Source organism: Dasypus novemcinctus, chromosome 4 (assembly GCF_030445035.2).
Source record: "Dasypus novemcinctus isolate mDasNov1 chromosome 4, mDasNov1.1.hap2, whole genome shotgun sequence".
In the NCBI taxonomy this organism is placed as follows: domain Eukaryota; kingdom Metazoa; phylum Chordata; class Mammalia; order Cingulata; family Dasypodidae; genus Dasypus; species Dasypus novemcinctus.
The window spans coordinates 95,483,525-95,627,703 of NC_080676.1; the positions used below are offsets into that span (position 1 = coordinate 95,483,525).

Consider the following 144,179-nt stretch of genomic DNA (forward strand, 5'->3'; position numbering starts at 1 on the left):
CTAATTGTCTTAAATCTTCTATTTCTTCAGGAGATTTGGTTTGTTCTTTTGGTTGGGCATTGTTACTGATTTAAGGTTTTTTATTTTTTAATTAAAAAATTGTTATTGTAATGTCTTTTTGGAATGCAGAAGGTAGAGTGTGGCAGTTTGATATTATTTACGAATTCCAAAAGAGATATTGATTATGTTTGTAAACTGGTCTGTTTCTCTGGGTGTGATACCCTTTGAATTCTATTAGATTCAGCTGAGATATCTGATTAAATTGTTAAGATTAGGGCTTTGATTCAATCACATCATTAGAGTGCAACTCAGCAATGAGTCTCAGCTGCTTGGGTTGATAAAACAGACTTTCACATGGAAGTAAACACACAGGAAAAGAACATGGAGGGATAGATATGGCTCATAGATACTGCAGAACCCCAGGAAGAGAGATGAACCTGATAATCTTCAGCTGACCTTGTGAAGAGAACAGAGCAGCTCTTGAGTGAAGCAAGCCAGACACAAAAGGACAAATTCTATACAATTGCGCTATTGTGAACTAAATATATTATGTAAACTCATGAAGTTAAAAGCTAGAATATAGGTCTCCAGAAAACAGAATGAGGGTAGAGAATGGAAAGGTGAGGATTAATCTATACAGAATTGGTAAAAAGTCATTTATAAATCTTTGGAAATGAATAGAATCGTGAAAGTGAATCATATTGTTTGTAACTAGCAGAACTATTATATGTGTGTGACAGGGGTTGAAAGGTAAATCTGAAGTTATATGAATTACTAGAAGGAAAGCCAAAAGAAGCAGCATGGGATTCTATAACATAGTGTAACCTCATGTGAAATATGAATATGGGTGATATTGTATATATAAGATTGCTTTTACAAAATATAAATACAAATATACTAGAGACAAGGAAACAGAAGAGCAATAATGAATGGCAGGAGAAGCATAGAGCAATTGAGAAGTGATGAATTTTGTTTGTTGTTTTTTGATTTTTGTTTCTTATTATTAGGTAATAATGAAAGTGCTCTAAAAATGATTGAAGTGATAAATGCCCAAATATATGATTATATCAAATACTATTGATTGTACACATTGGATGGATTTATGCTTTATTAATACATATCAATAAAATTGATTTGTAAAAAATGGAGATTAGGTTATACAGGTGTATGCTTATGTCAAAACCAAGGTAATGGCAAAGGTAAGGATTTGTGCCTTTCACAATACATATATTTTACTTAAAATTTTAAACAAAATGATGTAAATGCTGAAGTGTTCAGGTGTGAAATGTACTGAAGTCTGCAACTAATTTTGAAATGCATATAAAAGATCAATTGATTGATAGGTGTGTGGAGGGATGGATAGAAGAATCAATATGTGATAATGTAGTGAAGTGTTAATTGTGGAATCTTGGTGGTCAGGATATAGAGGTTCACTTTAAACTCTTCAATTGTATTGGATTTTTGTGAAAATTTTTAGAAAAAGTAATTGGAAAAGAAATGGAGATGATTAAAACTGTATTAGTTTTTGTCTCTGTACACTGTTCAAACTCTTCCCGGGCCTGCTGTGATAAAAAAAAGTACCCATTCTGTGTGAGTGTGAGAGCTGAGGGTCTGTATTCAGCCCATGCAGCCTCTCTTATAACACAGGTAATTTTCCAGTGCTAAAGACTTAGGAAAACTGACTGGCTTGAATTTACTATTATAGCCCCTTTCTTTTTTGCAATTTATCATGGTCTGTGTGATGGCTCAGAGTACCTTGTTTTATATGATGAAAGCATCTGTGCTCTTTTTGAAGTTATATATTTGTATTCTGCAACTCTTAAGGGCATAGTCTGACTTTAAGCCATAGCATCTAGAAACTAATGTATAAATGATTTTTATCTATTGGCTTTTTGTTTCATACTTGTACAGTTTGATTAGGCTGCAAACTCCTCAATGGCAGGGTTCATTTTCTACTTATTTGTACAGAAATATAAATAATTCCTAGAGGATATTGGATAGTGTCATAGACACAGGGGATAATTAGGTGATAATGGTATCAATTATTTAGATGCTTAAAACCTTTTTAAAGACCCAGAAAAAGCCAGGGAACTCCCCAAATAATGCTTAGTTCACTCAGAGACAGTTTTAGAACTAAGAATATGTAGTTTTATTGAACTACACAATCTTTGATATTTTTGGGAAAAAAACCTGTACTGTATAAATTTCCAAATAGCTTTCATGTTAGGCATTGATTTAGTTTTTGTACAGGAGAAAATGTATCATGAGCTATTGAGCCCACATTGGATATAAGCTCCATACACTCTCCCATCATAACTGTTATAAGAACACATCTGAAGGGTAATAACTGAGGTGGTAACAACCATTTAAATACCAGTAAGATAAAGAAAACTAGAGAGCAGATGATATCTCAGATCTCAGCTCTTACATGGTTATAGAAGAAATAAAAGGATATGAAAACTCAGTAGGCTATAAGTACTGGTATTCCCTTAAAAACATGTTTATCTTTAAAACTGTTAAGTGAATTGCTTAAATAAATGTTTAAAAAGGAGACACTATTACATATAAGTAAGAAAGACTCAATCATCCTTCAAAGTGTCAGGAATATTTTCTACTTTAAATATGAACTATTCAGATGAAAAGAGGCTGCTTTATCAATAGATAAAAATTAAATATGCTATATATTTTTTTGTAAGTCAATAGGCTGTGGAGTTATCAACTCAATGCTGACTTGAAGAACCCAAAATATACCTAAAGTACAAATAAGGAAAATACCAGCACACTTACCAAGAACCACCAGGATATTATTGCAAGCAATAAGAATCCAGAAAGGATTCCTCTCTTCAGGAACGTTTTCCAGAAGCAATTGGTCTGCACTGCAATTTGTAGACATTATTGTTGAGACTAAGGGGACTGATTTTAAGACCACAGAGAAAGCAATAATTGAAAATCCTATAACATGTGATATTTGATGGAAATATGATGAGATGACAAAAAGACACAAAACCTAGAAATTGGTGGTAGGGGTAGCTGGTGAAAATAAAAACTTGTCAGTGTTTAATACTTTCCAAGGCATTTTAGCTAAAAGAGACCAGCAGTCTTGTCTCTCAAAGCACCAAGGAACCCATCCAATTTTAATTTAGCTTAAATTTAAAAAAATTCATTGAGAACGTAAGTATCTTTTTGCTCCAATACCATATCAACCATACAACACTATTATTATTAATTTGATTTCTCAGATACTATGATACTGAGAAGGAAACAACTCTGATAGGAAATGTGAACATTCCAGTCCACTGGTTTACATACAGTCTCAAATTAATAAACCAAATTTCTAGCACAAAACAGTCTGAGTAAGTTTGTATATTTCACGTCTGTAATTTAAAAACTAACTCCTGGATTAAAAGATAACTAAATTTTCAGACTTGTAGAATGTGTTACTGAATTGTAGCTGACAATTATACAATTGTTTTGTTTTTCCTTTCTGAGCTTCCTAAACATATCAATAACAGAAATACCAGTTTCTAATAAATAAAGTCATATTTATGGCAATTCCAAATCATTCCCCAAAATACTTATCTTCATTAAAACATTTAAACACGCACATCAATATAGGCCAGCATAATTTTAATTTTCTTACCAAATAAATACATCCTTAACAAGTATTTCAAATCATTTTATCACCACTGTATAAATCCTACTGTAAAATGTCATGAGTAAAGGCATAATTTTTAATATAAAAAAGTAATCAGCACCATGAAATATGAGTGACAGTCGCGTTAGTGGTCCTCTGTAATTTTTAGTACTCTTCCTTTTTTTGTGACAATGGGAGGATAATGCTATTCTATCATCTGTTGCTGGTTACACAACTGGTTATTTATTTTTAAACAAGCTAGGTTTCTTTTGATCATGCCTCCCAACATTTCCACTAACAAACTCAAAAGGCCCTCCTGCCCATAATAGGAAAATTAACAACTAATTTGGAGAACTAGAGGCTGAGAATTTTAGAAAGCCTGATTATCTTCTCGATTCTTGTGGTAGAGTAGTACTCAGGAAAATAGTTATCCTTTATCTTTTTAAGCTACTGGACTTTACATTAGCATATCAATCATAAACCAGGGGCCAAAGTTAAATAGATATTTATTTTTAGACTTTTTGCCTGCCCTATAACATGTCTCCTGGTTAAGAGGCAGTAATGAAGCCTATTTAATCTACATTGCTTCAGGGAATAGGTTTAGCACTCCATAAATCCTATGTTTTGCCTTATTTGCACCATTTGCACGTGTAACCTTTATTCTATTCATCTACTTGGAGTGTAATTTAATTTACTGAAGAATGTGCATTACTCAACCAACCTTAACCTGGACTTGATTTTACTATATCTATGGTAAGCTAATTGTGCTGTCTTGAATTTGGAGCTGATAATGATGTGTGGTGACAAGTTTAACAAATTTTCGATTACCATGTTCAATTACTTTAGGCGCATCCCACTTATCAGTGAGGCAAACACTTAGTTCATTTAAGGCTTTGACAATGAATACGGGATTAGTTGATTCATTGGGGAGATTCCCAGTACAGGTCTTGCACTCTGGATGTTATGAAACAACTGCTTCTATGTTGCTTTACTGGCTAATTTTAGAATCTAGCACTGCTGTAGAAAATCAATCTCTTATTGGCCACATGTTACTATCTGTTAAAGGAATACCCAACATGTTGAGATTTGCATTAATATATGTATCAACAAATTAATATTTGTGATTTATTAATTAATAAATTTTAAAAATGTAGTTATTTTAAAAGATCAGTGGTAATATATAGTCACTCATTTGTTTATAGACTCATTTCTAAGTCTCTGTTAATATTTTCCAATTAAATAGAACAATAATTTAAAAAATTAAGGGAAAATCACCTTATTTCAATTATATTTCTATAATTCTCCATATATGAGGTGAAAACTTTTCACTCTTTGATCTGGTAGAAAATAAAAGCAAATTTGGTAAAAGGTTATTTTATGGTATGTCCATAGATAAGGACAACTTCAATTTGTTCCAGTAAATATAAAGATTGATGAGAATCTGAAAGAAGATTCTTAAGGTAGAAAAAGAACAGGAGATGGTGATAGTTGCTTTTAGATGAGTTAACAGATATATCAAATAAAGACTACTTGCCCTTTACAAAATAAAATAAATATATATGTAGTCGTAAGCTTCTTTTCTTTCTTTTAACCTTGATATCAAGATGGAGGTATTTGAGTAGCACTGACATTCATCATATTGGTCATTAGGCATTTTATAGTATTGACTCAACATATTTGTCGTTCAAGGTGCATTAGTGGTCATCTGGTGCTACCTTCCAGGTTTGTGTGGTACATCTTGTTCATTATAGGATATCTATACACAGCATGGCAGTGATAAAAGTGGTCCATAATAGATTTAGAAGTCTTTTTGGATATATGCTTACTAAAATGCAATTTAAAAATCAATCTTTCCCACATTGACCAAGTGTTAGATTTACAAGTTATTTGAAAGTATTGTTATAACCTGGAGGAATAAGTAACCAATATTGTCATTTCTATTATAATTAATGATGCATAGGTTATAAGGTTGCATACTAGTTTGTTCTAAGTTTGTCCTTCAAAGATCAACCTACTTCTGCCTCACACCTTTGAAACTGCTCATTTGCAAGAATGATGTAGTTGTGTTCTTCCAGTAAAGGAATGATTTAAAAATAATGACCTGTTTTGGTGACTTGTAATTTTACCTTGTAATTTATGATCTAGTTCTGATTCAGCCATTTGGGATAACCCTCTTTTACTGTCCCAAGCCCCTTCACCCCAGTGCACTCACCTCTAACTGCTTTACCTGTTTGTTGACTTTTAATAGCTCATAGGTGCCCGCTTTTGACTGACTGACACAGGGGTACAAAGTTGACCCCCATTTTTTAATAAGTGCAACTCTGTGATTATATTTATGGTTCAAGACCATACTGAAGCTGGTCTCCAAGAGGACCACATCCTTGCTTAGTTTCTTCTCTGCCCTACCCTGCTTCCCTTACTTCCATTCTCCAGAGAGCACACTCCCAATAAATTCCTTGATGAGAATCCCCGTTTTAGGCTTTGCTTCTAGAGAACACAATCTAGGACACTCCAGATAAGTCATAGTGTTTAATGATTAGCTATTCAGATGGACTTCATTATGGTCAGTAAAAATTGGCAATTTGTGCATTTGACAGTGGTAATGAATTGTGTGTAATTTAAACATTTTCCATAGCCCTCTGGGAACTCATATCCTATGAATGCTGTTAAAATCTTTGTTTGATAAGAGAATGATGTATCTAAAATGTTTTGTTAATTTTACATTTAAAAAATTGGTCACTCAAGGAACTCTCTCTGTATTTTCTGTATGGCTCAGTTAACTCTTCCATAAAATGGTAGTAATTATAAGTAGTTAAATTTCATTCAATTAGGATGTATTATTCATTGGTCATTGTTTAAATATTCATCTGATTATTTCAATAATGCTTGTGGACATAATTAATTTCTTCATAGAGATAAAGAAATTGAGGATAAGAGATTTCTAAATACCTTTTTCAGTATCATGCAACCACTACATGACAAAATAGAAATTAAAGCCCAAATTTATTAGATTTCTTAGCCCAGATTTCCCCCACTGTTTACAATTCACCAAACTTTGTTAAGTGTTCTCAGAGGACAATTACTCTAATGGGGGTATTATAATAGCAATTAGTTGGGACAGCAGGACAGCTGAGAGAAATAATTGGCTTTCTTCACTGTTCCTTATTTTCCATACCATCTTTGTCTCCTCTGCTGAAAGAATTATTTTTCACTCTATTTGAATAATGTTTCAATATTTCCACCAGTAAATGTAATAGTTTTCTACTGCTGCTAGAAGAAATACAAAATTAGAACCCTAAATCAACACAGATTTCTAATCTTACAGTTTTGTTGGTCAGAAGTCCAGCAAAATTTTAATTGGGCTAAAGTCAAAGTTTCCACTGGACTGTTTTCTTTCTTTGGAGAGAATCTATTTCCTTGCATTTTCCAGCTTCTAACAATCATCTACATGCCTTGACTTGTGCCCTCCTTGCTCCATCTTTAAAGCCAGCAAAACCACCTTTCTTCTACCTTTCTGTAGCCACATCTCTTTCTCTGATCACAGTCAGGGAAAGGTATTCTGCTTTTAAGGATGCATGAGATTAAGTTGGCACATAAGGATAATTCAGAATAATCTCCCCATTAAAAGGCCAAATAGCCTTAATCTTATCTGCAAAGCCCAGTGTGTTATGTAAAGTAACATATTCATAGATTCCAGGGATTAGGACATCTTTGGGGGCATTATTATGTATGCCACAGTAGTAAAGCTACACTAAAGATTCTTATCAGCATAATTAAAAAAAAAACAGGGTAGTTAATTTTTAGAAGGACCTTTTTCTATTACTCTATTTCCTAGTGTGTCCTGTTCTACTCTCACTTTTCCTTTCTGGTGGATACTGGCAATGATAATCATGACAATCCCAGCCTGTTTACAATGGCAACTCACAGTGACAAAATTCCTTAAGGAAACAAGTCTAAGGAAAAAACCAGTAAGGAATATGTGATGAAACAATTCAATGAAATTCAATATGACAAAATCAATGATAGCAACTAAGTATACTTAGTATCTGAAATCTCACTGGTATAGGAGCTTAATTTAACCCTTTTACATATAAACCATATTTTTCTCTGATGATCTCATTCTTTATTTGCTCCATAAAACCCCTCGACTCTTCTTCTAAGTCTTTCTTCACAGGTGAACTTTGTTTCATTTGCATGAGATGTTCCCTCACTATAAATCATTGCAGTGAGTTGAAGCCCATGTTACCAAGTTCACTGGGAAAGGCACTATGCTGTTCATGCTGATTGAGTTCTACTTGGTCAGACTCCACCGCATTTTGTAGAAGCAAGAATGCAAAACATTTCACCATTCTACTGTGTCCTTCATGTTTACTCTGTTTTTCTACAGGAGCTTTTTTACTTCTTGAAATACCTCCCTTACCTCACTTAACTCATTTAACTCCCAAAACTTGACACTTTTTATTCACTCATTTTAATATATTCTCTTCCAGGTAGTCTTGCCATTTATCACTTCCTGCCAGAGTTTCCAAAAAATTGTTTTTTAACTTGTTTTCTTTGTTTTTTCCCCCCATAAAATATACTAGTTGCCATATACATTGTGCAATCCCATACAAGGGCTCCATTTTTATGTGATTTTGACAGTATATATACAGATTATATTCTCTTGAAGCATTACTGTGGTTTGTTTCTACAACTGTGACTTAATTCAACCATTAATTAACCTTTCCTTTATTTGCTAATTTACCAAACTTTGATTAATTAATCCTGTCATTATAATAATCTGTTGTTTCTTTCCAAATCAAAACTAGCCATTACATACTTTCTTTTGTATTTCTTTACTCTTGTTTTGTAAATAATGTTAATTTTTTGCAGAATGTTTATATATATATATAAAATTTGATCTTATTATTTTGGAGGTAGTACTTCTCATAGGCAATCTGGGAGTGTTAATACTATTTTCTTTCACTTTCTCCATGACTTTTATGTTGTAGCTTTCTGTGATGTTTCTGCAGTACAAATCATTATACCAGAAACAATGTCTTCTAAGCCTATTTTAGAATATTTTATAATTTTATTTTTCTTTCCACTGCTGCTTATATTTATTTATTTATTTGTTTTTACACTAATCATCTAAAAGGGCAACCTTGGACAAATATTTGAGATGGTGTATTGAATTCTCAGAAGAGAAGAATATTGTTACCCCTAATATATATTCAAAGATATTTTGAAATGAAGCTATTTGAAGAAATGTAAATGTTCATCTGAATCATATTGTCAGACTCTTTGAAATGAGAGGTCATTTAATGATGATGATAGCTGAGGTAGGCAGCATTCTAAGATGGCCTCAGGATTTCCTTCCCCTTGAATACAACTGAGAACTGTGTATATGAGGGGATCTCATTCCCATGATTAAGTTACCTTAGAGCTTAGATAGTAAAGGTAAAGAGATTTCGTAGATGTAATTAAGGTCCTTAATCAGCTAGCTTAAAAAACAAATGATTCTGACTTTATGAAGTGAGACCTTTATAAAAGGATTTAGAAGTTACAGATGGAAGAAGTCAGAGAGAAAGAGAGAAGTAGCAGCAGATGCTCCCCTGTTACCTTGTAGAAATCAACTCATTCAATGGAAGGGCCATGTGGGAGGGTCTTGGGGAAGACTGTAGTTGCTGAGAGCCTCTGTCTCCCAAACCACAAGGAAATGAATTCTTCCAACAGCCAGTGGTGCTTGAATAGGAAGCTGAACTCCATGGAGATGGCAGCTCCATATAATACCTTGATTCCTGCTGGTGATTTCCTGAGCAGAGGACCCAGCTACCTCGTGCCCTGATTAAGATGCAAAAAGCTATGGAATAATGGTGTATTTTTTTAAGTCGCTATGTTTGTAGCGATTTGTTATACAGCAGTAGAGAGCTAATATAATGGATAGCAATTATTCAGATTGTTCTATGTATCAGACTCTGTGCTATGGATGTTACAGAGATCATTTAATTTAATATTAACAAAAATCCTAGGAAGTAAACTTTATTATTTTTTAAATTTTACAGATGTAAGAAGTAAGCCTCAGAGAAGTTAAAATACTTGGTGCAGGTCACAGAGTGACCGATGAAGGAGGTTAGATTTGAACTTGAGCTTTAACCACTTTGCTAGACTATGTTTTTTCTTGTGAAACATTCCACAAGATAATGGAATTAAACTGTGTTTTTATTACCACTTCAAAAAGTGTCTTTTCTTGTGGCTATTCAACAAAATGTGACAAATGTAATGGATAAACAGCCTTTGAAATCCATGTTTTCCTACGTGATTTCTCAAAAAGAACTTTATATGAATACTTCACCAATTATAAAAGAGTCTGCTGAAAATAAATCCTTTAAAAAAGTTATTTAATTGCTATTTTACCTAGAAGAAGAACAATCTATTTCCATCTATCAGGTAGTAATGAGAAGTCATTATCTTGCACTCTTCTTTAATTAACATCAATCCTGATTAGTCAGAATAAATTAGACTCTTTGTCTTTTTCCATAGTTCTGATTCTTCTGGTACAGGTGGCATTCAATTATGTGTTATCATGTGTTATCACTTATACAAGGTGTCAGTGTAATTACATTACCTCATTTCAAATTTTGCTTTTAAACATATTTGAATGTTAAAGTGTATAATTTTTATGCTTCTGTTTTTCCCTGAGAAAGAAACAAGTAATATTCTGTAAAATATTTCATATTAGAAACAAAAATATACAAAATTTAACAAGGTTTGGGATTTTAAGAGCTATTTTTCTTCGTAATATGCATTGAACATATCAGGAAAATACCAGCGATGCTAATTCCTTGTTACTACAAATTGGTGATGTGGGAGATTGTCAGGAGGGATGCAGAACTATTCTGACTAGAATTTGAAAAAGACTCCTAAAAATTCAAATTGGTAATTTGGATTATCTTTATAGGAACAAACATCTATCATTTAAAACATTATTTTCCATTATTTTTCAGGGTTCTGTTTATGCATTGAGATAGCCACTATTTTGTGTCTTTGTAATCAAATTAATTTCCCCCCTAAAAACTGAATGCTGTAAATACTACTTTTTTCCCATTGGGATGGAAGTGAGTATACAGACCCTGCATTATCTATGTAAGTCACACTAAAATGGAAATAATTGTTGGCTTCTACCTAGATAAAATATGATAATAACACATAAACATCATGCTTTTGCAACTTTTTCATAGAAGTACTTTTTCCTGGGTTAGCACAGAGCCAGTTGATGTATCGGTTTCAACAAAAATCAGAAATTGCCCTGTATCTAACCTTGCTTTGAAGAGAAAACTTTATTCTGTAGTCATATCTGGAAAAACCTTTTAAGATCAGAGCTCCTAGTGTAGGGGGAATTTCCAGACCCATACATGGCACAGACGTCCAGATAAAAGCAAAGGGTGATTTGTTGCCCTGGGCAGACTTTATAAATTATAGTTTTCAGTGTGTCTGCTTTTTTCTTACACTTCTTTACTTTCACATTTTCATCAGTTCAATATCTCCATAGTGACTTATCACCCTGATCCCACCAAAATCCTTTTTTTAATATCATTTTTAAAAAGTAAAGAAATACAGCAGAAATGATTTTTCTCTCAGAATTTTGGGCTGTGCTCTTTTCGGTGGCATTTATTTGGCATTTTTAAGGTTAACTGATCATGTTTGAAACATAAATGCAAACAAAAGAATTGTCTTTATCTTTCTTGATATAGCAATGTTACAGATCATAGATTTTGCAAAGAAGAAACCACACTCTTTATTTGCAACAAAAAATATTTTTATTTGAATTGTTTGCACTGTTTCCATTATTTGACATTACCACCTGACAAAAAAAAAATATTGTTTGGGCATAGCACTGTTACTGAAGCTATAACATGATTAAATATAAAGGTTTTCTCCTTTAAAATTAAATAAAGATGATTTAGAAATAAAATTGAGAATGGGAAAAGAAGGATGCTGTAATGGTTTAAAGATGTACGCACCCCAGAAAAACACGTTCTTAAATCCAATCCATTCCCATGGATGTGAACCCATTGGAAGATGAGGCTTTCATTGTTTGATGAGGTTACTTTAGTTAAGGTATGACCCACCTCATTTACAATGGGTCTTAATCCTATTACTGGAGTCCTTTATAAAATGAATGAATACAGAGAAAAAAAGAGAGAACACCATAGAAGATAGAATCTGAAATTAACGAAATCCAGAAGAGAAGGGAATGACTAGCAAATGCTGCCTTGTGCCTGGCTATGTGGCAGAGGAGTCTAGGATCACAGGCAGCTGTTCTCCTCGAAGAAAGCGTTGCCTTGATGATGCTTTCATTAGAACATTTCCTCAGGGTCAAACTATAAGCTAATAAATTCCCATTGCTTAAATCCAACCCATTTCATGGTATCTGCTTTAAGCTTCCTAGGATGCTAAAATAGATGCCTTTGTGAATTTTGCATCCTTTTACTAATTACTTTTCAAATAAAAAAGAAAAATCAGTATTATTGTAGTAATTTGAATATTGGGAATAAAACTGACCACATATTTAAATATACATCTTATGATACAGTATCAAACTGCAACTTCTATTTCATCTTTGAAAAGCAATTCAATAAATTAAATATTTGGAATTTAGAAATCCAGTTCTGTTAAACAACTAACATTTATTTTTTTTTCCCAAAGATTTATTTTTTATTTATTTCTCTCCCCTCCCCCCCTGCCCCCAGGTTGTCTGCTTTCTGTGTCCATTCACTGTGTGTTCTTCTGTGACTGCTTCTATCCTTATCAGTGGCACTGGGAATCTGTGTTTGTTTTTGTTGCGTCATCTTGTTGTGTCAGCTCTCTGTGTGTGCTGCACCATTCCTGGGCAGGCTGCACTTTCTTTCGCCCTGGGAGGCTCTCCTTACGGGGCACACTCCTTGTGCGTGGGGCTCCCCTATGCGGGAGACACCCCTGCGTGGCACGGCACTCCTTGCGTGCATCAGCACTGCGCATGGGCCAGTTTCACACTGGTCAAGGAGGCCCTGGGTTTGAACCGTGGACCTCCCATGTGGTAGGTGGATGCCCTATCCATTGGGCCAAGTCCGCTTCAGTACAAAGCACTGTACTCAACTAACATTTGTTGAGTACAATGCTTTGTACTTTTTGCACTAGGTGATCACGGTTCAGATGGATAAAAGGAGTTATGTATGGCACATATATGTAAAGTTTGCAAAATAATTTTGTATCTAATCATATAAGACCCAACAGAAAGTTTCAATTATTAACAAATTAGTTTCCTTGAGACTAGTTACTATAAGATTGAGATGCTTCTCTGGCTCACACAGTGTCTAGCAGAGAATCAGTAAATATTTTATTTGAAATGGCCTCATTTAAAACCCAAGAGCAGGGATCTTTACTTTTCAATCTTTCTAACTTTAACACCAAATATATGACCTGAGAATTAACTGATAATAAATTCTAACTAAATATTTGTTTCTGAATAAGTCAATTAAACTATTTTCTAAATTCTCTATTCTGAATTCAATTTTGAAGATTGAGCACAATGTGTTATTTATTTCAAGTCTTCCTAAAACTACAAGATGTATTGAAAAAAAATGTTCAGGTGGCAGGAATTAGAAAACACCTGTCAATCTCAGAAGGAGAGCTAACTAATGAAGTAGTCATTATAAGCTCATAAATCAGTGCTTTGTAAAGTGTTGTAGGGAAAGCATCTGTCCTGGAATCATTTGCATTGCTGGTTAAAATAAGGGTAACTCCACCTATTCTGAGACTATTGAATAGGGGTATCCAGGAATAGGGCTTAAGAACCAAGATTTTCAAGATCTCCTGGTGACTTGTATATACACTAAGTGTACTCAAAGTGTAGTTTGCAGGTAAGCAGCATTGATAAAGTTCAGGAACTTTTTGCAAATACAGAAACTCATACTCTACTTCAGAACTACTGAATCAGAATCTGCATTTTAACAAGATCCTCAGAGGATTTACATGCACTTTAGAATTTGGGAAGCACTACGTTGAAGTTTCAGAACTGCCACTACCAACTTAAATTATATTTTGACTCAACTGTCTAAGGATCCATTTGTCATCTTCTGCTATCAGGGCACATTGCTGTTCCCTGATATTGGGGATAAAAACCAAAAAACCAAAATGCTATTTTTCAGCCCTGATTCCTTGAACATATTATGAGATCATGCCATAATTGTCTCCCCATTAGGCTGTGGATTCCAAGTTGAACACAGCAGTAGCTTTTCATCTTTCAAATCCAATACTTAATATTTACACAAGAGTAAGTACTTAGCAAATGTGTAATGAATAAATGAGGGAAATTACTTTCACATTGGGGGTGACACATATTTCAAAAGAAGAAGATTAAGACTATATTTCATTATTAATGATTGCAACTCTGATTTTTATCTTGCCCTCTAGTTGATGCATAAACTGGATATAATGAGAAAGTGACTATTATATTTGTAAACTTTATGAAAAAATGTTCTAACTGTATCACCAGAGGGGTGCTGATGCCAAATAACAGAAATCTGTTGGCATTTATAAAGAGTATTTATTTAGGGTGGAAGCTTATAGTCACATAAAGTAAAAATTGCTCCCCTCATCAAAGTCTATTGCCCCATGTTGGAGCAAGATGGCTGTCAGTCTCTGCAAGGTTTCAGCCTTCTTGTTCCTTTTAAGGTTCTGTTGTCTCAGCTTCTTCCAATTTCAGCTATAGGCTGGGATAAGTCTTGTCTCTCTCCTGGAACTTGTTTCTCTCTGGGCTCAGCTGCTCTGTTCTTTCCACAAGGTCGTCTGTAGACTATCAGGCTCTGTCTCTTCCTGGGGCCTCTGTCATGTCTATGGAGCTTTCTCTATTCCTCTGTGTTCTTCTGTCCATTTTAATTCCCAGGGCTCCAGGATCAGAACTCTCTCTCCTCTGCTGTATTATTTTCTCGTCCTACTGACATAGCCAAATCAAAACCCTAATCATAATGTTAGAGGTTTACAATAATTTACAAGCTGTAGCTCAGTTTCCCCTGAAATGCACTGGGGAAAGGCTAATTCCATCCCTCTTAAGCTTACGTGTCTAAGGGTACGGCACTTCCTTACAGGTTAAACAAAGAAACCACATAGAGACGGGAGTAAAGGGAAATGGAAACCTTCCCTACCTACATATCAGAGGGAGATAAAATTCCTACAGAACAAAAAAAATCTGCTCCTGCAGCATTCCAAAAAACCATAACTCCCTAACCCACTATCTTCTAGTCACGGTCAGGAAAAGTTTTCATCTCTAGGGCTTCCTCTTGGCCCCTGCACTTCACTCAGACCCTCAACCCCCTCCCACCAACTATCATTCCCCACCTAGGAAAGTTCTGTGTAAATTCAAGTCCCCCCCTCCAGGAGTGGGCTGAAGGCTCTCTTCAGACCCTCACCATGCTGGTGGGGGGGGGGGGCGGTTAAGTCTGTTATTCAGACCCCCTCTGTTGGGAGAGCTTCTCAGGTAAATCTTTCTTTATCTCTAGTCATTTCAGTCTCCGTGTCCCAGTAAGCACTGTATTTTCTCCAACACAAAATTTAATTAAGTAAAAGTGAAACCTCTGAATTTAATACAATCTAATATGCCTAGAGGAACAGACTAGTTTACAAACATAATCCAATATCTATTTCTAGAATTCATAAACAACACCAAACTGCCACAACCAGCCATCAGCTTTTCCAGGCTTGGACATCACAACTCAGGTCCAACACCTTCCCCATCCTTAACCCACAGAGCTAACCCACCATTACATTTGGCCAGTTCTTACTTTTCAGTGCCTCTCAAATCCCTTTTCAATAGCCATGGTCCTAATGTCCTAGTGACCACAAAATGGGGGAAGGCAGAGCCCAGCGTGGTAAATGGGCAGAAGCTGGGAGAAGCATGGGTTAACAGAGCTGTGATGTCTCGAGGCCTTTATTCTCTTATGTCTGTCTCATATGCCAGATAATTGATGTACCAGAAATTTAGATAATTGGGTCAAAGTATATTACTTTGTAACTATATCAATCAATTCTTTAATGTTGTTGTTTATATTGTCTTAAACATATTTCACCCCAAATAAATTGTGCCAATACCATGTTTTAGGTGTTCAGAGACTTTCCTTAATGTTTAATACAATGTTCTACACAAAGATACGTGCTGAATTAATAAAGTGAGTCCATCTTTTTTTCTGGATGGAGAAGTCTTTAAAATAAGCCTATGACTGACAAGCCAGGATTAGGTGATAAACTTTGCATATATAAATATTGGCATTGTATTAAAAAAGAAAAAATCAGGCCATGCACCAAGAAACAGAACTAACATTTATTGGCCCCTACCTTTGTGCTTGCACACTGAGAACCTCACGTGTGCTGTCCCTTTTATGGAGGCCCAAGGTTGTGAAGTTATGTAGTCAATTTTACACCTCTAGTAAATCCCAAACTAGAATACAAAATCATTGGTCTTTCTGGCTTGTAAAAGCATGATTTTAATTAGTAGGCTTTGATGCCTCCACATTATTTTTAAAATTTCACTTCTAATAGCTCTTGTCAACTTTCATATTATAAACCTTAATGTTATGCTTTGTGAAAAAATATTTTAAAACTTCTTTACCTTTTTTAGAGCTTATCATGTTTGTTTTGATATTTATTTTAGATATTACTTTTCCCCTTACCTGTATATAATTAATATTTAAGATAAGAAGAGATGCTTTAATAGCAGATACAAAACTAATCTCTGGTAGGGACTCAGAGATTATTTGAAGAAGGTTGATTAAAAACAATATGGAGTTAGGGGATGGGGTTCTGTGACAGATGGTGTTTTCCAAAGATGACCACAGCAATGTCTGTCTTCCTCAATATGCCCTTAGCATTCACTCCCTCATCAAGAGGTGGAGTTTATTTCTCTACCCCTTTGAATCTGAGAAGGCTACACGGTCAATAGAACATGTAGAACTGATACTGTGCTAGTAACCAGTGCAGCCTTTAACTGACTTATAAGAGTCTGCTTCTTACCTGTTGGAAAGCCAGCCACAGTATAAGACCTTAGAAGATAAGAGGCTGTGTGGAGAGACAGAAAGGCCAGGGACCACTAAGATGTTAGACATGTGAATACAGAAGGTACCGTGGAAGCAGATGTTCAGTGCCAGCTGCCCTGGTTGACATGGATCAGAGATGAACCTCCCACCTGAGTACTTCCTGATTTTCTGACCTGTAAAATGGTGAGTAAGCTAAAATTAACAGTTGTTTTAAGCCATTTCATGTTAAGGTAGTTTTAAATGTAGCAATTGATTACCAGAACAGTCAACAGAGTGAATCTGCCCTGCCAAAAGGCCTTTATTCTTTTGGAACATTTGACTGACCAGTGAGAACCTATTTTCCCAGTGAATTGGCTCCAACTTTACTACCTCTGCTTTATAGAGATATGAAACTTAAATGAAATCCCATAGCTAACGTTTACAAACTGTGACTAGACAAATTGTGCAACATCTCTGAGTCTCAATTCCTCAGCAATCAAATGGGGTTATAGCAAGAATTAAATGATTTAATGAATGAAAGGCATTACTTGCTTCCAATTATAATCATTCTTTTATTATAACATTGAATATAACTACTTATTTTCTTGGTTAGAATGAATAAATTTGAATTCACTCTTTAAAATTGACTACTGTAATTATTTTCTATGATACTAGAGTGTATTGGTGATGATGAGAGCACTGATTAAATATATATGAAAAACAGAACAAGGTCTTTTCTTTTTGTTTGGTTTACAAGGTCATGTTATTCAATCACTTATTTCTAAATCTATTTTTTTCCTATATTTTCATGGATTGTAGAATTAGTTTGTGTTCCACAGGTTTTGAAATGCAGTGTTAACATATGTCTATATTTTGCATATGTGCATATTCTGAATTAATTATTTCTTACATATTTTTCTAGTATATGAAACAATACTTTTTCAGTCTTTGAACAAATGCTTAAGTGTTAAAAAAAAGAGGTTTATAATTTAAGTCCTTGTCTCTTCTCTCTAAATGAATTTTCAAAAATTTGTCATCAGACCAAATCTAGCTATTTGAAGACTATTCTTCCACTAAGACTCTTCACTCTTCTGTCTTTGGATCTCTTTTTTCTTCTACACCCTCATACATACACACACACACACACACATATATATATATACACACACACATACATACACACACACAACATATAGATTTATGTTTGACTTTTTAATTCTGGGCCTTTGGTTTTAGGAATCCTATTTAGAGGTGATATTGGGTTCCAACTTTTATTTCAACCCCTTATACCGTTTGTCTGCCATATAATATAATATGACAGGATTCACTGATATTGGCAGTCTTGGTTTTGGTGAAGCCCAAGACCAGAACACCATAGAAGTTTCAGATCAGGATAGACATGTAGAGTAGATATGAACGGAGAATAACTTTAGTAATTGATGTGAAAATTAGTGGTCTGTCATATTTCCATACTCTATGTGAAAGCCTCTTATTTCCATGCTCATGAAATCTTAATTTTTCTCTGGCATCTTTCGTCATGTTTCACCACATCATGCTGATTCATTTTTCTAAGTAAGTTAAAAACTGCAGGAACTCTAAATAAACCTGGGAAGTGCTATTTGTCACTCTTTCTTAGGGATCACAGAATATATTTGCTTTATTTATAGTATTGGTTTCATGCAAATTAAATTTATGTTAAAAAAATTGCATCAAAAGGTGGTAATGTGCATTTTCTGCATGGTACTAAATTTATTATAAGGAAACAAAGACAAGTGAAATAGAAAACACCCTCTACTCCAAACTTGCCAGGCAATTTTGTCACTGCACTTGTATTTTTCTGAGTTAAAATGTTATGTTTTCCATCCTAATTATTTGTATTATAAACTCTATTTTTGCACATAGAGTCCATATTCTACTAATTTCCAAAAGGTTTTGTTCTATTCAGCAACACACAATTGAGTAAATTCAAGGTAAAAAAACGGTGATAGTCACAGAAGGGGCTATAAAGAGGTTTAAGACCTCACCCCTGCACTCATGAAGTGTTCAGGTTAGAGCTTTGATCAACAGATCTAGAAAATTCTAGCTTATGCAAGTAAGAATGCCATATATCCTCTGTTTGTTTTTAGTTGAAGGGGACCTATGTAATTAGTCAAGCAGATATACTAGGTTCAAAAGAGTATCTGAGATTATTGCAAACTGAAACAACTCAGAGTGGGATTAGAGAAAAAAATTACTGAGAAAAGATATGAAAATATCAAGGTGTCATAAAACTCAGCTTCTTTAGCTTCAAAGACCAGTAAGGCAAGAAAGCATATTCTTTTAAAGGTGGAAGTTATTTTGGAGTTATCTAACTTAAGTGAATTCCTTTATTTTAGAGAAGTAAAGGTGAGCCTGTATTTAGGAAGCTCTTTGGAGCATTGCGTACTCAATATATGTTGTTTGAATCAAATGAAGGCTAAATTGATTGACATTCTTGCACAACATTTAAAAATCCAAAATCAACATAGTGACATTGTTATACTCAGTCAATATTCAGCACCTTGACTATGCTGCTTCTCAGTAGTCTATCTTGGACTGCAAATAATGCCAGAAAGGACTGTTTTAAGTATAGATCACCATAATGACTAAAATTTACGATGATCAAGAATTAAAATTGCTAACTTAATTTCCAGGGGCTCTACAAACTTTTCTTTGTGGTTTTGAACTGTCCTCATTTGTATTATTCTCTGTTTTCCGCCCTGAATTCCTGGAGATAAAAATCTACAGACAACTGTAAAAATATTATACTAGTATAAGAATGGGAAGCAGATAGGTTTAATATGAGGCAGTGCATTCTGGTTTATCCATAGGTAAATCAGAAATGCCCAGGAGGTAGCAGGCTTTAGCTTAGGAGAGCACCAAAAGGCTATCAATCGGACTGCCCCAAAGATCTAGAAAAAAGTACATGGAGCCATTTTATTTTATTCAGAATTACAAGGCTTGTAAGTGAAAAGGTGAAGCCTCATGAGCCTCTTTCGGTTGTATAATTAGGACTATTAGTTTTCCGGCTTGTTGAGCAAGATGACATTCGTAATAGAATCAAAAATTTCCTGAAGGTCAGATATATTTATTGCTTCCTTCCTGTCTATAAGCCAGAACATTCTGTCACTGTTGTGATACAAGCCAGCAAGAGCCGAATAAATCTTTGATTCTTTTGGCTCACTCTGCCATTGAACACAAGACATTTTAAAGTCATGACAACACCCAAAGAGGTTGTGGAGAAATTGGTTGGTTCGGAAAAGATGGACCACAGTGATTAAATGGATGAAAAATATGATGTATCTGAAAACTCTGAAGAAGCTAGAATTGAAGGAAGAATAGCCTGAATGGTAATGTAATAACTATCTTCAATTTCTTTTGATAGGGCTATTGACTCTGTTTTATCTTCTCTACAGAGTTTGAAAGTCCCAAGAAATTATTCTGAGATTTTTCTTGTAACCAGTGCATTTGACTCCTTTTATTCCTATACACTAATTCCTATAAACACTTTTTCATTTAAAAAATGTGAACGTGTATTTGGCATTCTTCCATTTAAAAGAATAAGTGGTGAGAAGTGATTGTCAAATAAAGATTTAATCTCTAGTGCTTCTTATATCTGAGGGATAGTATTTTTTTTCCTTGGCATAAACAAACTTTGACAAATCCTTGCTTTTGTCAAAGTCAAATACCTATTGATTAAATTCTTTTGTTACTTGACTCCTGCATACTGTGAGTCATTATTACCAAGCCTTATTTTTTATTATTAAATAAAAAAAGGGGGGAAATAAACATGTTTGAGGTTAAACTACGTTCTTTGTCAGTTTATAATCAGAAATAGCCAGACTTGCCTTGAATATTTCTCATAATGAATTATTTATAGTGGCTCAAAATTGTTTTAAATCAATCAATGAGCATTTACTAAGTGTCAAATATTGTTTAGTGCTAGGTGCTGTGGTGAAAGGCAAGAGAAAGAAAAAAGAATAAGACATTTTTTTAGCACTCAAGTTACCTATACTCTGGAGATGCTGAGATTTTAATATTGATTTTTCTCCCATTCCAACTTTATCTTTTACTCTCCACTAATGGTGCAGGTAAGTGGTTGAGCATTGAGTATGTTCTTTATTGGGCAGTGTTAGTGGTCTAATTTTAAAATACAAAAGAGGGCACTAATGGTGCAGGTAAGTGGTTGAGCATTGAGTATGTTCTTTATTGGGCAGTGTTAGTGGTCTAATTTTAAAATACAAAAGAGGGCAGTGGACACTACTTACACATCTCTAGTCAAGTGTTAAATTCTGTTGTCAAGATGGTTGGAGACAAGACTGTTATATATAAGGTGCTAAGTGAGGGATACAACTCAAAGTAAGGAGGTTACAGAAGGTATGACCAATGTAGACTAGCATAAAGAGGAAGACCTCATACTGAATTTTATTAATTTCTTGAAAGTATGAATAAAGATCTCGTTTTTTTCCTTCTTTTCCTTTTTCTTTACTCCCTCTCTCATTCTCTCCCTCCCTCCCTCCCTTCCTTCGTACCTACCTACCTACCTATTTGTGCATAAATGCTATGTGTCAGACAGTAATTATTCTGATTTTCAATTTTCAATTGCTTTCATCAATAATATCTCATGTTATTCTCATAATCTTTTCAGTTAAGCATATCAGGTGTTACATTTACGTTCTGGTAGAAATCTCTAAATCTTGTTGCCAAGTTTTACCCTACATACTAATGTAGGACTCAAAACCCATACAAGTCCATCAAGTGTTGATGGAGATCACAGAGAATGTCTGGTATGTGTTCCTGAACCAGTTACACCTAGCTGTTTTGCCAGGCTCTAGTAATGCTTCCTGTGGATTTGCTCGATCTTCTGTGGTCATGCTCATTGGGTACTATCTCACAAGAAAGCCCCTGCTGCCACTTCCACTGATCTCCCCACTAGTGTACTATGTCCTAAAGAAACCAAAACTGAACAGAAATCTCTGGAACAGTTGGGAAGCCTGCTTTTTATCCCCCTCTATATTATAGATTATACAGATTCCAAAAGTGTCACAAGTTTTTACAAGAAATGACATCAATTTTTATTCACAACATATTTTCCAGATCCAAGATATGAGTTCAAAGGGAGCTCAGGCAAGAAAATCTTTAATAATGAAATTCTACTCCTTTACTGTGAACTACTGAGGCTCTGTTATTCACTGCCTTTAATCCCTCTTGCAAACAAGTTCTTTGTAGACCACTCCTCAGTTGGCCATATATGCCTTCTTTTGTTCTGATTTCCAGTGGTAATAGATCAAAGTGGAACTCACAAATAAGACATTTCAGAACTAAATGATTTTAGCTCACGACTAAGAATTTTTTTTAAATGTAGTTAATTGATTTTTTCAACCATGTTCCTTTGCAGTCTAAGGTAGGATAAAGATGGGTACATAGTGGGATTCAGATGGGAACCATTTAAACAAGGGCATAGAGATGTATATGAACTTATTTTGTGATGGGGAAGCATCACAAAACCATGCTCTGAAAGGTTGCTGCTGACAGGTAAATATATAGACCCTTGAATGCCAGACACAGACATTTCCAAATACTTTAATCTTCTTTTAATGGCCTATTAAACATTTTGCATGCCATGGCTTATTTGAAGCTATCTATAATATGCAGCTTATCTTTCCCTCTTATTTCCCATGATTTCAATCACTACATGCTTGTAAACACAAATAGAATTTTTGTATTAAATTAATTTTTCAGTACAATGAATTCCATTGATTAACATTCTTCCAGGCTATAGAAAAACATACCTTAAATTCAGTGTTTTTTTTTTTAATTGGTTTACTCTTAATATATTCATATCTTCTAGCAAACATCTGTTGCAATAGGAGCCTCAATATTTTTTTTTTAATGAAAAGAAAAAATAACAAAAAGAAAATATTTTAGAGCTACTTGCAGATCACTATTCAAAACCTTTGCTTAGACTAAGGACTCAGTGGGACTTCATTAGAATTGCTGCAGAGGATTTGATTGAAAACTCAAAAGAGTTTTTGCATTCCTTCTGCAGGGACAGGTCTACGGAATTTAGAGTAATACCCTGGAGAAGCATTAAGCAACAAGTCATGCTTTCTCACTTTCCTGTCTCATTTGTGTGAGGAGGTAGTTTTCATTGTCTGAAAGAGGGTAAAAATGAGGCTATTAAGTTTGGTTTTCGTGTTCTTCCAGTATCTTGTCAAGCTTAAGTCTCAAGTTAACCATTTGGGCAGATAAAGAAATGTGCCCTTTGCAGATAAAATTAGTATTGAAAATTGTCATAATAAGAGATAGCATTATAAAATGACAGTTTTCCAAGATAACCTATGATCCACAATTCAAGTTTTATTAGTGTTTTCTCCTATCAAAATCAGGGATAAGGATTTTGTCACACCAAATAAAGAATGCCAAGGGACAGAATTCAACTTGCTTTTCCCCTTGTTGAGTTAACTGTACTGTGCAAAGTTGTCCTAATGCAATGATTCTTTTATATGAGATATATGTTTCTGAGGCAATCTAAAACATATTTACTTAGATGCTTATGTCCGTTGGTTTTGCTAGTTTTGCAAATATTGGTAGAATGAACTCTAATATTAGTTTAAAAAAGAAAGAGAAAATAGGACTAATGCTTACTTTTTTAAGAATAATTTTTCTTTTTCAACAATTTTCTGATTCGCACAAACACTTTCTTTAAATAAAGTAAAATAAGAGGTTATCTGTGGTCTGTGATTTGAGGGGCAGGCACCAAGATCATCTTCCCAAGAACTGATCCCCACGCATCAAGGAGATACCCTGAAATTTTCTCCCTGTGAGGTCCATTTCCTTTGGGCATTAAGGAGGGTGTGCTGAGGAAGCGAGGCAGCAATATTACTCTCTTAAAGGGGAGGGAAGGTGTTATTTCCTTATATCTGTATATTAGTAGTTATCACAGGTCTTATTCTGGACTTCATTGTGAAACAGTGTATGAGGCACTTTAGTCTGCAAGTTGAGATGCTGGCTGCTTCAGGCAAGGAATAAAGATGTTGTAAAAAGGCTATAAAAGACTCACAACCTTCTTCTCCCTTTCTATTTTTTTAATGTAACATTTTGCATGTCTATGTATCTTTTAAAAATAAATAAAAAATATATTTAAAAAAAAGGGAATAGAAGATACAATGAGGGCAGATTAAGAGAAATAAATGGCTCCCAAATTACAGGAAAGACAATGATATCATAGACCAAATTTAAGATTATGTACAAAGACATTTAATGGATTAGATTGAGAAAGTAGAATAAATAAGAAACAACCATGGCCATTGCCACTACTAAATCCAGGAAACCAGGGCCTTGCACTGGGCCCCTATGCTTTAGAAGTCCCTATTCTTGCCTTTCTCTAATTCTGCTCATACTCTTGGTCTAGGGATTTCCTGGGGCTAAGGGAATGTTTCCATCCAGAGTGTGTGGTCCTCTTCCAAACCATGCTCCACAAACCCCAGAATTCATCAGCCCACTCCCAAGGCTTACACGGGCCTCATCCCCAAATCCATTTTCTGACTGTACACAGGTGTGCAACCCTAGGTCCAAGAGGGGCTTCCATTCATGCTCTTTCCCAAGCCCACTAAATGTAATAGGCAGCCTGATAATGCTCATTCTCAATTGGAAGTGGGTACCTGGAGATTATCAGAGAGGGAAGAGGAAGGAAATCTAATCAGGCCTCTGTTTTTGTTCTAGGGCATAGGCAATTTAGGTCTGGATTTGCTCTCATCTCTCATCAAATTCTCATAGAAAATATGAATGTTGTGTGTGATGGTCAGGCTAATGTGTCAACTCAACCAGGTAATGGTCCCCAGTTGTTTGGTCAGGCAAGCACTGGGCTAATTGTAATACAAGACTTTAGGGACTTGTATTCATGGACTTGACTTCATGCACTTTAATCATCAGTGATTTGATTGCTTAGATGGCTGATTACATCTACAATCTGCTAAGACAATTGCCATCAGCAATGAGTGATGTCTTATCCAATTAGTTGAAGGCTTTAAAAGGAGAAGTGATATCAGCATTCAGAGAGAGAACTTCCAACTGTACTTCAGGTAGTCAGTATCTCCTAGGAACTCATCAAGGACCTTCAACAGAGTTCCTAGTTTGCAACCTGCCCTTTGGAATTTGGACTTGTGTATCCCCATGGTTGCATGAGACAATTCTGTGAAATCTCATACTATATACAGATGTCTCCTGTCAGTTCCATTTCACTAGAGAGCACTGACTAACACAGCTTGGCACTGCAAATGGTGCTTGAGAAATAGAATCTTAAAAATGGGATTTTTGAAGTCATTCTCAAAGTTTTATAATTGGCTGTCTACTCTAATTGGACTTAAGGGCACTAATGACTCCCTTTCAAATAATTAAGAGGCCACTGACAATCCATGGCATGAGTTAGCAATGAAGATAGGCTAAATATCACCACTGGATTCAACAACTTACATGCTTATAAGAGGCAAGGATCTCAGGTGAGAGTGTTTAAACTTAACAGAGTTTTGTGGAGTCAAAAGGTACAATGATGCTGGCTTGCTGTTCCTAAATACTCTGGATACAGTTACAAAAGAAAGTGATGAACTGAAGTCTTCAAATTTGCAACTTAAATGCCTCATTAATGATGTGAAATTTTCTATGTGTGCATTGAACCAAAGCCTTGTTTCACGCAGCTGCAAATGCACAATGAGGCTCAGAGTCTCATTGTAGAAGTAGAAGAGTTACAACAGAAACTAAAATCTCAACCTCACAGGATATCTGCTATTAAACTGAGGGCATTGATTGGAATGGAGTGGAAACCTGAGGATGGAGATGGAGACCTATGGTTGATGATGGTATCAGTGTGGATATTGAAACCCTAAAATCTGCTGAGGCTTTGCCAGATAAACTTGTGATGGTCTACCCTGTGAAGACCATACAACACCAAACTTGTATCAACAGCCTCCAGCCTGCCAGAGTGTCTGGACCTCCTCCCAGCCCTGAGACAAGTAGCAGCCAAACTTCAGCCTTAACCCCCACCTTGCCCTGAGGAGTCTGCCTTCCAACTCCTTCCTGAGGAGATGAATCCTGTCTCACCAGATGAAAATGCAAAGGAATACCCTGAGGCTAATAGCTTACAAGACATTTCTAATTCTTCTCTTTACCTACCCACCACTCCACTTCTCTTCGAGATCTAATACTTTACTAAAATCACAGCAAGCCCCCAAAAGTAAAGTACAAAGTATGACTCAAGAGGAAGTACACTATATTCTAAAAGAACTGCATGAGTTTTCCAATTTATATAGACAGAAATCAGGGGAATATGTTTGGGAATGCATGTTAAGGGTATGGGATAAAGATAGAAAGAATATAAAGTTAAACCAGACTGAATTTATTGATATGGGCCCACTAAGTAAAGGTTCTGAATTCAATGCTGTAGCTCAAGGGATTGAATAGGCCCCTAACAGTTTGTGTGGAAGGCTGAAACATGGACCAAAAGCTGGCCTAGAATGTCTGAGGGAAAAATGCCCAATTTACCCTGGTATACTGTAGGATAGGGAATCCAAAGGCTTAGAGATATCAGAATGCTATAATGGATTCACCATTTAAGACCTGCCCACCTACCCCAGGAATGTTCAGAGGAAACACTTTTAACCAGCACTCTGAGGAATAAATTTGTAATACTAACTCCATTTTCCCTGACTGCTATTCTCTGTAGTCTAGATAATACTGTGGGAACTAGTGTCATGGAACTCAAATCCTTAAACACTATGGGGATGATTGATTCTTGGGCTGGTAGAAGCCAAGTAGCAGCAGTTAATCATTAAAGACAAGGTAGGCATGACTATTGCAATGAAAGAAAGATTCAAAGGAGCAATGAAAAGAGTCTTAGTTGCATAGGGTTATGGTGTTGGCTAATAGATCGTTGGGAACCTAGAAGTGAAATAGATGGATAGTCTACTGAATTCCTACTTGACCTGTATAAGCCGAAGTGTTCTAGGTCAAGTGAACAAAACCCTAACTTGAATTACAGATACAGAGAATCATGGCCCCTTAGTCAGTTCTCAGACTTGATACAGTTTATAGAACCAGGACCCTTTTAATGTGGGGAGGGACAGGTCCCCTTGGGGAATGATTCTGTTACATTGCCAAAAAATTTATACTGTTAATCTTTTTCCCAGCTTTCCCCAAAGAGACCTATGGCCTTTGACCAGGGTAACTTTGCACTGGGGAAAAGGAAATGATCAGATATTTCAGGGATTATTAGATACTGGCTCTGAAATGACATTAATTCCAGGAGACCCAAAACATCACTGTGGTCCACCAGTCAGAGTAGGGGCTTATAGATATCAAGTGATTGAGGGAGTATTAACGTAGGTCTGTCATACAGTGGGACCAGTGGGTCCTATTTTCAATATGCCTTCTTGAAACATATTTGGTAGTTTTTTCTTCAGTTCCAGAATGCATACTCAGTAACTGTCAGAATCCCCATATTGGATTCCTGACTTGTGGATTGAGGGCTCTTATGCTAAGGTCAAGTGGAAGCCACTAGAACTGCCCCTTCCTAGAAAAAGAATAAATCAAAAGCAATACTCAATTCCTGGAGGGAATGCAGAAATTAGTGCCACCATAAAGATTTGAAGGATGCAAGAGTGGTGATTGCTACCACATCCCCATTCAACTCTCTTATTTGGATTGTGCAAAAAACAGATGGATTTTGGAGGAACTCTGTAAACTTAACCAGGTGGTGACTCCCATTGCAGCCACTGTCACAGATGTGGTATCATTGCTTGAACAAATCAACATGTCCCCTAGTACCTGGTATGCAGCTATTGATCTGGCAAATGCTTTTTTTCTCAATTGCCTTTAATAAGGACCACCAGAAAATTTGCTTTAAGTTGGCAAATTCAACAATATACCTTTACTGTCCTGCCTCAGGGATAAATCAGCTCTCCAGCCTTATGTCATAATATTGTCTGCAGGGTCCTTGATCATCTCTCCTCCCACAAGACATCACCCTGGGTCATTATATTGATGATATCATGTTGACTGGACCTATTGAGCAAGAAGTACCAATGACTCTAGAATTATTGTTCAATCATTTGCATGAGAGAGAATGGGAGACAGTTCCAACAAAAATATAGGGGCTTTCCTTCTTGGTGACATTTCTAGGTGTCCAGTGGAGTGGGGCCTGTCGAGATATTCCTTATAAAGTGAAGGATAAGCTGTTGGAACTGGCCTCTCATATGACCAAAAAAGAGGTACAATGCTTAATTGGTCTCTTCAGATTTTGGAAACAACACATTCCTCATTTGGGTGTGCTATTCTTGCCTATTTACTGAGTGACCAGAAAAATTGTGAGTTTTGAGTTGGGACTGAAACAAGATGAGGCTCTGTGACAGGTCCACACTGCTGTGCAAGCTTCACTGTCACTTGGGCCAAATAATCCAGCAGATCATTTGTGTCAGTGGAAGTGTCAGTGGCAAATAGAGAAGATGTCTGGAGCCTTTGGCAGGCCTCTATAGAAGAATCACAAAGCAGACTCTTAGAATTTTGGAACAATGCCCTGCCATCCTCTGCAGATAACTACTCTGCTTTTTAGAAATAGCTTTTGCTCTCTACTGGGGTGTAGTAGAGACTGAATGCTTAACCTTGGGCCACCAAGTTACCAGGAGACCTGACTTGCCTATCATGAACTGGGTATTGTCTGAACCACAAAACCATAAAGTGAATACACAGCAGCATTCTACCATGAAGTGGAAGTGGTATATGAGATAGGGCTCAAGCAAGTCCTGAAAGCACAAGTAAGTTACATGAGGAAGTGGCCCAAATGCCCACTGCTCCTGCCACATTACCTTCTCTTTCCAAGCCTACACCTATAGTCTCTTGTGGAATTCCTTACAATCAGTTGACTGAGGAAGAGTAAACTTGGGCCTGGTTTACAGATAGTTCTGTACAATATGCAGGTACCATCTGAGAGTGGTCAGTTGCAGCACTGCAGCCCCTTTTTGAGATGTCCCTGAAGGACAGTAGTGAGGGCAAATCCTTCCAGTGGACAGAACTTTGAGATGTGCACATTTGTGTTCATTTTGCTTTGAAGAAGAAATGACCAGACATGTGTTTGTACAATGATTCATGGGCTGTTTGGCTCTATGGTCAGAAACATGGAAGGAACATGATTGGAAAATTGGTGATAAAGAGGTCTATGGAAGGGGTATATTGATAGACCTTTCTGAGTTGGCAAAAAATATAAAAACATTTGTGTCCCATGTAAATGCTCACCAGAGGGTGACTTCAGCAGAGGAAAATTTTAATAATGAAGTGGCATAGATGGCCCTCAGTGTGGCTAGCACTCAGGCTCTTTCCCCAGCCAATCCAGTCAAGTGACTATGGTGTTAGGAATGGTGGTTATGCATAGACTCAGCAACATAGACTTCCCCTCACCAAGGCTGACTTACCTCCAGCTACAGCTGAGTGCCCAATCTGCCAGCAGCAGAGATCCATACTCATTCCCCAATATGGCACCATTCACCAAGGTGATCAGCCTATTGGAACCTGGTGGTAGGTTGATTACATTGGACCACTTCCATTGTTGTAGAATTTGAGAGAGGTTCAATTATTTGTGTATAGAGAGGCCAGGACTCAGGAATGATTTTGAGAAGAAAAAATGATTTATTGATGGCCTGCCAGACTCGGGAGATTTCTGTTTTAATCCCGAGCCCGGAACAGACTTTTGAGTCCCTTTTATACAGAGAGGAAAGGTTAAATGGTCCCTTTGTTTCAGTTCTCAATAGGCTTGAATAAGCATATATATCTTCCACATCTTAGGTAAGCTTTTAGCATGGACTTCATACATTCTAGATAAGCTTTTAGCATATTTGGTTTGCATTTACCCTGAATACTTAAAGTTTATAGACCTTGCATTGTTAAACTGTTTTCTGGGACTGCAGTCATTGCCATGGTCACTAAGGACAGGACTGCAGCCCCTTACCGCCTCACACCCACAAATCAGACAGCTTAGATTATCTCTGAAGAGACAAAGAGCCTCCCACCCATAGCCCACATCAGTCTTACATGTTCCCCATCATCCTGAAGCAGCTGAACTGATAGAACTGTGGAATGGCCTTTTGAAGACTCAGTTCCAGCACCAGCTAGGTGGCAATACTTCTCAGGGCTGGGGCAATGTTCTCCAGGATTCTGTGTATGCCCTAAATCAGCATCCACTCTACAGTGCTGTTTCTCTGATAGCGAGGATTCATTGCCAGGATTTCTTCCTATCCCTGCAACTTTAAGCTCTGTCATCTACAGGTTTTAGTTCTAAATGAAAGAGTGCTTTCACCAGGGAACACAACAATGATTCCATTGGCTTGGAAGTTAAGACTGTCACCTAGTCACTTTGGGCTCATTGTACCTCTGAATCAATAGGCAAAGAAGGGATTTATTGTACTGGCTAAGGTGATTGATCTTGACCATCAAGGGGATGTAGAACTGCACCTACACAAGATTTTGCCTGGAATAAAGGAGCTCCTCTAGGGTGTCTCTTAGTACTACCATTCCCTGTGATTAATGTCAATGGAAAATTTCAACAACCCAATCTAAGCAGGCCTAACAATGCCTCAGAAATCTTCAGAAATGAACTTTGGGTCACCCCACCAGTGTAAAGAATAGGTGGAATGAGTAGTGGAAGAAGGTAGTGATAAATACAAACTTCGACCATTTAACCAGTTACAGAAATGGGGACTATAACGATCATGAATATTTCTTCCTTGCTTTGTAATGAGCTTGATTGTGCATGTACACAAAATGGATATTTTTGTTTTCTTTCCTAACTTTTTCCCTCATTATATGACATAAGTTGTATTAGATTCATGTCTTAATATTTAAGGATGCCATATTTAAGAGTGAATATTAACCAAGGGCTTGCCCACTTTTCTGGGGGGAATTAATGCATTTCCGGTTGAACATAGGACAGTTCAATTTTGTTAGGTAGAAATATGTATATACATATATCTATTATTATTCTTATTTATAGACTAGGTATGGTTGAAGGTGATGTGTATGGCTGCCAACTTGACAAGGGGTGGACTGTGATCGTTAGACTAATGTGTCAACTTGGCCAGGTAATTGTGCTGTTTGTCATCAACAATAAGTGGCATTTTATCAAATCAGTTGAAGGTCTTAAAAGAGGAAGTGATTTTGGAATTCAGCAAGAGAATTTCCAGCTGTACTTCAGATAGCCAGTGTCTCCTGGGAACTCATCAAGGGCCTTCATTGGAGCCCCTGGTTTGCAGCCTGCCCTGTGGAATTTTTACTTGTGTATTCCCACAGTCATGTGAGAGAATTTTGCAAAATCTCATACTATTTTCAGATATTTCCTGTCAGTTCTCTTTCCCTAGAGAACACTGACTAATACAGTATGTGCATGGAAATCTGAAAAACTGACTTATATTGTTTGAAACTTCTACATGGTTGTGTGGGAAAGGTGTGAAAGGAGGACCATTCCACAGATAGAAGACCCAGTAATGGAGAAATCAGTGGTTCAAAGAATAGCAGAGTTGAGAGAGGATTGACTTGGAAAGTGATTTTGGAACATTCTTATAGGTAGAGAGAAATGAGCAACTCTAGAGGGAAAGTAATACTTGCTCTATTATACACTGACTGCTAATGCATATACTTTGAAATTACTGGATAGTAAAATTAATCTTTATAGTGAAAATATTTCATCTTTATATTTTTGGGATTAAATATATAGATTTTCCTGTAACCTATTAAACACTTTACTTACTCTTTATTTTTTTTTAAATTTTTAACCTAAATTTAATCAGGAGATTATCAGACAACTACAGAACATATTCCATTTGCCAAGACAATCTACCTGTCCTCTTCAAACAGCCAATATCACAAACAACTACAACAACAAAAAGGTGCTGACACATTCCTGGTTCAAAACCACAGGACTTACTCTGTATTTACTTACTCTTTAAATGTGGGGAAGCAAAACTAATTCACCTGGGTTGGTGAGTCAGGATCTTTGGTAGGTATGAGGGTTGTTTTGATACCGTTTTTAGGCACCTGTTTATTTGAAGATACAACTATAGATGTTAATGATGTGGGGAATAGACATTAATAGAGGCTGAGCCCTGTAGAGCCTGTCCTTACATCTTGATTTTTAAGAAATTGTCCTAGATGTTATTTTGTTTCTTTGGCTACTAAAGGAAGCATATACAACTGCTAGTTCCAGAACCAGTAACATAACTGCCTTTTTGTAAGATTAATTATAGAGTCTGTGTATACAACAGCTTTCTTTGTGGTGATGTTTGATTACATAAAACCATTCTCTGTTGTTGTGATCAGTGATCTCCTACTGGACAGCATTCAGAACTGTGACTCTGACTTCTGCCCTACTGACCCAGCAGATGACAAGACTTAGGTATTACCTTGACTCCACTTATTTTATCTTGCATGCATGTTTGATGCACAGTAAAGAAGTAGTGGTCTTCACTATTTCAAGAACATGTACAAGTAGAATTTTGCAACTTGTAAGTCATGTATTGCACATCCTAGACACTGGTCTCAATCAGAAAGAACTGTTGAAAGTTCATCAAATGTGGCATGAGAGTCACTGCTTTATTCCCTGTTTGAGCAGAGATTCTGATACAGACAATAGTAAAAATTAATTATTTTTTGGGTAAGATTATAAACTATAGGATGTGACTGATAATAAATCAATTTTTAATAAATTTATTCTGACATAGCGTTTATTATGAAGTCTTGCATTCTAATACATGTATTGAGTCAGTGAAATCATAAGGAGTGAAAAAATGAATTTGAGATAACTACCAGCTGTTGTTGACTGTAATTAAACTTCCATCTTTTATAGACTGTTTAGAATGGGTCATATATTCTGAAAGAAGGTGGAAGTAGGGAGGAGATGCAAATAGTGTTACTGATGCACCAGGTCTTTGGAGAAGCCACGTTATGACACACTGTCCTACTGAGCAGGGAGCATGTGTGTTGGAAAGGATCCCTTTAGCAGTCTAGTCCTAGTTCCTCTTTTGGAAAGCAGTTGCTCTCATTTTAGATTTGTGCTCAGCCTCCCCCTAGATCACTCTGTATGTACCCAGAAATAATCCCACACGTACATGCTCAACTGATTTTTGACAGAGTACAAAAGAGGTTCAGTGGAAAGTAGACTTTTCAACAAGGGTCTGGAGCCATTGGACCTCCACAGGCAAAAAAAAATGAACCTTGATCTAAACCTCATACCTTATGCAAAAATTAATTCAAAATAGATCAATGGATTAAATATTTACAAAAAAACTTAGGTGAAAAATTTTCAGGATCTAGAGCAAGGGAAAGAGTTCTCAGATATGACACTCAAGCATGATCCATAAAAGGTAATATTGTAAGTTGAATCACATCAAAATTAAAAACTTTTCTTCTGAAAAAGCCCATTGAAAGAGATGAAAGCCAAATTACAAACTGGGGGCAAATATCTGCAAATCACATATCTGATAAAGGACTAATATCTAGATTATATAAAGAAATATTACAATTCATCAGTAAAAATCATAATCCAATTAGAAAATGAGCTTAAATATGAACAGGCCTTTCACCAGAGAGGGGACACAGGTGGCAAGTGAACATGTGAAAAACATCCAATGTATTTAGCCATTAGGAAAATGCAAATGCAAACCACGAAGTGATGTTACTACATGCCTGTCAGAATGGCTGATATAGCAAATACTGACAACACCAAAAATCTGGTGAGGTTATGGAGAAACTGGATCACCTGCATATTGCTGTTGGAATATAACATAGAGCAGCACTCTGGAAAGCAGTTTGACAGTTCTTTTTTTTTTTTTTTTTTAAGCGAAACATGAAAGTATCAGATAATCCAGCAGTTGCACTCTTGGGCATTTATCCCAGAGAAATAAAAATTTATGTTCATATCATGAACTTATGCTTTTATAAGCCTTATTAGTAAAAACCAAAAACTAGAAATAGCCTGAAAGCCCTTTGAGGGTGAATTGTCAAAATAACTGTGGTTCATCCATACTATGGAATACCATTGAGCAAAAAAGAGAGAATGAACTATTGATGCATACAACTTGGATGAATCTCACTCTGCTGAGTGGGAAAAGCCAACCACAAAACGTTAGATGTTGTGTGATTCCATTTCTATAATATATTTGAAATGACAATATTTTAGAAACTTTTGATAGCTCAGTTGATGATGCCAGGGGCAAGGGATGAGGGTAGGTAGAAGGGTGGAATGTGGTTATAAAATGGCTGCACAAGGGATAATCATTTTGGTATGGGAATTGTTCAGTATCTTGACCATGGTGGTAGAATATGGACCTACACAGATTATAAAATTGTATGAACATAAAACAGACCCCCCACAAATCAAGTAACCTGCAGAAATCGGAGGAAGCTTGGTAGATTGTATCAACATCAACATTCAAGTTGTAATATTATATCATAAGTTTGCAAAATGTTATCATTGGGAGAATACTAGGTGAAGTGTCGTACAGAACATCTCTCTGATTATTTGTTACAGCTGCATGTTGTAATCTACAGTTAATCAATAAAAATGCCAATAAAAATAATTCCTAGGCAAAAGTCTTCTTCAGGTAATGGCCTACAATTCTTCAGCAGTAGACTTGTTTCCTTTTCCTTAGCTTGTAGCTATTATATTGTAATGATAGTTTACTTCCTGTGTAAAACAAAGGAAACTAGTAAATTTGAACAAAACAAAATAAAAAATTTCTCCTTTTAGTCACTGACTTGATTTTTGTGAGCCACAGGTAAATTTTTAACAATTTTGAAAGTGTATATCAACGACACTTTCAAACAATCTAAATGTTCATTTTCACTAGTTTCTAGCATTTTAAATGTAATAAAACTCAATTTTTACTTATTTTTTAATAATTCAGCCTATTTGATCATGTCTATTAAGGGAAATTTGGTAAAAATTATCAATTATAAATAAGAGTAAATAATTGATTATTGTTATACCATCTCATCTTAAATTTCCAGAGATCATTCTTCTAAAAACAGTGTTTAAATGTAGTACACTACTTATGTTTGTTAAAGCTTTCTCCTTTAACTTTGGACTAGAAACTTGTTTACTACATTCAAATATTAAAAAGCAAGATCAGTATACAGAAGTAATGTAATGTCACAGTTAAGACTTGGATTTGAGTCCAAGATCTGCCATTTCCTGGCCACCTGACATTGACTGAGGTACTTCAGTTTCCTCATTTTTGAAAAGGGAGGAATATCTAGAACTTCCTTATAAAGTTCCCTTTTTAACGTGGCACCAGGCATGTGGAAATTTCTCCATGCACTTTAATGCTTACTATAGCTCCAGGAGTTAAATGGTTTTCTAGAGGTTTGGATAACTTCTGGTTTGCAAAGATTTTTGAACCTCTCATCATTTTTCTGATCTCAGACAGTGTTGATACACTATTGTTTTAGTGCTGCATGGCTTTTGTCTGTGATCAACCTTTCAGATATTGGGAAATACTCACTTTGTCTTTTAAGAGAGCAGCATTTTTAATATTCTGCCTTTTATTTTCCACTGAAGGAAGTTTGGAAGCCACATTGTATAATAACCCTCAAGAATTCACCTAATATTTTATTGTTATAATAGGGATACTGTGTTTTATTTTTCAGCTAGTCATGTTTTCATACTCAGTTTTTCATAAAGTAAATTGTCCTTTCTTTTAAATTGCTGAGCTACACTAGGTAGTACACCTTCAGAATGATAGACTATTGGTAGATGCTCAGGAAGCATTTTTCTGCTATTGAAAAAAAATCCCCTATCCTCTTTTTTTTTCTTGATTTATTTCTGGACCCAGAGATGTCCTGGAAGCTGTGAAGGCTGATTTCAGATAAAGAAGGTTTTAATTTTACTCAATTAAATGAACTCTTATAATTCCTTTTCCTTTGTAGCACATGCTTTCTTTATAGTAACAAGATATATACCCATTCATGTTGAACAAATTGTTAAGAATCCTCTAGAGGCTATCATCATAAATATTTAATAATATTTCAAGGTTATTTTGATTTATATAATTATCAATGGTTGTGATTAATAATGATTACATGATTATTAATAAAAAATGCATGTCATTATAGTTACTACCAACCTAGAAGCATGCTTTCAAGAATTACAGTATGAATTATTGAGGATATAACAATATATTTTAAATTAATTTCAATTTTATTTCTCACATGCAAATGATTATGGGGCAATTTATATAAAAATTATTTACTTTTATTTATCCTTTGAGTCATTTGTTGTTTGAATGTCAACTTTCTAGAGCATTGTTTGAACATTTCTTTGATTTTTATTTTGCTACCTTATATTTACTTTTTAAACATATTAATTTCTTCATACCTGCTAAACAACATTGTTTATAAAGGGCTTTCATTCAACCAGCATTTACTAATGGCTTGATATAGACAAGGTTTTAGGGTTAATTAAGGTAAGGGAATTCTCTCACAGAATCTTTAAGAAACTCATTTAATTTCACACATTTAGAAATTGTTAGAGTTGGAGCTAAAACTTAGGGCTCCTAGTAGTTCTCCTATTATTTATACTATATTTCATCATTCCTCAGATATTTTTAACGCTATTACAAAAGTAAAATAACTTACATTGTATCAGTTATCTCAAATTTTAAACCAATGTCTGAGTTAAAATATATGTATATGTTCATAGAAAAGAGTGATGGTTATTTTTGCTCTTACACTAATAATCATTTCAGTGGAAATGTTTATAGAAGGCCTACTCACAGATAATAACATATTTCCTTTTGTAGAGCTATAAATAAAGGGAAAATATGAGTTACGAAGAACTTAGATTTATTCTCATATTTACATGCACATAATTTGTAGACTTCTTTAGAACAGGAACCAGTCTCTGAGCCTAGCGTTTTAGACAATAAAAATACTGAGTCTTTGCACATTTTATACTGAAGGATAGCCAGCTTATCTCTGCCTTTCTCCACAGCATTCTCTTCTACTCACAAATACTCTTATTGAATAACCATAAAGCTGGCCTGATCCAAAGATATCACCCTACTTGCTTCTTTGAAGTGAAAGTTTGGAAGGGGAGGTTTGAATGCAGAATATGGTATCTTGGCTGTGTGAATTCATGGCTTGAATTAAAATGAAAAGAAAAAAATTTTGAGCATAGTGCGAATTTCATCCTACTTTCCATTGCCCAATTCTACTAGCCATTCATCATTTTTTTTAAAACCTAGGCAACTTACATATTGCGAAATTTAATTTTACCTTTTGGCATTCTTTAATTAATATTTCATTGTTTTAGGAATATTTATAAGATCAGAAAGTTGAGAAATCAAATCTTAAATGACTGCTTTATGTCGTCTGTGGCATATTTTGTATCTTTGCAAGCCAGCCCCTTGGCTGGAGACTATTTTTCCTTTTAGATTTGCTAACTCTCCTTTTAAATCACAAGTCTTCTGTGGTTTAGGATGTGTCATAAATTATATTAGCCATTCTCCATTTTGCTGATTTTAACTTTACTCTGTGGGTACTTAGTCTTTTAAGTGTTTCAGAAAATCATCATTCTTCATTTTGATTTGTTGAAAGTGAAATCCATTTTCTGAACTAAAATTCACAATTTTCTTTATTTTGTTCTGCTTGTCCAATTTTCTCACAATATACAGTAGCAAGAAATTAGAATTACCGGTAAATATAGTAATAAAAATAAGGAAAATGCCAATCAGACAAATATTAGAATTTTAAAAATTCTCTATCAGTATATAAAAATTAAAGGATAAAAGGGATTTTTTTTTTTACTCTACTCAGGAACTCTCATGACCTAAATGTTGTTCTCAAATTAATATGAAAACTAATGCCTTTACTTAGCATATTTTTCCTTCTTAGGGTGATGGTTAATGTGCCTTTTAACTTTTCAAGAAAATAATAGAAGCTCAGAAAATTGTTCAAAGAAATCATGCTAAAAATAAATATCTTTGTGATAATCTGTATGGCAGTTTTCAATAAAGGCCAAACATCATCAAGTCAAAATATATCTAAACAAATATCCTTTTTAAGAGATTTTTTGTCTCCATGTACAAACATAAATATCCTTAGCTTATGAACTATTTGTTTTTCTGCATTTTAGAAAATTAAAGCATTTTACCCTGCTTATTCAGTAACCACTCTGCTGCCTCAGGCATTAACAAGCACCATTTAACATTAGACTAACTTATACTAAATTATTTCAAGAAAAATTTAATATGAAGGGTATTACCAGTTCAGTGAAGAATAAACTGCATTAGGAAAGAAATTCTACAAAATAATGAGTTGAACATAACATATCTGTTTGAAAATCTTTTTATTAAAATAGTTTATTTTCATTGAGAAACGTTATAAGATAAATACAATGAATAATATTTCAATTACCTTTGAATTGGTATCATTAAAGGATTTTTAAAAAGTTATGGAGAGGTTTTAGATATGCACTGAAAAGTGATTAATTTAAGCTTTCACAGCCTGGTATTTAGGTGGCACAAGTTTACCCATAGTTTAACCCTGATGGTCTCTTTTTCAGGCAGAAAAATTCTATTTCTCTTGCTAATCCAGATTTCCCATAATTTGGTACTTTGAGTCTTGGTTGATCTTTATATGTATGCCATTGGATTGCTGTTTTTACATCATGCATTTAACTCCTAAAAGCCTTTGACTACTTGCAGTGTCCTAAATGCTCCATGCTTTCTGTTCCCCTCCAGGCCTTACACTGGCTATTTTTTCATCCTGTTCTGAGAGGGTTCCAACACACAGTCCCAGTGTCTCTTTCCCACCACTGTTAATGTTCGCCTCGCCACATTACAAAGCCTTATTTGTCTGTTTTACCTCTACACTGAAAGGTTTTGAGGACCAACACAGTAAGAACTGACATATAATAAGAATTCCATAAATATTTATAGAGTGAATGAAAGTTAGACATAAATGCTTTGGAATGTTGCTGGATCTATTCATTTTTTCACAAAGTCCTTTGAACTATTTCAACTCTACAAATAACTATGAAGACAAATAAAAGAAACACAATCACTGATATTATGCTGCTCTGTGCCAGGCAAGACGCTAGGTTCTTTGCAAACAATATCAGAGAGAAATGTCTCAACAATCCCTCCTTCAATGAATGAATAGATAAGTAGGTAATAATCTTAGTATAATTAATTAGTCTCATTTTTCCAGCCCTATTCTTACACACTTATCTCCTAAAAACCTCACCCAAGCTTATAAGGTGTATGACAAAATAAAGTTATCATGATGTCAAAAAACATATAAATAAAACAGGTTTCTTTGGATGATCTATATGTGTTGAAAACAATTTGTTGTACTATACTATACTAATATATAAAACAATGACATTTTCATGCATGCTAGATCATGAATGTAATGTATAACATATATGTTCATGATAGACAAAATGCTGACTTATAGTAGTAACCAGTGAATGAAGAGAAGGGTCATAACAGTCCTCAGAGCAATGGGTTTGGGCCCCATTCAAAACTCAATGCTATGGGGCCGATGTTGTCTGTGTATTCTCCATTTCTATTATTCTTACTTTTTTACAGTTTTGTGATTAACCAACATCTCTATACTTCCCATTCTATATCCTATTTTAAGTTCTTAGATAAAGGAACATCCTATTTTTTCCTTTTATCAATTTTAATGCATTTGGCTGTATGCAAAAGTGAAGCTGCTGACCCATAGTTAGTAATTATAATTGACTTTTCTGTTTGTATGATGGGTTTTATTGTTCCAGCTACACACTTTTAGCTGTTTTAATCAGCAGTACATGCACACATGCAAGCATACACACATGTATATGTATATTATGAAGCCCTAGAATGAAGTAATACATGTAATCCATGGGCTCCAGTGGTTCTAATCTGGATGCGGCTTAGTCAGCAAAGTAATCTAACAAGGGAAAATAATCGAGTCATTCACACTGTGGTCATACCCATTCCTGAACATACTTATGTTCAGCCCTATAGGAGTTTACAACAATCATGTGGAAATGTGCCAGGAACAAATATTAAGAAAAAGACAGGTAATGGAAAAAAGCAAACAAACAAGAAATTTTTTTTAAAAAAGGCATTCTCATTTCGCCCCATTCTTGTTGTAAGAAAAAGTAACCTCTATCGTTAGTCTATAAATTTTTTTCTGTAATCTTGATTCTGTCTCAGTTAAAGAACAATTAAAACCACATGTTAATCTGACTAAAATCTAAAACATACTCAGTATTTATCATAATTCCTATTCAATGCATACATGAATATCCTTTGAAAGGAGAACAAAGAAACCCAGTTCTTTAAATAAGATTCGTGCCATAATGAAGTGCCTCTTCTAATCTAAAATAGATTCATTAAGTATTTTCTTTAAAATTTCCATGTATAACATAAAGTTATGGAAGTCTAAATGATGATAGCAGCTCAGACATTCTAGTGGTTTCAGAGTGATAGCAAGCATTTCCCTCCCAGAAATATGTTAGACAGCAGTTGATGAAAAATGGTAAAACAGAGGGATATTCCTATAAATGTGATGTTTATAACAAATGTCACACATGGTCTCCAAATGGACTTTTCATAGAGCATGAAATTATTTGAAAGCTGCTTCCAAATTGTTTGAAATTATTATTTGTGTTCAGATGCCAACTCAACAGATTATACTCAGAAAAAAAATTATTTGCTTCTTAATTCCTTACTTTTTTGGAACGGATAATTATGATTCAGAATTTCGACAAATGTGACTTATTTTAGATGAACATACAGTTTTTTCCTAAACTGCTACCTTTTAGATAATATCCACAAAAAATAAACTTTTAAATATTTGCTTTTTTAATGTATTTTTAATTTAAAAGAGAAAAACCTCTCTACTCATCAGTTACCAGTTCTTTTGCAGTAAAACCTTATTTATAACAAGTAAATGAAAATATCTATAGTGATTTTATTTATGAAACCACCAAAATGGTATTCAATTATTGTTTAGGGACTCCTTTCTTTAGAATTGAAAGCAAACTAGCAAAGTAGAATTCTCTAGCTGTGAAGATATTAATTCTAATTACAACATCATGAAAAATTTATCTTGAAAGAATTAGGTTACGATAAGGGATTTTAAAAAACATTTAAAAATTTTTTCTCAGTGAGGTTGCTGAAAAATTGTTTGCAATTACATTATCTGTCCTTCTAAATGTCTGTGTTGGGAGACAGAGGATGGGAAGGGACAGATTAAATGTCTTGAGCCAATTGCTGAAGCTTAGTTTTAGATTCCTCAGACTTTGCTAGTGGAGGCCAGCCACTGGGCTTCCGTTTTGGAAGTTGGAGTAGACAGGTCAAAAATGGAGAGGCTATGAGAAGCAAAACACAAATTTGGTTATTTCAGTTCAAAACTGAGATAATTTATAATACTAAAGGAAGTTTGTGTGCCTATTGAAAGATAATGCATATCCAGAGAGAGGATCACTCTTCTGGGGTTGTGGGTTTTTCAGTTTGATTTTAAATTTATTATTTAAAATAACATTTAAACCAATGTCACAAATGGAGCATAAAATATATTTTCCAGAAATCTCTAAGCACATTATCTTACTATTGTATGGATGAATCGTTATCTTATAGGCATTAGAACGTGCTAAAGTCATTTAGAAAATATGTTTTCATTTTCTTTTCCTTAAAGTTGGTATCGTTTCTGCATGCTCTTTACCTTGTGTTTCTTCTTCTTAACTTTCATTCCAATTTATAGCTTATCTTATGCATATTTTTGCTTAAGCACTCTTTACCTAAAGAATGCTCTAGAAGGAAAACAAGTATCTTAAACCAAACGTTCATTCTTTCCCAGTGTAGAACAGATTGGGAGGAGGGATGAATTAATAAGGAGGGCCTATTAGGGAGTAGATTATCTGCCTTTAAGTGTCTTTTTCTTATCTGTATTGCATGTATCGATTTATCTTGACATGTAATTATTTCTACTTACAAACTTTGGTTTTTGTTTTCAAATGTGGCATTCATTTTTAAGCACCAACGCATAACATTTTAATCTTCAGCAGGCATTTAGACAAGACTGACAGGCATTATTTGTATTTGCCCATCTCAGACTCATGGATTTAAGAACTTCACACTCAGAAAGAAAATGAAAAAATGTTGGAAAGGATCTTTTCCCTAGTTTTCCTCTATTTCTGCAGAGACAACACTTGAAGTATTTTAAACAAAACAAAGAACTTCCACTGAAGGTGTCAGGGCCTGTCTTCTTGTGTTCATCAGGGTTCTGCGTCACATACTTACATGATATATAGAACCCATTCTCCCAGGACAACAGCTCACAGAAACCCTTCCTGAGCCTCTATGAAAGGTGTGATGAGAGGAGGACTTGGAGGAATGGGAAAATAGCCAGGCTTCATCTGATGATTTCACTCTTGTTTCAATTTTTTTTCAGGTTAACAAAAGAATAGAGCAACCATTTGTAATTAGAGTTTAGGAAAAGAAGAGAGCCCACAGAGTTCCTTGGTAAACTCCCTGTCTCATCCAGGTAGATTTGAAGAGTTCCCGAACCCTTGTAGAGTTTGACTAGTTTCATAATGCTAATCAAACAAAGTTTCAATTTTGTTTGGTAAATGAATGCTCTACCTTGGGCCAGTATGGATGTAGTCATTATAATTGGCATGGCTTAAATTATTGATTTTTTTAATGTTCTGCGTTGATCTAGATTGCTGTGGGGCATTATTTTGGTTTTTGTTGGACAGTAAGATTGGCTGTACTGATGAACTGAGTCTTGAATTTCTCTTTAAAATATTCAGCATAAAATATCTTTTAAGGTAATTTACTTACTTTATCCTGCATCTGTTAACAAGCTGTCTAGAATATTAATATTTTTCATTTGCCTTATGGATGCTACTTTTTTTGTGTCCTTATATGTACTGATAATCCTTCTGGCTCACCATCATAGTGATATGATTGGAATGTAATGTAAGAGGATTGTGCTGCTACCCACACATTTTTCTCAGCATATGATCCATCCATCCCTATTCCAGATTGGAGATGTCTGTGTGGTATGATTTTTAAAGAAACGCTATAAGGCCATGTGTCCTAAATAATTTTACTCCCTATGATGGCAGCAATTTCTCCAACAGGGATACTTTTGTTTTGAGATATTATCCAAATTCAAAATCCCTGTTTAAGTGAATATATCTCTGAGAGATATAACACCTTAAGTACCCACTCATTAATATTTAAGGAGGGATTGGGTGATAGTCTTCTATGAAAAGGTTTCTATAGTTCTTACAAGGCAGGCTGCAAGGTAGAAGTGAGCTATCTGTTAGGGGAAAAAAGTATGAAAAGAGAAACTATGACACCACCAAAAGCCTATTCCCGTTCTATAATTCTATCCTGCAGGAATAATCTCCTGATGTTCCTCTAATAAATGAAAACCTTTGTGTGAGAATTCTCTGCGTAAATCAGAATATTTGTGTAAGTGTGTTCAGTGAATCTGTTTCTATACCTAGCCTTGTAGGGCTATACAAAAGTACAGAAGGTGCTGGGAGAGGATTTGGCTCAAGTAGTTGAGTGCCTGCTTCCCACATGCGTGGTCCCAGCTTCAGTTCCCAGTGCTTCCTAAAAACGAAAACAAACAGCAAGCAAACAAATTAAAAAAAACAACTAAAGGAAGCTTATGTGCTTCAGTGGTTTAGCACAGGTTTTCCACATATGAGGTCCTGGGTTCAATAACCTGCACTCCCGTACCTTAAAAAAAAAAAAAAGTGCTTATAGCTAGGATTATTATTAGGAGGAATAATTTATTTATTGGTGTTTTAATTTTTAAACAACATAGCAGGAAAATTATTTGAGTAGTCCCATTAGAAGTTATGTAATGAACATTTTCACATTATTAAAGATTCTTTAAAAAAACATTTTTTTATTGGCTGTATAATATGCATATGAACATGCAACAATTTAACCATTCTTTTGTGTTATTATTCCAATTAACTAATTATTATACATATCATAGTTGTATATATGTATGTGTGTAAATTTTCACTATAGATTCTTAGAATAGAATTATTGGGTCAAAGGAAAATAACATTCTTAAGGCTCTTGCCAAATTGCTTTCCAGAAAAGAGTGTTGAAAAGTACAGATCTTACCATATCTAAAATATTTAAAAATATATTTTAAAAATTACTAGGAAAAATGTAATTTTATTGTCATTTGAATTTATAGCATAATATTACTAATAGCGTTCAAAAATTTTCCAGCCACGTGGTTTTATGTATTTGAATTTAATAGAGTTCTTAACTTTGACTATTTCCCTATTTTAAAAATTAAACATTTTATTTTGAGATAATTATAGATTCACATGGAGTTGAAAGAAATAATACAGAGTGATCTCATGGACTCTTGACCTTATTTGTCCCATTGAGATCATATTGAAAAATTAGGGTACAATATCACAACCAGGCTACTGCCGTTAATACTGACAAGACACAGAACATTTGCATCACCTCAGGGAACCCTAATTTGTTGGTCTTTTAGAGCCTCACCCACTTCCCTTCCATCCCTTCACCCTCATTAACCCCTGGCAATCACTAATTTGTTCTCCCTTTCTATAATTTGTCATTTCAAGAACACACTGTATTGGAATCAAGCAGTGTGTAACTTCATGGTATTAGTTTTTATCAAGCAACATAATTCTTTGGAGATTCATCCACACTGTTACATTTGTAGATAGTTTGTTCTCTTTCATTACTCAGTAGTATTCCCTAGTCTGAATGTACCATAGTTTTTTGATCCAAGGGGCATATGGTTGTTTACAGTTTTAGGCTTTTATAGCTATAAACATTCTTATACTGTTGAGTTTTCATTTCTCTAAGATAAATGCCAGAGGGTAGTTGCAGGGTTATAGGTAGTTGCATGCTTGGTGTTTAAGAATCTGGCAAGCAGTTTTCCAGAGTGAGCATAAACTTTTGCATTCTCTCCAAAATTGTTTGATGGATCCAATTTATCTGCGTCTTACCAGCATTTGATGTTGTCATTTAAAAAAAAAAATTTAGTCATTCACATATGTAAGTATATAGAAATGACTCACTGTAGTTTTAGTTGCATTTCCCTCATTTCAAAATTGTTGAGCATCATTTCATTTCTTTATTTACCACCTGTATAACTTTTTTTGATGAAACATCTTTGTGTCTTTCACCTATTTTCTCATTGAGTTTTTATGCGTTTTTCTGTTTAGGTTTGAGAGTTCCTTATATATTTATGGTCCTTTGGATGATTTATTGTTTGAAAATATTTACTCCCAGCCTGTAGCTTTTCTTTTAATCCACTTAACAGGGTTTTTTGTGTGTGAACAAAATGTTTTAATTTTTATGAAGTGCATTTTATCAATTTTTCCTTTCATGGATCTTGATTTTGTTGACAAGCCTAAGAACTCTTTGTCTAGACCTAGGTACTGAAGATTTCCTATGTTTTTTCTAACATATTTATAGTTTTAAATTTTTTGGTTAAATTTATGATCCATTTGGAGTTAATTCCTATATAAATTGTGAGACATAGTTGTTTTTTGTGTGTGTGTGTGCTGGCGGGATGTTGATACTGATGAGGTTATGGATGTCCAATTTCTTCAGCACTATTTGTTGGAAAAGTTGTCTTTCTTCCATTGAAATGCTTTTGCACCTTTGTCCAAAACCAGTTGAGCGTATTTGTGTGGGATTGTTCCTGGGTTCTCTATTCTGTTCCATTGTTTGATGTGTATTTCCTTCAATTAAAATCATGCCATTATTGCAGCTTTATAGTAAGTCTTGAAATTAGTAGATGTATTCCTCATAATTAGTTTTTCTTACACAAAATTATTTTAGCTATTCTAGTTCTTTTGCTTTTCAATATAAATTTTAGAGTAAATATGTCTAAATCTACAAATATCATTGTTGGGATTTTCATAGGAATTGAGTTAAACCTGTGTATCAGTTTGGGAGAGAACTGACAAATTTGCTGTTTAGTTTTCAACCCATGGAAAAAATATATTTCTCAATTTATTTATGTCTTCTTTGATCTCTTTCACCAGTCAGTAGATTTCAGCACACATAATTTTGTTAAATTTAGATCTAAGTATTTCATTTGTTTTGAGCTATGGTGAATGGTATTATATTTTCAATTTCAGTGCCCATGTGTTCATATCTAGTATACAGAAATAAAATTAATTTGTGTAGCTTTTATCCTGCAACCTTGCTGAATTCACTAATCAGTTGTAGGAGGTTTATTTTGTGAATTCCTTGGGATTTTCTAAATAGACAATCATGTCATCTAAAAATAGGGCTAGTTTTATTTCTTCTTTTCCAATCTCCATGGTTTTTATTTCCATCTCTTCCTTATTGCACTGATTAGAACTGTGATTTATTCCTCATATTAAAGGGGAAGCATTCCATATTTCATAATTAAATGCAATGTTTTCCATTAAAATTGAGGAAATTCCACACTATTGTTATTTTTTTGAGAGTTTTTAAAAAAATCATGAATGTGTCTTGCTTTGTATCAAATGTTTTTTCTACATAAATTGAGATGATTATGTAATTTTTCTCCTTCTACTTATTGGTTTGGTGGATTACATTGATTGACTTGAAAACATTGAACCAGCTTTGCATCCTTGGAATAAAAACCATTTGGTATTCGAATCTATACTGCTGAAGTCATTAGAATTTAGCAAGAGCTCTTTCCTCACAGAGAAGAAGAGAAAATCCAACTCATATGGGCTGAGGAATGAATGCTAAGTGAAGAAATTGAGACAAGTTTAGGGACACCTTTGAGAAGTTGAAACCTTGAAGAGAAAGCAAAAACTAGGATATTATTAAGGGTATGGAATTCAAATTTTCTCTTCATCATGAACCTGTTCTTTGGTATATGATGTAATAGTTTTGCATCTTGCAGAATTTTATTTCTTTTGAATACTGCCAGTCTAATTTGTAGAGAGGCCTGAAGGATTTCAGTGCTTTATAACTCAGTTTGGGCATTTCTTGATGAAAGCAATTGTGCATAACTTTAATTAACATTATCATTTTTCTTAAGTGATTCAATCAGAATGTGCTAACACCATTTACATAATGTATTTTAATTTAATTCTATGTCATTAACTGGGAAATGTACCAATGTACGAATAACTTATTTGTCCTATAAAAGGACCAACATACTGATTGTATTTACCTACAAAATAAACTGCTTATTATGACTCAGAGTCATAGACTAATTACCAATCTACATTAGAAAGGTTTCTGAGTCTTTCAGAAAGAGTCTTTTCTATGGTATTCATCCAAGAGTTAGTGAACATTCTTGAGTAGATATATTTGTATTATTGTCTAATTCCTATATTACAGTACTATAATAAGGGGGAAACATTGTTTTTTCTTTTGTTTCTATTATCAGAGAAAGGTATTAGATTTACATTTTCTCTGATTAAAATATCTGAGCAAGGGTATAAATGAAGTATTTTGGCATGAAAGGAAGGGAGGAGAGGAAATATTTTGACTGAAATTTTTGAAACAAGGCCTTAAGGCTCTTGTTGTTTGGTTTATCAAGGACTGTGGAAATGGGGTAATAATTGAAAAAAAAGATTTTTAATTGCTTTCCACCTTGAAAATTCACCTAATGGGAAATTTCAAGATGTTAGAATCAACTAAATTTATTAGTAGAAATGTAAGTTTAGGAGAAACTTAAATGCATATAAATTCTAATGATAACATTTTTACTTTGGAACAAGGTGGTAAAAACTGGAAAGGAATAATTAATGGAAGAATATTTGGTGGAAATTTTTGTCAACTACCAAATAATTTTGTCCTTAAAAAAAAAACCCATTTTTTCTTTCTTTATATAAATGTATTTTTTTCTCTCTAATGATGTACTTTATAACTTTTGTCTTAGGACTCTTCTAAATGACTAGAAATCCACACCCGTTCCCAATCCTTTTTCATGTCTGATTGATTACTTTTCTTTCATGAAGACCATGGCTGTTACTTTTACTCTGCTTTAGTTTGTATTAATTACAAAATCTTCTTAAATATCGGACATTCAGTCAAGGAACATGTATTAAGCATGTCCATGTGCCAGGTTGTGTTAGAAGTTTGCATGAGTACATTTGGACACCTTAGTGTCTAAGAAAGTAAGATGGACATTTGAACACATTGATTCAATTAGGTCACATGTGCTCCAACAGGCAAGTGTTTGTCATGGGGGCTTCAGAGAAAACAGATCATAGAGAATTCCAGACAGGTGACTGGGGAGTAATTGGTAAGTCTTCAGAGAAAAGATGAGCCTTAAGGTGAATTGTGACAGATGAGCATGAGTTCTACAGGTAAGAGAACAGGGAGAAGAAAATGGGTATTACCAGAAAAGGCCATGTTGTAAACCAAGATTCAAAGAGGCTGGAAACAACTTGTCTCAGTAAAGGAATTCCAAGCAGTGTGATGTAGCTGGAGAATGTGAATTGGAATGTAGTATCAATTTTCACAGAAACCAAAACATGTGGAGGTGGGAAAGACATTCCTCTGAAGAGTATATTATTCAAAGTAAGTTACAGAAGAGTATTTTGTGGGTTTTTTTTTTTTCCAATTTGGGTATTTGTAAGTTTATAGAACAACCATGCAGGAAGTACAGGTTTCCCACAAAACAACTCCCTCCCCCACAGTTTTCCCTGTTATTAAAACTTTATATTATTGTGATGCTTTTGTAACAGTTGATGAAATAATATTATTATATTATACAATTTACTATAGTTCATTGTTAGACTAGGGTTCACTGTGTTGTACAATTCTATAATTTTTAAAAATTTTTACTCTGATAAAATATATATAACCTAAAATTTCCCATTTTAACTACTTTCAAATAAACAATTCAGTGGTGTTAAATACCTTCACAGTGTTGTGCTACCATCACCATTATCCATTACCAAAACTTTTCATCACCCAAAGAGAAACTGTACCAATTAAACATCAACTCTCCATTTCCTATTCCCACCCCAGTCCTTGGTATCCTGTAGTCAAGTTTCTGACTCTATTAATTTGCATATTCTAACTATTTCATACAAGTAAAATCATACAATAGTTGTTCTTTTTTGTCTTGCTCATTTTTGTTAGCATAATTCTTCAGGCTTCATCCATGTTTTAGCATTATCAGAACTTAATCTGAGAAATTTCATATTAAGATTTGAATTTTAGAGAGAATAGCAGTTTGATATTATTGATGAATTCCAAAAGGAAATATTGGATTATGTTTGTAAACTGGTCTTTTCTTCTGGACATATTAAATTATATTGGATTCAGAGGTTTGCTTGATTAAGTAATCATGTAAACCTTTCCTTTTGTGCCAGTAGGGCGTTGCGTTCCCACCATTTGGTGGGTGGAGACTCATAGATAAAAGGCATGGTAAAGGACATAGTTGGAGGGTTTTGATGTTGGAGTTTAATGCTGAAGCCTTAACCTGGAGCTCTGGAAAGTAAGTTCACAGAGAAAGAGAAGCAAGCCCCAGGAAGCCTGAACCCTCACAGACTTTAGCAGCAATCTTGCTCCAACATGTGGAAATAGACTTTGGTAAGGGAAGTAACTTATGCTTTATAGCCTGGTATCTGTAAGCTCCTACCCCAAGTAAATACCCTCTATAAAAACCAACCAATTTCTGGTATATTGCATTAGCTCCCCTTTCGCTGACTAATACAGATAAATTGCCTAAACCGCTGGGCTAGTAGAGATTTGTCAAGGCTAGACTTCATTTTGGAAACTCCTCTTTTAATGCATAGGGGAGTTAATGTGGCTTGAACAAAAGAAGTGACCATGGGAGAGAACAGACAGAACAGATCAGAGATCCATTAAGGAGATAAAGTCTTCAGGATTTGCTAATTGTTTGGATATGTTGAAAGGAGATTTCCATACTTCTGACTTCAGGGATTGGATGGCTGTCTCAGTTTCCACACATAGGAAATATAGAGATGTGGTGTTTTGAAATGTTGTACTCCAGAAAAGCATGTTTTTTAATTTAATCCACTCCTGTGGTTATGAATCCACTGTAACTAGGACCCTTTGATAAGAGTCCTTCAATTAACATGTGGCCTACCTCAACCATGATGAGTCTTAATCTTATTCCTGGCATATTTAATAAGCAGAATGAAATTCATTCAGAAACTAGAAGTTGAAGATCAAAGGGACCTAGAAGAGAAAGGAGAGGCTGCCATACACACTGTCATGTGACAAAGAAGCTAAGGACCAATGTTCATTGGCTACCAGCCCCAGAATGCCACAGTCTTCAGGGAGAAAGCATTGTCTTGATGATGCATTGATTCTGACAATTCCTAACTTCAAAACTGCAAGCTGAAAAATACCATGGTTTAAACCAACCCATTGCATGGCATTTAAAATTTTTTTTATTTTTTAAAGATTTATTTTATTTCATTTGTCTCCCCTCTCCCCCATCTCCCCATTTTATGCTCTCTCTGTCCATTCACTGTGTGTTCCTCTGTGTCCACTTGCATTCTTGTCAGGCAGCACCAGGAATCTGTGTCTCTTTTTGTTGCATCATTTTGCTATGTCAAGGAACCTAAAACAAGGGAAAAGAGCAGCTTTATGTTAGCAGAAAGAGAGAGATTGTACTAATACACTCATTTTTGTACTGTGTTGAGTACTTATGTGCCATGCATTGTTTTAAAGTATAATAATTCATTTATTGCTCATAAGAATCATATTAAATAGTTATTATTATCCTCTCTAGTTTTCAGATAAGGAAATTGTTAAACAAATGGCTCAACATGGCTTAGTTCATAAGTGGCAGAGTCAGGATTCAAATCTAGGCAGTATGATTTCAGAGCCTTCACCATTACACTGTACTGTTTTTCAAATGAATGAATGCCTGATACAAGGAAAGAAGCATCCTGGGAATTAAAACTTTAGTGGCAATTTACAATAGTACACTATTTCAATCCAGATAATTCCAAATAATTATCTTTCCCACTTAAGTTTCTCTTCCTAAATCCAGTATTTCTATTAATGATATCATTCTCCTAGACACACTGACAAACCTGGGGCATCTCTGATTTCTTTCATTTCCTTTTCATCCTCATTCAACAAGTACTTAATCCAATCAGTCCTGATATCTGCCTTCCAACAATGGATTCTCTAGCAGCTACCTAAATTCATAGCCTCATTATCTCTTACCTGGACTATTCAGATTGCCTCTAAATTTGTCTCTTTACCTTCAGTATTTCCCTGCTCCAAATTCATCACACTTTTTTTTTAAAAGATTTATTTATTTATTTAATCCCCCCCCCACCCCCCGGTTGTCTGTTCTCTGTGTCTATTTGCTGCGTCTCTTTGTCTGCTTCTGTTGTCGTCAGCGGCACGGGAAGTGTGGGCGGCGCCATTCCTGGGCAGACTGCACTTTCTTTCTCGCTGGGCGGCTCTCCTTAGGGGGCGCACACCTTGCGCGTGGGGCTCCCCTACACGGGGGACACCCCTACGTGGCAGGGAGCACTCCTTGCTTGCATCAGCACTGTGCATGGGCCAGCAGCACATGGGTCAAGGAGGCCCGGGGTTTGAACCACAGACCTCCCATGTGGTAGACGGAAGCCCTAACCACTGGGCCAAGTCCGTTTCCCTCATCACACTTTTTATGGTACAAAGTACAGCTCGAACCTCATCAGTTCCATGGAGTCTTTTATGATATTACACATAGATGGTAAAAGCCTTAAAGGCAGGTACCCTGATTTTTACCCTGATTTAACACACCATTCCTGGCTTGAAGTTGAAGGAGGGCCTAGGATAAGGAATGCAAGTGACCTGTAGGAGCTAAGTGTGGCCCCAACTGATAGCCAGCAAGGAAATATGGGACTCAGCTCTCCAATTATACAGAACAGAATTCTGCTAACAATAAGAATGAGACTTGAAAGCAGAGTTCTCCCTATAGCCTTCATATTAGAACTCAGATTAGTTGACCTTGATTTCAGACTTGTGATTCCTTCAGAAAGAATTAAGTCACACAATGCTGAATTTCTAGAGAAATGTGAACTAATGAATGGTTATTGACTTAAGCCACTAAATCAGTGCTGATTATTACACAACAATAGGAAACTAACACAATATGTGGTTGACCACTTTCAGGTATGCTCAGACATCAATTGAGGAAGCTGCCAAAATATGCCTTGAAGGCAGGCACTTCACTTCTGTCTCTGAACTGTAAAATAGGGATCTAATGGAAGTCAGAGCCAAGTGACAAAGGAAATCTGTGCAAACCATTACAAAAGAACAGTGAGGTCCTTCAGAATGCCAAATCCAGAGGTGGACATGCAAAATTGTAAATATACAATGCCATATTGATCAGCCTAAGGGGTGCTGATGCAAAACACCAGAAATCTGTTGGCTTTTATAAAGGGTATTTGTTTGGGGTAGACGCTCATAGACACAAGACCATAAAGCATTAAGTTATTACCCTCACCAAAGTCTATTGCCACATGTTGGAGCAAGATGGTTGCCAGTCTTTGCATGGGTTCAACCTCCCTCTTCTTCCTAAAGCTCCATGGTCCCAATTCCTTCAGACTTTGTCTCTCTGCCAGGGGCTCGATTCTTTCCTGGCTCAGCTTCTCTGTTCTGTCCACAAGGTCAGCTGTGGACTATCAGGGTCTCTCTCTTCCCAGGGCCTCGGTAGTACTGTGGAGCCATCCTATTCCTGTGTTCTTCTCCTGTGTGTTTACTTCCCGTGGTTATAGCATCAAACTTCTCTGCTGTGTGACTTTCTCTGTGAGTCCCTGCCCACCACGGGGGTGGGGACACAACGTCCTACTGAAACAGGGTAATAAGATAGGGAATTAATAAATGGATCTGGAACCTGTCAAGGAGTCCACATGGACATCAGAAACCCCCAAGATGGCTGGAGGACCCCCACCCCTGGGATTCTGCTACCTAGAACAAAGACTCATTTCTGAGAACAAGGAAAAGCCTGGATGTTTCCTAGAAACTTTATCATTGGATCCTCACTAAGGGATTGATGGATGGGGTAATCAAACAGCAAACAGCTAGAAGCCCCTACCCTGCCATTAGCAAAGGGGTGGAATAATTAACAGTTTAAAAGCCAGGCACAAACCAGAGAACAGGCTCGCTCTTGCCTTGCTCTTTTGCCTAGGACCCGTCCTGCCCTCTGCATGTTGTTTTCACCATTTTTCCTCTACCACGTGGCCATGCAAGTAAACCTGGACATTTATAATCTATAATGGGGAATTATAGCTTGTAAATCAGTCCTCTTCATCCCTTTCTCCCTTTTCCTCTCTACCTGGGACCCCTGCTCTGTTATTTTCTGTTATTTTTCTCCCATTTCTCTTCCCTCACTACCAAAATAAATTACTGGCCTAACTCACCCAGCACGCTTTTGAAATTCATTTCTGCAGCATAGCCAAGAACCTAGATAGAATCTGATAACACTACTGATGTGGCCCAGTCAAAGCTTTAATCATTATTTAATCAAGTAAAAGGGAAACTTCTGAATCCAGTACAATCTAATATGTCCAGAGGAACAGACCAGTTTACAAACGCAATCCAGTATCTATTTTTGGAATTCGTAAACAATGCCAAACTCTATCTCTATTTATTTCTGTATATCATCTATATCTATGGTCATATTCATGGTGTGCTCCTAAAACTGCTTTTATCAATTTCTATTCTATTAAATTTCAAAAGATACCTATTTCAACTCTTATCCTATTCAACCTTCTAGGATATGTTACAATATAATAGTGTACTACCCATTGTCAGGCTTGCATTTTGCGTAATATTCCATGACTTGAATATTTTTCCACTTGTTGGCTGTAAGTTGTGAGTCACTATCTTTATGTCCAAGGTAGCATTAAGTAAGCATCTCAATTATAAGCACACTCTACCCATAAGCATGCATCGGGTATTCCTTTTTTTGGTTGTAAAAAAGTACTTATGTGAAGATGAATTTCCATTCAGCTTTAAATGCTTTGCTGTTTCTCATTCCACTTTTTAGCATGCAGTGATTGGCAACTTACCCTCCAGACAGTGCACCAACTTCTATGTGTGTGTTGGGAGTAAGTGCCCAATAAAGCATAGCTAAAAGGGAATACATAAATCTATTTGGAAATTCAATAAATTCATAAGCCATGCTACTCCCCAAAGCCTGTGGGGGCATATACATCATAAAACACTACTGCAAATAAAACCGTAAAGATTTCAAGCAGTTTGCAAAAGCTGAGAACACTCAGAGGAAAGCCTGGTTAAAGATGGTCAGTGCTTGATACCCTAGTCAGAGGGGTGCAAATTCTTTAGGATAGTTGTTTGTTTTCCTAGGCAAGTGAAAAGACACAGCACCACCTGCCTTCTAGCACTGCTTTTATCTGCAGTTGCAGAGTGCATGAAATTATCTCAAGGTTAACTGTGGGCTCTGTTTATTCTTTCTGGAAAACCCCCTTCTTTCCTTTCTTCACCACCTCTGTGGGATTCTGTTTCCCACCAGTTCAGGATTTGAGGAAGCAGTAACTTGTCCAGCAGATTTGGTAGATACATCAGGGCCAGTGCACAGCAGGATTTCCCTCAGCATTTTGAGGTGTTGACAGTCTCCCAGCCACAGCATTCATTCAATCCAGAGCAATCACATTCAACCCCAAGCTAATTCATGGACACAGCTGTGCTTTATTTCACAAATATTAGCTCTTATCCATACAGTTTTCTTCCTCCTGTTTTATTTTGATATATTATCTTGTTCTTTTTCCAATTTCTTCAGTTGGATGCTTAAATCACTGCTTTTCAGCTTTTCTTCTTTCCTCATGTGTTTTAGATTTTAGCATCTTCCCAAATATTTGGTATATTAAATTTGCTTATTATTTTATTCTGAGTATTTTCTATTTTTTATTAAGATTTCTTCTCTGATGCAGCTATTTAAAAGTATCCCACTACCAAAAGTATAATATTTATTTCAACTACCTTTTTGCTACTAATATCTAATAATTCTAATAATTGTATTTTGGTTGAGAATATGTGCGGCCACCCCTCGGGCTGAAGTGTGGTTTGCTGGCCTGGCAGGGGAGCAGCCGCGGTAGGCCTAATTCTGCTGCCCCCATAATAGGGTGGCCGATCGGACTCACCGCCACCCCTGAAGGGAGCTCGGCATGGGCGCAGAGTGCCCTCGGGTCTCCCCTTCTCGGCAGCCATGCTTCCGCGGCTGCCCCTCCTCCCAGATAGTGCCACACGATGCCTTCTTTCTCCCTGCACAGGCGCAGGGCGGAAAAATCCAGTCTGCCCTTTTCCCTCCCCCCCCCCCCCACAGCAGCAACAGCCAGGCGTGGGCGGAAAAATCCAGTCTGCCCTTTTCCCTCCCCCCCCCCCACAGCAGCAACAGCCAGGCGTGGGCGGGAAACTCAAGTCTGCCCTCCACCCCAGCAACAGCAGCCACCAATCCCTAAACCCTGCCCCTTCCCCCAGCAACAGCGACAGCCAATCCCTAATCACCACCCCTCCCCCGTCCGGTACCGCCCACTGACCTTTCGCCGGCAACCAATCAGAACAGGGCGTGGCTTCGACCAATCAGCCTTCCCCAGCCCCTATAAAACTGTTGCCTCTCCCTCAATAAAGTTGGACTTGCGTGTTTACCTTGTCTCTGCGGTAGTTCTTCTGCCATGCGCCCTCCAGTCCTGAGAGCCCCCGACAAGGGCCTGGCCTCCCTTGTCCCCAGTTCGTCGCCTGCTTCTCCGGGCGACCCCTTCGTCGCCTGCTTCTCCGGGCGACCCCGTCAGCTGAACCGCGCAACCCCTGTGAGACCGACCCCTCGTCTGCTGTGAGACCGACCCCTCGTCTGCTGCCGGACCGACCCCTCATCCCAAGTGGGACCAACCCCTCGTCCCAAGCGGGACCGACACCTCGTCTAAAGCTGGACCGACCCCTCGTCCGCAGCCAGACCCCACCTCTACCGACCGAGCAAGCCGCCGCAAATATGGTCTGCATGAAACTGATTCTTTAATATCTTTTGGGATTTGCTTGGTTTATGGTTCATGATCATAGCATACTTCAGAGCCAATCTTTGTTAATTTGTTCCATTTTCCATTTTCCCATTACTCGTTTGGAAGTTATATGTCCTTCTTTTAGTGTATTATTTTAGTCTCATTTAGACTATTCGTATTATTTTATTCATTGTCTTAGAAATCTTGACATAACTTTAACAAAATTTATATCAATTACTGTCTTTACACTCTTCTTGAATAACACAAGGATCCTAGACTACTTTAGCTTCATTCACTTCTTTCAGTTTACATGCTATTTTTGTCAAATATTTGTCTTTTCTGACATTTTTTACTCTACAAATTATATATTGTTTTATACTAGTATAAACAAATTATATATTGTTTATACTAGCATAAACAAATTATATTTAGTATAAACAAATTATATATTGTTTATACTAAACAAACTTTTGTTTAGGTTTAATTCACCAAACGCACATGACGTTTTTTATTCATTTTTATATGTACTTCCATTTGAAGTCTTTTCCCAAAAGTACATCCATTAGCAATGACTCTTTTGTGGAATTTCTGGTGGCAAAAAATTTTGTCTAAAAGTGTCATTACTTTACTCTCGTTACTGAAAATGTCAGATGCTATCTTCTTTTTGCACTTTTAAGGTGCTGGTCCCCATTGCCATTGTTGATTATATAGTTAGGTGCCTGCGAATTGCAGTTCCCTCTGGTTGCTTCTAAATCGGTTATCTTACCTTTGCTTCTTGTCATCTACATTTTCAACAGAGTCTAGTGATATTCTTCTCCTTATTTGTCTTAACTAGGACACAGAAATCTGGAATCTGGTGGTTGGATGTTTTTCACCAGTTTTGGATAATTCTCAACTATGATCTCTTCTAATATTGTTTCCCCCTCATTAGATCTATTTACTCCATGTTTCTTAACCTCAATGTCATATTTTTCATTTTCTCCCTTTGCCTCTCCATGCTATTTTCTTCATAATATTTAAAAATCTTTATTCAAGTTTTTTGGTTTTATATTCAGGATAGTTTTAATATACCATCAAACATATATTTACAAATACATATTATTATCTCTCTTTGGTAAATAGCTAGAAGTGAAATTTCCATCTCATAGGTAAGCTAACTGTTTACTGTATGGGAAAATGCCCAATTGTTTTCCACTTTGTACTATTTAATGTTCTCATGAGTAAACTCTGAGAGATTCAGTTACTCTGCAATCTCACAACACTGATTATTGTCTTTCTTTTCAGTCACTCTAATATTGAATATATTGTTAGATTGTGATTTTAATTTATGTTTCTCTGGTATCTAGTGATAGTAATACCTCTTTATGTGCTTATTAGCTGGTTATTGTTTTTTTGTCTTTTAATATGTGTCTGCTGAAATCTTTTGCCCATTTGTATTGGGTTATTTTTCTTTATTTATTGCATTAGTAGAGGTTTTTTATATATTCTAAACATATTAGTCTGCTAATATTTATAGTACATATTTTCTTCTACTCATGGACTTTTTAATTTTAATTGTATTTATTTTAATAAAGATCAATTTATATTTTCTTTCTTTCTTTCGTGGTTAATGCTTTTGTGTCCTATGAAATCTTTGCCTACTTCAAGGTCTTTAGATTTTCCCCCATTTCTCTTCATTTTATGTTTAGATATATAATTTATTTTGAATTATTATTATTACTATTAGTGGTATATTGTGAAGTACTGGTAGAAAGAATTTTTAAAAGTATGCTACTAATTTTCTGCAGTCTCTGTTTATTTTTTCTAGTTAACTCCATTGAAAGTGCCCTTCTGTGTATTTAAATTTATGTGCCATATCTCTGATTCAAGCCCAATCGTGCTTGGGCCCAAGGTGCTTTTGCCTTTCTTGGGCATATTGATTTTTTAAAATCCAGGGCTTACATCTATGAAAAATTTAACTCACATCATACTTAGTGGCAAAAAGCAAAATGGTTCCTTCTTAAAATCAAGAACAAGGCAAGATGGATGTTGACTCTTACCACTTCAATTCAGCATTGTACTGGAGGCCCTAACGAATGCAATAAAGAAAGAACAATGGAGCTCCATTTACTTATGGATAACATGATCATATATGTCTAAAATCTTAAGAGATTTATAAAAGGGTCCTAGATCTAACACATGAGTTTAGGAAGATCACAATACAAGTTAGTATACAAAAGTTAAATATATGTCTATAATATGACAATGAACAATTGGAAATTAAAATCAATATAATACCATAGAACATAAAATACGTATCAAAATTCATATAGTATCTGTACAATGAAAGTTACATAACCCTACGGAGAAAACTTAAAGCAGACTTAAAAAAATAGAGCTTTAGCATGTTATAGTTCAGAAGACTTAGGATTGTTAACATGTCAATTCTTCCTAAATGATTTTGTAGATTCAGTGATATACCGTCTGATAAAGGGTTTTTACCCAGAATATAAAACAATTCTTAAATTCAATAAGACGACAAATATCATACTTAAAGTTTCAAAACACTTGAACACACACCCCATAAAAGCTATATACAAATGGCTGATGTAAACATGAAAAGGTATTCAGTGTCATTAGTCATCAGGGAAATGCAAATTAAAACTTTTATGAATACTATCACCCACACATTAGCATCCCTAAAATTCAAAAGTGGTAAAATCAAGAGTTCCAAGGATATGAAGCCACTGGAATTCTAAGACACTTCTAGTACCTTATGATTGAGCTATTCCACTTCTAAATATTTACCTGAGAGAATTAATAATGGATGTCCATTCAGAGACTTGTATATTTTATATATGGCCATATCAATTTTATTCATAAAAGCCCCAAGCTAGAACAATCCAAATTTCCTTTAACATGTAAACAGATTGAAATCTCTCTCTCCCTCTTTGAAAGTTATTCAGCAGGAAAAAGAATGAAATGTGGTTCATTTTCATAGATATTATACTGAGGGAAAGAAGCCCAACACAAAAAATCCGTGTAATTATATATAAATATATGATTACAAAAAGCAGATTACTGGTTGTCTGTGACCAGGGAAGGGAAGACTGATTGGGAAGGTATGGCGGAAATAGTCTGTATCTTGAATGTGGAGGTAATGATGCTTCTATGAGTTTGAACATTTATCAGAACTCATCGAAATGGATCTATAATAGAGGTGCATTTTACTTTAAGTAAATTCTACCTCAGTAAAATTGCCACTAAAAACAAAAAACAAAAATGAAAATAAACCCAAGGCAGCAAGATATTACCAGACAGTCCAAGGCAAAATGCTTCCTCACTTACCTTGTTGATTTGTTCTTTCTTGTCATTCCAAACCTCCCAGACATAGCCGTACTTTCCTGCATTATAACAAACTAAAACCAAATCCAACAAAAAAGTCTTTGTTGTGGGCTGTTCAGAGAATGATTTTACTGACTATCTCATCTGCCTCTTTGCCCTCTTGGTCTTCCTAAGCTGACCTTTTTTTAAAAATAGAATCCCTCTTTGATGATGATCTCATATCTTCCTCATACTATTAGCCTTCTGGATGCTTTACCATGATAACACTTACATTAGATATTTAGTCACATTTATGATGCCATACGTTATCATTGACTGATACTTTAAGCTATGAAAATAATTCTAGGATCTGAAACTCTTCTCCATAGAGTGTTTCACTTTCAGTTCCATAAACTCTAGTTCTGAAGCAGAACCTTGCATCTATGTGGTCTCCGGATCTTAAATTCTCTTGGTCAATTTCATAAACCAATATAGTATTTCTTACATAAACCATGTATTTCTGTTCAGGACTCAATATTGAGTTTATGTAAAATATTCGGTTTTTACAGATTGATAAATGTTGTCAATTACCAATCTCAAGATATTTATTAAATAATTTGCTTTAATTGTTTGCTTTCCTCTTTTAATTTCTATTTATTTCCCCAACTACTACTACATTCTGGAGAAGAAATGGATTTATTATTTTTCTCCAAATAATCTCTTTCCTTATTCCAAAGTGTTTTAAGATGAACAGCATATAAATAGATGTATTAGTCAAAACATAGTAGAGAAAAAGAAAAATATTTTAACAAAATTCTTTAAATTTTTAAAGAAAGAATTGCATTTGTTTTCTTTTAAGCTTTATTTTTCTATTTTATTTTTAAAGAAGCTTTGGAGTTCATAAATGATGCATTGAAAATATAGGGAAATTTCCATATATCCCACTCCCCCCCCCCACCCCACTATTCCTAATTAACAATGTCTTTCATTTGTTAGAATTGACGAACACATATTGAAGCATTGCTCCTAGCCATAGTCAAGAGTTTACATTAGTTTACTCTTTGCACCGCACATTTTTATAGGTTTTGGTAAAATGTATAATGACCTGTATCTGTCATTGCAATGTCTTTCAGAACAAATCCAATGTTCTGAAAATTCCCCATGTTACACCTATTCTTTCCCCTCTCCTCAGAACTTCAGGTGACCACTGCCTTTGTATCAGTGTTACAAGATCTTCCATTACTAGAATAATAATAAGTCTACTTTAGCTCATAGTTGCATTCCTCCCTTATGTTTTTTCATTTCTCAATCTTGAGGATTTGGGGATGGTGACGCCCACTCTGTTTCTGATTGAGAGGGGTCCTAGATCCCATGGAACAGATGAATGGTACTGTCTTGCAGTTGTAGATATGTTGATTCTGGGGATGCTCACTGTCCATCCCTATCATTTTGTTAGTTGTCCAAGGTGAGTCTGATGAACTGGAGAGTAGGTATTGCAACACTGCTGAGATTCAGGGCTTAACTGGCATATGAACAGGCTGAAGATTGAAGGCTCTGGTATATATATTTGAATATAGTGCTAATTATAAGTTCAAATAAAAGGGGCAGAAGAGTCATGTATAGGGAAATTATGATTGAGTCTAACTCTTGTTACAATGGGGAACATATATTCCAAGATAAGGTCCACTGACAGGGTGCTGAATTCCTGAGATTGTCTGCCCTGCCTAGAGTGTCCAAATATCTCTATTGCCCTCAGGAGCAACCCTTCTTGAGGCACTGTTTACTGTGGCAATCAAGGATATCCTTCTGAGACATGCATAATAGCATTCTCTGTAGAAAGAACATGATTTTTCAGATTCATGAATTCAATATATAGTTATTGTCCCCTATATCTTAAGCATTGAACTGGAAACAGGGCATTAAAAGGGAAACTAAAGAATGTTATAGCTGAAAAAATATCTATATAGTATATAAAATAATAGAATCAAATTTTATTTTTATAAGAATATATTTAAGACAGAGTGATGGGTATGACTGTGGGATAGGAGAAATATTAAATACTTAAATCAGCTTGTAAAAGCAATGTTCACTTTAGTCACCTGTTTTCACATGTTTGAATAATAAAGAATAAGGGAAAATGCATTTCTCTTTACAATAAGTAGCTAGGAGCTCACCTTGAAAAAAAAGTGGTTCCAGGAGGAAAGAAAACAAAACAGAAACAATTATTTTTTAACATTTCAAGGGAAACTGGCAAAGCAATTCAGAAAGCTTACTTCCCTATTCACTGAGAATTTTCATGTTATTAGATGACTCTCAAAGCATATGGATAAGCTACACAGGTTAGCAGTATCCCTTCCAAGCAATGTGAATCTGGCCTCCAAAGCTGAGTATGAGAACAGGAAAGACCATTTCCTAAGCCTGAGCTATAACTTCCTGCAATTCCTCCAGAATCCAGCTGCCTTGTAAAATATTCCTGAGGTGACATATTATATGATGTATCCCTTTTATGAGTTTTAGAGTGTCAAGTTACAGGTATATTGGTAATTTGGATTCTCTAGATTGTCAGTCATAGATTTCAGTTGCTCCCTGTGCTTAAAACTGTGAATTCCTTTGTGAATCAAATAAGGCAATCTTTTCCTTTTGCTCTTTTCACATAGCCCAGGGATGAATGGCTGGTTGGTGATTTTCTGACTAACCTGTTTCTTCCTTTCATTTTAGTGTTATGAAGCAGAATAACTCAAGAACAGTTGTGTTGCCTACAATGTTGCCGAAATATCACTCCAAATATAGACATTTCTCCAAATGTGTCCTTAATTAGATTGGAAACTATAAATTAAAAAAGATCATAATAAAATACTGGAGCTGCTGGGTAAAGTCTCCATGGTTGGTTATCTAATAATAATACTCAAATGTTTGCAGTCTTCATGTTTACCCTTTCCTATTATTAATAGTTGCCTGTGAGTGAATGTTAGAAAGAAAATTTGGGCAGTTCTTCACCCTGGACTTCTCTAATCAATTTTCAACTTTGGTAAATCTTTCTCATCTTTGTTCCTATTCTACCAGATTGCTAAACATAATTTTAGACATTCCATGTAACATTTGTACATCTGCAAAATCTTCCATACTTTGCGTGATGTCAGCTGTACAAGTATGTGAAGTGTCTAAATATTTTTTATAAATCATTTTCAGTAGGGAATTCAAGCTGTGTTTTATTTCCACAAAGACCGATGGATTGAAGCTGAAAGGCACATTTTAAAATGTTATCTTGTTAACTAATGTGTGTATTTTCTGCACGGCAAGTCGCGGTTGCCTTCGACAGCAAAAGTCAAAAGAGAAGAGACCAACCTGAATCTAAGGAAATTCTCTATTGCTGCTACAAAAAGAGATCTGAATATTTCTAAAACAGGGAACTCTGTCAAAATCATCAGACCTCTTAATTTTAGGAAAAGAACAATTACTGCCCTGAAACAATATTACTGCAAGCCTACTTGGGTTAACAAGTCATCTTTTGTTGCATGTCAGTGACTTCTAATATTCATTTCTGTGCGCTTCATGAAACAGCATTCAGAAGCACCCACCTAGGAGTAATGAGCACATAAGAAGAGGTTCTTTTTAGTTAGCACTTGTTTAGCCTTTTTCTTTTTTCCAAATGGTGTCAGCCATGATTATTATTTCTATTTTGCAGAGAGAACTATTAGATTAAACTGTCTAGAGTCTCACTAAATTTTTTCCTTAGTCCCATCTTTGTTACAATATGAGCTAAGCAGTTTCTGATTCAGTTTCTCTGAACAATCTTTATTAGCAGGAATTGTCCTCCAATTAAATGAGTTAGAGATGGGAACACTTAATTTTTGACACGGAAACATTAATTGTAAAGAATCATATAACTTAAGAATTTATACAAAGCATCTTTGAGAATTGAAAGCCACAATAGCCACCAACTACCTGTCTCCCAACAACAATACAAAAAATATAAGAAAAGAAAAATAAAGTTACAGATTTTGGGGACACAGAGCCCCTGCCCTAAGTTCTCAGCACGTAGCTGCCTGCATGACCTAGACATACGTTAAAGGTTAGCAACCCTGCCCTAAGGAGAAAATGTATAGGTGGTTATTGTAAACTATAATCTTCCCAAAGCGGTAAATGACCTTGGTAAACATCCTTCCTATAAGTATAGTGAAGACATCACCAGACCCCACCCTAGCAGAAACTGTTCTCATACCCTATAGAATGTTCTTGTTCTGAAACCCCTTATATATCACCCCTCATTTTCTCATCTCTTTGTGGAGCGCTATCTTCATTCTCTGAACCGCCGCCTTCGGAGATTCTTTCCTGTTCATAAGTCCCAATAAAGCTTACTCCTGACTAACTGCCAGGTTGTTCTTTGGTCTTACAGCCACACCAACTTGTGCCCTTCAGGAGCCAGGTTGTAGCAACTACTTTTTTTCCTTAATCATATCTTTATTACAAGATGAGTTAAACAGTTTCTGATTCAACTTCTGTGGACAATCTTTACTAGCAGTAATTCTCCCCAAATTAAATGAGTTAGAGATAAGAACATTTTATTTTTGACACCAGAAACATTAACTGGAAGGAATCATATATCTTAAGAATTTATACAAAATGTGATTGAGAACTGAAAGCCATGGCAACCACCTAGCTACCTGTCTCCCAATAATAATACAAAAAATACAGGAAAGGAAAAATAAAGCTACACAAAAAACAGGCCCTTAAAATAACTTGAAGACAAAGAATGCTGAAACTTCAAAATAACTGTGAACAAAAGGAAAAATCACTAAATCCCAGTGTGTGATCTTTTACGCTCTCAGTCCTGCTTCTAGCCTTTTTGGTGAGTGAAGGCATGAAAAACTATGGGGAAGACAGAAAAGGGAAGCTTAGGAAGGACCAAATGTTGATCTAAAATTGTTTTCCAAAAGACCAAGCAAACTCTAAGCCTAAAAAATATTATAAAAGCTTCTTGGCTGTTCAGAACTTGAATTATAGGGAAGGGAGCTCAAAATATGCTTGATTTAGAGGGAAATTCACAGTTTGAAGGGGAAGTCTTTGAAAGGTATGGTTTCTGGAAGATAAAGAGAAAGCCAAAATGAAGAGAAAGCACTATAGCACATAAGTGGTGATGGAGGAAAGAAACAAGAAGGAAATGGAGGTTTCTGCAAGACAAAAAAGGCCTCACCAGGCTTTTGCATACTGCCAAACAAACATAAAAATCTGCTAATGTATTGGGACTTTACTAAAATAGAGACCTTGTAAAACAATCCAATGGCATAAAAAGTAGTGAATCATGTAATGAACCCAAATTAAGGGGTATTAAAAAAAAATAACTGCTCACTGCTCTTCAAAAGTGTCAAGGTCATGAAAGACAGGATGACTGAAGAACTACAGGATTGGGGAGAATAAGAAGACACAATTAAATGGATTGTGGGATCCTGATTGGATACTGGAACAGAAAAAAGGACCAGAGTGGCAAAAGTACTGAAACTGGAGTTAAGTATGCATAGTATACTTGATAGTATTACATCAAAATGTTATTTGTACTATGGATATATTTAGCATTAGGGGGATAGGGTAAAAGGTTTATAACAATTTTCTTACTACTTTTATAACTTTTCTGCAAGCCAAAAATTATTTCAAAATAAAAAGTAAAAAAAAAAAGATGTATTTTCTATTCTATAATGGAGTTTGTATATCCAATTAGGCAGTAAATATTTCCACACAGAGAAATTTGGAATTGCCTATAACTAAATAACTCTTGCCATTAAGATGGTCACAAACGTGGAAAGATTTTGCATAGTATATTATATGCATTATTTCTATAGGTTGCATCTGTACAAATAAAATATTTCATTATATCTATGTAATGATTCTCCTTCAAGCTAACATAAAAGCCAATATGGAGGAGAAAAGAATCTGCTTCAAGTCTAAAAATGGACCCTTAAGCTGAGATGAATCCAAATACATGTTAGAATTATTATATATAAGTAAAAAGCCCAGCTTTGTGAATAGAAGCAGCACTATTATCTTGTGTGCTCTCCTGAACAATGTGTTTCAACTCTTTGTCATTGGCCAGGAAAACTTTAAGACTATTGCCTCCATATTTCAATCGTTCTCATCAGGAAGTCTTGAATATTTCATGGCACACACTTGTACTGACACTGAGTGGAATGGCAGGACAATTAAAACTAGTGTCTTGTCTCTTCTTTCTTCCCTTACCCTCTCTTCTCTTTTGTATTCTCTATTTCATGATGCCCAAAACTGATACAAAATTGAGGCCACTGAGGAAGTTCCTGCTGATTACTCTAACTTATCAGAATTCAGAGGTTATTTGCCTCTGCATAATACCAATCATTGTAAGTTTCCAGAGCACAATTAATCCAGGGACTATAGCTTTCTTATCCTACATCAGTATAGGATTTAGATGCCATCCTCCCATGAGCCTGAAGTAGTGTCAGATCTTGGAGCCCTGTTAATTCCTTCAGGCTTTTCCTTACTATCAGATGAACTAAGTGAGAATTATTTTCAGTGGCCTTGGCAGGGGAAATGCTGGAAAATTTTATTTATTCATAGGCCCATAATCAATGCACAACCCATGACAAAAACGATAGATATCATTATAGTTAATGGAGGATCACAATCCTTGTCCATACAACTGCCAACTTTTACAAGAGATACTAAATTATTTTCCAGCTTAATGAATTGGATGGCATATATGGCAATGGAGAATTGTCTGATTTACCTTCTCAGTTAAGATATATCTTGCTAATTTGTGTGCCCTTGCTGTGATGGACAATAGTACTCAGGACCACCTTTTCTCTAGATTAATATCCTGACCCTCAAGTGAGATATCATTCCAGTTCTTTTGGTCTAGTATATTAAGGGATTTTTCCATGGTAATTACACTTTTAGGATTATTCTGCTATAACGATAAATACATAAGAATCTTATGGATGTCTCTTTGTGAAAAATTTCTTCTTCTCTAAATAATATAATCCTAAATATCATTCCTTTATCAAGGTCATCAAAATGTGTCAAGAGAAGGGGTTTCTAATATTTCACAATTCAACTTCAGGTAGATTAAAAATGATGAGAATCTAAAATAAAACAAATCCTGTGAAATAAAACTTTGAAAAATCCATGTTTTTAAAGTGGGTCCTTGTATTCTTTTTTAAATGTTTCTTCACTAGATTGATAGGATCTAGACTTCTTTGCAAAGAGACTTTATCACGAGCACATGCAATTCATCATTGTTGTTGCCCTCGTTAATCTTTTTTTCTTTTCTCTTGAAATAATACCTGCTGCTTTAACTCATACATTTGGTAAAGAATTAAATGCTGCCCCCCAAAATTGATCTGTAGGTTTCAAATGTGTTTAAAATACTTTAAAATTGTTATCACTTATGTATGTTTTGATTTGAGTAATATAAATCTTTTTTCTTGTCTAACAGGATGGAGAAATATGGATTCTTAGCTGCTTTTCATTTTCAGGACTGTTTATTCCTTGATTTATAACATAAAAGATAGACAGAGAAAAATGAAAAAAGGAAAGGAAGAAACTAGAGTAGAAATAGCCCATTAAAATAGAACAAAACTGTTATAAGAAGAAAGGAAAGAAACATATCCTTTTTTGAAAAGCTTTCTGATTTGGTAAATACAGAAGATAAACTATCTGAGAATGAATCATAATTTTTTTTTCTTATCATATTAGTACTTTGAAATCATCATAGATATATTTATTGGCATGTTAAGAAGAAAGATAATTTTTTCAAACTTCTTTTGTAAATATGTATAAACTCTTAATAGATAACAGGGTCCTCATGTTTATAGGTGGTTAGACTGGAGAATAGTCACTTATGTAAATGCCCCTTTGCATATAAAGACGACCTTCAAGTAATGAAGAAAAAGGAAATATTGTCAACATACAAAAAATTATTCCACAAATTGAAAAGTAAATAAAAAGCATCTAAATATTAAAAAATGGGCATATTCAGGTAATTCCAAGAAACATAATTGCAATTGACTAATTAAAATCACAGGGAGGCAAGAATGCTGTTGTAGTTTTCACTCATAAGTTAAGCGAAAACTTCACTCACCATATCCATTGCTAAGAAACTTGGAAAAATGTTTACATTATGTAGTCCTGGTGAGGCTGCACAAAAATCTTTTGGAAAGAAATCTGGCATTATCTATTAAAATTTAAACTATCATACTCTCTCACTTAGCAACATCACTTTTGAGACTCTAAGCTACAGAAATAAAAGAAAAATATATGAAGATATAAGGATATACATTCAAGGATGTCTGTTTGAGTAATTCTGCTGCCAAAGAAAAGCAGAAAGTGGAATATTTAGACAAATATTCACCAATATGGGATGGTTGACTAAGTAATATAATCCATGCTAGGGAATATGATGCATCAAAGAAAAGGTAAGAATCTAAGCTAAGCTCTTTCCCTTTTTTATCATTCTCTGATTTGCTCACTTTCTCTCTGTCTTTTTGTCAGAAAAGCATGCAACAAAGTATGATTTTTTAAATACAAGCACAAACTGCAGCACATACATGATCGTTTTATCCAATTTTGTCAAAACCAACCCTATATAGTTGATGAACACAGAAAACAAATGTGGATGTGTGTATTGTGTGTATCACATACTAAGAATTTCCTCCAGTGAAGTGGACTGAAGAGAAAAGTAGGGGAGTGGTAATTAAGTATTGCATCCCTATATTATTTGATTTGTTAAAGGAAGCATTATTAATTTTAATAAAGTTTAAAATCAAGGGATTGCTCATTCACACTTCCTTTTCTTTGCATAGTTCCTCTTATTTTAGTTTTCTGCTGTCACCGGAAACTGTCTAATGCTTTTATTTGGGAAGGCAGCTGAGGGGAGTGTTCAATCCATACAATTATTCCTCTCTTCTTAATCCCAAACCCCTTATTCCCTCACCATCACTAACACTGTGGTGAGCCACTGTTACTACGAAGAATGTGCTTCATTACTTGGTATGTTGGATTGGGGAAAGTTTGAGAGGCACTGATCCATAAAATACTTTTGCAGATTGTCAGTCAGAGATACTCAACTTTCTCCAGCAGAGTAGATCCATTCACTCCAAATACAGAAGCATTACTTAGAAAGATAAGAATAACTTATTTCATAGTGCTATTTTAAGACCTTTAGACTGAAGTAGAACTCTCCATTTTATAAAAGGGTAAATTAAAGCCAAGAAGGTGAAGTAACTTCTTCAGTACCTCACACGTTAATGGTTAACTGGGATGTGATTTAATTCTAAAGGTTCCTGGGACTTCCCTGAAGTGGATGTGAGAAGGATTCTTTCTCTCTGAAGCACAGGCTCACTCTAAGCCTGAAGAGGAAGGAGAAGCCTTTTGGCACCCAGAGTTGTCTTCCTTAGTTTTAACTTTAATTCCTTCTTCTTTTATACTAAAGGGATTTTATTACACTTTTGGCAGTGGGAAATCTTGCTGAGCTAAGATTTCCCCATCACCTTCCTCCTGATGCTGTTGGGTAAGACCAACAGGCAGTGTGACACAGGCAGGGTTGATGTGACCCATGAAGTCTGTCCTCATGTCGGGAGGTACCATTTCTAGTTTGTCAAATACTTCTCAAGAATCAGTAACCTACCAGGAAGCTGCTCCCTCCACTCGCATATGTGCCTTTGTACACAAACCCTAAGATCTAGCATGTAAGACTCATCAGAAATAGTCCCAATGCTGTGCCCTGCACTGGAAAATTCTGGAAATTGAAGTGACTCATATTTGTTCCAGGCAACGGATATAAACCTTCTAGCCAGCTGTTGTTAGATAGATATAGTGTTGTTCCAGGCATACTTTCAGCCCAAAATACTTTGGAGACTAAATTATTTAGGACTGAATTCCTGACTGCCAGCATTTTCCAATTTAATCCCAGGGACATGTGGAGATAGAAATTTTTGGTTTACTTTCCAATAGACTGTCCCTAGCCAATGGTGTTGGGTTTTACTGGTGGTTGCTAGTAGGTACACTAAGTTCTGCTCCGGAGCTGGGGCCAGCAAAGTGAATTTTTTTTCATGGAGCCAAAGGGCAATCACTGAACCAGTCTCTTACGATTCTGAGCCTGGTAGTGGAGCATTTGGAGGATACTATTGAATGAAAGAGAGGCATGGGAAAATGGCAGTTAAGGCACAAAGCTAAGTTCAACCAGACATAAGAGTGGAAATGAGAGAGGATTTCAAAATTAGATGGTAGGAAAGAAAGCCTGCGATAATGCAGGCCCCAGTATACATGTGCCTATTGCTATTGGATGGATAGTCTGTTAGGATCACTATTTGGGTCCTTCCACCTACGTCATCTCAATTTGCTCCTGATATATACCTTCTATATGGCAAAGGAACTGAAGTTCCTAGAGGTTTGGTGACTTGTCCAAGGTCACCCCAATTAGCAAATGGAGAATATCATATTTAAAGACTAGACCTTCCAATTCACATATTTTGTTATATCAATTGCCCACCTCTTCCCTTAAATTCTACCTTTATTTTTTTAAAAAAAGACTTTAAAACAATGTTTTCATGGATGGTGCAGAGGTTTTGAACAACAGCTTGGTAGCTCCTCAAACAACTAAATCTAGAGTTACTGCATGACCCAGGAATTCAAATCCTAAGCATATACTAAAAGAAATGAAAGTCTATGTCCAACCAAAATTTGTACATGAATGTTCATGGCAACATTATTCATAATAGCCCAAAGGTGGTAATAAACCCAAATGTCAATCAACTTATGAATGGCTAAACTAAATGTGGTATATACATACAATGGAATATTATTTGGCATTGAAAATGAATGAAAAACTAATACATGTTACAGGTACCATTTCAAATGATTACAGTGATGAAGCATGAAAACGTTATGCTAAGTGAAAGATACCAGTCATAAAAGATCACATAGTATATGATTCCATTTATATGAAATGATCAGAATCTGCAGATTTATGTAGACAGTGTGTATCAGTGGTTGCTTAGGGCTGGGACAGGATGGGGGATAGAAGGATAGGGCAGTGATAGCCAGTGGGGATGGGGACTCTTTTTGCGGTGATAAAAAATGTTCTAAAAATGACTATGGTGACATATCTATAAATATATCTATAAATATAAATATAAATATACAAAAATCCATTGACTTATACATTTTAAATTGGTGAATTGTCTGGAATGTGCATTATATTACAATAGAGCTGTTTTCCTTTAAAAGACTATGTGGAACATCCATTTGCTCTCACAAAAAAATTATACTTTCAATCCTCTTATCTTAAAAATATCTCCACCAGTATTTTCATGTGTGTACCCTAAATGTCTCTGAACTTCACAATATCATGTCCAAATATTGAGGTTCAAAGTTCTGTAATTACATTTGAACCACAAAACTCTCACAGTTCTATCACTATAACTCCTTAGGGAGGTGCAGGGGGCTCAAGTTTGCGTGAATTGACATTTACCATTACTACTTGTTTCTCCTGCCTGGTAATAATAGCTATGAATCATTGATAACATTTATTGAGAATTTTCTAGATATTGTGCAAAGCAATTTTATATTTTACCTCATTAATCTTTACAACTATTCTGTCTAGAGTATTATCTTCAGTTTACAGATAAGGGCACTGACTTAGCTCTGTGACTTAGCACTCTCAAAGTAAGGCAGTCATTGACCAGACAGGATCAAATCAGGTCTCTGGAGCCCATTTTCCATGGTGCATGGTGGGAAAAATGAAGCAAATATAGAAAAGAAATAGTATACTTAATAGTGCAGAAGCTACATAATAAAGCAGAAAAGTGTTTACTTTAGAATTTGGGGGGATATTTTGGAAAGCAAGTTTCATCTTTCTCATTTTGAAAGAAAAAATTTTAAAAAAAGAATATTTATAATATTTATAAAGAATGATATCCTTTGGTGAGCAATAATGACTTGTTACTGCAATTACATACTTGCTGTGTTGACCCTGGAGATGTGAATTTGTATTGGTTTTCTTTCTTTCATAATATTTGTTCTCAAGGTGAATTGCAGTGATTTATGTAATAGCAAATAGCTGTACAGCTCTCCAAAACAACAAGAGAATTCTCTACACATACAGGAAGCTTGTGACCGTGAGTGAAAATAATGTGGTGCTTATATCAGTTGTTGATGTGTAAAATTGTAAGGAGATTATTGAGTCTGAACATTCCTAGTCATGCCTTCAGTTTTCCTTTAAGTGTTGAGGAAGAAAGTAAATTCATATTTACTAAAAGTTTGCTGGGCTAGGCATTATGTAGCTAATTTTCACAAAAACATTCTCATTTGCTGTACTTAGAATACCTTTTGTTAAAGGTAAAACTATCTCCATTTTGCTAAAGAGAAAAGGAAGATCATTCAGCTAAAATACAACAGAACTAGGAATCAAAAGTAGGCCTCTCTAACTTCAAAATTTGAAATTATTAGCCAGTTGGGAATTTCTTCAGAAGCATAATCTGATTTTCCCTCAAATCAATTCAGCCTCAAAATACTAAAAGTTGTTGTTTTGAGAATCTGAGCAACCTCTGGCCAAACAATTATGAAATATTTCTACAGAGTTAGTTTTTGAAATATTGCATACCAACCACTACACATACGGCTATTGATTTTTTTTCATTGATAAATCTGAAAGAAACATTCAATAATGGCTTTCTCACTATTCTTTAAACTGCAAGTAAGACTCCTGGGCACATAGTAGGTATGTCTTAAGTGTTGGTTCAACTGAATGGAATAAAAAATCTCTACCTTCTAAGAACAAGTAGTTTATCTGTCTGGTATAGAGAAAGATTTAAGGACCCATAGGTACACAAAAGAATTGAGAACAGGAAATCAAATGGATTCTTGTATGCCAATGCAGTATTACAACAGCCAAAAGGTGAAACAACCCAAGAATCTATCAACAGATTAATGAATTTACAAAATGTGGATTATATGTACAATTGAATATTATTCAGCCATAAAAAGAAATGATGTTTTCAGACATGCTACAACATGGATGAACCTTGACAACAGTGTGCTAAATAAAATATACCAAACAAAAAAAGACAAATGTTATATGATTCACTTAAATGAAATATCTAGATGGGCAGATTCTTAGAGACAGATAATGGATTAGAGATTATCTGGGGCTGATGGAGGAGGAAATGGAGAGTTATTGTTTAATAAGTACAGAGTTTCTGTTTTCGGTGATGGAAAAGATTGGGTAAGGGGAGTGGTGATAGTAGTATAACATTGTAAAAGTAATTACTGCCATTGAGTTGAACACTTAAAAATGGTTAAAATGGAAACTTTATCTTACATATATATATGTACACATATATTGCCACAATAAAATTTTAAAAATTAAAACATATTAAATTAGGGCCCTGGAGAGTGTTTACTTTTGATTATAAATCATGGAGTTATGAACTTAAGCTTGGTGTACTTTTCTGCATGTAAAATGTTTATTGACAAGAGTTTGTTCAATATGATAATTAAATATTTAAATAAAAATTTTGTATGAATCATTGGTTCTTAACCAGAGGTTAAGATTTCAGGGGGTCCATGAGCTTGAATGGAAAATTCAAAAAAGCATTATTCTTGTGGGGACATGTTGGTGTGGGTGTGATATATTCATTAAATAATGCACAGTGTAGTGTGGACTTAGTAAGGGGTCTGAGGTTTTCACCTGACTGTCACAGGGGTCTGTTGAATCAAAAAGATGAAAAAACCCTGGTAGAAATGAAGTGGGGACCAAAAATTGTGGGTTCTGGGTGAGCTTGGTTTTCAAAAAGACAGTTATCAACCTGAATGTCTGAGTGATATATAAATATACCAATACATACAGCATAAGAAAACTAGATTTTGCATTAAATAATGGACTTGAGATTGGTTTCCCAAAAGGAGGGCAGTTTCTTTGGGAATATTTTGAATAATGGAAGAATACTTTTTTAAAAATGAAATGAAACCCATATGGATGATAATTCTGACTTCTATTCTACATTCCAGTCCATCCAACAGATTTCTGCCGCTCTGAACTTCCCTTATTTCCACATTCTTCATGCTACACTTTTATTTGGAAATCTACAGACTCTTTCCAAAGTTCTTTTTATCCAAATACTTTTTCTTAATTTCCATTATTTTTAATAATCAATCCCACTATTGCACAGAAGGGATCCTTTGAATGATATTAGAAGGAAAAAGAAGCAGGGCACAATTATTGTCAAAGATTTGCTGCTTTGATGTTTTTGGTGTGAGGAATATGTAACTGTTTTTAGCTCCCTGATCAATATACCTGTACTTTATTAGTCTGTAAGAAAAATGTACTGATTTTCAATCTCACTGTTCCCTACTCTTAAAATGCCTTTTACACACTTGGTTACTTCCTGTAGTTTCTGCCTGATCTCCTGTAGACTAATCCACTAAAGAAGGTCTCTTTCTATATCCCAATTATTTTCTGTTCTTACCTGCTCCTCCTGACCAAATTCTCTGATGTCCTTCAGTCAACATACCTGATCTATTCTATCCTGAATACAAGTATGTAAGGAATGGAACTTTAATGAACTAAAATAAAATAGAACCAATGGAAATGAGATGGAGAAATATTATCGCAGTGAGAGTGAGGTGCTGTCTTGTTTACTAAAGATAATATAAAGTCTGAATTTGATCCAGAATTGATTTTTACTTCCAGAGTTTCTTTAAATTAAAGTTGGGCTCAGGTGAGCATTTCCAGATCTGGATCAGAGAAAAAATGAGAGAGACTGGAGTTATACTTCTTTCTGGTAATTTGTTGTTGCTGTAAAAAATTAGTACAGTTTAGTCAACAATTCTACACTAGAGGTACAAATGCCTTTCCTTAGGGCTGCAAACTTATGTTCATGTAGTAGGAATTGGATGGAGGCCAGTAAAAGAAAACTGCTATCTGGATCCACATCTCCATGACTTGGTACCATGGAGAAAACTAGAAAAATGGCTTCTAACATATCATCCTTATTAATTTAATATTTTTCATCCATATTGGTGCTTTGTACTGTGTATTATAAAATGAGCCCATGGCCAGCCTCAAGTGTTCTCCTGAGACTTTTTTTTTTTACTCTCCATTCCCTATTCCAACCCTGTCCCCTGACAACCAGTATTCTAGATTCTGACTCTAGGAATTTGCTTATTAAAATTGTTTTAAATCAATGAGATCATATTTGTCCTTTCTGTCTGGCTTATTTGACTCAGCATGATGTCTTCAAGGTTCATCAATTGTCACATTCATTCTTTTTTACTGCTGAATAGTATTCCATTGTATATTTATATCACATTTTATTTACCCATTCATTGGTTGATGAACATTTGAGTTGCTTCCATCTTTTGGCAATCGTGAATCATGATTATGTGAACATCAGTGCACAAATATCTCTTTGAGTCCTTGCTTTCAGTTCTTTAGGGTGTATACTGAGCAGTGGGATTCCCAGTTCATATGGTATTTCTATACTTAGCTTTCTAAGAAACTGCCAAAATGGCTTCTACAGAGGCTGCACCATTTTACATTGCCATGAGAAATTAAAGTGTTTCTATTTCTCTGCATCCTCTGCAACACTTGTTATTTTCCATTTCTTTTAATGGTAACTATGCTAATGGATGTGAAATGGTATCCATTATGTTTTGGTTTGTATTTCCCTTATGGCTAATGATTTTGAGCACCTTTTCATGTACTTTCTGTCTATTTGCATATCTTTGGAGATATGTGTATTAAGGTTTTGCCCATATTTACAAATTTAATTGTTTGCCTTTTTGTTGTTAACTTGAAGCATTTATCTATATATTCTGGATATTAAACCTTTATTGGATATATAGTTTCCAAATATTTTCATCCATTGTGCAGGCTGTCATTTTACTTTCATGAAAAACTTCTCCAAGGCATAAAAGTTTTTCATTTTGATGAAGTCCCATTTATCATATTTTTCTTTTGTTGCCTATGTTTTAGATATAAAATCTAAGAACCCATTGACTAGCACGAGCTCCTGAAGATGTTTCCCTAAGTTTACTTCTAGGAGTTTGATGATACTAGCTCTTATATTTAAGTTTTTGATCCATTTTGAATTAATTTTTGATTATGGTGTGAGGTAGGGGTCCCCCCCCTTTTTTTTGCAAATGGAGATCAAGTTCTTCCAGCACCATTCATTGAAGAGATGAATCTTTCCCAATGGAATGGTCTTTGCCACAGGTAAAAAAATCAGTTGGCCATAAATGTGAGGGTTGATTTCTGAGCTCTAGATACAATTCCATTGGTCTATATGTTTGTTCTTGTGCCTGTGTCCTGCTGTTTTAATTACCATGACTTTGTAGTATGTTTCCATATTAGGAGTGTGTGTCTTCCAACTTCATTCTTCTTTTTCAAGAAGACTTTAGCTATTTAGACCCCTTACCTTTCCATATAAATTTGATGATTCATTTTTCATTTCTGTAAAGAAGGTTATTGGAATTTTGATTGGGATTGCTTTGACTCTGTACATTTCTTTGGGTGGTACTGACATCTTAATGATATCTAAGCTTTTGATCCATGATCATGGAATGTTCTGACATTTACAAAGGTCTTCTTTGAATTCTTTTAGCAATGCTTTGTCATTTCTGTATACAAATCCTTTATAACCTTGATTAGATTTACTTCTAGATATTTGATTCTTTCAGTTGCTATTGTGAGTGGATATTTTTAAATTTCTTCTTCCAATTGTTCATTGCTTGTGTAAAGAAACACTACTGATTTTGGGGTGCTGATGTTGTACCCACCACTTAACTGAATTCATTTATTAGCTCTTGGAGCTTTGTTGTGGATTTTTCAGGATTTTCCCTATTTACTGAGAACTATGTCATCTGCAAAAAAGGGAAAATTTTACTTATTCCTTTCCAGTTTGATGTCTTTTATTTCTTTTTCTTGTCTATTGTTCTGGCAAGAAGTTCCAGTACAATGTTGAGTAACAGTGGTGACAGTGGACATCCTTTTCTTGTTCCTATTTCAGAGGTAAAGCTTTCAGGCTTTACCATTAAGTAGGATATTAGCTGTGGGATTTGCCCTCTATCATGCTGAGAAAGTTTCCTTCTATCTTAGTGTTCTAAGTCTTCTTACCAAGAATGGGTGCTGGATTTTTCAAATGTCTTTTTTGCATTGATTTTGTCAAATGCCTTTTCTGCATCAATTAAGATGATTGTATTTGATTTTGTCCTTCATTGGATTAATGTGGTGCATTACAGTAATTGATTTTCTTATGTTCAACCATCTTTGTATACCAGTGGTAAGTCACTCTTGATAATGGTGTATACTTTTTTTTAATATGCTGCTAGATTCAGTTTTCTAGAATTTTGTTGAGGATTTTTGCATCTATATTCATAAATGATAGTATTTTGCAGATTTTTTTTCTTCTGGTATCTTTATCTGGCTTTTGTATGAGGGTGATGTTGGCCTCGAAGAATGAATTAGGAAGTGCTCCGTCCTCTTCAATTTTTTTGCAAGAGCTTTAGCAGAAGTGGAGTGGAGTCAAATCTTCTTGGAATGTTTGGTATAATCCTCCTGTGAAGCCATGTGGTCCTAGGCTTTTCTTTTTTGGGAGGTTTTTGATAACTGATTCAATCTCTTTACTATTTCTACTTGAGTCAATGTAGGTAGTTTGTGTTACTAAGAATTTGTCCATTTTGTCTACTTTATTTAATTCTTTGGTGTACAGTTAGTTGTCCATAGTATCCTCTTATAGCCTTTTTATATAAGCAGGATTGATGTAAGTTATTTGTTCCTAACACTCTTTTTCTCTATCAGTCTAGTAAAAATTTGCCAGTTTTATTGATCTTTACAGAAACCAACTTTTATTTTTTTATTTTTTTATTTTTTATTTTTTATTTTTTAAAGATTTATTTATTTTATTTCTCTCCCCTTCCCACCCCCCACCCCGGTTGTCTGTTCTTTGTGTCTATTTTGCTGCATCTTCTTTGTCCGCTTCTGTTGTTGTCAGCGGCACAGGGATCTGTGTTTCTTTTCGTTGCGTCATCTTGCTGTGTCAGCTCTCCTGTGTGTGCGGCACCATTCCTGGGCAGGCTGCACTTTCTTTTGCACTGGGCGGCTCTCCTTATGGGGTGCACTCTTTGCACATGGGGCTCCCCTACGCAGGGACACCCCTGCGTGGCACGGCACTCCTTGCACGCATTAGCACTGCACATGGGCCAGCTCCACACGGGTCAAGGAGGCCTGGGCTTTGAACCACGGACCTCCCATGTTGTAGACAGATGCCCTAACCACTGGGCCAAGTCCACCGCCCAAAACCAACTTTTAGTTTTGGTGATTCCTTCTTTTTTTTTTTTTCCAATTCCATTTAACTCTGCTATAATCTTTTTTAATTTTTAAAATTTTTTAATTAATTAATTTTTTATTTTTTTGTCTTTATTTATTTTTTAATATTACATTAAAAAATATGAGGTTCCCATATACTCCCCACTCCCCTCACTCCACTCCTCCCCCCATAACAACACTCTCCTCCATCATCATGAGACATTCATTGCATTTGATGAATACATCTCTGAGCACTGCTGCACCTCATGGTCAATGGTCCACATCATAGCCTCACTCTCCCACATTCCACCCAGTGGGCCATGGGAGGACATACAATGTCTGGTAACTGTCCCTGCAGCACCACCCAGGACAGCTCCAAATCCCAAAAATGCCCCCACATCTCATCTCTTCCTCCCATTCCCTACCCCCAGCAGCCACCATGGCCACTTTCTCCACTCCAATGCCACATTTTCTTTGATTACTAATAAAAATAGTTCATGAATAGAATATCAGTAAATCCACTCTAATCCATACTCTATTCCTCCATCCTGTGGACTTTGGAATGGTTGTGTCCACTCCACATCTATATCAAGAGGGGGCTTAGATTTCACATGGATGCTGATGCAATCCTCCTGCTTTCAGTTGTAGGCACTCTTGGCTCCCTGGTGGGTGGTTGAGCTTCTTCACCTCCATGTTAGCTGAGTGGGATAAGTCCAATAAACCAGAGTGTAGGAGCTGAAGTCTGTTGAGGCTCAGGGCCTGGCTTTCACATGGTCAGTCCAGAGATTCAGGTCCCCTGGGTATACATTAAACCCCAACAACAACTACAGTTCCGGTGAAAGTAACAGGAGAGGCTTGTGAACAAAGATCACATCTGAGTCCAGCTCCATCACACAGAAACTCAAACTCCAAAGTAGAGCCAACTGACATGACACTGAACTCCATCTGCCATGACCATAGAACCTGTGGGTCTCTGTAGCTCTCAGTAGAACCAACACCCAGGGTTGTATCTACTTTATCTGGCCCTTGGACTCTGCTGAGGTGTGCATAAGGGCAACCCCTCTGATAACCTCCCAGCTCTTTTTGGAGATTCATAGCCATGTAAACTCATTTGTCCTTTCCATTTCCCCCTATTTATTCAGGTCAAAAAGCATTTTTAACTCCTGGTATTATATGTAGATTGAGATATTCTGCTGGTCCAAGTTGACCCTTTTATTCAAGGTCATTTTCTAGTTACATCATCAGCTGGTACTTGGTAGTAATTCCTCGGCACCAGGGATGCTCATCCCCAGGAGTCATGTCCCACACTGGGGGGAAGGCAATGCATTTACATGCCGGTAACTCTGCTATAATCTTTGTTAGTTCCTTCCCTCTGCTCACTTTGGGCTAGTTTGATCCTCTTTTTTCTACTTCTTCCAGTTTTAAGGTTAGGTTTCTGATTGAAGTCTTTCTCCTTTATTAATGTAAACACTTAGAGCTATAGATTTTCCTCTCAGCACTGCCTTTGTGCATTCCATAAGTTGTGGTACGTTGTATTTTCATTTTCATTCACCTCAAGAAATTTTCTAATTTTGCTTTTGCTTTCTTCTTTATCCCACTGGTTGTTTAAAAGTATGTTGTTTAATCCATTTCTTTTCTTGATTTCCACTGGGGACCTTAGTCATATGTACAAGTTTCCTATTAGATGCCTCATCTTTGGTGAGCTTTAGGTTTTCCTTCTCTGCCCTGCACCATGTTGTCATCCAAATTGTAGCTCAATATTTCCAGTATTTAATAAAAATTTCTATGTTGAAAGCTGGTTTTGTTGATCTATATCTCCTAGAATTCCTGTTTTCATGTAATTCTTGATTTCAGATTCTTTTCTTTTCTGACAACTATTTATTGCGATTAAGTATGTTTTTTAAACCAGAATTTTAGGACTTTTAGCTAAGGGTGTTTTTCAGAATGCCTAGGCCACCTATCTGCGGGAAATGCTTCCCTCATGCTTCACTTATTGAGGTGTGAGTGATTACTTTGGACCTTACTTCACCTTAGAACAGTTCAGTAAAACGATTAAGAGTTGGTTTCTCTCATTAGAGCACCTACGTTTTAGTCATGGATTTACTGACTACTGGTTCTTTGAGTTTGTAGAATTATTTTATCTCTAAGTCTTAGCCTCCTTATTTGTAAAATGGGGATAATAATAATATTATCTACCTTATGTGATTATTGTAAAAATATAAGTGGGAAAAGAAGCAGGCTATTTTCTTAAAGATGGTGAGGGTATTTGTGTTTATTTATGTCAAATGTCAGCGTCATCACCATTCTCTCTTGGAGTTTGGGACAGGCTTCCTAAAAACATATAGCAGGATTATTTTGCTATGTCATTGACCATATACTGAGAAAGGCTTTAGATATAATTAAAGAGAGAATAAAAGAGAAAATAATTTATCCAAGATTTATTGAACATTCATCATGTATCTAAGTTCTAATTGCTTTACATTAATTATTATCAAGTCCTCATAACAACCCTCAGAGGTATATTTTGTTCTTTTCCCTTTTACAGAGATGAGGAAAATCAGACTCAGCGAAGTTAAATAACTTGTCCAAAGTCAGAGTTAAAAATGAATAGAAAATATCTGACTTTTGAGTCTGTACTCTGAATGCTTATGTATGAAGTCAAGGTTACACAATTTGTGTGAATATTCATATTTGAATGTTTCTGTTCCCTGATACTATCCCTGCCCCAACATTGTACCTTATAGAATACTACAGATACTCCAAGTTCTGCTGAAATGTCATCGCATCTTCCCCAAATCCTAGCAGAATTAAACAGTCGTTATGCTCTGCTCCCATAGCACTCCACATAAAAATTGCATATCCTATTGTTCAGTTCTTTATCCTCCACCCTTTATCCTGTGATTTTCCTCCATGCACAAAGCATTGTCTCATTTCTCAACACTCCTTTATGGTTATTATTATTGTTGTTATTATTATTTTAATCATTGTGGGTGAGCACAATGGAAATAATTCAGTATTTGTGTCTTAAATGGATGGTCTATTTTAAAATCATTTTTCACACAACTAGTACTTGATTGAAAATCTAAGAACTTCTAACTTCTTATCCTAATTCTTCATGATTGACTGTGGATTTTAAAAGTTGAAATTTGTTTCATTCTGGCACCACCAAATTCTGTTATTGGTAGCCTGTCAGAGTGCATGAACTATGCCTTGTCTATTTGCTTTACATTGGCCCCCAGCTCACCATCAGTTCTTAGTAAATCTTCTTTCTAATCAGCTTTTGAAAATGGAGTTTCCTACTTTACTGCAGTCAGTTATGTAGATGGCTGTCACCAGGGCCTTCTCTTTAGCTGCAACCACCTTCACAGAATTGCTTTTCTTTCCTCAGCTCCATTTATGAGGCTGCAATCCTCCAGAACCATATGTCGCAGCCAAATTGTGCTTTCCGCTGGAAGCAGGATTTCAAATTTTTAACATCGTGTTATTTACTGGTCCCTTGGTTATACAAGAAAACTAGGAATCTCACATGTGTTAGCAATTGTAGCTCCAATAGCTACAGATTTACAACAGGCCAGCATACGTTTACAAGCTGGTTTTCAGATCTCAGCTCTTAACTTGCTGGTGTTATAGCAGAGGTATATCTTTGCTTAAACCTTGTGCATGCTGCAGGGCTGAACTTGAATCTGTGTGCTGTCTGGATGATTACCTAATCCAGAGAACAATGCTTTTAAAATTTTATTATGTCTTCAATTTTGTTATTGGTGTTACATATCTGTGATCATGTTTCCCCTGACAAACGTAGTAGCTTCATAAAAAAACCCAGTCATGAAATTTGCATGCTTTCAAGATAAGGCTAAGGCTCTGTCAGAGCTCTTAACTACAGTGTAAAAATGTTGTGATTAAAAAGAGACTGCACATTTAAGTAGGAGTAATTAGAAGTGAATTCTTAATTGCATAGTTATAAGCATTTATGCTTTGCTTTGAGATCCCAAGGATTTGAAAGCTACAATATAAATGCAAATTACTTGTCACATCATTCATGCCTTATATTCATGACATTGAAAATGTGCATATACTGGACTAAGTTTAATAATAAAATATGAAATATAAAATACCTATTAAATAGGACTACATTTCCATCGGTCAAAAAAAGTGCATTTATTTCCCTTTTAAACATGTACCTGTGCCAAGATGCCGAGTTCTGTATTTAAATCTGATTAAGAGAATGCAGTTTAAAAATAAACTCTTCACTGATTAAATTTTAAAAAGTGTAAATAGTTTTTAAAAAAATATTGCCTCTGAACAGCATTTAAATTAGACAGTATCTGAATGGGAAATATACACTAGTTGTGATATATTCATTGTCTACTGATAATTTAAAGACCATCTTCTTTTAAGACCCATAGATGGTAATTGATAAATTAGAATATTCTATTACTAAACATATTTCAACCTTAATTTTAACATCTTGTAATAGTCTCCACCTCAGAATTTTGATGTTTTGGACTATTTAGCATGACCTTTATGAATAGCAAGATATAAAATCTGCCTGGGAGAACACTAGGGTCTAATCCTCACCAGTAAATGACAGAAGATGGTAAATACCTTGTCTGCCTACATCTCCATTTTTCATGTATTTGCCAGAAAAAAATTATTTTAATGCAGTACTTCTCAATCATTTATGTGGTTATGAGTTACGTGGAGATATTGTTAAGATGCAGATTTTGACTCAGGTTTGAAGTGAGGCCTGAGATTCTGTATTTCCAGCAATCTTCCATGTAATGCAGGTGATATTGGTATATAGACCACCCTTCCAGTAGCAAAATTTTAGGGCAGGAGTCACAAAGTTTTTTCTGGAAAGAGATACTTTCTTTAGAACATAAATAGTTTAGATTTTGTGAGCCGTGGTGTTCCTGTTACAAATAGTCAACGCTGCCATTGTGATATGAATGCAACTATCACCAATACGTAAATGATGAGCATGGCCGTGTTTCAATACAACTTCATTTTCAAAAAGAGACAGTGGGAGGATTTGACTTCTGGCATGTAATTTACCAATGCGTATTTTAGGGAATTACAGGTGTTCTCCTAAGCAGGTTATCTATACTCTGAGTTTGAACCTGTGCAAACTTTATACAGCAGAAGTTAAATAAAACTCTTTAATGGTCCTCAATGACCATCAGGCTCTGAAAGTTCCAAGCAAAAATTTCTATAGACCCGAGTAACATTTTCAGTCTTCCATTTCCTTCATCTCCTGGTATCATCATTTCTTTTCCTAGTTCCCTTGTTAAAGACCTCTGAGGTAACATACTCATAAAACCTCCCAGAGACTCCCTAAAGAGCCAGAGCAGAGATGATGTAGAGTATAGAACCCCTTTATTTATTGGGTGATCTCTCCTTTGCTTATTTTTCCACATCAAATAATCCATATTTTCAAATGAAGCCACATATTAATGAGCCAGTCAGTGTTAGCTACTAAAGTTCAAATGTCATATTATACATATCCAATCCTTTTCCCTATCAGGGTCAAGATTTCACTGTTTTTCTGGCCAAATCTTTTATCTTTCCAATTATTTACCCTTAGTTTCTTCCAATGGCTCTGTCATTTGACAACTCCAGAGTTGACATTTCACTAAATTGATCAGGCCAAAATTCTCTATAAGCCATCTTAGTACCAATGTCTAAAGATAGCCTTTACTTTATTTATACGCTTTAAGGAGAAATAAAATTAAGGAATGTGCTAAATTGTTTTAGAAATGTTCAACATTGTTAGCAGTTAGGACTATTAATATCAATAAGACCATATAATCCTCTGTCAATGTAGCGGTTTGATGTTATTTATGAATTCCAAAAAAGATATTTGATTGTGTTTGTAAACTGTTCTGTTCCTCTGGGTGTGACAACCCTTTGTTTGTATTAGATTCAGCTGAGATACCTTTGATTATGACGAGATTAGGACTTTTATTCAACCATGTCATTAGAGCTTGCAGGGTTGATTCCCCTGCCCTTTTGTCCCGCCCTCCTTGGTGGGCTATAAAAAGGGATAATCAGTCTAGAAGGCAAGAGATGTACATACACAGGAGAAACACACAGAGGAATAGAGACAGCTCAGTAGACGTAGCAGAGGCCCAGGGAAGAGAGATGAACTTGATAGTCTACAGCAGACCTTGTGAAGAGAACAGAGCAGCTGAGACGGGAAAGAAATGTGCCCTGGGGAAAGAGACAAGTCTTATGCCTGCCTAAACTGGGATCAAAAGAAGCTGGGAACACAGAGCCTTAAGGAAGGTTGAACCCTTGCAGACATCACCCATCAACTTGTTTCAACATGTGGCAAATGACTTTGGGTAAGAAAGTACCTCTTAATTGTACCTTGAATTGGACTTTTTAGGGGCTTGTGACTGTAAGCTTCTACCCCGTTTATAAAAACCAACAAAACTGTAAGCTTCTACACCTTTATAAAAACCAACAGATATCTGGTTCTTTGCATCAGCACCCCTTTGGCTGACTAATAATACAGTCAATAATATGGCATTTTTTGTTAAATTGATTACTAAGTAGTCAAGAATTTTTGAAAGGAGTTATATATAACATCTTTAAATACAAGGTATATCAGTTCAAGAGTGTTAATAGAAATGTGTTAGAACAGGGGTTGATAAACTATGGTCTGAGGGCCAAATCTGTATTTTTTTGGTGGTGGTGGTGTTTTGTATGTATGTATCAGCAAGTTAAGAATGGTTTTTATGCTTTTTAGTTGTAGGGAAAAAATATCAGAAGACAAATAATTTTAAATGACACATTAAAATCATGTGAAATTAAAATTTCAATTTCCATTAATATAGTTTTATTGGAACATAGCCTGGCCCATTCATTTTCCCATCATTAATATTGCCTATGGTTACTTTTGCACTATGACCACAGATTTGATTAGTTGCAAGGAACTATATGGCCCTCAAAGCTTAAATTTTTACAATCTGTCCATTTACGAAAAAACATTTGGCTGACCCCTGGGTTAGAATATAAAATGTCCCATGATTTATGTTGATGTACTTCACTAAAACTAGATTACTCCAAGCATCAATTAGGCAAAACACAGCAGCTGAAAAAGTTGATCGTAGGGAAGCTATATTTGGAAGACAAGGGTAAAAGAAATTGCTTAAAAATAGCTATATCTTTTTCAGTTCACAATATAACAACAAAATTTTAAATTAACATTTGACAAGTGCTATTTGCCAGACACTCTGCTAAGAGACTGTATTGAAATTATCTGATTCACATTTGTCCTTTGAAATAGGTACTACGGTTTTACCCATTTGGAGATGAGGAATTGAGACTAAGAGAGGTTAAATACTTTGCCCAGTGTGATGCAACAAGCAACAACAAATTCAAGATTGGAACAGAGACAATTTGACTCTTGAGATTGTTTTTAACTACATAATAGAGTTCACCAGCATTTATACAAGTATGGGAGTGATTTCCTTATGTAAGTATTGACCATTTGGTAATCTCTATGTCAGGAACTAATCATTTGTACAAAATCAAGTGATCTTCAGGTCTGAACATAGTTTTGGTCGATTTGAAATGAAATGGAACTCCAATAGATTATTATTACTGTCACTGAGGTGTACACAACTTGTAAAACAGATTTTCATCTTTGTCTCAGCATTTGAATGACTATGAAATAAAATAGCAGGCAGATTGAATTTTAATCCAGGTGAAATGGAGGCTTTCAGTGAAGTTGGAGATTATTTTGTATACACTGGATTAAAGTCATCCCAGACCAGAAGCTATTTAGGATAGGGATTGAAAAAAAGGAAACTTTTGTATTACACTTTGCATAGCATACAGATTGTGACTTTTTCCTTTGCCTGGTGACCTCATTACATTTCTTAAATGCTGATAACCTTTACTTAAATATTTTAAATGCCATCTTTATGCATGTATACATATACAGAATTAGGTGAGCAGGGGCATAGTCGTCAGCACTTTCATTTCTGAAGTTAGATGCATTACCAACTTTTATACACACACACACACACAAATAGCTTGCACAGAGAACAGTAGGTCATGTGCATAAAGCAATTAGTGATATAGGTCTGTACAATCACCTAAATTAGGGGCAAGCTTAGAATGTATTATTTACTTACCCTTGAGTTATTTTGATTGCTGCTGGAATTTCTTAGGTCTTAGTGCAAATTCTGCCAGGTAGAGTAGATGTGATCTCTACATGACTTCTCAGTTAGAATTAAAATGAATTGGGATAGATGTGGGGTTAATTGTAAATAAAAAGGTACTTTGGTTTGAAGTTAAGGAAATAGCAAGGAGGGTACTTTGAATTCTCTGTGTATTTTTTTCTTCATATTGCATCATAGACCACCACTATTGACCTTCAGATAAGTCTGTTTACAGTGACTTTTGCCCAAATGATTTGTGGGGGTCTCTGGAGTGAGTAATTGGCCGTTCAGTTGGACACTTTATTTTGTAGACTACCTTTTTTTTTTCATAACGAGTTGTCAAGCCAATTCCCGTTTTCCAAGCCTTTGGATGGCAGGCACTTTTGGTAAACAGATCATGTTATTTAACTATACTCACTTCTTCATTGACAGCAGAAATCTTGCTTTTCCCTTAAAGAGAAACTTAAAAGTGTTATTTATAATTCACATGAAGGCTTTGAGTGTAAGTGCTTATGATTATATTCAGCTAATAAAAAATGGAATGACTGTTTAGTTGAGCTTGTTTATTACCCTTGACCTGAAATGCAGGATAATTTAAATTCAAATGACACTGCCCTCTGCTATGAAAAATTGCCCAAAGGCCAAAGAATTATCTCTGCAACTACTCATTGATGTACACTAAAACTTGGTGAAGAACAGATTTTTGTTGGTAGTATGAGAGGGAAAGCTAAGTGTTTTGTGAAAACTACTAATTTCAATAAATGATTTCCAAATGATTTCATTAGATAATTGGAGCTTTTCAAATATAAATTTACAGAGAATTAGGACAGAACAACGAATAGTGGCATTTAGTACTTCACTATGAAAACAACCTTGGCTGCCACTTTAAAAAATGAACATATAATTATTAAAAGCCCTGTCATCTTATTTTATTATTTTGTAGGGTCATAGTCTATTAAGTTGCCTATATATTGATGAAAAATATAATTTTTTTACCTAATAGCTCTGAAAGTAACACAAATCTAACATCAGATTTGATTTTATTAACCAAACAAAGATAGGAAACACACACCCACAGGCACACCACAACTGCTCCAAAGAGAAAAAAATCAACAAAAATTAAATAATGAAAGTAGAACACATTGAAAAGGGGAGAAATCCAAGTAATTACTCTCTTCTATATTTCTTAAATATTCAAGATCATTTTTATTAAGTGATACCCGATTGTTCTGACAGAAGGCAAACATTAGCATTAGAGGATGTTAGGAAGTACATTTGAATGTACCGGTGCAATGGTGAAAAACAACTTTCTATTTCTTTATACTTTTTCTTTTTTTATAAGGATAAAAGTGACATTTGTCATTGATTTCATATGTAAACATGAACAAGTCATTTATAATGTTTTGTGCCTTATTTTCTATAAAATGAAATGTGGACAACAGTATTTACACATCTTACCTTGTGGGGTATTAATAGTATGGAACAAAAAAGAGTCTTTTCAAATATATCAGAATTTTTCGATTTGTTTGCAAGCTACCCCAAAATATTTTAATTAAGCCAAATAATGCCTTCATTTTCTTGAGGAACACTGGAACTGCTTTATCTTTTATTAGTGAAAGGATTTAAGTAACATTTACCAAATTCTGGTCAACTCAGTTACATAGTTATTTCTACTCCTCTTTCAAAGAAAATAATGTGAGTGCAAGAAAACATATCTCCACATTTATGTTTGATTTTTTTAAAAATCGGTAAACTTTCCCAGGGTTAAGACATAGTTCTTTACCTTGTGATCTGAAATCACCATGCTCCTGTGTCTCTCCAATTTCTAGTACATCTAAATAAACCAGATTGATAGTGTTTCTTTAATGTTTTGCCCTAAAGCATTTGAACTGTATGCATTTGGACCAGTTTATTGAGATGATTGATTTTTTCTTCCATACAAGTTTCTGATTTTCCATATAAGCTTGTTCCTTGGTTTTTATAATTAGATTATTGAGGGTTTTTCTTGTATGTTTTATTTTTAATTCTCTATAAAACTAACCTAAACTTACAAAATCATACAATCTTCTCCATCAGTTAACTAAAAAATGAAGCACATTGCAGCTAAAAAGCCTGTTTGGATAAGCTCAGCTGCTTTTCCTACTTGACAAAATTGATCTGCGATTGTATCATACAATGTACTGCATACATTAGCCAAGAATGATGAAAGGGAAAATGAGGTAACACAAACACAATATTTTTACACACACAATACCTATCTTCATGTCCATTGAAAGCTCCCCAATTATAAGAAAAATTTCATGTGGAATACCTACAAATATAATTAGTCGCTATGGCTTAATAATTTCCTCTTATATTCTTTAAAAGCAGTCTCATAGCTACTAACCATTGTCAATGGTTTACATTATGGTTTAAATTTTGGGCCATTCACTTTTATAAATTTTGATGAAATTTAACATGGCCTGTGTCCATCAGAGCAAGATCATGTACAACACTTCCATTACTCCCCAAATGCCCCCTCTTTCATCTACTCTACTCCTCCCTGAATCTCAACAGAGTTGCAACCTACTCAACAGTTCAATGGTCTCACCCAGGACAACTAACAAGGAGGTGAGAATGGACAAGCACCATACCAAGGAACTGAGAGAGTCTACAACTGCAAGCAAGAGAGTCCCATTCATCAGCTCTATGGGATCAAAACCCTCTCTCAATTAGAGGGGGAGTGGGCATTACCATCCCAGAGTCCTCAGGATTGGGGAACGAACTAAGGACTAAAGTAGACTTACTGGTATTCTACTATAGAATTATTGTGATTCTACCAATGGAAGAAATTATATCATTGATGTGGAGGCAGTGGCCACTGGAGGTTCTCAGGGTAGAGAGAGGGAAAAATATTAGTAACATGTGGCATTTTGGTGACTTGGGAACTGTCCTGAATGACATTGCAATGACAGATACAGGCCATTATACATCTTGCCATAACCTAAAGAATTGAATGGGGGGGTGTAAACTACAATGTAAACTGTAATCCTTGCTAGGTGGCAATGCTCCAAAATGTGTACATCAATTGCAATGAATGTACCACACTAATGAGGGATGTTGTTAATGTGTGAAAGTTGGGGTAATGTGGGGAGCGGGGCACGTGGGATCCCCTATATTTTTATGTAACATTTATGTAATCTAAGTAACTTTCAAAAAATAAAAATTTTTAAAAAAAGCAGTCTTAATATTTATCTTCTCTAAACCATATCATTCCTTCCCTCATTCCTCTGTTCCTTCATTCCTTTGATCCTTCCCTCTGTGTGTCTCTTTTTCTTTCTCTCTTTGGAATAAAATTTTCCTTTCAATAACAATCACAATCCAAATAGCCATGAAGTGATGAAGGGTATTTGTAAATCAAATTTACTTATCAATTTTATTATTTTCAAAAATAAATTTCTTTAATGAGCTCATAGTACTAAAAGTAGATAATCACTTATATTGAGGGACCAAGTGTTTTCAGTTTTACTACCTTATTTAATCTATGCTGTCGGGCGGCCCGCCGCAGGCGGCAGGGTTCAGTTGGCTCAGGGAGAGCTGCCGGGGGGCCGGAGGCCCTTTGAGCCAGCAGCAGGCAGCTCAAGGTGTGGTGGGGACGCGTAGCGCGATGGAAGAACGCCACGGAGACAAGGACTGTGCGCAGGTCTACTTTATTGAGGAAGTGCACTTGGTTATATAGGGTTGGGAGAGGGAGGGGTTACTGCTGGGGCGGGCTGGTGGCGGGGTGGTGGCGGATAGGTGGGTAAGGGCGGATGGCTATGAGGTAAGCAGTGGCTATGGAGGGAGGCAGATTACATGTTGGCAATGTGGGTGGGACTGGCGGGAAGAACAGCAGCGGCTGGAGAGGGAAGATAACAATGGCTAGGAGGAGGGGTGAGGGGAGGCAGCAGCATGAGCTGCTGCTAAAAGGGGCTATAGTGTAAGGAGGTGCTAATGGTTAGCGGGCAGAGGAAGTGAGGTGGGGAACAAATCTATAAAAGGTATATAATATTATTATCACTAATATTGGTTGATAGAGTAAAATAACCTTGTTAGTTCATGAGATGAGGAACAGAATGCCACTTCCAGAAAAGGACAAAGAGTTATGATTCTTAAAACTGGAAGATCTAGTCTTCTGGCCTTTGGACAATGTCACTGTAACTATTTTATTTATGAGGCAACTAAGCTCTCAGTGGGTAAAAAGGACAAGGACAGATTTTTTCAAGTTCTAATCCAATTTCTTCATGATTCATGACTTACCTGATAATATTCTTCAACATTATCACTCAACCTCTACTGGAACAATTTTAGTGGTGAGAAAATCATCCATTCCATTTTTTAATACTTACATTAAAATTGTGTCTTTGTGTTGACCTCAAATTGACCTTCAAGATTCATTCTGTTTGATGTCTTATTCCTGGTGATTCCAATCATGTTGCCAAAACTAGATGGTAATAAGATCTGGTGGATTATTTCTCAAGGTATTCAGGAGAAGAATTTTCCTGAGGAGCACCTACTGATGCATTTTATTATGTTTCTTACAGACACATACATATTTATCACTTGTGATAAATATGTTTAATGAAAACATTGCTCCCTAGCCTATCACCATGACATAGATTCTACTGCCAATGGCTTCCACTTCAACTCAAATAAAAACAGTTGAAAAAGAGGCTTTAACTGTCCATTAGATAATAAGCTTTCTGCTGGAAGAGCTCTTGTTGGTCCTGCTCCAGAACCAGTGTCTAGTGCAGTAGCCACTAGCCATATGTAAATATTTAAATTCATATTTACATTAATTAAAATAAAATAAAATTAAACATTCGGTCTCTCACTCACACTAATCACATCTCAAATCCTCAATGGCTATGTGTAGCTAGTGACTACCGTATTATATAATACGGATACATTTAGTTTCATCATTGCAGAGAGTTTGTTTGGACAGAATTGCTTTAGAGCCTATCCTAGTTTCTGGAAAAAAAATAGGTATTAATTTAATTGTTTATTAACCAGTCTTTGGGAATCAGAAATCTTGTATATTTTGCCATCAAGATGGGGAGGTAAATTTTGGGGTGATAACATAGGAACAAGTGTGCTCTAAGATTTTGCTGCTGTTGTTTTTGTGTGTTTGTTTTTGTGGGAGGAGGCTTAATGCAATTATTTTCCCCTATAATCTACTTTTTAGACCAGAAAGCAGCATGAATGAGCAAATCTTAAGGAAGAAATCTCATGAGTCATTGTGAACATCGACAGGCATTCATGACAGAGTGGTAGTTGTAGAGGCACTCAATAAATCATTCTTCTGATTGAACAGTATTAAAAGAACTCAGCAACAGAAGAATCTGTAGTTTCAATTGCAACATGGCAACTTCTTTGGCTAACTAAATGGGATGTGAGGGAAAAGTTCTGAATCTAATATGTGAGTTTAGCCTAATAGTGAAAGGACTATAGAAAAATAATTATTAGAGAAAGATGCTTTTGATTAAATGTTCTTTACCTTTTTCTCATTCTAGAAGTTTTCCATTAAATCCTCAAAAGCTAGATCCAATTTAAGTCTTGTCACTCCATCTTTTGCTCACACTGCTTACCCTAGATAAAATAACACCCTGTAACACACAATATTCTGACCACAGACTTGAAAATAATAGAATTTACTGTTTTCTTGCCATTGAATTTCTGCCAGAAAAATATCTGTTCTGTAGAAACTGTTTCCTTTTAGGGTATAATATCAAAATAATGAGAAACAATTCGTGAGATTCTGTGAATAAATAAAGAGAATATCTCCTTAAACCACAGATTAAGGAGAAACAGTAATTGATACATGGCAATTTGTAAAAAAATAACACAACTCATCATCTCTTTCCAAGTCCCTTCTCTCCAAGGAATTCTATAATCTAGAAGAAGTGCTAAAATAATAGGAAACATATTGAAAGGGAGCTCTGATATTATTTAGCCAAAATTCCTCATTGGGCAGAAGAGGACAGGATACCACTGAAGATCTTAAGTCTCAAGAGCCAAAGTTTAGAAACCTTGCACTTCCATGGATGCTAGAGAAAAGATACTTTGAAATTGAATTCTAGTATCACCAAATATTTATTGAAAATCTACAAGGGTCAAGCCATTGATGAGTTTCATTAAAAGATGAGGCAGGCATAATTTCAAAGAACATACAAGTTAAGAAAATCATGTTGGTTTTCCTATCTTGGAGATTTAGAAGCCATTCTTTAGCATCTTTTCTTACCAAAGGCAATAGTGTTGAGTACGACTTAAAAGCACATCCACTTTATTCTGTTTAATTGACATTTTATAAAATAACACTCCTCAGATCTCAACAATAAAATCCAGTAGTTAACTAGTAATTGTTCCAAACACTTAGCAGAAATATGCACTGGTGGAAATATATTTACTCATGTTTCCTTGGTGAAGAAAGGGCCAATAGGATAAGTTATTGAGAGTGTACATTGCAGGTCTGTAATACCAGATTGCTATTTAGAAACCAATTTTGTTTGTAGAAAGTGAAGATGCTTTCATTCATCCATTTTTCCATAGAACAAATATTAATTTAGAACCTGCTGTTTAGGCACTGAACTAGATTTTTAGGATTAATCAGTGAACAGAACAAACATTCCTGCTCTGTAGGAGCTTACATTTTAGCAAAGGGAGTCATAAACTTATAAAATAAAATAATATGTAAGTAAATTTTTTAATTTGTTAGATGACCATAATTGACATAGACTAGCTAAAAATGGAGCAAGATGAGGAAGATCAGAAATAGTGAATGAATGACAGATCATATTTAAATAGGATAGTCAGAGCTGTTTTTATTCATGTATGCTAGTAAATGCTTGCAGAAGAAGGGAGAATTAACCTTATGAACATTTTGAAGACAGTTCCCATTCAAGTGAATATCCTGTATTAATGTCTGGACATAGGATGGCACGAAGTTTGAAAAATAGTAAACAGGCCAACAGATCTGGAGCAGAGAATGTGGGAAGGAGAGTAGCAGGATCACTGTGAGAATTTTGACCTTACTCAGAATGAAAAGTAAAGCAGTATCAGGGTCTCAAGCAGAGGAGTGATATGATCTTTACTCACATTTCGACTTATGTGTTGTTTGACCAAGTTGTTTATCTGATCATCCACAACAAAGCTTGAGTCAATTGCATTTTAACATAGGTATGCAAAAACGTTGGAACTTGTATCCAAATTAAAGTTACATTGCTCATTCAACAATAGATTTTTATCAGACACACTATATGCCATAGTAGGAACTTCCTGGTAGAAAAAAAAATTGCCAGGTTTAATGTATTTCAAATATCTATTTCAAGAACAGATTTTCATGTTTCTAATTAGGTCTTATATGTGTGAAGCTATTTAGTAAGTGTTCTTCTAATGAAAACAGATGATATCTGAAAAAAAATCAGACAATGAACTCATTTTTTATTGTTACTTTTCCATAGAAAACTGTTTTATGAAACTTTTCAAAAATTTTCAGTGGGCAGGTTTTTTTAATGCTACTTTTCTGCCAATCCAAATAGAAACTTTAAAAAATTGGATGGAAAGATGCTTTTAAGAAACATAAAGACAATGCTAATTTTTTCTTAAGAAGTCTTGTTGAAGAACTGCATTGTATTATCTCTACTAAAAACAGATTGGGGGAAAAATGTTCAGACAAAATCAAACCATCACCAGAGAGTAATCTGGCAAAATGAATCTTTTCTGAGATATCTGCAAATTGTTTTTATCTTGAAATTTTTTTAAACCAATCTTGGATAACTGGCTGTTGTTTACATGACCACATAATTCAAGAAAAGAAAGAAGCATGTTCTGGCAAGGAAAATGCATGTAATATGGACACATTCTTACTTGAAAAAATTGTATCCCTTAATTGTGTTGCACTTTCACAGCACTGTTGGATCTGATCTGACTTCTTTCACATTGTCTGTCGTCCCTTCTTATTTCTACTGTAGCTGCACTGTAGAACAATTTATTGCAAAAGACTAGTTTTAGAAACTTATTAATTTATTTCTTTCCCTTCAGAAATCCAGTTTAAAGACTAACTGCTTGAATTTAAATCCTGACTCAAAATCAGACTAGCTTAGAGATTTTGGAGAAATTTTTGAACTGGTCTTAGTCGCATTTTCTTCCCTGTAAAAGGGGATAATTTTAGTGTCAGTGTACTTAAAGAGTTTTAAAGATGAGACAATTTATGTTGGTTACCTAGAGCAGTGCCTGAACACAATCAGTGCTGGGTAAATTTCAGTTATCAGTATTATCATCTGTTTTGAAATTCTATTGCTTTTCTGACAGAAGTTAATTTTATAAAGCATTGTATTCGTTATCAACACGAAGAAAAGATCTTCAAATCTTCCCTCTTCCTATAACATAAAACTCTATTTCCTTAGACTACTATTAGGAAGCTTCATGAACTAGACTCCACTTAGTTCTTCATGGATATATCCTACAATTTTTCTACTTAAAGTTTCTTCTGGCCAGATGGGTCTGCTCCCTATTCCTAAGCCAATCCTTTACAATGTGCCTTGCCCAGGTCTACTTGCTTTCCTTTGTTCACACAATTACCCACGTCTAAAATAAATTTTCATTTTTCCTCTGCAATCTGAATCCCATTCATTTGCAAGGATCAGTTTCAGATAAATCTCTTCCTTGAAATGATGGCTACCCTTACTGAAAAAGCTAATGAGGCCCTATTATCTTTCCATTCATTTGTTATTTATCATATGCTATTGTTATTTAAGTTTTTCTTTGTTGGTCAGTACTCTTAATATAGTTTAGAAACCCCTGGAAATGAAGGGCCACATTTTTCTCTATAAATCAAAGTTCCTGATACAACACAAGGCACAGAATTACACCCTAATGGTGGTCAATGCATTGTTTCTAATCAATGATCCACACACTGTATATAGTAAATTTAATCTTGGCAGAATGATGGGTGAATTCTGAGAGCAGTGCAGATATGAGTCAGAACTAAAAGCAAGGACACTAACCTATTCAGGCATTGATAATGAAAGTCCTGGAAAAGATGTTTTATGAGATATTAGTCTTTTTATGAATACTGTTTTAGATATTTTTCAGCAAATTTATTTGGAACCGAGCAGATACTGATAATCTAATATGATTTTGATATCAATAGTAAATGAAGTATTAGAAGTCTGTGTATATGAGAGAGAAAGACAGAGAAAGAGAAGGAGAGAGGGTGAGAAAGAAATAGTTCTAAATATTTTTTTCTATCTCTGGAATAATAAATATCAAACTTATGCTAAACTTAATATTTGGTTACTGGAGAGGCATTCTAGATTCTCAAAGAAGTTCAATAGAAAGGTCTCAGAGAGAGGAAGGAGAGATGTGATGTGGGGGCGTTTTTGGGACTTGGACTTGTCCAAAATGATATTGCAGGGACAGATGCTGTACATTATATATCCTGCCATAACCCACTAATGTTCTGGGGGAGAGTGTAAACTACAATGGAAACTGTTGTCCATGTGGTGCAGCAGTGCTCCAAAATGTATTCCCCTAATGCAATAAATGTGCCACAACGATGAGAGAGGTTGTTGATCTGGGAGGGGTGGGGTGAGGCGGAGTGGAGTGTAAATGGGAACCTCTTATATTTTTTGAATGTAACATTATTGTGATCTATGTATCTTCAAAATAATACAATTTTAAAAATTGATGGGGGTGGGGGTAGGGAGTGGAGTAGATGGAAACCTCTTATATTTTTTAATATAACGTTTTGAGTGATCTATTAACTTTAAAAAAAATTTAAAATAAAATTTTAAAAAATATCCAAAAAAAAAAAAATCCTGTTGAAAAGTAGTAGTCTGTTCAGTCAGGAAATAGAGATATAGTTGAAGATTATATTTCATATAATAAAATTTTAAAATTGATTAAAAAAGAAAGTCTCAGGGAAAACATTTTAGAACAAATATTGAAAAGATATATTAATATATTTTGCATTTTTGGAAAAGTTGCACACAGATGCACTTCCGCTATATATCTGAAGTCCAGGTTCCCAAGTTTGGAGCTCTCTCCATTTGTCAAATTGCCTACCAGAAATTGGAAATCTAATAAATCTTTAGACCCTGGTTATACAAATCTGACCACTATACTACTACACAGTGGTCAGACTGGTTCTGTTTACTCTAGATCTTAAATTCTCCCAGTATAAAATACTTACGATTTATTCTCCTTGTCTAAATAGAATAATAGCTAACTACAATGAGAATAAATTTTCAAACATCTGATGTAAGCAACCCCCACCCTTATCTGCCCTGAGGGCAAGCATGCAAAAGTTTGGCTCTCAGAACTGGCCGCCTCCGAGGTCTGAGGCACGAAATACGCCTCCCTTGGTTGGCCCCTCGGGACGAGGTATGCACCTACACCTCCCCGCAGGGGAAACTCACGCAAGCCCCCTCACACCACCTCCGTCTGGGCCAATCTCAGGGCCTCCTACCTCGTAAAGACACGCCTGCTCTCTTCCACCTATCAGCGAGCTATCCAGCTCAGCCCTCTCAAATTTAAGCTCTCCCTAGTAACTACTGACCAGCCTAGTAGACGAGCTCTGCTTCTATGCCCTTATAAGGTAACAACAGCTAATCTAGCCTATCAGAACCCAATCACCCTCCACCAATCCCCTCTCTTCATACTCTATAAAACTGCTTGTACTTCCTCAATAAAGTAGACCTGCGCCATCCGCCTCGTCTCCGCAGTTGTCCTTCGAGCCACTGTGCGTCCTCTCACGCCTGTGCCTCCCCACCCCGAGCCCCCTGTCTAGAGAAGCGGGGGCTCCTCACCTCATGCCCCACCTTTCCAATTAGGGAAAAAAAATAGGAAAAAAGAAAATATGTCATTGAATTATAGATTGGTTCTATATCAACAAAAATGATTAGTAATTGGTGATATATATCCACTTTGTTCCATAGTTACTTAAAACGCACAGGGGTTTGTGCAATTTTAATGCCTTTAAACATGAATCATTCAGGTGTTAATGACACATGTGTTATAGCATTTGGCATCAAATAATTTTAGTCACTTTCATAATACTTCAATTTCAAGAAATAATCAATTGCCTTTGTTATAAATGTCTTGTTTTTAAAGTAAAATTTATTGAAGTGTATCATACATACACGAACATACATTAAGAACAAATGCAAAATTAAATTTATAAATTTACAAGACAAACAAGCATATCAACATACAAGGCTCCCATACATCTCCCCACCACCAACACCTTACATTGTTGTGAAATATTTGTTACAAACTATAAAAGAGCATCATCAAAATATTACTACTGTTGCCCATATATTACATTTGCTATATTTTCCCCCAATCATCCAATTATTAAGATGCTATGTTAGTGAGGTGCAGCGATACCGGAGATGTACTTACCAAATGCAATGGATGTGTCGTGATGATGGGAGAGAGTGTTACTGTGGGGGGAGTGGTGGGGTGGGGACGGTGGGGTTGAATGGGACCTCATATTTTTTGAATGTAATATTTTTAAAAAATGAATAAAAAAATTAAAGAAAAATAAAAAAATAAAGAGTAACTACCAAAAAAAAAAAAAAGATGCTATGTTAGTATTATATATTTGTTACTGTTCAGGAGAAAAGCATTCTCATATTTGTCCTCTTAATCACAGTCCATCTTCCACCACTGGATTCTCTGTGCTGTACAATCCCATGCTTTGTACAATCCATTCAAAGTGTACACTCACTGGCTCTCATTTTTATCACAGAGTTGTGTTGTCATCACTTCAATCAATTTTAGAATGTTTACATTACTCCAAAAGGAAAAATCCCATACCCCCTTATACACTATTGTCCCTTAGAATTAAAAAAATACCTAGAGCAACGCCAAGGAAGCAAGAATCTGAAAGCAGAAACCAGAAGAGAAGGGAGAGACCAGTAGACTTTGCCATATACCTTGCAGTGTGACAGAAGCCCAAGATGGCAGTCATCTTTGGAAAGAAAATATTGACCGATGCCTGATGTTGCATTGATTTGGACATTTTTCTCAGCCTCAAAACTGTAAGCTTGTAAACTAATACATTCCCATTGTTAAAAGTCAACCCATATTATGGCATCTGCTTAAGCAGCTTTAGAAAACTAAAACAGGTTTTAGTTTTAGTGAGGCGCTGCTATTGCAAATACCAAAAATGGGGGAAAAAAAGACTTTTAAATTGGGTAAAGAGTAGAGGCAGGAAGAGTAGTGAGATGCTTGATAGAAAATTCCTGAATTGTTTTGAAGACACTGTTGGTAGAAACATGGACAGTAAACGTATTTTTAATGAGGCCTTAGACAGAAATGATGGATGTTTCACTGCAAACTGTAAGATAAGCAATCCTTGTTTTAAAGAAGGAGAAAATTTGGCAAAAGTGAGTCCTGATGTTGGGTGGAAGGCAGACTTTCAAAGTGATGAACATGGATATTTAGTTGAGGTGGTTTCAAAACTAAACGTGGAAATTGCAATCTGGTTTCTCCTTGCAACTTATGGTAAAATGTGAGCAAAGAACTGAAGTCCTGGGCAGAAAGAAACCAGAAATTGATGGTTTGGAATATTCTGAGCTTCTGGAAGATGAGTCTCCAGAAAATAGTGCTCTATGTGAGGATTTAACTAAACATGGAACTAGTGAGCCATTTCAATACAAGTCAGATTAGAAATGCAGTTATCCAAGAAGGAACTGTGGAAAGTCCTATGGTCTGAGGGTTTAAACTCCTTTGTATTACGTTCAAAACCAACAAGTTTTTTGGGAGATCTGTATGAACAGAACCACTGTCAACCTGGACTAAAAGAGACAGAAAAGGGACAGATTGGAGGAAAAATGTCTTCAAAAGCAGAACCATGAAAGCTGATGTCTACACTGAAGACCTTCTTGGGCCAAGAGTGCTGACCCACCCACGTATGTGAGAGTCCTTTGTAAGAGAATAAAATTCAGATGAAGAGAAGAAAAGCCAAGAAGCAAGAAGCTGAAAACGACGAAACCAGAGAGACCAGCAGACACCACATGGGCCTTGCTACATGACAGAGGAGCCCAGGATTGCTTGCAGCCAGTCTTCGGAGAGAAAGAATAGCTTGATGATGTGAACAAACTTCTTGCCATTGCTGAAAAATATAATATTACTGTTAAAAATTGTCCATAAATTACATTAGTTGTAATTATCCTGTGATAAAGTCTCAGCAGTTTGTAAAAGAATAGCATTCTTATGATTACACTATGAAACATAATCTTTATCCACCACCCAAAATCACTGTTATACATTCCCTAGATTGTGCTCTTGTTTCCCTTCAATTAACATTTACTTCCACAGAATAAACCATTCAGCCACAATCAAATGTACTGATCAAGTGTAATTATACTTATTATAATGTTACTCTCATCTCTTTTCATTTCCACACTTTTAAAAGTAACTTTATTAATAATGCTGTATATATCATCTCCTGTTTTCAACCCACCTTCTATTTCCCAGTAACCTATATTCTAGAGTTTACTTCTGTGACTTACTCAATGTATTTAGCACATATTAGTGAAGCTATACAATATTTATCCTTTTGTGTTTGCCTTATTTCAATCAACATAATACCCTCAAGTTCATCCATGTTGTCATATACATTCCAGTTTCATTTCTTCTTACAACTGAGTAGTATCCCATTGTTTGTATGTACCATATTTTATCTATTCATCAGTTGATGAACACTTGGACTGGTTTCATATTTTAGCTGTTGTAAATAATGCTGCTATGAACAACAGTGTGCATATGTCAATTTGCCTACCTGCTTTCAGGTCTTCTGAATATGTTCCTAGTAATGGGATTACTGGATCATATGGCAGGTCTATATTCAGCTTCTTGTGGTACTGTCAAACTGCCTTCTATAGATGCTGAACCGTTCTACATTCCCACCAACAGTGAAGGAGTATTCCTATTCCTCCACATTCTCTAGCACATGTTGTTTTCTGCTTTTTTAATAATAGGCATTCTATAAGTTGTGAAATGGTATCTGGTAGTTTGGGTCTGTGTTTCCCTAATAGCTAGTGGTGGTGAGCATTTTTTCATGTGCTTTTGGGCCATTTATATTTCCTCTTTGGAGAAATGCCTATTCAAATCTTTTGCCTATTTTTTTTAAATTGAGTTGCTTGTCTTTTTATCCTTGAGTTATATGATCTCTTTGTATAACATGGATATCAAACCCTTGTCAGATATGTGGCTTCTGAATATTTTCTCCCATTGAGTAGGCTGCCTTTCTGCTTTCTTGCCAAAGTCTTTTGAAGAACAAAAATGTTTAATTTTGAGGAGGTCCCATTTTACTATTTTTCCTTTTGTTGCTCATGTTTTGGATGTAAGATTTAGGAAACTACTGCTACCACAAGATCTTGAAGATGTTTTCCTACATTTTCCTCTAGGAGTTTTATGGTAGTAATTTTTGTATTTAGGTCCTTGATCCATTTTGAGTTAATTTTCGTAAATGTTATGAGATAGGGGTCCTCTTTCTTTCTTTTGGATATCAATATCCAGTTCTTCCAGCACCAGTTGTTTAATAGACTGTTTTCCCCAGTTAAGAAGGCTTGTCAGCCTTGTCAAAAATCACTTGACCATATATATGAGGGTCTTTTTCTGAGTTCTCAATTTGGCTCCATTATCACTCTGGCTATCTTTATGCCAGTACCATGCTGTTTTTACCACTGTAGCTAAGTAATATGCTTTAAAGTGAGGAAGTGAGCATCCTCCAACTTTGTTCTTTTTAAAGATATTTTTGGCTGTTTGGGGCCCCTCCCCATCCAAATAAAATTGATAATTGTTTTTTCCATTCCTATAAAAAAAGGCTGTTGAGATTTTTATTGGGATTGCATTGAATCTGTAAATCAGATTCTGTAATTTCAGGTAGAATCGACATCTAAATGATATTTAATCTTCCAGTCCCTGAGCACAAATGTCCTTCCATTTATTTAAGTCTTAAGTTTCTTTTACAATGTTTTGTAGTTTTCTGAAAGCAGACTCTGCTGGCCAACTTCACCAAAGACAAATCACTCTTTGTCTTCCAACCCACTCTCCCTCTTCCCAGGGAGGAAGACATCTGTTCCCCTCCCAAATGGCTTCAGTGGGCCAGGGAGTTAGTAAGGTTTCATGTCTTAAGGGTGGGGAATAGTTGTCCTTCCCAGCCATCACGGGAGTTTAGTAATTACGGTTGTTTTTATCAGGTTCTTATTCTCTTTGTCCCTAGTCCTCCTGGCAGTTTCACAGCACTGTCCCAGTGTGCTGACCACCAAACCAGGTCCCTCAGCCTGGTTTTGGATCTCTCTCCATTGTTTATGTGAGACAGTTGAGCCATACCTGTCTACTCCAATGCCATCTTCTATGAACTCACCTTATAAATATTTTCTTAATAATTTATTAACCTGATATAACTCAAGTCCTAGTTTCATTTTCATTTTAAATCCTACAAATTAGTGACTGCTATTGTCATCAGGGTTGTACTCTGTTAAAGTCCAGTTCCATTGCTGGCCATCAGATATTTTTCACAGACTTTTCTTTGTTTAGTTTTTTTTAAAAAAACAAAAGATTCATTTATCATGTGGTCAATTTTTTAACCCTAAATTTTTAAAAATCATTGTATTTGTACTACATTAAAATATGTAGCATTTAACTGTTGTAATTTAAAATGAACTAATTTAATTATAAAATTTTCAATATATAAACTCTTAGATACTTCACTACTAAGAATTTATCCTATAGAAGCATTCACAGAGAAATGCAAAGATATATGAACAAAAAATCTTAATAGTGTTTCTTATATTAAAACTGGAGATAATTCAAGAGACTCTTATGAAACAAATTATGATACCAAGATACAGTAGGTTTTTTAAAAGAATGAAGCAGAATTATATGTACAAATAAAATAATAGAATAAAATTATTTATTACAACAAATAAATACATTTCAGAAAAGCATGCTGCAGAACAATATTTATTGTTTATGTGATGCATTATCAAATACTATATATATTAACACATGTTCTGGTAATATATATGTTAATTTATGTCAATATATAAACATTCACCCATAATACGTATATATCAATTTATAGAATATATCTAAAAATTAATGGAAAATTATTAATTATGAATAATCTGCTTGGAGGATAGAAATTAGGCAACATAGGTTTGGAAAAGGGGTAGAGTTAGTCTTTAATTTCTTCTATATTATTTGATTATTTTGCTATGAGTGAATTATTTTTATAATGAAACAACTATAGCACAATTCAACTTAACACTTTTATTTTAGGTGTAAGAGAAGTCTGATAGGTATATAATAAACGTCCTCACCTCAAGAAGTAAAAAAGAAGAAATTAGTCTCCAGGATTTTTGCCATTGTTTATAGAATAAAAGGTGAGTGTATTAAGGATATCAATTTGTTTTATTCTGCATTTAGAGAAAAGATTATAGCTAGTACTTTTTGACATTTTCATAAAAGGACTGTAAAACTATGCAATTTCATGAATTTAGAATGGCATTTGAAAGTATATCCTTCTATGTAATTGGGTGGCTTTGTTGTCCTACTGCCAGTTTTGATTGACACATTAAAAATTAGATGTGGAGAGATAAAGCATGGTGAACTTTTTAAAAGTAGCTTGGATACAGGTGGAAGTTGTCAATTCTCCTTTCAGTACATCAAGATCACAAACTATCTTTTTCCAATTTCCCTGACTAAAATCAGTGGCCTGTATACTATTAAGGTACTTTATTAAAAAGTAAGGAGACCAAATCTTTTTTAGTATAATTTAGAGCCATGGGCAAATATGATGGTTTGCTTACCTATTGGTTAGCATTTAGAAGAAAAATTTCTCCATTTTAATCAGACAATCCAAATAACCCTATTCAACTTTCATAAACACTTTATTAATGCTGAATATGTTACTTTACTTTATTAAACAATGTCCATATCATATAGAAAGTAGGGTTTTCCATTACTTCATGAATCTAAAGAAGAAAGAAATCAGAATAAAGTTTTGAATGGAACTGTACAAAATAACCAATTTCTTTTTAAGACATATTCAAGTATATTAATTTAATGACCATTAAAATTCTGAAGCATAATGAGGCATAATTAATATATTTTTATAAAGCTCTGTGATGTCATTATGTGAAGAATTTTATTGATGAATTCTATTTTTCCTATCTGAATAATAATATATTTTATTATTTGAAATGTTAAAAAAAATCTGATAGAGTCATTTCTAAAAGTTCTCTGATCTTTTTATTATTTTAAGGTCCTTCGTCTTTCTTAAGATCTTCGTTAAAAGAAGTTTAACAAAATCATTCTTTTGCTCATTCTCAATAATTTGTCACTTTGTTGACTTTCAAAAGCCATATGAAATAATTTGATTATAATGTTTGTGCTGTTCTAAACACCTCATATTTGTACATTTCAAGTTTTCCAGTTTTCACTTCCTTTTTTGTTGTGGCATTAAACCAATGTCCCACATATTTCTATTCTGATTTGTTTTGTTATCTTGCCTAATTGTTTAAAAAAGACTTATTTTATTTATTTATTACCCCCCATCTCCTTGTTATTTGCACTTGCTGTGTCTGTTCATATTCCTTATTTCTTTAGGAGGCTCCAGGACCTGAACCCTGGACCTGTGGTATGAGAGGAAGGTACCTAATTGCTTGAGCCACCTCCACCCCCTGCTTTCCTATGTCTCTCATTCTGTTTTTCCTCCCTATGTCTCTTGTTTCATCACCTTGTTGTGTCAGCTTGCTATGCCTGCCCATTGTATCAGTTTGCTTTCTTCTTTAGGAGGCACCAGGAACCTCTGCTCCTGCTTTGTGGTGTCTCTCATTATGTTTTTTCTTCTTGTGTGTCTTCTTGTGTCAGCTCACTGTCTTCTTTAGGAGGCACTGGGATCCAAACCAGTGACCTCCCATGTGGTAGATGGTACCCAGTCACCTGAGACACATCTGCTGCCCTCTTCCCTAATTTTTCCAAAATTTTGTCTAAATGATCTCTAGGAAAATAACTTTTAGAAATTACATGAGTTTTTTTTGTAAATCAGGCATCTCTAGTAACATTTTGAAATCTTTTATTTCTTATATATGAAACTGACTTTTTTCCTGTTAAGTTCATTTTAGACCCTAAACACACATTTTTGCTAAACATTCTTTATTTGGAAGTAGAAAAAGCTAAATCATAAGCATAATTAATATCAGAATGCTAAGATTGGATGAATTAGGGGAGAAGAGAGAGAAATGAATTAACAGATTATGTATTATGTGTCTTTTGTTGAGTAGTAATTGGAAAATCAGAATGGTATATGAAAATAAGTACAGCAGGAAATTCAAGTAATTACTATTAAAGAATTATATTAGATTTTAAAGTTTTTCTCTTAACTCCCTCATATTAAAATGACTGTTAAACATGGCACAAACAGAAGTGGACAGTAACAAGATTCTGGAGATGAGTCATTGAATCTATCTTCTCACAAGATAATGAAGGTCTGAACTACTGCCAAGGAAATGCTAAAGGAGAGAAGATGGAGAAATAGTGGGGAGGGAAGAATGATGAATGGGAAGTTGGTGAGCATGGACGAAAAGTGATAGACAAATATCCAAACTTCTCAGTGATGGAAGTATGCCCACATTGGACCCCACACCTCACCTGCCAACAGAACCAAAAGAGAAATGGAGTGATGACAAACCACTCTTTCTGGTCATTTTACTGAAAATCTACCTTCCTAGATGAGATATCAATAGGGGAGGACTTCCTGCAAGAATGAGAAACAGGACACGTGCTGAGGTGGGCTGTGGGCTGAGGAGACATGGGAGGAAGGTACAAGGGGAGGCAAAGGGAGAGAAACTCTGGAGGTAGGAAGGGGTGGGGTGGATAGAAGGACCAAAAAAATGACTGTTAAAATTTTTATTTCCACCATTTTTCACATTTGAAAATTAGATAAATAAGCTTTCATTTCGGCTTTAATTGAAAAATCTCTTTGTAATGTTGTACTAGAAAGCTTTTCACTTCTCTAGATAACAAAAATAATGGAATAGTGATATATAGAGTTGTGCAATGGAAAGCATGCTAATCCATTTGTTGGGAAGTTTGGATTTTGAAACAGTTTTGCAAATATTTGAATCTGATTTCAAACATTTCACTATCCAAATCTGAGCCTTTATTCCCACCTTTGTAAAAGAGATGGCTCAATTGGTTCAGGCCCCTTCAGCCTTAAGACTGTATGTCTTTATAATACCAAGTCCCTTTGGGAGTCAGTATGGTAATTAAAATATTCTCTCAGTAGCTCATGTAGGTATCATGGAAAATTTAGCAATATCTGTGGATTGGTTATTGATACTCTTCATAATGAGCGAGAATTTCATTCATTCATTGACGAGTAATTATTGAGTCCCTACTAAGCTTCAGTCTCAGAGCCATGAGGAGCTGTTGAATGAAACATGAAAGTTCATCTAACTCTATCATGATCTCACAATATCTTTTTATAATGAAAGATAATACTTCACATGCCACTTGAAATCCATGATATATGGTTATAGTAGGTACAATTATACAATTTTATTAGAATAGCACATTACTTAATTATATTATGTCCATATCATAATTTATAGCTTATAAAACATTTTTATACATGAACACATTTCAAATTTTACAATAATTCTTGATGTGGTTATAAACGACACACACACACACACACTGAGGACCCTGAAGCATATAGCATCCTAAGTCATATAGTTATAAAGCATCCTAACTACGTGCTATAGATCACATACGTAGAAAGTGGCAGGATTAGTTTTAATCCTGTCTTCTAACTCCCAGACCAGTGGCCTTTCCAATAAATAATATTTGGTTGCTTCTCATTAATACCAGAATGGGAAAAATGTCCTAGTATTGATATCCTAGTCTAGCCTCTGAATATGACTGGTTGGTTTTGCTAGGCTCCCCAATACAATTATGAATTGAGTGTATCTGTTTTTATTTTAAATTAATTTGTGCTGAATTGTTCAGTGATAAACGATTTTAAATGAATTTGAAAAGAACATGCATCAATAATTTGTGGCTATAATTTATAGGTTAAGTGTGAATAATATATATAACATCTGAAACACTGAAAAATATGATGTGAATTGAATTTTGCTTCTATGGAAAGACCTAAGAATTGCACTGAATTACTTTTCAGTTTTCTGGTGACCTTTCTTTGGCATAATGTATCAAATGGAGGAGAGAGTGTAATGAACACTGTGACTCCTCTCAGGAATGAAGGGCTTCTCCCTAGCTGCTGGGAGAGACACCAGCTGAGGGCCTTCAATTATCAGTCCTATTCAAATTGCTTCAGATTAAAGAGCCATCTCACCAAGGTTTGGAATAATTCAAAGTTTCAGCACTCCCTGGGACGTGAGCTGAGATCTACTGCACATCAGCATCACAGTCCAAGTTTTCTTTTTATCCAATCCCATAACCTTTACTTTTCCATAGGTGTTGATCCTGAGAGCACTCCCCCCAAAATTTTACTGCTCAGAAAGTTCCATATAGAATTTGCTTCAGTGATAACCAAACAGCAACAATTATTGCTAGGAGCAATAAGAGAAAACAGATGTGTGATCCTAGAGCATTGCTAAAAACAGTTGATGATTTGAGAAAAGATGACAAAAGACTGGAAATGATTAATTGGCAGTTAAAAGCTCCATGAGAATATCAGGAAGCCTCTCCTTGGTGTCACATAAAGAGGTTGGTATGTACTATAGCAAGAGGGTAGGGAAGGATGAAATTCAGGCACAGTACTTAATTTTGAAAGTCTCAGTACTCCAAAGAAGGGTAAACTCAACCTGAGTCATGGAATGGGTGCATCTGTATTTGTGTACCCCAAAATTTGAATTCCCTACGTCCCTTGGACCCTCTCTGCCTCTAGTCCCAAGCACCCCTTTTCAGGATCTGTTCCCACCTCTGCTCTTGACAGTAGGACAGTAACTAGGGTTAAGTCACCACCTAACTCAGCTAAGGAAGTATAGAGCCTGCTAAAAGAGTTTAGAAACTATACTTCAATGAAATTGCAGGACCAAGCCAAGATGTACCAGCAGGATCATGACTATACAAAAGAGACTGGACTGCAGGTGTTCTGAAGCATGACAGGACAGAACAAAATGTCAAATAAGGGAGGTGTATTTATTTATTTTAACAATTTATTGTTTATCAATGTTACTACAATTTGGTGTGGAGGAGGGTTTTAAAAAATTTTTCCCCCATCCCTCCTGAGATGGCTCCCTCGTCTGTCTACTTGTTGGCTCCGCTCATTGTGTCTGCTCCTTGTCTGCTCGTCTTCTTTAGGAGGCACTGGGAACCAAACCTGGGACCTCTCGCGTGTGAGGCAGGTGCCCAACTGCTTGAGCCACAGTCTGCTCATTGGCGGTTTATTTTATATTTAAGTTCTCACCCAGGATACAGGAAGTACACCCAGTCAAGAAGCTCAGAAAATGATGTTAACACTCTACTAGAATGGCTTTTAGAAGTTTGGAGAAAGCTAGGATGATAATAGCAGGTATCATACTAGAACTTAGATGGGTTATAGCAATGGGGATGAAAGGATCTCCACACTACAGTTAAGCAGGGCTTAGCTCTCAAGAGCCAGGTGGGCATGACTTGTAATGTGTGGCAAGCTTGTAGTGGAAGCTGGTGGTGGGTGTGCAGCTGATCTACATATAGTTGTGGGTAATAAAACATATATGCCCAAGGGCAAGATAAACAGCGTCTGAGTTCTCATTGATAACTGGAGATCCAAAGGACCTTCATGATGCCCAGTTAGGGTGGAGGGTTATGGACTCTTTGGTGTAAGTATGATTCATACTGGGTGCTCATGGAACCACTAGGATTTCATTTTCCTGGTTCCTGCACATATAATTGGAATGAACATATTTGCAAGGGGACACAACCTCTGAACTGGTTTCTTGGCCTGCAAGGTAAGTGCTCTTATAGTGAAGAAGGGCAAATGGAAGCCTGTGGAAATATTCTCTCCCTCAGCAAGGATGGTAAATCAAATTCAATTTTGCATCCTAAAGGGAGTGGCAGATTGGTGCTACTGCTAACCATGTAAAGGGGCAAGGGTCGCATTTCCCGTCATTTTTCCATTTAATTCACCTGCAAAGGCTAGTGAGACCCTGAAGGATAATGTAGGCAATTACAAATGAAACCAAATAGTAGCTCCCATTGCTATTGCTTCAGATATGGTATTTCTGCTACAGCAGGTTAACTTGGCCTCAGATGCATGATATGTGGCCACTGATCTGGCAAATGCATCTTTTATATTCATATTAAAAACAGAATCAAAGTTTGTTTTCCTCAGATTGTCCAGAATATACATTAACATCTTGTCCAGAACTATATAAACTCTCTTGCCCTCTGCTATAATAAATTCTGAAGAGACGTGGATAATTTGGACATCCTAATATACATCATGCTGGCATATTTAATGTTGATGAAACCATGCTAATCAGATTGTATAAGCAAAGGTAGCAAGTGTATTTGAGTTATTTGTAAGACATATATTCCAGAGGGTGGGAAAGTTCAAGAGCTTGCCATATCAGTAAAATATTTATGGATTCAGTGACCAAGGCATGCCGGTTTTTACCCTCCTATGTCAATAAAAAATTATTGCCTCTGACATTTCTCACCTTGCATAAGGAAACACATGACCTGGTTGCAAGATGGAACACCATCTTCTTGGACACAGTATACATATTAAATCAAGTATTGGCAAACTTTTTCTGTAAAGAACCAGATAGTAAGTACTATAGGTTGTGTGGTCCACATGTTCTCTGTTGCAACTACTTAATTCTGCCATTGTATTGTGAAAGCAACCATAAAATGTGTAAATGAGTGACTGTGCCTCTTTCAGTAAAATGTTATTTACATTAATAGGCAGTAGACTGGATTTAGCCTGAGAACCATAGTTTGCCAACCTCTGCTCAGAATCAGTGGGCCTTATGTAGTGCTGTATCCCTAAAAGGTAAAAACATAAGTTTGAGAATCAAGAATTTGAGGCATGGGTGTCCCCATTTACTTCTAGTTGATCCTCTTGGAAACTGTGTGCTTTCTGTTTCTTCAAATCTGGGCTTTGCATATTTAAAAGTCTTTATACCCAAAGATGCAATGCTTCCACCAGGGATACAGCAAGTGCTCAATTGAATATAAGCTGTGGCTGTCTGTCACCTGGGCACTTAGGGCTCCTTGTGCTAAGGGCCAGGCACCTTAGAAGGGGAGTCACCATCCAGGAAGGGAGTTGATCACCAGGAGGAAGTAAAGATGATGTTCCTCCTTAGGGACAGGAGGTCTAAGTTAGGCTTATAGTTGATCCACCTCTACCCTTTTTGGCATCCCTTACTCTATTTTCTTAGTAAATGGAAAACTGCAATAGCCACAGTCTGAGAAGAGCATGGTGACTAGGGACTCGGTCCCAAGGTCAACAGAGGTGCTGGCTCAGGATGATAGGAATACAGAGAAGATGATAAACAAGGGAGATGATGAATATTAATTGTAGTCCTAACACAAGCTACAGTGGTATGGACTTTATTTATCCAACCAATCTTCTTCCTATAAATTTGCTCCAATAAAAGAGACATTCCATCATCCTGGAGGAGCTTGGTCCCAACCAGATTTATATGAAGGAGTGAATCTGAGCAGGACAAGGGGTGTACCACAGGGGATGCTGCTCTGGGTTGTTCAAATCCTTCTTTAGAATGAAGCTGCTTGTTCTAGGGTTGTTGTGAGCTGACAGAGACCTCAAACAGTTTGTCCTTTCAATAAATTGCTTTGGGCTGAAAAAAGGTGCTGGGTCCAAGGTAGCTTCCCCTTCAAATGAGCAACTTGTATCCAATGACTGGTCAAGGCCAGAGTGTGAAGTGTAAAGTTCAGGCATTTGCACCACAATAAAAAACCACTTTTGGGAGACCCACAGGGTTGGCTGAGGCCTTCTTTGAAAGAACACAGTGCCTAATTCTTTTCATGGTACAATATCGTGCTTTTCTCTTCTTTTCTTGTCCCTTTTCTTTCTTCCCTTTCCTTCTCTTTACTACAAATTTTGATACCAAGAGCCCTTTCTAATAATTTTTCTGCATCATGATCTCCAATCTCAGACTTTAGTTCCCATCTACATCAAAGGATAAATATTTACAGCCAAGCCATTTTTTCAACAAAGATGATAGGTGATTACTGCCTATACCAAATCTCAAAAATCACTGGATTCAAATCTGCCAAATAAAGGACACTAAAGTTCACTCCTACATACCTGTGGCCTCCTCTCTTGAATCCGCTGGCCTAGTCTTTTCAGTAGAGCTCCTTGGTGAGTTACCTATTTAGGTACTCCGTCAGTGAGCAAGAGTGATGATTTAGTGAGCACAATTGTTCTTATATGGAACTGTCAAAATGGGAGTTCCTCGAGGTTGGCAACTCCACTGACTGCCCCTGGTTGAACTGATCAAACCCGGGGATGAGGGATCATTCAGTATTATTTCTTACAAATATTATTATGATTATTATTTCTTACAACTGCATCTGCAATGATCTCAAATGAAAAGTTTACCAAAAAATGCCCCCAAATAGATTTTTCAGTCCCCTTATCACCAACAAAACAATGTACTCCTTCTTCTGGGGAATGTCTTCCCTTTCTAATGGTTAGGATCCTTTGTGGCTAGATTCAGACTTACAACCCTACATTTCCGTGGCTTTTATTGTGTTCCAGTTTTCCATTAAGGACAGTGAAGTGCTTCCTCTGAAAGAAATACAACTCTTGATAATAAATGTTTTTCTAATCATGCTTCTAGATACTTAAATTATGCCAGTATCATATAGGGGCACATGCATATTAAAAAAGATGTTCTGAAGTTTCTCTTATTCACTTATTTTTAACCTTTGTCTCACATTGGTATTCTATTTAATGGTTTCTGTGAATGAGACCTACTTTAAAACATGCTTTTGAGAGTTCTGCTATTTTAAGTTATTCTTTGGAATCTTATTGGATTGATTAACTCTCTTGAGGTTGCATTTTGGAAAATGGGAAATATGGAATGAAACTGAAAATTGAGAAAAAACGAATTTAAAAAGAGTACATGTGCAAATAAATTAGGATGCAAAATATAAAGTAGTCAATAATCTTGTAGCGCCACATCAGATTTAAGCCCCTGAAATCCTTGAACTATGTTTCTTCCTAGTTTAGATCTGGACTCAGACAAGAAATAAATAGGGTCCATCAGGCATCAGGGTCCTGCCTAAGGACAACAGAACTCTGCTGATATAGAGCACAACGCAGGCACCTGAGAGCAAGGAAAAACTTTGAAAGAGACTGACAGCACTGCCCACCTCCTCAGAGGAGCATTTCCTTTGAAGAATTCCACTGTCTGCCCAAGTTATTTAGCACCCTTTCAAGCTCAGTACTTGAGATTTATTGTTCGCATTTAAAATCTGGTTCAGCCCACTGGAACTATGGTTGCTAGGAAACCTTCACTTAGTTGGAGACTGCTTTGTCATTTCCCATCTAGCGGCACCATTAATTAGGAAGAACCATCAGGTAGCAAAGTTTTTACTCCTGTATTTCTGAAATTTGAAAGAGCACAGAAACTAAAAACCATTCTTATAGCTGTTGCTTATTTCTCTATATTCAAATAATTATGGAATACATTTCTCTGTAGTCTTGATTAAAATGTCTTAATTAGATAGGCCTCTCTCTCTGTAGCAATTTGATATGGTTATGAATTCAAAAAATAGATATTGGATTATGTTTGTAATCTGGTCTGTACCTGGGCATGGTTGAGGTATGATTAGGGCTTTAATTGGGCCATGTCATTAGGGTGTTTGAGTCCCCGCCCCTTGGTGGGTGGGGATTCACAGATAAAAGGCATGGCAAAGGACAGAGTTGAGGGTTTCTGATGTTGGAGTTTGATGCTGAAGTCTTAAACTGGAGCCCCAAGAAGTCATCACACAGAGGAAAGAGAAGCAAGGCCCAGGAAGAGAGGACCTGAGTCAGGAGAAGAACACAGAGGAATAGAAACAGCTCCTTAGACATGACAGAAACCTCAGGGAGAGAGACAGAGCTGTTCATCTGATAATCTACAGCTGACATTGTGGAGAGAGACAAAGTCTAGACTGCCTCAGCCTACAGCTGACATTGTGGAGAAAAGAGAGGAGCTGAGCCCAGAAGAACCCAGGAAGCCTGGACTCTCACAGATGTCGGCAGCCATCTTGCTCCAACACATGGAAATAGACTTTGGCGAGGGAAGTAACTTATGTTTTATGGCCTGGTATCTGTAAGCTCCTACCCCAAATAAACACCCTTTTTAAAAACCAACCAATTTCTGGTATTTTGCATCAGCACCCCATTGACTAATACGCTCTCTCATTGTACTTTTTTCCCCTCTAACTTCCCCAAATGCAGGTTTCCATTGTGAACAAAACAACTTTTCCCCCCTAGGTGGCAACTGTACAATATGAGACTAACTAAAGGGTTAACATTTGCAGTTAGTAATTTAAATACCAAAGACCTTTAAAGGAGAGCGAATTAGTAAAGTAAATCTCAATGGATTCTTTGTCATTTTCTTTCTCAAGTTGGCAAAATATGGGGTCACAATGACAGATACATTTAATTTCCAATCTGAGGTAGGGTTCCTTTTTTTGTTGCCATTTATTTTCTTACCTCCTTTCCAAAATAATGTTATTTTTTCAAATTGTTTGACTGTGATGCTACTAATTTCCTGAAATTGTGGGAACATTATCTTCCAATTCCATATATTCAGAAGGTTGGGCAGAGCATAATAGCCTGAGAAAATAATATCAGCAATAATATCATCTATACCAATCATGCAGATTACAGAATCTTAGATTAGTACTTACCCAAGGCGTAGAAGAAAGAGATTATAAAGATATTTAATATATTTCACACCTCCTTATTAAGAGGCTGCATTTTCAAAACGATGTATGTGGGAATGTGTTCTGAGGCCAATATCTGCACGTTGCATGTGACAGGAGAGCCAGAAAGTTGACTAGTACCTCGAAATCAGGGCAGAGTTCAATTTATTCATTGAGTGGGCTTATTGTCCCCTCAAAGGAGCTTTGCTAGTGGCCAAGGATAGAAGGGAAAAGCAAATGTATTTCCTTCACTTAGACCTTTTATTCCAGTTAAAAGAGGAGGAAAGAAAGATGTGCACAAGAAGCACATAAAGACCTAAGAGAATATTTCTTGAAGGCAAGGACTATTTGCACACCCAACCTATATGGGATATTATGCAACAGCCATGCTAATTGTAGTCTGTCATATATTGTACAATCACAATCCAATATAACCATTTGGACACATAAGATTGAAAATATATTAACAAGTATTTATCTCCCTCAACTACTCGTCTTAAGAGCTTATATATATCTTCCTGTGATATCAACATCACTCAAAATGTTTATGAACACTTCTTTGAAAACTGCCTTCAAAGTCTGTCATAAACTAAAAAAATGTATTAATTTATAATTGTGGCCAAAATACATAACATAAAAAATTTTATTTTAGTAAACAATTTTTCAACGTTAAGTACTTTGACAATACTGTATAACTTTTACCACTTCCAGACTATTTTCATAATCCTAAATCAAATTTCATAATTACTTAGCAATTACTCCCCATTCCTCCCTCTCATCACCCCTTATAACCACTATTCTGCTTTCTTTCTCTGTGAATGTGCTTATTCTAAGTATTTCATATAACAGAACTAATACAATATTTGTCTTTTACTGTCTGGCTTATTTCATTCAACATGATATTTTCAAGGTTTATCCCTGTTGTAGCATGTACCAGCAACTCACTTCCTTTTAGGCCTGAACAGTATCCTATTGCATGGTATAACACATTTTGTTTACACATTCATATGTTGATGGACACTTGGGTTGCTTCCAGCTTTTGGCTATTTTGAATAATGCTACAATGAACACTGGTGTATAAGTGTCTCTCGAGATGAGTCCCTACTTTCAATTCTTTTGGGTATATACCTAGGAGTGGAATCCCTGGGTCATATGGGTAATTATATGTTTAATTTTCTGAGGAAAACCAAATTGTTTTCCATAAGTGTGCACCATTTTATATTGTCACAAATAATGCACAAGAGTTCCTATTTGTCCACATCCTCTCTAACACTTGTTATTTCAGTTTTTAAAATAATATCCAACCAATTTGTGATATTTGTCATAGAAGTCCCGGCAAACTAAGATGTTCTACTTTAAAACTTGAATATGACTCTAAAGTAATGAGATGCTAAATTTTCCCTTATAAAAAAGAATCCATTACTACATAAAAGAATGATAAAAATATTTTGCAAATTGGCAACATGGTTAAAATAAGTATGTGGCATCCCAATAGCAAGGTGTTTCAGGAATGGGTCAACCACATGATGAACTAACATTTAATTTTCTCAGACTCTTAATCATAAAACAATAGTGTTTTTTCACTTTGCTATGACTGTTAGGGAGCTCAAAACCAAATTCATGATGTTATTTAAAAAAATTCTGGTGTGTATTTTGGGTACCTTATGCTGAATCTTGTTTTCTCTTTATCTTATTTTCCCCTTTTACTTCTCTGTGTTATCTATTTCTATCCAATTGCAGTATGTAAGTTTTGTAAACTATTTCAAATCTCTTTTTAAAAAAAGTTAAGTGTAAATTCTTTTCAATTTCACTATTTTTTCCTTATAATCATCTCTCATAATTATGTCAAGTTTCCTCTAGAGAAGTAGAACTGATAGCAGATCATCTATATATGTTTTATGAGATTTTAAAAAATCTCAAATGACTATGGGGATGCTCAAGTCCAAATTCCATAAGGCAGATTGCAGACTGGGAACTCCAATCCAAGTCCACGATGAATTCTCCAGGAGAAACTGGCTGGCAGAAGTAGAGATGAAAATTCTCTCTTATGACTGCTGAAATAATCACTTCTCCTTTTAAGGCCTTCAGCTGCTTGAATGAGACATTTTTCATTGCTGAAGGCAATCTCCTCAGTTGATTGCAGATGTCATCAGCCATAGATGCAATCAACTTACTGACGATTTAGGTCCGTGAAATGTCCTCATGGTAACAATTAAGACAGTACTTGCTTGACAAAATCACAGGGCACCATTACCTGGCCAAGATGACACATGAGCTTAGCCAACACAGATAGTTATATATTTTTCTTTTAAGAGAATAATTTAGAGAAAGAATGATGATAACTAGGAGATACCATTATGTAGTGAAAATCAGTGAAAGAATAAAGGTTCTTAATCTTATTATATAAGCAGTCTATAATTCCTTTAGCCTTCATAAGAGATTTACTAAAAATCGAGCATAATATTAAACAACAACAGCAAGCAATAATTTGCTAGATTCTGAAGAATAGCCATAAACAAACTAGATATATTCCCTAATTTTATGGAACATGAAAGTGCCCTGGAAGCCATTATTATTCCATCTACTTTAGAAGTGAGACATAATTTTAAAGGATCTATTTCCAAATTAAGGAACAAAATGTGTAAATATAAACACACATACACAAGATGGGGTATTTAGGGTGCAAATGGGTGTGCTCACTTCTGTATCTCCTCTTTCTGGACAAATAAGAAGATTTAATTTCTCTCTCCTTGCCTTTAAGCTGATTCATGTGATCACTTTCTTCGAAAGACTGTTAGCAACACTAGTCTGTGTCATTTACAGGTCACAACATTGAACTGCTAGAGAGAGACCTCCAACACTCTCTTCCTTGTTTTGTCATCAAAGAGTGTTCCAGATGGTGCATCTACAGATGGTGGACCCCCGCACTGGAGGGAGGGTTGTTTTTCAGGAGATTGTCCTGGACCTAGAGTAGACTACAAGAATAAGAAATAAATCTTACTGTGTTAAACCGCAAGGTTATTTTGTTTTGTTATGGTCTCTAGAATATCCTGATTGCCTGACTGATATAGGTGAGTAATTTCAACTGTCTTTTTCTCTCTGTCACTTTTTTTATTGAAGTGAAATTCACATAACATACAATTAATCATTTTTAAGTGTACAATTTGGTGACATTTAGTACATTCACAATTTTGTGCAACTACCACCTCTATCTAGTTCCAAAATATTTTCATCATCCAAAGAAAACCCTTTACTCTTAAAGCAGTCGTTCACCACCCTCCCCACATCCTAGCCCGTCAACTACCAATCTGCTTTCTGTCTCTAGAGATATATTTAATTTTGATATTTCATATAAATAGAATATAAAAGTGTGATGTTTTGCATCTGGCTTCTTTCACTTAGCAAAGGAGCGCAATTTGAAAAGAAGTAGACTGGTTTACTCTATCTTCTTCCTCCACATACAATCAAGAGATCTCGATAAGCATGCTTTATATTAGTTAATATATAATTACAATCTTGCATCTGTTTTAGACACTCTAGTGCTCTCCTATTAAACAATGTCCATTTTGACATAGCTTATGTCAACCAACAGGAGAAATCTTTAATAACTTAAAAACAAGCGGATCTCTCAACTCCTACACACTAGGAAATAGGCAAACAAAGGAAAAGGAAAATAGTAGGACATAGGATTAAAGGACTTCCCAACTTTGAAAAAAGAGGCAACTGAGTTCATAGCTCAAATATCTTTTGCCTGATGCACAACTTCTAAGAGTCTTCTGGCTCTTTTCTTTCTAAACTCAAGAAATTTAAAAAGAAAAATTAAAACCTTAAAGAATTTGGGTTAAGTCCAATATAGTATATTTGTAAAGACTTCACCCTCCCCTCTATGTCCTCTCTTTATCAAAACTTGTGATAAAGTAGATACAACCCCAGGTATTGGTTCTTCTGAGGGCTACAGAGACCCACAGGTTCTATGGTCATGGCAGATGGAGTTCAGTGCCATCTCAGTTGAACCTACTTTGGAGTTTGTGTTTCTGTGTGATGGAGCTGGACTTAGATGTGATCTTTGTCCACAAGTCTCTCCTGTTACTTTTACCAGAACTGTAGTTGTTGCTGGCATTTAAAGTATCCCCAGGGGACCTGAATCTCTGGACTGACCATGTGATAGCCAGGCCCTGAGCCTCAACAGACTTGCAACTCCTAGACTCTGGTTTGTTGGACTTATTCCACTCAGCTAACATGGAGGTGAAGAAGGTCAACCACCACACCAGGGAGCCAAGAGTGCCTACAACTGAAAGCAGGAAAATTGCATCCAGCATCCATGTGGAATCTAAGCCCCCTCTTGATATAGATGTGGAGTGGACACAACCATTCTAAGGTCCACAGGATGGAGGAATAGAGTATGGATTAAAGTGAGCATACTGATATTCTATTCATGAACTATTGTGATTAGTAATCAAAGAAAATGTAGCATTGGAGTGGAGAAAGTGGCCATGGTGGCTGCTGGGGGTAGGGAGTGGGAGGAAGAGATGTGATGTGGGGTTGTTTTCAGGACCTGGAGTTGTCCTGGGTGGTGCTGCAGGGACAGTTACTGGACATTGTATGTCCTCCCATAGCCCACTGGGTGGACTGTGGGTGAGTGTGGGCTACAATTGGACCATTGACCATGAGGTGCAGCAGTGCTCAGAGATGTATTCACCAAATGCAATGAATGTCTCATGATGATTGAGTAGGTTGTTGTTATGGGGGGAGGAGTGGGATGAGGGGGTGGGGGGTATTTGAGGACCTCATATTTTTTTAATGTAACATTAAAAATTAAAGACAAAAAAAAAAAAGAAGATTTATGACCACAGTTAAAAAAAAAAAACTTGTGCTTTAAAGCTCAGAAAGATGGACTAGAGTATGGGATAATTTAGGAGAGCAGGAAACCAATGATAAATGAAGAGTGTATGACATTGCCTTTGTACCATTTCATTATAAAGAATTGTATTTAGTTAGGTCAGTATGCATAGAATTCATAAATGTCAGACAAATATCATTTTTCCCATTAGCTACCACTTTACTACAACCAGAAAAAGGCAAGAAACTGGGCCCTGAGCCCAATCAGTCTTATCCATTAGATTCAATGATAAGGTGATCAGGAAATACAGAATTTTGAGGAGTTACTGATTGGAGACTTCCTTTCACATTTTGTATCCAAGAAGGGTGCAGAGGTTTTTTTAAAACCTAAACTAATATGAAACATGCCCACCACATGACTGTATGTGTAATGGGCTAGATCAAGCCAATGAAAAATATTCTCTGGACCAATGATGAGGGATGAGGCAGAAATCCATACTTGCCTTGATCATAACTCCCAATCTTCTGTTGTCTCCAGACTCTTACTGAACTTGGAGTCCCTGACAGTCTCTGTATCCTATTCTAGTTCTTGATCATATCAATGATAGAGTTTAATCTCATAGGGAGGCCCAATTAAACCCCATCTCTAAATGGTTTCAAGAAGAATGTGTCAGGGAAGTCTGCCCTAATTGGAAAAATGAGGTAGAAGACGGGTCATGAATTACAATGAGCTGTTTGCAATAAGGCGTCAGATGTTTGTATGTGTGTGACATGATAAAGCAATAGATATTTGTTTGTGTGTGTGTGACACATGTGCTCTGTAATCTTGAGCTATCACTGATTTATTTTTGAGAATGTTTACACACATAAAAACACAAGGCAGGAATGAAGAACGTCTGAATTAAGATAAACAAAAACAAAACACAACTAAAATAATTACCTTTAAAGATGGGGAAAAATGTTTAATGTCCATGTCATTCTTTGCATGTCTGGCATGGTTGGTATCTTAAGAGGAAGCAATTTAAAGGTGTACGTAGGCAAAGGAGCAAATAAATAAAATCCAACTGGTAAAAATGGCCTGAGGATGCAGGGGTAGGAAAATCAGGACTGCAGCTGTTTGACTTGACCTTCCTTTCGCTGTGATCTCAATGCACTGCTAACAGAAGTGTCATGTCACCTGTCACTACAGTCAGTTTTGAAAGACCTAAACAGGAAAAAAGCCGTGGGAATTATTGAGAGAGAACCTCTCATAAAATGTGCCTTCTTTGGTTGAACATATCAATCCGGTCCCTCACTCCATGTTTCCATTGTGGCATAAGAAACATTCTTTCTATTTCTGTTTCCATGGAAAGCAACTTTTCAAGAGTACTTTCCTTCACTGGAACCAGTGAGAAGCTTTGTTGGCAAATCTAGGTATAGAGTCTCTGAGCAGGTTCATACAGAGTGCACTGACAACTTCCCCAATGTCCCTGTTTGCATCAGGAGAGAAGTTGGATAGAGTCATTTTTCCTTAATCTCCCCCTGCCCAGAGAAAATAGCATATGTAGTGTGGGACCCATCCTGATACCTCTAGCAATCTCTGCTGCCCTTAGCCTCCCAAGCCCACTTCTCCAGTCCCAGGAACTATATCCTTGCTTTTCAAGGTTTCACTATTTCATAGAAAACTTCTACCTGCTTCTTGGTATGGAATGGTAGCAGCTTGCTTTCATTACTTGCAGGGATGATCTGCCATTTCCTCCCACCCTAATTGTAATGCTACGAGTCAGGATGGGAAGCCAGACCCCTCCTAATTATTGAGGTGTTTTGATAAAGCCTATTTTAAATTGTAGGATGGACTTGACTTTATGGTCATTGACTCCTACAGTCTTGGTGCCTCATAAAGTGAATTGAACCAAAATGAATTCAGAGACTCCAAGATTCCAGTTCCCTTTTATTTCTCCTAATCAAGACTGCTGATCTCAAACCTGTCTATGGATATATCCCAGTGCTTGATTTTCTCTCAAAATGACAGATATGCTATGCAGCAAGTTAAGCAATAAAATATGAATGTCTGGGAAGTGTTGGATTATTCCAATAGCTATTGAAATTATTTGTGTTAATTTTTAAAAATTCCATAGTATTGTTGCTACTTTCTTATCTACAGAATAAGCTTAGAATTCCTAGTAGGTACTACACAAATGTTTATGGACTTTCAAGTTGATTCCTCTGTGTTGCAATTTGTTTATTGATATTTCTAGTGATTGATAGAACATTCAGGCTAATAGGTGCAGCCAGAGGCTGTGGAACCAACTTATAAAAACTGAATCTCAGGATGACTGTGCCATCCTAAGGAGATCCCTGGCAAAAAACACTGCATTTTGTCACTGTCACTGCCAAATGCAACCAATGTGTTCCCATTCATGAGACTTCTTCAATATAACCTTTGGAGGTTCCCAAGGCCTTCTTTGAATAAATCCCCTGACATGGAGTCATATGTTCACATAAACTGGTATAATCACAAGAGGTCAAAGTACTCTATTTTGTAGCTGAATTTCAAAATGAGATGGATAATTTTATGACCCACAATAAAACTACTAGTTATGAGAGTTAAAATAAAAAAGCTAATCAGATCTCATATTTCAGGACATAAATTTGTCACCATGAGCATTAACAAGATTTTTTCCTCCTTAGATAATAATGCAGTGCGTGGTAGAGGATTTTCACTTTTTAGTAATCTTTGCCATATGATTTTCCCTGGACAAAGTAAATTCAGCATGCATTTATTAGCTGCCTAGTGTGCAAAAAGTGAACCATCCTAGGCAAGATTTCCATGGGGTTGAGGCACTTGCAAGATAGAATCAGGCATAGTCTAGTTGCAGAGGGAGATACATACAACCAGAGCCTACATCAATGTGTGGTGGGGTAAGATCCAAAGGATCCCCAGGAGTTAGCATTGCAAGAAGGTACCTAGTATTCCTAAGGGTCACTGTGAAAGGGATATAATGACCAGGGATTCATTCTTTCCAACTATTAAAATCCTCATCTAAGATTGAGACATGATGCCCCTTCAACCCTAAGGACAGTTCCCAGTGACAACTCTAAATGTCAGGGGATAGCTAACAGTCCATATTTGATAGAGGATAGAGGTAGAAAAAGCCCAAGTTTCCTTAGCCTGGTATGAGTTTCTTATCTAAGGGAGTTTTAAATCTAAAACACCAAAATCCCTTTAGGGGATTAAAAAAAACACCTAATTTCTCAGAGGTAAGTTCATCTCTATGAAATCTTTTTCCTATTGGGAGGAAAGACCCCTCCACTCCTCTTCCACCCCCCCCACCCCCCACCTAGGGCAGAAAAAGCAATCCTAAATGGGAGTTAATCAGGACTGCTAGAGAGTGAAGAAGCAGGGTGATGCCAGGTAGCTCAGGTCAACAGGAAAGAGAAAAGATATAAAGCAAATCTACATGCAAAATATCTATGCAAACTTCTGGAATCAAGTTATCCCTACTAGTTGGACTGAGACAGGAAGCTGCGGGCAATTCCTTTTTCACTGTGGTGCTATAAGCAGCTAAGAAAAAGACTTTCTACACTGAGGTGTGAGACTAGGAAGAGAGATTTTGTGTTTAAATTTTTTCCATGTGGTTAATAAAGTCTAGGCTTCACCTATAAACAAAGAACTATGAAACAGAATAAAATAGGTGGAATATAAGAGAGATAAAAAATGGACTATGGAATTTCAGAAAAATAAGCAATTTATTCTGAAGGGAGGAGACAAGGGAAGCTTCCAGAGGAGATGGAATTTTAATAGAGATTTAAAAGATAAGTAGAATGGCATGCCTATGTGGGACATTCCAGTATAAGCAGGTAAGCACAAACAACAAAAGAAAATAGGTTAACTATTCCTATTTTGTTCAGTAAAGGGCTAACGCTACAGTGAAATTGAATGATAGTGCTCTTTGTTGGAGAAGATGACACTGGAAACTTAATCTCAAATTTCTAATCTCTTCAGTAGACAATAGGGAGTCTTTTAGCAGAAGAGGACCATGATGTGAAGTATTTTTAAGAACATAATTCTGTTAAGTACAGTGAAAGTTTGGAAATGAGAGTCAAGGGACCAGAAATATAGTACTCTTTCAGCTTGGAAAATTCTCCCCTACCCTCCTTGCTTAATAGAGAAGTTTACCTTCAGTTCTTTGCTTACATACCACTTATTCCAGAAAGATTTCCTGATTCTCAGATCTGGACTAGGACTGAATTGTAATTATCAATTTATTTGCCAGTATCTTCTCTAGTCTATTGATTTTATTAGAGTAGATATGCTGTGTGATTTATTCATTATTCACCATTTTCTTTCTAATGCCAGGTCCCTAGTGGATACTTAATAAGCAACTGTTGGATAACTAAACGAAGACTACTTTGAATAAAATAGTTGGGATACAAGGACCTAATAATAATAATTAAAAGTATGAGAAACATTAAAAACATATGGAAAATAGTATCCAAAGTATTATATACATGTGAGATGAGGAAGGGGAGATGATTTAAAGGTGTCTCTGGCATGTCTAATCTGGGTGTCTAATAGGATAGGGATACTACTACAATGACGCAGTTAGAGTTTATTTCCTCTGACATAGAATCTATTCTCTATAAAAAAGAACTGTTGGTCACAGCATTTGATCGCTTAATAATTCTAGAAATGTGACAATGGTCTCCCCATATCTATCTCCTGGGATGGAAAAGCATAAGAAAGATCCTGGTGCTAACTAAACGGGGTCTGATACTCCTTTTGGGAGTGATTCCTTGCCATCCCACAAACTGTTGCAACAAAAAGCCATAAACTGGGAGATTTAGACTTGATGCCACAGTGAGGTAGCAGTCCAGAATTATTGTCGCTGGACTCCTTCCCTGCCTTCAGATGATATGTCTGAGTAAGGTGACAATGCAATCTTCTGTTGAATACTTTTCAAACATAAAATGGTTCAAGTATGAGGAATTCTGTAACCTTGGTATAGTAGTGATGGAATAATCCACAGAGATACTCATTCTACAAAACAAGAGAGCAGTTGAGCCGTTTCCAGCTGCATGGAGTTAGTTGTAGGGCTTGGGCTGTAAGATAAATCTTCCATATAGTTACTTTGTTCTGTAGCCAAATGTATTAAATGGGTTACTGCATAATTAAATATGTTTCATTATGTCTATTGTAATCAAAATTAACTGTTTCAAGAAAGAAGAAAAAATAAAATTCTAAATCTTAGTTAAAACGGACAGCTAAGCTAATCTTCATTGAAAACACATCTGCCTAATTCTCTAGTCAAATCTCAGAATAAAGAAAAATCTCAAAGCTATGATTCCAATCCTGAAATAATTAAATTGCTAATTTAGAATGGAATTATTATTACTAACCATATTTTTCTGCATGTTAATCTGAAAGAATTTTGTGCTTGGATTATCTCTGTCTTCTGTACCCAACCACTTAGTGAATTTAGCCATTGGATGTGCACCTGCTTCTCAGATTGGCAAGGCAACAATTTCCGCCAAGGAATCAGTTGTTTTGAGCGGCTAATTGGTTACAGGTGCAAGGAATTAACCATCTTCCTTAGAGACCACCTCAATTAAAAAGGAAGGAAAATCCCTTTCTTTTCTGTCACTTTGGGAGTGCATCATAGCAGAGTTCAGCGAGATGTGATTCTAATTTGGATTTCTTGGTTCCTGTTGTGGGTGGGATGAAGTGAGTGGGAGGAAAAGAAAGTAAGTTCAGTGATTAATACGAAGAATATTATAGAGTTTCGGGAAAGTCTTTGGATTATTATTATTTTTATTAGTAAGCTAATTATATTTTTTAATTAAACAAGACCTAATACTTCAGATTAAATGTTTAAAATATTTGTTTATATCTAGAAAACAGCAGTGGAGTGCACTGGTGTACTTGGTGTAGTCTTGGTTTATATTTTTATTTTCCAGCTGTTCTTTCCTAGTTCAGATCCAATATTCAAAAATTTCCAAATGATTTTGATATTAACCTAATTATGTTTCACAATATTTGGTATCAAAGCCTTTTTAAAAATCTTATCTGAGAATAATTTATCTACCATTGAGGTCCAAGTGTAATCATCTGATTCATCTGATTGCTCAGCTGAAGTGAATCATAACATTTCTGAATGGATACCAGCCATTTCTTTCTGAATGGTCACAAACCCCTGGCTCTGTGAAGATTAAAAAAAAGTTCTTGTTAATAAGGAAATGGCAATTTGCATTGGGTTTCCGGGTAGTAAATGGCATTTGGTGATTGGGTCTGACTATCCTCTTAGCCTTTACTTAACCACTTCACTTTTCCCATATCTAACTAAATTCACTTTTTATAAGTTATTTAGTTGACTATGCTTAAGTTTAAACAAACCTTTATATATTTAAAAGCTCCAGCTGATTTAACATATTTCCATAATGTAAACAATATCTCCTCATTCTGTGATATTCACAGAGTTCTGTACCCTGTTCTGATCAGAGATTTTCCTATAAGTACATTTGCCCACCCATATTTATCTTAGGGAATAGGTAAAATGAAAATAAGCAGAAGTGGTTTTGGAAATTTTCAAGGTACGTGTACCCAGAGGCATAATTTCTCATCTAGTTGGTTTTGTAAAGTAACATAAAATTTGTTTGAATCAGCTATATGGGGTAATACTTTTGCCATCTTCAATAATTTTCTGTTCTTTCTAACCACTTAATTTTCCTAGGAAACTGAAATATAGACAGATTATTCATTTATCTAAAGGCAATCAATTAGTTATTAGACTCAGAAGGAAACTAAGTTCTCTTGACTTCTAATCTATTTCCCTTGTTAAAATATAAATTCTAATATCTGAATTATCCAGAAGTTTTCTTTTTCATTTGTTCAAATGACTTAGATCACTTATCATTTCATTTGACCTAATCTGTATAGATGAAGATACTATGACATCTATGTAGATGAAAATCCCAACTTCTCTGAACTCATGATAGCCTCAAAGCCCAGTATTTAGGACTTTCAATCTCTTAGGTTAGACAGTTGATTGTGTCAAGGACCACTACTGGCTCCAGGCTACTGATGATTTCATTAAATCTTTCCTAATCTATTTATGTATAGAATTTAACTGGGAAAATGTGTTGAAATGAAACATCTCATTTCCAGAAATATCCTGAGGCAAAAAGCAAAAATGATACACACCCTGTATTTAGACTAGATAAAACTAGTCATATTTTAAATTAAAGAAGTCAATTGTGAGTTTGAAACCATGTAAACCTTAAAGGAAACATTTTCTCCCTGTAAATCTGTACACAGCTTCAATTGATTTATCTGTGAAATTTGTATATGAATCAAAAGTCACAATATTTTTAAAGAAATTTTAAAACTAACGAATTAACTCAAATTTTGCCATAGGTCTTCCTCCTCTATTGTCCTTCCCATAGCAGTGGTCTTTGTGGCATTCACTGGTGGCAAACAGATGAAGAAAAGTGTCTTATTGAATTAAATTGATTGCCGTGTTTATCAGTCTTTTGCACTTGTTCTTAGGCACAACAGTAAAAGAAAGCAGTCAAGCAATGTTTCACTTTGCCCAAAAGGGGGAAAAAAAAACAAGAAAAATGAGAGGAAGAATTCCAGGTCAGAAAAGCAATTGGTTGTAGTTAAGAATCAGTTAAGAAGGTTTTTCAGTTTATAAAGACAGCTTTTTTAAAATAATGAGGACTTTACCAATTAGTCATAAATGAACTTGAATGTATTTCCTTTGTTATCATAAAGCAGCGTGTCTGAATTGATGTGCCGTGCATATTTTATAGTCTGTAATCCTGCATTGGGTCTTTTCCAACACATACTATGCTCCAAGTAGTTATAAATATTAAGTTATCAATAATGATCAACATTTTAAAAGAAAGTTTCATAGGAAATGGGATAAGACGTCATAATTGAGTTTTGGCTAATACTAGTTTCTACAAAAGTTCAGGTGCTTAGATTATACTTCAATTTACATTTGCCATCTGCTAAATGTTGTTTCTCCCTTCTCTCTCTAGTCAACATCCTTATGAGATCTCCAAATTTCCAAATCAGTTCTCATTGTTCAAGACTCACTGTTAACATAAAATTAGAAAAACAGGCTCATTTTCTTAGTCTCCATGTACTCCATGCCTGCTTATAGTTTTATGTAAAGATAATCCATTTCTCATTTATTATGTACAGTGATATTAAGATTTATTTACTATGCAGTATTCTTGTAGTTAACAACATGCTCTTTTATAACATCTCATTGGAAATATTTATGCTCTGAAACATTTTTTGAATTGTTAAGTATAAATCATTTATACTGCAACATTTTATGGGAGAAGCATATGCTGAATTTTAATGGTGTTTTAGTTTGCAATCCAAAATTGTGAATATTGTAAATGTGCACATTACAAACCATGTATGGCTAATGAAGTTTTTCCTTAAATTGTAAGCTGGTTTCATGAGATAAAATAGAAATCTGTGTACGTGAATTTCATATGTAACTTTTAAAGAAACGATTATTTAACTATCAAGTAAATGATGTTATCAAACTATTGAATCCCCAAATGGTATTCATGTAGACAGGTACAAGGTTGCAGTTTTCAGAACAGATGATCTAGTTACAAGACAACTTAAGTAGACACAAGAATAGGAATCAACTAGGAAATAACTGGGCTTCACCACGGACCTCAATAATCAGTCTCCAGGGATGCAGAATGACTGTCTGCCTATTGAATGAGTTATCCTGGTGACTCTGACACTAACATTGATCTAGAGAGATTTTCTATAAGAGTAGGGAAAGGTCTGTGCTATCCTTGTTTGCTCTTGAACACTCCCATGTTTTTACTCTGTGAAAGTCATCTGTGTTTATGAATATTTGTTATAAGCTTGAAAGGTTTGGAGGAAGATAGCTGAACTGACTTTGTTCATCTTTGTTGCTATTGTTGGGAATAGGTCATTAATAATTTTGGCAGCATTTCCTACAGAAGGATAATCTCACGCCCCTGAGGAAATGAGTCTGAATAATAAAGAGCTTGAAGCTGGGACTCATTTTTGTTAAAGTACATAATGCTAGCATCTGAGATGACTCACAGGATATTTTGATTTCTTTGAATTTAGACTGTAAATAAAGGTCCTATATTTCATTATACTATTTTTATTTCCCTACTCTCGTGTATACTTAATCTTAGTTTTGTAAAATATACTTAATTTATAAAAGAATTAAAATGAATTGAAAGAATGAACACCTTGCTTATATTTGGACTTTAAATATTAGATAGGAATTTATCAAAAATATGAAACAAGTAGATGGTCTAGGAAACCAAGCAAATCTTGAATATCTTTCCTGACTTTAAAAGAGGATATATGTCTTACACATTACAATATGTATATGTCTTACATATTCTTATGTACATTTTTTCCTTGGTCATTTTTTTCTTGTTTTTTTTTTTTTTTTTTGAGGAAAAAATAAAAACACTTTCCTGGTATGAAGTTGGGGGTTCCTTTGGCTTTGCCCAGGCTGCTTGGGACGAGGGGCTAGACGGATGCACAGCGGGCGCGAAGAATGCTGCGGAGACGGCAAGTGGTGGCAATGTGCAGTCTGCTTTATTCAGGAAGTGCTGGACAATATATATTGTGGGGTGAGGGGACGGGGCAGGCAGGAGGCGGCGTGTGGGGCATTGGTCGGTTGGGGCTGGTGGGAGTTAGGCGATGTGAAAGTTGGCCGGCGGGGATTGGCCGGTGGTCGTTGGATGGCATGGCCCCGGCGAGGGGGAAGTGGGGGGGGGCAGTAGGTCAGGCTCGGCGGTGAGGCAGGAACGGTCGAGAGGGCGTGGCTCGCCCGTACCTTAGCGAAGAGCGGGCGGCCAGTTCGCCAGACAGGGAGGGCGGGACTCGCCCATGCCCCTGCGGAGAGCAGGAAGCCCGTCGGTCCTACCAGTTCCCTTGGCCCCCCGCAGCTCACTTAGATAGCCTTCCCTCACTGGTATGCTCTCTCTGTCACAACACATTTATTTTCTGTACTTCGTATCATTCAACTCCTTGCCTTCAAGAACAACAGCTTCACAGATGATTCTTCCATTAAGAGACTCTGAATCTTCAAATTGTGTGGAATTATTAGGAAAGGTAATTGGCTTCTATCAGATGGCTAACCTTCAGGAAATTTAAAAATAGTTTCTACTTCTTGATACTATTCCCATGTCAATTATTTATACCCACATCACTGGCCATTATCTCCTCTGTCCATTTCCAAATCATTACAATCAATCTAATTATAAATTCTACACAGATTAAGCATTGGCTCAATGTTCTCTACTCCCATTTTATTACCTAGTAACCTTTCTTCCAGACTCTGTCTCCATGAGTCTGCTCACTATATTTAGTTTTTATCAGTGAGATCTTGCAATATCTGGCCATTTATGTCTGGCTTAGTTCACTCAATATCTATGTTGTTACATGTGTCAGTACATCATTCCTTCTTACAGCTGAATAATATTCCATCATATATATATATATATTCCATCATATATATATATATTCCATCATATATATATATATATATTCCATCATATATATATATATACCACATAATATTTATCCATTCATGTCTTGATAGACACTTGGGTTGCTTCCATCTTTTGGCAATTATGAATAATGCCTCTATGAACATTGGTGTGTATATATCTGTTCAAGTCCCTGCTTTCAATTTCTGATTATATGCCTAGTAGCCAGATTGCCAGACTATATGGTAATTTTATACTTAGCTTCCTGAGGAGCCACCAAACTGTCATCTATAGTGCTGTACCATTACATTCCCAACAGCAGTAAATGTGTGTTTCTGTTTCTCCACATTCTCTCCAATACTTATAGTTTGCTTTTTTTAATTTTTTGGCAGCAAGTCTAGTAGGTGTGAAATGATATTTCATGTTGGTTTTGATTTGCATTTCCCTAATAAATAGTGATGTGCACCTTTTCGTGTCCTTTTCAGTCATTTGTATTTCCTCTTGGGAAAAATGTCTGTTCAAGTCTTTTGCTTTAATTGGATTGTTTGACTTTTTCTTGTTTAGTCATAGAATTTCTTTATATATGCAAGATATTATACTTTTATCGGATTTGCAATTTCCAAATATTTTCTCCCATTGAGTAGACTGTCTTTTCAGTTGTTTGACACACCCCTTTGAAGCACAAAAGTTTTGAATTTTGAAGAGGACCTATTTATCTATTTTTTCTTTTGTTGCTTGCATTTTCTGTGTAAGTTTATAAAACCATTCCTACCATAAGACCTTGTAGATATTTCCTTACATTTCCTTTGGGGAATTTTATTGACCTGGCTTATATATTTAGGTCTTTGATCCATCTTCCATTATTTTTTAAAAATTAATTGATTGAAGTATATCACTCATACATAAACATACATAAACAATAAGTGTATAATAATAGTTGTGAACCTATGAAACAAACATATATAACATCATACAGGACTCTCATAACTCACCCTACCACCAATAACTTACATTGTTGTTAAACCTTTTTAACTAATAATTAAAGAGCATTGTCAAAATATTACTACTAACCAAAGTATTTTTCTCCCAACCAACCCTATTATTATTATCTTTATATCATTTATATATGAACATACATAAACAATTAAATGTATAGTAAAAGTTGTGAGCTTACAAAGCAAACATGCATAACATCATACAGAGATCCCATACATCAACCCTCGACCAACACCTTGCATTGTATTGAGATGTTTGTTACAAATTATGAAAGAATATTGTCAAAATCTTACTACTAATCATTTTCCTTATCTTAAATTTGGTGTGTTTTCCCCCCAACCCACCTCATTATTATTTATTAAATGTATTTTTTTATGACGGGAGTTGTAAACTTATAAAACAATCATGCACATGTACAGAATTCTCAAACAACACCCCTCCATCAACATACCACACTGTGGTGGAATAGTTGCTACAGATAAGATAATAGCATCTGATTGTTACCACATCTGTAGTGTACATTTGGCTCACATTTTCCATACTGCCCCATTATCAACACAGTACATCTTTCACATAGATACAAGAATATTATATTATTACTGCTAAACACAGTCCATAGGTCACTCGTATTTTTCCAATGCTTCTCCACATTCCCAACACCCTGCAGTAACGATATACATTTGCTCTAGCTCACAAAGGACACACTTGCATCTGTACCATCAACCACAATTCTCATCCACCTCTTGGTTTACTGTGCTATTCAGTTCCTAGATTTTTCTCTAGCATCTGTCAATTTGCATTTACATACCTAGACTACCATTTTCAGTCACATCCCCATTTATAAACTAGCTGTTACTGTGTGTTACTATCCACTCTATACATTTCCACACTTTTACAGTAAAGCTAATTAAAACTTCTACATACATTAAACATCAGTAGTCCTCTCAGTCCTCCTCTTATCCCCTTTAAGAATTCATCACCTACCACCAGGTCCTGAAGATATTTTTCTACAATTTCTTTTAGAAGTTTTATGGTTCTTGCTTTTATTTTTAGGTTTTTGATACATTTTGAGTTAATTATTGGATAAGGTATGAAATAGGGGTCTTTTTTCTTTCTTTTGGCTATGGATATCCAATTCTTTCAGTACCGCTTGTTGAACAGATTGTTCTGCTTGAGCTGTGTGAGTTTGACAGGCTAGTCAAAAATCACTTGACCATACATGTGAGGGTCTGTTTCTGAACCATCAATTTGGTTCCATTGGTCTATGTATCTGTTTTTATGTCAGTACCTTGCTGTTTTTACCACTATAGCTAGAAAATATGATTGCAAGTCTGGCGATGAGGTTTCACTTTTCATTTTTATGACATTTCTGGCTATTCAGGAACACTTATCCTTCCAAATAAATTTGATGATTATGTTTTCAATTTTTTCTTTAATGCTGGTGGAAATTTTATTGGGATCGTATTAAATCTGTTTATCAATTTGAGTAGAATTGACATCACAATGATATTTAGTCCTCCAACCCATGAGCATGGAATGTTTTTCCAGTTACTTAGGTCTTTTTTGATTTCTTTTAACATCAAGTTGCAGTTTTCTGAATACAAGTGCCTTACCTTGTTGGTTAAGTTTATTCCTGACCATTTGAATTTTATCTGCCATATTTTATTTTCACCACTCTTCCAACACTTTAAGCTAATTTTATTGATAAAATCTTCATTTCCAGACTCTCTTCCAGGCCTCTCTCTCCTGTCTTTTCTTTTCACTCTCTAGCACACCCTTTAGTATTTCCTGAAAATCTGGTCTCTTGCTTAGAAATTCTCTCAGTTTCTGTTTATCTGAGAATATTTTAATCTCGCCCTCATTTTTGAAAGATGATATTGCTGGATATGAGATTCTTGGCTGGAAGGTTTTCTCTTGTAGTATCTTAAATATATCAGACCACTGTCTTCTTGCCTCCATGGTTTCTGGTGAGAAATCAGCATTTAATCTTATTGGATATCCCTTATATGTTATACATTGCTTTTCTCTTGCTGTTCTCAGATTTCTCTCTTTGTCTTTGGCCTTTGACATTCTGATATGTATGTGTCTTGGAGTTGGTCTATTAAGAGTTTTTTGGATGGTAGTATGTTGTGCTTCTTGGACAGGGTTATCTATGTCCTTCAATAGGGTTGGGAAATATTCTACCATTATTTCTTCAAATATTCCTTCTGCCCCTTTTCCCTTCTCTTTTCCTTCTGGGACACCCATACATGTATGTTTGCATGCCTTTTGCTGTCATTTAGTTCCCTGAGAACTTGTTCAAATTTTCCCATTCTTTTCTTCATCTGTTCTTTTGTATATTCACTTTCAGAGACCATTTCTTCAAGCTCACCAATCCTTTCTTCTGCCTCCTCAAATTTGCTATTATATGATTCCAATATTTTAAAAGTTTCATTTATTGCACCTTTCATTTCCATAAGATCTGCTATTTTTCTATGTATGCTTTCAAATTCTTCTCTGTGGTCATCCACTGTCTTCTTAATATCCTTAATCTCTTTAGCCATCTCATTGAAATTATTAAGGAGATTTGTTTGAACATCTATGATTAGTTGTCTCAACTCCTTTATGTCATCTGGAGGCTTACATTGTTCCCTTAAATGGGCCATAGCATCCTGTTTCTTGGTGTGGATTGTAATTTTTTGTTGGTGTATTGGCATCTGGCTTACTAGAGTATTTATTCTGGGTGAAGTTTTTCTCTAGTTTAGGGCTTTCTGCCCTTTCTCCCCATGCTGGTTGTGCAGTAGGAGCCAAGCATGTAGTTGGTGCTATAAGTTGGGGAGTCTTAAGCTGCCCTCATTGCTCCAGGGACCAGTGAAGCTTCCAACTTTCTCCTTTGCCAGGGGTAGGAACAGAGTCACAGCTCTGTGGAATAATCCAAGTCGTGCAGGCATAGACTGTAGTTGCCCAGAGAGACTGATGAAACTTTACCCCCTTTCTCCCATGCCTGGGGTGATAGAGCTGCAGGTGTGGGCAGCAATTTATGCAGTGTGGGTCCAAGATGACTGCAGTTGCCCCAGTAGACTTCCAATTTTCAGTCTGTGCCAGTGAAAGGTACCTGCAGTTACCTGGATAGGCTGGTGCAGGGCCCATCGGTCTTCTCCCTGCCATAGGTGGGGCTGATGCCTAGGCTAGGCCTGCAGATCAATCTGGGTGAAAGAAACTGGTTTCTACCATCACTGAGATTTATGGTCAGTCTGGCTACCCCTCAGGACGGGGGCAAAGTCAAAATGGCAGCCCCCGGCCTCTTTTCAACTTGGGCAGATTCACACCCCAGCTCTTCTCAGGGTTATATCTTAGCCAGCTGAGTCCACTAATCAGTAGCTGAAATTGGCAGCCAACTGTCTCCTCCTCCCCTGTATTTGGGAAATGGAGCTTCCAATTTCTGCCACAGAATAGCTCCTGTGGCAACTTGTGCTACCAGAGTAGGATGATAACTGGCTTCCACAGCTTGGCCGTTAATTTCCTGGAGAGGCTGGTGCAGGTCTCTGCAGCTTCCTCCCTGCTAGAGGGAGGTGGGGTTGGGGCCTAAGATGGAGCTGCCATCTGATTTGGGTGGACAGAAACCTGTCCCCACCAGCACTGTGATTTTCAGTCTGTCCCACTTCCCCTTGTGCCAGGTGCAGAGTTAAAATGGTGACTCCCAGCCTCTTTCTGGCTTGAACAGACTATATTACAATATAATCCTGAGAAATTTAACTGTCCTCAGGATTGTACTGTAGCCCACTGAATTTACTCATCAGTAGCTGAAATTGGTACCCAACTGTCTCTTCCTCCCCCATTTTTGGGAAGTGGAGCTTTTAATTTCAGCCATGGAACAGCTCCCAAGAAGGCCTCTAGAGGAGGGTAGGCACCAGCCTCCAGGGCATGGAATGCTCTTTTTATTAGTTTTCTCTGCAGATGGGTAGTCTCCTCCTTCTATTCCTTCAAGGATGTTGTAGGATGCTCTTCTCCCATTAATTTTGTATAGGGTGTGAAATAGGAGCCCTCCTTCATTCTTTTGCATGTGGATATCTAGTTATCCCATCACCAATTGTTAAGAATTCAGTCCCAGTTAAATGGACTTGGCAGCCTTGTCAAATATCAGTTAGCCTTAGATGTGTGGGTCTATTTCAGAACTCTCAATTTGGTTCCATTGGTCATGATCCTTTTGCCAGTATCATGTAGTTATGACCACTCTAGCTTTGTAATACACTTTTCAAGTCAGGTAGTGTGAGTCTTCCAACTTAATTCTTCTTTTTCAAGATGTTTTTGGCTATTAGGGGCACTTTACCCTTCCAAATAAATTTGATAATTGGCTTTTCCATTTCTGTAAATTTAGTCTTTCAATCTTTATGAACATGGAATGCCCTTCCATTTACTCAGGTCTTCTTTGAGTTCTTTTAACAATTTTGCATGGTTTTCTGTGTACAAGTCCTTTACATCCTTAATTAAATTTATACCTACATATTTGATTCTTTTAGGAGCTATTATAAATTTTTTAAATAAGATTTATTTTATTTGTTTGCATCTCCTCATTTCCTCATTGTTTGTACTTGCTGTGTCAGTTCATTGTGTGCTCATCTTCCTTTTCTTAGAAGACACAAGGAATCAAATGTGGGACCTCCCAAGACCTCCCATGTGGGAGGAAGAAACCTAATCTCTTGAGCCACCTCTGCTCCCTGCTTTTTTGTGTCTTTCATTATGTTTTCCTCCTTGTGTCTCTTGTTACATCATCTTGTTGTGTCAGCTCGCTGTGCAAACCTGTTGTGTCACCTTGCTGTCTTGCTCATCTTCTTTAAGAGGCACCAGGAGTCAAACCTAAGACCTCCCATGTGGTAGGCAGGATCTCAACCATTTGAGCTGCATCTGCTTCTCTGCTATTCTAAATTTAATTTTTTTTCTTTTTTCTTGATTTCCTTCTCAGATTGCTCATTCCTAGTGTTTAGAAACACTATTGGAATTCCACGTCCAATTCATTAAGAAATCATGTTGGTTCTACCTGCAACTGATACCAAGAATCTGACTACTTCTCAATGCATCCACCATAGACACCTTCATCTAACTCACTATTATTTCTCCCCTGCTACCTGTTCTCTCCATGCTTTAGTCATTGCCTCCTACCATGTATTTTTCAACACAATAGCCAGGAGATCTTGTAAAATAAAAGTCAGATCAGGTCATCATTGGAGAAATAAAATTAAAAACAAAATCTGCTCTCAACCCAGGAAACTCTCCACAAAGATAGAAAAGGAAATTATTTTATTACTGTGAATAAACATTAAAATCAGGATGGGATGCATCATAGGCAATCTACTAAAAAGATTGTAAAAAAAGAAATCTCACTATTTTATATAGCCAACCAGAAACAACCCATTACATATATGTTCTCAAGATACATAATAAGTAGTCCTCTAAAGGAGGTGGCCGCAACATTTGCCACACATTGTTCATCCTAAATTCACCTAATTGAGGTAGCCATCTGTGGTTACTAATTATATTTATCCAAAGGAAAAGTAAAATTTCTCATATCCTTATGACAGGAGGTAGGTTTTCAATTTGGAACCTGGCCCCTCCAGTAGTTATGCCCCAACCCTTCTACAGAAACTAGGAGATAGGGATGTTATTTTCCACATTGTCTACATTTGAAAGAGGTGGTTTCTAGGTCTTTTGGAAGAAAAAACATTCCTGGGTTGTAAAACTGGGAAAAGGCTTACTTAGCTTTTAAAATGTTTACATACATCTCAAAGAGAAGAAATGAACAATTCCAAGTTACCTAAAGAAAATGTTCTATAGAAAGGTGGAGGGGCTCTTTATTCCCTTCTTTGCCCCAGAGAAAATTATTTATTTTCTTTTTCAATTTGTATTTACCCTTATATCATCCTTCAAGTTTAAATCATTCAAGTTCTTCCCCTTTCAAAATATAGTTCAAATTTCTTTACATGACCTATAAATCCCTATGTGATCTGTCCCTAATAACTCTTTGCCCTCATTTTCCTCTGCTCTCCCCTTTGCTTAATCAGCTTCAGCATCTCTGACCTCCTTGCTCTTTCTAGGAGATATCAGCCTAATGGTTTCACAGAACACCTGCATTTGCTGTTCCTTCTGTCTGGAATGCTCTTTGCCCCCGTAACGTCATGACACACTCGCTTACTCCTTCAAAGTCTCAGATGACACCTTCCAGAAGCACCTTCCCAAACCACCACATTTAATATAGCTACCGCAGAAAAAGTCATTCTCTATTCCCATTGACCCTAGATCATTCATTATCATGTGATATATTATAAGACATTTAAAAAGTTACTGGTTTATGTTTCGTGTTTTTTTCCCTGCTGTATCAACAATACCTGGTGGTGTGAGAGAGTGGGAGAGAGCGCGGGAGTGGGAGGGAGTGCGGGAGTGGGAGCCAGCAGGAGCCACTGGCAGGTGGTTAGTGTCTGTCCTCAGGGCCAGCGAGGGGACTTTATAGTTTACTGTGAGCAAGGATGCTAGGAGCAGGGACCTCCACCCTGCAATCCCGCTGCAGTCCAAGGAGTGTGAGTGTGAGCTGGACTCATGACCCACCAAGGTCCTGCCAGCTGCCTAAAGAGCATCTGCACAGCTTTCCACGAAAGACCCACGTGGACCCCAGGATCTGTTGAGTGGTGACACAATCCTGCCAGAGCAGGCTGTTTTGGGAACCTACAAAGCAGGAGCTGTCTGGACATCCATCTGGAGAGACTGTGAAAAAATTAGTGTTTCCTCAAGGTAAAACTGCAGGTTTCTAACACTGAACTCAGAAGCTGTGGGAAGGTAAATCCCTTCCCCCTAGGGCAAAGGGCTGCAGCTTTCCCTGAGAACTACCAACTGCATGGCAGAGTTCCCAAGCCCCGTGTTCCCCAAATGTGTGAACCCCAAGTCTATGTTCCCTGAATGCCCACAACCCACATCTCACAGACCCGCATACCCTGAGTCCATATTCTCCTTGGCCTGTGTTTCCCAAACCAGCACTCCCGGAAATCCGACATTGTCTTACCCTCCAGATAAGCTCCAGGAGTGGGAGGGCTTAAGTGGGAGGTGCAGGGGGACCCAAAGAGTGCAGGTTCAATTTTCTGGTCTCCCCGCCCCCCCCCCCAACCTTTTATTGAGTTTGGAGGAGCATACCAGCTGACTTCAGGAGAGCCTAGGAAGAGAGGAGAGGTGAATCTGCTGAGAGAGCCCAATTTACCTAAACTCTCTAGGATAGGAAACTTGGTCTGGGAGAAGGTGGAGTCAGAAAATTAACTAGCCTAAGGGAGAAGGACAATAGGATGTACTTTGCAGGCTTACAATAGCATATATAGGGTTCCTGGCAAGGGGTGGGTGCTCTTTCTCAAGAAATTAAGAGATATTATTTTCTGAGGTGAGTTGGTTCACCAGGGAACCATTTGAATCTCCTACAGGAGCCCTCACACAGCCTTCCTACTGCCCTGGGAGAGAAGGAAGTGAGGAAAGGAGAAAGGGGGAAGGTCAGACTCCAAAGCAGTTTATTCAATTGCAAAGAGGATTCCTTCCTTGGGGCCTTGTCTGGTGTTTTGTTTTTGGGTGTTTTTTTTGTTTGTTTCTTTTCTTGTTTTTCCTTCCTCTTTATCCCCCCATGACCCTTTTTTTTTTCCTTTTTTCCTTTCTCTTTTCATTCTTGCTTTTTTTCTTTTCCTTTTTCCCTTTTTTTCCTTCTTTTTCCTTTTTTTTTTAATATTATGTGCTGCAGACAACATTTTTTATTTGCTGTGCTTCCTCATCCTTAATTTCCTCCTTCCTGTGTGCACTGAATTTGTCTACTAACTCTATCCCCCTTCCTTTATACCTTTCTATCCTCCATCATTTATTGTTTTTCTTACATTCCACATGTCTTTGTTTAGCCCCCAATATTTCTGACTTTTTAATACCTCTATTCTGTTTTTTATCTTTTATTCACTCTTTATATTATTGTCCTTTCTTTTCTCTTTCCCTCTCTCTGGACCACACTAACCTTTCAATTCATATTATATTACTCCCCATATTCAGTTTACTATCTCATTATAGGTATTCCACTTTTTTATTGTTATAACCCTACACAGCTTACGTGAGTTCAATATCCATTATCCTAGATCTCACATGGTTCTTTTGCTAACATTCACTATCAATATTACTAGTATCTTTTTTCTTTTCCTACCCCTTTTGCTTTCTCTGGCCCTAATATATTCCTTCAAGGGAACTTAGTCAACAACAAGGAAATAGAATAAGAAGAACAAAGTGACTATGGGGAGACTTAACACTCACACAAGAACAACTAATTAAACCCCATCATGAAAAAATGAATCAACTGAATAAAACTATCAAGATAAAAATGATGAAGTGGCGGATTTGGCCCAGTGGTTAGGGCATCCATCTACCACATGGGAGGTCCATGGTTCACACCCCGGGCCTCCTTGACCCGTATGGAGCTGGCCCATGCACAGTGCTGATGCGCGCAAGGAGTGCCGTGCCATGCAGGGGTGTCCCCCATGTAGGGGAGCCCCACGTGCAAGGAGTGCACCCCATAAAGAGAGCTGCCCAGCGTGAAAGAAAGTGCAGCCTGCCCAGGAATGGTGCTGCACACACGGAGAACTGATGCAGCAAGATGATATAACGAAAAGAAACACAGATTCCCATGCCACTGACAACAGTAGAAGCAGATAAAGAAGATGCAGCAAATAGACACAGAGAACAGACAACTGGTATGGGGCTGGGGGGGAGGGGAGAGAAATAAATAAATAAATCTTTTTAAAAAAAGATAAAATGATGATAAGACAGCAACAAAAAATTACACATCATACCTATAATCAGGGAAAAAATGACTCAATCTAATGAACAAACTAAAAACCAGGAAGAGGAGTGGAACACCAAACAACTAATTAAAGCTCTCAAAACATATATCTTGGACCAATTTAATGAAATGAAGGAAGAGATTAAGGATATTACGAAAACGCTTGGGGAACATACTGAAGAAATTGTAATCATTCACAAAAAGATAACAGATATGATAGGGATGAACAGCAAAATCCAAGAAATCAAAAATACACTCTCAGCAAATAACAGCAGATTTGAACAGGCAGAGGAAAGAATTAGTCATGTGGAAGAGTACATCTGAAATCACACAGATAGTAGAAATGATCGATAAAAAGATAGAAAAAATCCAGCAGAAACTTAGGGACCTAAATGACAATGAAAAATATGCAAACATATGCATTATAGACATACCAGAAGGAGAAGAGAAGGGAAAAGTGACAGAAAGGGTGTTGGAGCAAATAATGGCTGAAAACTTCCCAAACCTATTGAGGGAGATGCATGTACATGTTCAGGAAGCACAATACACCCCAAACAGCATAAATTCCAACAGGTCTACCCCAAGATATATACTTGTCAAATTATCCAATGCACAAGACAAAGAGAAAATATTAAAAGCAGCAAGAGAAAAGAGAGCCACCACTTACAAAGGGACTCCATAAGATTAAGTGCTGATTTCTCATCTGAAACCATGGAGGCAAGAAGGCAGTGGTATGACATAGTCAAGGTACTAAAAGAAACAAATTTCCAACCAAGAATACTCTATCCAGCAAAGCTAGCATTCAAAAGTGATGGAGAGTTCAAAATATCCACAGATAAACAGAAACTAAGAGAGTATGCCAACAAGAAACCTGCTCTTCAAGAAATATTAAAGGGAGTTCTGCAGGAGGAAAGAAAAAAACAGGAGAGACAGAGTTGGAGGAGAGTGTAAGAACAACTAAAATGACAAAAAGAGATGAAAAAAAAATTAAACAACATATGACAGACACAAATCCAAAGAAAATATGGCTGATATAAGTAATTCCTTGAGAGTAATAACACTGAATGTTAATGGACTAAACTCATCTGTTAAGAGACACAGATTGGAAGACTGGATAAGGAAATATGACCCATCTATATGCTGTCTACAAGAAACACATCTTAGACTCAGGGATTCAAGGAGATTGAAAGTAAATGGCTGTAAAACAATCTTACAGGCAAACAATAACCAAAAAAGGCCAGGAGTATCTATAGTAATATCAGACAAAATAGATTTTAAGTGCAAAACTACTTTGGAAGACAAATATAGACACAACATATTAGTGAAAGGGATAATCCTTCAAGAAGAAAGAACAATCATAAACATTTATGCTCCTAACAAGGGTGTCTCCAAATATGTGAGGCAAACACTGCAAAAACTAAGGGCAGGAATAGCTATCTCAACAATTATAGTGGGGGATTTTAATACACCACTGTCACCATTGACAGAACATCTCAAAAGAGAATCAATAAAGAAAGACTCTGAACAATATGTTAGAGGAGCTGAACATCATAGACATATACAGAACATTACACCTAAATACAGCAGTATATGCATTCTTCTCAAGTGCACATGGACCATTTTTCAAGATAGACCACATGCTAGCCCCAAAGAAAGTCTCAATGAATTTAGAAATATTGAAATCATACAAAATAATTTCTCTGACCACAGTGGAATGAAGCTGGAAATCTGCAAGGGCCAGAGATGCAGATTTGGCTCCAAGATATGTAAGTTAAGTAACACACTCTTAGAAAAATAGTGGGTCAAGAAGGAAATCTCAAAAGAAATCAATAACTACCTTGAAACTAATGAAAATGATAACACAACATATCAAAATTTACAGGATGCAGCAAAAGTTGTACTGTGAGGGAAACTCATACCCATAAATTCATACCTCAAAAAGAAGAAAGAGCTAAAATTGAAGAACTAACTGCACAATTGAAGGAATTAGTTAAAAAAAAAACAAGAAGCTAACCCCAAAGAAGAAAGAAAGAAATAAAAAAGATCAGAGAAGAACTAAATGAAATAGAAAATAAGAAAGCACTCAAAAATAAATAAAACAAAGAGCTGGTTCTTTGAGAAGTTCAATAAAATTTGACAAACCCTTAGCTAGACCAACAAAGAAAAAAAGAGAGAAGATGCAAACACACAAAATAAGAAATGAGAAAGGGAATATTACCACTGACCCCACTGAAATAAAGATTATCAAAAGAGGATACTTTGGAAAACTATATTCCAACAAGAAAGACAATTTAGAGGAAATGGACAAATTCCTAGAAACATAAGCAGCCTACATTGGTGAAATAAAAAAATCAATGATTTCAACAAACCAATCACAAGTAAAGAAATAGAATCAGTCATTAAAAACCTCCCAACTAAGAAAAGCCCTGGGCCAGATGGTTTCACAGGTGAATTCTACCAAACATTCTGGAAAGAACTAACACCAATCTTGCTTAAACTTTTCCAAAAAATCAAAATAGAAGGAACATTGACTAACTCATTTTGTGATGTCAGCATTACTCTAATACCAAAGCCAAACAAAGACACAACAAGAAAGGAAAATTACAGGCCAATCTCTCTAGTGAACCTGGATATGAAAATCCTCAACAAAATACTTGCTAATCACATTCAACAACACATTAAATGAGTTATACACCATGACTAAGTGGGTTTCATTCCTGGCATGTGAGAATAAATTGATATAAGAAAATTAGTTAATGTAATACCCACATGAACAGATTGAAGGGAAAAAACCATATGATCATATCTATAGATGCAGAAGAAGCATTTGATAACATACAGCATCTTTTCTTGACAAAAACACTGCAAAAGATAGGAATAGAAGGAAACTTTCTGAACATGATAAGGAGCATATGTGAAAGACCCACATCTAACATCATTTACAATGGTGAAATCCTAAAATCTTTCCCTCTAAGATCAAGAACAAGGCAAGGACGTCCATTATCACCCTTTGTATTTAACATACTTACTTGAGCACTGAGGCGAGAACCAGATATAAAAGGGATCCAAATAGGAAAGAAGGAAGTAAAAATTTCACTATTTGCACATGACATGATCTTATACATAGAAAACCCTGAGAAATCTACAACAAAGCTAGAACTTATTAATGAGTTCAGTACAGTCATAGGTTATAAGTTTCAGTGCACAAAAATAAGTAGCATTTCTGTACACTGATGATAAGCAATCTGAAGAGGAAATCAAGAAACAAATACCATTTACAACAGTAAATTAAAAAATCAAATACCTAGGAATAAATTTAAATAAAGATGTAAAAGACTTATACATAGAAAACTACACAACACTGTTCAAGGAAATCAAAGAAGACCTAAAGAAATGGAAGAGTATTCCCTGTTCGTGGATAGGAAGACTAAATATTATTAAGATGTCTATCCTACCAAAACTGATATACAGATTCAATGCAATTCCAAAAAAATCAACACAGCATTTTTTGAATGAACTAGAAAAACTAACTATGAAATTTATTTGGAAAGAAAAGAGGCCCCTAATAGCCAAAGACATATTGAAAAAGAAAAATGAAATCAGAGGAATCACACTACCTGACTTCAAAATATACTACAAAGCTATGGTAATGAAAACAGCATGGTATTGGCACAAGAATAGACAAACTGACCTATGAAACCGAATTGAGAGTTCTGATATAGATACTCATATATACAGTCAACTAATATTCAACAAGACCACCAAACCCTCTCAAGTGGGGGAGAATGGCCTCTTCAACAAATGGTGCCTGGAGAACTGGATATCCATATGTAAAAGAATGAAAGAGGATTACCATCTCACACCTTATACAAAAATCAACTCAAGATGGATCAAAGACCTAAATATAAGAGCCAAGACCATAAAGACTTTGGAAAGCAGTGTAGGGAAGCATATACAAGACCTTGAAATAGGAAATGGCTTCAAAAACATCACACCAAAAGCATGAGCAGCAAAAGAACAAATAGATAAATGGGACTTCCTCAAAAGTAAAGCCTTTTCCACCTCAAAGGAATTTGTCAAGAAAGTGAAAAGAGAGCCTACACAATGGGAGAAAATATTTGGTAACCATATATCTGATAGGAGACTTATATCCTGCATATATAAAGAACTCCTATATCTTGAAAATAAAAAGATAAACAACCCATTTAAAAAATGGGAAAAAGGTTTAAACAGACACTTCTCCAAAGAAGAAATAAAAATGGCTAAAAAGCACATGAAAAAGTGCTCCAAATCTCTAGCTATCAGGGAAATGCAAATCAAAACTACAATGAGATACCATCTTACTCCCATAAGACCGGCAGCTATCAAAAAAACAAAAACAAAAAACTGAAGACTACAAGTGCTGGAGAGGATATAGAGGAATGGGAATACCCATCCACTGCTGGTGGGAATTCAGAAGGATCCAGCCATTCTGGAGCATAGTATGATGGTTTCTCAAAAAGTTAGCTATAGATTTGCCATATGACCCAGCAATTCCATTGCTGGCTATATACCCAGAAGAATTATAAATAAGGACACTAACTGATATACGCACATTAACGTTCATAGCAGCATTATTCACTATTGCCAAAAGTTAGAATCAACCCAAATGCCCATCAACAGATGAATGGATAAATAAAATGTGGTATATACATATAATGGAATACCACTCAGCTATAGGAAGGAATACAGTACAAACACATGTGATAACATGGATGAATCTTGTGAACCTTATGTTGAGTGAAACAAGCCAGGCAATGAAGGACAAATATTACATGATCTCTCTGATATGAAACAAGGAAACCAAGCTTTCTCAGAGAACTAGAGACTGGAAGATAGGCTTAAAGGAATTTGGGGGAGAGTGGGACCTACAGGGTAAATGATAATCTGTGTAGTGCAGCAGTGCCCCAAAATGTGTTCACCAAGTGCGATGAATGCACCAAATGATGAGGGAGGTTGTTGGTGTGGGAGGAGTGGGGTGGGGGGATGGGAGGTATACAGGAACCTCTTATATTTTTTAGTGTAACTTTTTTTTGTGATGTATAAAAAAATACAATTTGCATAAATGATGTGGTGAGAGTAGGTTATATGGGAAACTTATGTTTCTTGTTTTTTAAATTTTTTTTTAATATAACATTCCTTGTGATCTATTAACTTTAATTTTAAAAATTAAAAAAAAAAGGAATATGGGGGAGATGAAGGTTGCAAGCTGACACCTACATGGGTGAAGTCTATGATAAGCTGGAGGTAAGTATTTGTACAGGAAAGGGATAAGATGGGGGCCTAAGGATACCTTTGGGTGGAGCTTTGTGAGCTTGAGGGGGCTAGGGTTGGGAGGATGGGTCAGATGGCCCAAGGAATTGGGGGGAGGGCTGGGGGTAACAGTTGAATATGGGAGACTGTCAGGTATATGGTTGAAACTATACGGTTGATAAAACTCTTTAGAAAATATAATAAAGAATTATGTGTTTAAGGTGCTTAAGGTGGGGCATCTGGTACAGGGACAGGCTGCTAGGGAGTGTGTGAGTACTCATTTTGTCATAGCGTGTTAAATCATGGGGTGGAGACCATACAATGAGTGTACAGGTATACCCACATCATGGGGAGACCTGACATTCTCAAACAGAGAGCATTGTGTCCCTCGAAAGAATCAGTGGCTCCCAATGGGTTAGCGCAGTCTAGTATGTCAAGCCCTCAGCACTGTTGCAAGTGTCTGTAAACCTGGTCCCTCAAGTAGTGAAGATTGATTATCACTTTGGGTCCTGAGGGGAAGGGGAGAGAGGTGTAGAATAGATAGAAGCAGGGTAACCAGGAAGCAATGGAAGTGATCCACAAGGTCATGTAATGATGGATTTGGACATGCTAATGTACACCAAAAGTGTATAAAAGTCTATAAGCTAAAATGTAAACCAAAATGCAACCATGTTTGAAAGCTATGTTTCAAAATTTGTACATCAGCTGCAGCAAATGTAACATAGACATGTTAAAAGATCATTGCTGGGGAAGGGGGAAAGGGTTTGATTTTGTATATATGGGAGTCACCTATATTGTATATGTGAATTACTGTGATCTAAAGCTTTTTTGAGGACAAAATAAAAATTAGGAAAAAAAGAATGGATGTAGACACTGAGGAACAAATGAAAGTAAGTGCCTTGCCAATGTACATACAGGGCAACACCTATTACAGTGATGAAAGGCAAAAGGTTAAAAACAAAGCTTTGTAATATGTTTCATGTTTATTAATGCACTAATTTATTTTTACCTTATCTTAGTATTCCTAAATTAGTATGTGTATTTCTAATTTTTAAACCCATCACTATATTTTGTTTTCCTGTTAATTGAATTTGGCAATATATTAGGCTTCATTGTTGAAGATTTGGACCACAGAGAGATTCAACTATGGCAGGAGAGGAACACTGTTGGGTGTTATTGATGGGAGACACAGGATGGGAAGGAGTACTCCAGGCATGTATATAGGGGACATAAAAATGTTCTGATATATGTTGGGTGTTTTCATAGTAGTTACAGTTGCAAACAACAACTAAGGGAGTGCTGGGTTCC

The 144,179-nt window shown here is 36.0% G+C and overlaps 1 long non-coding RNA gene across 1 annotated transcript; it reads left to right on the plus strand.

Moving 5' to 3' along the window:
- Positions 1 to 19,839: 19,839 nt before the first annotated feature.
- Positions 19,840 to 88,679, plus strand: LOC131278349 (uncharacterized). Its single transcript, XR_009185688.1, has 3 exons — positions 19,840 to 20,030; positions 84,622 to 84,810; positions 88,058 to 88,679. It is a non-coding gene; the product is annotated as an uncharacterized lncRNA (long non-coding RNA).
- Positions 88,680 to 144,179: the final 55,500 nt, after the last annotated feature.